At 35.9% G+C, this 144,179-nt stretch overlaps 1 protein-coding gene across 7 annotated transcripts; it reads left to right on the plus strand.

Annotated features, from left to right (window-relative positions):
• The first annotated feature begins 510 nt into the window (after window positions 1-510).
• On the plus strand, window positions 511-114,274 carry Ptprc (protein tyrosine phosphatase receptor type C). 7 transcript variants are annotated; one of them, XM_087193868.1, is made up of 33 exons: window positions 511-638; window positions 720-835; window positions 48,253-48,276; window positions 58,177-58,374; window positions 61,084-61,227; window positions 63,782-63,922; window positions 64,665-64,739; window positions 65,741-65,767; window positions 67,710-67,919; window positions 69,417-69,539; window positions 70,954-71,091; window positions 75,214-75,330; window positions 80,206-80,373; window positions 81,545-81,753; window positions 83,331-83,391; window positions 88,805-88,913; window positions 89,571-89,605; window positions 92,311-92,420; window positions 93,109-93,199; window positions 93,290-93,366; window positions 97,207-97,243; window positions 97,332-97,429; window positions 98,860-98,985; window positions 100,037-100,194; window positions 100,990-101,125; window positions 102,695-102,850; window positions 105,189-105,279; window positions 106,518-106,651; window positions 107,716-107,850; window positions 108,939-109,061; window positions 109,299-109,477; window positions 111,497-111,632; window positions 112,840-114,274. In XM_087193868.1, the coding sequence occupies exons 2-33, from the start codon at window positions 763-765 to the stop codon at window positions 113,113-113,115; spliced, it is 3,915 nt and encodes a 1,304-aa protein (XP_087049994.1). In that variant the 5' UTR covers window positions 511-638; window positions 720-762; the 3' UTR covers window positions 113,116-114,274. The 7 variants fall into 7 exon arrangements, with proteins under 7 accessions (XP_087049994.1, XP_087049995.1, XP_087049996.1 ...); XM_087193869.1 differs by lacking the exon at window positions 63,782-63,922; XM_087193870.1 differs by lacking the exon at window positions 58,177-58,374.
• The last annotated feature ends 29,905 nt before the right edge of the window (window positions 114,275-144,179 follow it).

Below are 144,179 nucleotides of genomic sequence, written 5' to 3' on the forward strand. Positions count from 1 at the left end.
TCTCACAAGGATATCTGCAAAAGATTCAGGGGAAACTGTTAAGCCCTCTGTGGTGCTTTGCATAGGAAATGAGTTTAACTTCTGAAGCTGTCTGTTACAGAGCTTTAAACACCCTATTGTCAATGACTCTTGTAACCTCAAATAACTAGATAGGAAATTTATTCCTTCACTTGGTCATTTTAATAAATCTAATTCAGATTTTCATGAATATAGTTACTGTATCATCTTGCCAGTCCCCATTTTGTTATATACCTATGCTGAATCTGTTTTATCATTTCCTAGGTAAGAAAATGCTTAATTATTTTAAGGGATAATGTAGTAGTTTAAAACACATAGTGGATACTATAAAGAAATATTATTTGGATAGCTTAAAAACATCTCCTTGAGGGAAAAAAGTCTTTTAAAAGATCTACTAACTTGGTGTAATTACTTGAATTAAGGAAGTAAGATACTATTGCCGTAAATTTAAACTTTTTTTTTTAACTTCCTGCAAAGAGGTTCCTTTACAGTACTTTTGGAGAAGTTAGTAAAACCGAATCTGACATCATCACCTAGCAGTTCATGTAGCTAGCAAGTGGTTTGTTCTTAGGGTAGCAGAGGAGGAAATCGCTCCCCTTCTGATAAGGCAACGGTGAAGAGTATGAATTCATTTATTTTATTTTTGATTCAGTTTTGCAGAGAAAAACTTTCAGGGAGATAACCAGTATTTTGCCTTTTAGGAGGACGCATGCTGTTTCTTGGGGATTCAGCTGATTTCCAGATATGACCATGTATTTGTGGTTTAAACTTTTGGCATTTGGCTTTGCCGTCCTGGATACAGATATATTTGTTACAGGTAAGAACAAGAATATTAATTTTCCCTTAATTTTTTCCCTTTGGAGTGACATCGGTTTAAAGTAGACATTAGGAATGTGTTGTGTGCTGGTAACTGGAAGTGATAAGGCAGCCGTAAAATGGTCAGTGTTGTCCTGCAGGGAGACACAGCTCATTGTGCGACAGAATACTTTGTTTCGGTTTGAAAATGCATTGAAAGAAAAAAAAAATCACAATTTAAAAGAAAAACATTGTCTGTATCTTTATTTACAAACTATTCAAGGATATTACAAACGCGACATTATTACTTCACCCCCAAATGACATGAAAGATGGCTTATGAAAGTCTCAGAAGTTGTTTAATGGCTAAATGAGTTTTTATGCTTTTAACAAGAACAAAATAATCCTACATAACAATCACGAGATGGCTTTGGTTGCATGTAAGGCCCTCCCTCTTTGGGCCAGGAGTTCATTTCTTCAAATTTTTGATTGCTATTAAAATATTTTACTAAATACTTGGCATATAACAGTTAAAATATACTTAAGTGTTTAATAAAATATTAACTTTCTGCCTATTCTTATCAGAGAATGTACTTTTAATCAAGTTTTAGTTCTCTTGTAGTTTTAGTGAATATTTGGTATGGAAATTCTGATGTGGCCGCCACCCTTCCTGGGTGATGGGTAATTATCAGACAGAAATATTTAAATTCTTAAGACTCATGCAAATGCTGTGTTCTACAAGAAGATGTAACAAGTTCGGTCTCCTATCTCTTTAAGTTTGAGATCTGTATATCCTTGTGATATATTTATTAGCTGTTTCTTGAATAGTTTCAGTTTGGGTCATAATTATGGTTGATTATTAAATGTAACTATTAAAATAGACACAGTGTTTCCTTATGATGGTGAATCCAAAACCTGTATTTTTATTTATTAAAAGGACATTGAAAATGGAATCTCTGTAGGCATTCCCAAATTTTTTAAGAAGTTTCTGAAAGGCAAGGCAGTAGGTACCTCTTGAGTATGTTACACTGTCAGACTATATTTGAGGAAATATTTGAGAGTAGAAAGAAGAACATTAGAAGTGTAAGATTTTGGTCATGGTGGTTTTGTTTTGTTTTTTACTGTAATGGTGGATTTTTGAAAGTCTATATAGGTACAGAATTTTTATAATGCTAAAAATTTTCATCAAATTGCTATCCCTGTATTTTTATCAAAATTAAAGGGAAATTATAAATAATTTTAATAAGGTGATAATGTGTATTATCATAAATTAGAGAAAATTTCCTTTAAAAATTCTCTCTCAGGTAATGTATTTTAAAATGAACACAAATAAATATTAAAATTTTTATAAGCAACAGAGCAAATCACTATAAAATTTTCATATCATTTATTAATTTTGTTTGTTTGCTTGTTTATTTATTTTTGGTTTTTTGAGACAGGGTCTCACTTTGTATTTCAGGCTGGCCCTGTATTAAATTTTTTTAACCATATGAAAAAAATCTGTGAATTCATGATCAAAATAAAAATATAGTAGGATCTAAAAACCTTTAAATCAATATTGCTGAATAACATGTACTATAAATAAGTAGATAGATTATATGGATTTATTTTAAAGATCATTTACCTTAATTATTCACATTAACATTGATAACAAAGATATTTCTAAAAGGCACTAACAGTCTTCTTGAATATATGCTTATGTTTTGAAAAATATATACACTAATATAGTCATTTGTATCTGTAAATGTTGTTTAGCATACTTTTGATTACCAAAAGACATTTTGTGATTCGATGTATAATTTGGAAAGTTATAAATCTTTCAAATTATACATTTTTAATACATGAATTGAATCCTGTGTTTTCTATTTACATGTTAAAATGAATTTAGTGTTGTCAAGAAATAAACTTTAGAGGAGCAAATTTAGTGTATGCTTTAAAAGGATAAAGAAATAGAGGCAAGTGTAAAAGAGGTATCCATGGGTGAATATGCACACAACTCAGATTTTTTTTTAGTTTCTAAAATTCAGGTCTGGACAAGGCCAAAATTAAGCTTTTACTAGAGCAATAACAATCATGGACTCAGTTTTGCACAAAAGTTCCTAATCTTCTTGTGCTACTTGGCCTAGCTATGCCCAATGGAAACTAAAATTTTGTCTAAAATTTCTCAATAATTCTAAGGGACAACAGTGGTTTCCAGAGTGAAGGAAGGGGTGAGCATTTTCTGTCTTTTCTAAAGATGTAATACTAGCCAAATCTCCCACTTCATAGGATAACAGTTAAAAGCATTGTGAATTATTCCATTTGAAGTATGCTATGACTTATGTTATGAGTCATAACAGTTAAGACTCACTTCCTGGACATAATTCTTCATTTTTCCATCTACATTGAAAAAAATTCTTGCTACAACATGTACCATACCTTATACATCACGGAGATTCAATGCAAAGTATTATTGAATTTGATAAGCAGTCTTATTAAGTGCTACATACAATTTTAAAGATTCTTGGATGTGATTATGGTTACTTATTGATTTTTAAAAAGCATTTTCCTATTAAAAACTTTTCTGTGACCTTTATCATGACTAGAATTGGAAATTCATTTAGTTAGGGGAAAGATAAGGTGGAGACAGAGGTCTGTATTTCTTTTTCCTTTCCAGCTCTACATAATTAAGCAGGGCAGAGGAGTTCACTTGAGCTAGGTACCTTTTCTATTCTATTTGATAGCTTTTCATTAATGATAAACAGCTAGTGTAGGAATACAGATATTTCTACATTGTTCATATACATACCTACATATAGGTGTACACATATATAAGCTTTATATGACTGATCTGTATGTGTTCATTATTATCTTCCTGTGTTTCTGTTATCATTCACTTCTCTGCTGGTTCTCCAAATTTATCTACGCTTTAAATATTGGGGTTCTAGGAACGTCTATCCTTGGCCAGGTTTCTTCATTTGTTTTTATAGTCTAGGTCAGTGATGGCAAACCTTTTAGAGCTTTCAATGATACAAACAGGCTGATGTGACATGCGTGCCATAGGTTCGCCACCACTGGTCTAGGTTGATTAGCATTACCTTCGATCTGTTGATGCTCTGAATTCTTCATCTCCAGATGAATCCCTCAGAAATGCGAAATCTATCTATAGACCTAAATTCAAACATTTACATGTGTCTCAATTCCTGAAATTTTGTTCTTTGTAAATATATTTTTTGTGGTACTAAGGACTGAACCCAGGGATCTTTATCACTGAGCTACATCCCTTAAAATTTTTATTACTTGGAGACAGGCCAAGTGAGCCTTTGCTTTATCCTCCTCTGTACCTAAAATTATAGGCATATGCCATTGCATCCAGCCCCGAAATTTAGCTTTCTAAATTTTTTAAAAATTAATTTTATTGGTACATTTTTTACATACATAATGATCACATTCACCATAGGGAATTTGTACCTGTACATAATAGAGCTTAATTATTTTTTTCCATTCCCCTCCCTTCCTTTCAATCCTTCTTGCCTTCCTCAATTCCAAAACTTTGTTTCTATTGCTTTCCTTTCATTATTTTTTATTTTTTTATCTCTGTTCGCTTCCTTTCTTTCCCCCTCCCCCCTCCCTTGTTTCCCTCCCCATTTGAACATTTTCTTCCTACTTCTCAATATCTGTCCTCTATTTTGGTCCTTATTTACCCTTTGAGTTTCTCACACAAGAGAAACAATGTGATATTTAAACATATATGTCTGATTTATTTCACTTAAAATTATGTTCTCAAGGTACATCCATTTACCTAAAAATCTCTCAAGTTTATCCTTCTTTATGGCAGAGTAGTATGTGCTTTGTCTTTTATATGTCCTGTACCTGATTTCTTACCAGACATTGAATAAATAGGCTTTTGATAAAACTGCAGATTATAACCATAAAAAGAAATAGGAGAAAATCTGAGGGCGAGAGAGACAGAGACAGAGACAGAGAGAGAAAGTGATAGAGACGGAGGCCAGAAAGAGAATAGAGCAAAAATTAGCATGAGACAGAGGAGAGAGTGGAGAGTGTAGAAAATTTCATCAAAATTAGATAAACTAATTTTGGATGTAGATGAAAACAGAGTTTTTACTTTCTGTTTTTCTTTCATCTCCTCATTTTGCTTTTTGTCTGGAAAGATTTTCTTTACTTTTAAAAATCCATCATTTGAGAATGCTGTTTCTAAATGTTCCTTGCTCTTTGGACGCTTTTGCCAGTGTCACTAGTGTTTAGATACAGTGAGAAGCTCAGAGCGGAGGGGGAAGCTCTCATCTAGAGGAGGAAGCGCAGAAGGAGTCAGGGCCAGGCCTTACAAGTGGTGACGTGGTTTCTGATTCTCATGTACGGAATCATTTGGGGGAGTTAAAGGAAGACAGTGGACATACAGGGGGTTTGCAGAGAGTGTGGGAAGCATTTTTTACTAGGCAGTGTGATAAAGGACTTTGTCACATGAAGAGCAGAGGCTCACAGTGAGGTTTTTTCATTCATTTTGTTGGTGAACACATAGTGTTAATGAAGGCAAAGTTTCACGTTCAGAATATGTGTGTGTAACTCAGTGTGGGGCCGAAAAATTATTCATCACCCAAGACATTTGGGTTTTTGCAGTCATCATCAGATGTTAAAATTATTTATGTGTAAAAATTTGGAGTAGAAATCTAACTCCAGATAAAGTTAAATTCAATTTAGTCTAAATATTTCTGTCAGTATTCATCAACCAGCCCTATTTCAATTGTCTGTTACCAATGGATCAGTGCTATGACTTTTGCATATGTGAAGATGGCACTTTAGGGAATGATAGAGGAGGAGAAAACATTGCAGGGTATTCATTTGATAACATGATATGATGTCTATTTCTACATAATATCCAATGTACAGAGGTGAAAATAATACTAATCATTGAATTTTACTTTCTATTCTACATGGCCCTAATCGATACTTAAATTAGAAAATTTCTAATATTATATAAAAACTTTAATCTATATTTCTGTCTATATGTCAAAAAAGTCTAAGTAATTACTGTTACAAACAGATAAATGGGTGTGCAGGAATCACAAAAAGGTAAAATCGAGAAGGAATAAAGAAAGACATAGAACCTTTCTGCTTTGTTCCCCAGGACAAGTGTAAATATGTTAGAGTCAATGTTAACAAAATAAATAAGTATCTTCTATGTCCAGTCATATTACATACATTTGATTCACTTTTACAAAGATAACCAGCAAGATTTTCAGTGTTTTTATTAGATTTTTTTCATACAGCCCAAGCTCCAACAAATGTTAGCATATTCTCTAACGCTGAACCCTTTATGTTTAAAACATTCCTTTCCTGCTGAACATGAGACAAGTGTCTGAACTGAAAGAGCTACTTTATTGAAAACTCAACTTCTTTGTGTTTGTGCTAAAATTATTAATTATAATGCAGTGATAGTCAAGTTAAAATGATCACCATTTATATATTTAAAAAATTATTCCCCACTAGATTTTAAGCAACTGGAAGAAAATCATCAGTCCTCCAAAACACTGATGTCCTAATGCTGGATAGAAGGCAAGAGAGGAAGCTAACTCCATATCGCACTCATATGTATTAAGTTGTGAATATCTGGTAGAGGAAATTTAATGGAAATCACTAATTTTCTTTCACAAAAAATTTATGTGCATTTTTAACTTTAAAAGCTTGGTTCTCTGATATATAAGAAAATAGTTCAGAGAAACCTATATAAATAAAAATGATGCTTAGCAATATTATCAAAGGGTTGATACAGCAGTGAAGTATGGTCGCTGTATCTTACATATTTCCACTTAAGGCGGGGTCTGTTCCGCTTTGGGGAATACCATGGCATTTGGACTAAGAAATATTTTGGAAATCTAACTCTATGAATTAGACAACATTGATTCAGAGAATGTAAAAATTATTCATAGTTTCCTTATCTGTAAACTGTTATGAGCATTAAAAGCAGTATTTGTGAAAATACTTTGAAAACTATGAGATACTTTATAAAGTTTTGTATTTTATTCATGTGATCCCATGAAATCACAATCTGCATTTTTTTTTGTTAGGTTTTGTTTTTTGGTACCAGGGTGGTCGAACTCTGGACCTTGTGCTTGAGAGGCAGGCAGTGGCACCACTGAGCTAAATCCCTGGCCCTGCATTTTTTAACATTGATTCCAAATCCTATATCTTCTTTCAGACACCATGACAGGATAAAGAAATATTTTATGCTTCTGTGGCAGAGGAATGAACCCTCATAGATCTTTGATTTCTCTTTAATTTTGCATCCCCTATTTCAGGGATTTTTTGAGACTGCTATGAATTCTATTTTCTAGTTTGTAAATTTATCATTTACAATGAGTTGTAAATCTACAGCTTATAGCTAGGGATGCTCATCATTTCTTATTGGAACAGTGGCCTGAAGTCTTTTTTCCTCCAGTCCTTACTGTCCCCATATTTGTGATTACCAGGATAATCTCTGTAAGAGACAAAATTAATCTTTGAATATCTCTCCGTTAAGGATCCCTATGGGTGTAGAATATTCTGAGCCTAGCCTGTGGTTTTGGTACTAAGGATATTTTGACTCAACTTTTATAAAAATAAATACTTCATTAGAATATACCAACACTTAATGAACTTTCCTTGAGTTGCAGAAAAAAGTCTCCATTAAGCCAACTAAATTCCCTGGATATTTATAAGGTATATAGACTTACAAAATACAATTGCTAATTTTTCAATTTTTAAAAAATTTTACCGAGCCAATTTTTATTTAATTTTTATACTTACCAGTACTATTAGATGGATCAGTTTTATGGACATCAAATTATACTGATAATAGTTTGTGCCTCTGGGAATTTTATTTTGTGGTTATTAGTTTTCTAAGTGTAATTTTACTTATCAAACAATAAAGACCTAAATTTTTAAGTCTCTTATTCTTCTATTTAGCCAGAAACATTCCCTGTGTGTTCTTTTAGCTACTACTCATATTAATTTATTTTTGCATTCTAATGTTGCATAAAAATAACAATCTAATTTTTCACTTTTGTCAAATTTATATCGGGCAGTTTAACCATTTGAAAGTTTCTGTTGTGTTGATATTTTTATCAGTAAACATTTATTTTGAGATTAAATTCTCTTTCAGCTGGATTCATTTTGGGATTCTAAAACAGAGTTTTGATTATTTCTTAAGTAGCCAGTGGGGATTTTAGAAACACTTGTTGGAGTTCTCCTCTATAATCTGGAATTATTATGTGTAATTCTTCTATGTCTGTGCATTTGTATGGTATTCTAATTAGCTTCTGTACCTGTAGCACCTTATTCATTATTGGAACAAAGAGAAAGATCAGTGTAAAAGTTTAAGATGCTACCAGTGTTAAGTGGGGGGAGGGAAAGTCAAATCACCCTAAGTGGTCTCTGTATTAGTAAAAATAAAAGCAATTAGCACTGCCCACACAGTTCTAATTGAGTTCCTCTAAATTTCTTCAGCTTTTTCTGCAACCACTTTGTAACATATACTATATACTGTCGTCACATATTTTCCTAAAATTTTAATATTTTCCTGGTTCCAAAGGGCTAGCCATGCTGTTTTTTTCTTCTCAACATCTTTTCTTTTTTTCAGTTGAGCAAATTATAACTACTTTTCAAAATTTAGTTCAAAGTGACATCCCTCCCCCCTCCATACCCACTACATCCCCTGCTCTTCCACGCCCGCCGTTCACACCTGGAGAGCTCTCTCGGCGGGTGCGGTGACCCTGTTAAGAGCCTGCGGAGTGCTCTCTGCTTGGTTCTCACAGTAGCTGGTGCTCTCCTGTAGTTCAGCCCAGGTTTCTGCTTATTAACCAGGGTCTGAGGTCCTTGATACCTGTTTGCAGAGTGAATGGATGGCTTGTGAATACATCCAAACCCTGTTTGTACAGAGCACTTAATTCCTATATATAATTTTAATTCTGTCTTATTGTTGTTATTTAGATAAATTACTCAAGATGAAATTTCCTATATGATAGAAAATTTGGAAAATTTCAGGAAATTGAAGAGGAGATCATGTATAGCCTTTACTGTTTTATTATTTTTTCTCTTTTGATCATTTTATGTGTAAAATTATGTATCTTAATTTTTTCCTAAGTAAATTGTGACTACTGTAGACAATTTGAGAACTACAGAAATAAGTAGGCAAGTAAAAGCTTCACAGATTACCTTTCGCCAAGTTAACTAAATCTGCTCAATTACTTTAATTCATCTGATGAACAACTATTCACTGAGTGCTTTGCTTGTACTGTGTTTGGGGATACATATCCCATCTCTGTCTTCAGGAAGTCTGTATCTCTTTGTGGCAGTAGTTGCTTGCAAACACGATTTTAAATCTTTCAAGATCTCCATCAGCATCCCAAAGCTTCCTCTTTAAAGTAATAATGTACCTTTTGCAGATAATTTTTAATGTTTATAATGTTTTATAACTAGGAATTTTTTTTAAAAACCACTACTTCAAAATCTTCCCGTAATATACTAAGCAAATGCTCTATTCTGGTTAAGACTGCCTAAAGCTCCAGGCTTGAGATCAAGTAGATTTTCTGTGAAGACTTTTCAGTTATAGAAGTTCTGGAGCTACCATTGAGTTATGTAGATTATTAAAAACTAAAACATATGGGTGGGAGATGTGAAAAGGGACAATAGCCTTAATCTGTTTAGCTTGCTTGTTTTGTGATTTATTCTGAAAATGAAATATTTATTTGGAGAGGAAAATGCAAACATCTGTACATATCACATAAAGAATGTCTTGTTTCTTTTGGTGGCCTTTCAGAGCAATTTTGCAGTCATCAGCTAATAACTTGTTTGGGCTTGGGTGAGGTGAGAGCTTGTATTTTAACCAGGGACGCTCTGATTCTAAGTCTATTGTTTTTCTACTGAGTTAATCCACACTTGTTAATGTTCAGCTTGACAGTTGGGTAATTGCAGATGTGACTATGAAGCTGAGCAAAAGAAGATCAGTTTCTCAGACATTGTTAGTGTGAAATATGCATTTAAGTCCCATCCACCTGATTTAGCTACTTACATGAACCATTGTGCACTGAGCCGCTTCCATCTTTGGCAAGACCCAGTTCACTGGAGATTGTCTCTTATAAGAAACAAAGAGACATCATTGATTAATTTGTCTTCATCATGAGTGCCAACACCACACAAATCATGAAAAAGGGATTTGTTATAATCATCTTGAGAAGGAGGTCAACAAAGCACAAGACTGCTCTCTCTTGAGGTGAGTGATATACTACGGAGAGGATGGATTTCCCCCCACTTTATAGTTTTTGGTATTATATGAAGTGAAAGCCATTGAATAATGCACTAAGGTATCTAAACTTTTTGTTTTTTGTACAAGGGAAGTAACTTGACCTTTGTTAAACACTTTGCTCATGGAAAACACATACAGTTCTCCTCCTACTCCACCAAGTATAGACAACAGATAATCTTTACATAGTCATCCAAGAGGCATATTAAATGAATCAGTTCAAGCCTTCTTACATTTTTCTATTCCAGAGATAAATTGGTTTCAATGTCAGGGAAGGTAAAAAAAGAAATACTGTATCTTGATTGTTTTCTCCGTATGATAAATATGGACTGCCAGCCAGATAATTTAGGATAAATATTCTATTTTGTCTTGAATTTCCAAATATGCTTTTGGTTTCCAAAATCAGATTTTAACTTATGCCTAATAATCCCTAGGTATTTCTACTTTTCAATGATCCATGTGTTTGTGTTCTGAATTTACTTGTTGATACTTTAGATATGATCAGAACATGTAATGACTGAAAAACTAAGTGAAAAACAAGGTAAGTTCAGCGTTTAGATGTGAGATGAGGTGATCTGAGGGAAGCAGACAGGCAAAAGGAAAGGGCAGGGAACTGCTGAAAGTCATGTCGATGAGAACAGCAATGTTGGACTCAGAAGTTCTACTTTTAAAATACTTAAGAATTCAGGGTTTGAAATCTCAACTAGATTCTACTCAGAGCCTGTTTGTTATGAAACAGCAGGGAGATTACCTTCCAAAGCCTCAGTTATCCCAGTGGTAAAATGGCAATACTGACAAGAAATATTAAATCAGAAGATTGGTTTACTGACTCTAACAACAGTTGTTGTTAAACCCTTACTGTGTGACAGGAGCTTTACTAAATGCTGGGACAATGGTAAAACAGAGAAGTTACCCACTTTCATGAAATTTGTATCATAGCAAGAAGAGATAGCAAATGAGATAGCAAATTCGTAATTGAGATGATTTTAGATGATGTGTTGTAAAGAAAATTAAACAGGGTGATATGATAGAGGCCAGACAGATCCAAGGTGAATGATCCTCTAGGCAGAGTAGTCACTGAGTGCCTCTGAGCCACGTGCTTCCTGACAAAACCATGAAGATTCACGTGAAGAGAAACTGGCAGATGCAAAGTTCCTGTGGTGAAAAAATTGGTGGCCTCAAGGTACAGGAAGTTCAGGCCCTTATAGCATGGGGCATAGAGACTGAAAATTCAGTCTAAGAGGCTAGAAAGATAAGCAGGATACACATATACAGGGCCTTGTTGGAAATGGAAATAATCTGGATTTTACACTGAGTGTGATGAGATGAAGCCACTTGGAATCTCTCTCTCTCTCTCTCTCTCTCTCTCTCTCTCTCTCTCTCTCTCTCTCTCCCTCTCTCTCTCTGTATGTGTGTTTTACTGGGGATTGAACCTAGGGCCTCAATACTGAGCTAGTACTTTTTATTTTTTGAGACAGAGCCTTGCTCTGTTGGTAGATTGCCCAGAGTGGGATAGAACTTGTACTCCTCCTCCTCAGTATCCTGTAGTGGTGGGATTGCAGGTGTGGGCTACTGCTCTCTGTTGGAATTTTTTTGGGGAGTACCAAGGATCAAACTCAGGAGCTCATGCTTGCCAGGCAGGTGCTATGCCACTGAACTAAATCCCCAGCCCTCTCTGCTGAATTTTAAAGAAGAGAATCACTTAATCATATTTCCATGTTAGAGAGACTTCTGTGGCTGCTATAAAGAGAAAAGATTTGGTGTAAATCAATGCATGGAGCCAGATGAAACTGTGGAAGGGAGAAAAAGGATAGCAAATGTACTAAGTGTTGGAAGTGGAGGTGGAAAACAAGAAATTTATATAGAATCAGGAAAAATTGCTGTGTGAAAGGAACAAAGACATAACCAAGAATGAATTACACCCCATCCTCCTGCCCAAGAATTACTGGAATGAGAAGGAGCTAAGAGTAAGCCATCAAAGATTCTGCTTGGCCTTGAGTTCTCATTATACATCCAAGCAGAAATGTGAAGAAATTAATTTGAGATAAGTGTGTGGGCCCATTACATAGCTTCAACTGGAGACATAACTTTTGGAGCTCTTGTTAGCAGATGGAGTTTAAAGCTAGAGGACTAAATGTGGCAGTGTGAGGAAATTTAGATCTAGAAGAACAAAGGATCTAATTCTGAACCCTCTGGGGACACTTCATATTTAAAGGGGTTGAGGGGAGGAGCTAGGAAAACAAAATGAGAAGGGACAGACAGTGAAGAAAAGCAGGAAAAATTCTGCTTTGGTTGTTGAAAAAGTTGATGAACATAAAAGGTTTAGCACACCTGTGCCATATAGAGGGACTATGATGAGTTCCTCATAAAAAGTGCACATTTATGTGTTTTCTTGAAAGGTTGAACAGTGATTATTAGCATTCTAACTATTGACAAATATTCTTATTTAACTCTGATATTGACAGGAAAGTGATTACAAAAGAATTTATAATAATGATTGGAAGAATTATCATCTCCTAGTATACCATTTGCTAGCTTGGTTACTAAAAACAAGAAAGGCATAACTTTACATAATTTGTTTTAATAGAACTTGTAGCATATATGGAGAGGCTGTCTTAGCTCCTTTTCTCGTTGCTGGGACCAAATACCCCGCACCCACAAGTTAAGGGAGGAAAGGTTTATTTAGTTCACAGTTTGTTGAGGTTTCAGTCCACAATCTGCTGGCTCCAAGGCAGGGTGGCACATGGCTGAGGGACATCACAGAGAGAAACAGTCCATGGCAGCCAGAAGTTAGCAAAGCAAGCAAGCAAGGGACAACTACAGCTATTTCTATCCCTTATATCTTATCCAGGCTACTTAGGGTGGGTAGCACTCACTCCCTTAATCCTAGTGCCCTTGATCCTAGCATTGCATCATGTCAATACACTCTAGTGTCACACACTCTAGATCCAGCTACCTCTGAAAAAGCCCCACCTATGAATATATGAGGCTCTGGCCGGACATCTAGACACAAGCCATAACAGGGACTAATGAATTAGAAGTTTAGCAGTCTTTAAAAGGTAATGCTCTGTGGATTGTTTAGTGGCACATAGATAGTTTTGATGCATATTGACAGAAATAATTAAAATAGTATTTGCTTTAAGCTAGCACTTGCACAGGTTGGAGATTTGTGAGTTTTCTGTTTACATAAAAGGCATATTTCAGAATAAAGTTTTAAATCTATTTATTTGAGAAATTTGAAAACCAGTTGATTACCAATAATGGCAGATACTAGGTAGAAATTAATATCCTGGGTAAATGCACAGTACACAAATGAAAATAAGTCTTTTAGTGGGTATAATAATATATATGAGGATAGATATCCATAAACATTATTTTGCATTCAGTATTAGCAAGTTTGGTTAGAAGTGATTTTTGTTTTGAATAATTTGTTTTTATACCAACTAGTAGTTAACTAATAAGAAAAAATAGTTTGCTAATAAGAAAATGAGTTGGCTAATTAAAAAAATAGTGCTTACCATGGGCCAGACACTGTTCTCAGCATTTTATATATGTTACACCATTTAAGTTTACAACTTGTTTGGAGTGTAGCTTACAGTTGCCTTTCATATGTGTAAATTTGTTCATTTCTGTTTCCAGATATTTGTAAAGTTTACTGGTTATCATATCCTAAAAGGATGTATTTAATTTATCTTGTTCTAATATTAAATACAATATTTAAGAAAGAATAAATCAAGAAGTGACACTGAGTATCTCCTTTGTGCCTTGTATTCTATAGACAGCTTTATGCACACTGTATTATTCAGACTTAGAATTGTTTCTACATTTCGTTCCTAATTCTTAATATTATTAATGGAATGTATAGACAATTTTTGGTCATTAGTTTATATATAATTGATTAATTTATTTATGCAGTGTTGGGGATGGAACCCAGGGTTGTGCTCTAGGCAAATGCTGTACCACTGAGCTACACTCTCCAGTTCCATGGTCTTAGATTAAATAAGGAAAGCAGAATTATGTTTAAATTCAAAGAATAAATAATCTAAGTATTGTTGCTATTTCCTTTGTATTATAGCATTTTGCTCAGGTTGAAAATGGGCACATCAGATCTTCTGGCTGTTGACCATGACCTTAACAGTGAAATCATGTTGAAAAGGCTCAGTACAGACAAACTGCAGGGAGTTTTCTCCTCCTGACTACTTAATTTTCCCATGGAACAATTTAAGCATATCTGTGTAATGAATGAATGTGAAAGTATGAATGAATGTGAGAGAAAGACTGGGAGGAGAGGGAGATTGAGAGAGAGAGAGAGAGCACATCAATGCCAACGTTGTGCAAATAGTTTCTTAGTGTATAAGCAATCATGCACATAGTCACTACCAACTGTGAATCAGAAAGTATAATTTGTTGGAATGCAGCAAAATCTAGTGTAAGAAGTAGGAAGACAAAAGGTTAATAAGGCTAACGAATCTATTTTAAGATGTGTTAGCTCAGTTATGTGAATAAACATCACTTTTCACATATTAGAAGTTTCAAGGATAAAGTTTAAAAGAAGGAAACAGCATTCCATTGAAATAAAAGAGGGGCGCCTTCCTTTAAATGTGAACAGCTGTGGTGGCCCCTTGCGGAATGGTAACTGTGGAACACATGGACCCACAGTTCCCCCAGAGCGTCAAGAAAGAGGGGTTCTCACACTGAAGAAGATGAAAGATGCCTTCAGGTTGACCTACAGGGGAAAAATCACCAAAGCCTTTGAAATAGAAGATTTTCCTCTTTCTAAGAATAGGCTGTGGTATAGTGTTGAGGGCAGGGAGAAGGCTGGATGAAAGAATGGTTGGGAATGATGCAGGAAAGATCAAAGGCCAGTGGAACCTCAAAACTTTGGAAGTGGAACTAGTCAGACCCAACATAAGGAACGCTTCAAAGACAGAGGAAATAAGAATAATAAAAATACTTTTAGTTGTCAAATGTAAAATTTGTGCCAGTTTTGTCACATTCTATTTTTCAGGAGCACAGTAAAACTACAGATATTTTTAAACTATGTGTGTTGTTCCATCTATCTTAACCCATTTTCAAGAGAAAAAATGCATTATGCTCAAAGGATTCCAAGTGAATTCTTATTATCTTCCCCCAAAAAGCAGTCTCTTAAACTAAATTTTAATATTTATACTTATAAATTAGAGTAGTTATAGAAAGTGAGTGTGAAAACACTTCACAAATTATAACAAAAGGGAAAAAGACAAGGGATTATTAAATTATTTAAGCATTTGGAAGACTATGGAGTCCAGAAATTACTATTACTATTACGATTATCTTTTTGTGTTTTTTTTCCACTTTAAAGAGTTGGAATAAAGTTGAACTCTTGATTTAAAAAATAGGAAACTGTTCACATATTACTCTATAAATCAATATACAGAATTATGAAATGTTCAACCACTGTCAATATGGAAACCTATTTTGAAATTAATATATTCTCTGACCATCTGTGTTTGCTAAAGAGAAATTGACTAAAGAAAGAAAAAAAAAAAAGCAGTGCAACTCCTAAAGCCATGACTTGGTGGAAGCCATGATTTGGTGCAACTCTGGCTTTGTGGGTGTATGAAAGAAAATCTTATCATGGGTCTCTTTTTGCTAAAGTGTAATCTTTATATTTTAAAACAAAATATTCACATAAAGATCTTTGTGTGAAAAAATCCTATGCTTTTTATTTTATTTCATCTATTATTCTATTCTACATTTAATACAAAAATATTACTTTATTTTTTTAAGTAAAGCATAATTTGCTCAAAAATGTTTTGTCCGTAATTTGCTCAGAAGTTATACTTCTTAAGGATACTATGAACCATAACTTACCTTTTACTCTAAGTCTCCATTGTGTGAATTGAACATCTGGATTTGATGGAAAAGACCATATTTCCTTCCTCTGGCTTTTCTAATAATCCTCTCACAGATACACATGCCTCATGTTTGTTAATAAAATTGACAGGATTTTAATATCTATTGTTTTAATGCACAATGAATTATGGAAATTTCAGTGGCTTTTAAAATTAAATATATTTTAAATTCCTTATAAAAACAATATTAAGAGGTACCCTGATAAGTGTTAGGGCCATAGATGTTTTCCTTGATTACATTAATTGATTAAAGGTCCATCAGAATGCTACTAAAATGTCCAGAGATTAACTCATGTCACTGGGTAAGATTAAAATTCTTTTTGTGCAAATAAATAAAGAGAATGATGGCTTAATTTTCTCTGATTGAAATAAATTTAGCTAGTAGATCGAACTAACAGTGATAGCTCATATTTTATTTTCTTGTTTATTATGAAAAGTCATTTTTATTTAGCAATCATGTGGTATACTAAAATTTTATGTACACAGATGACAGGTACTAGTTTATTCCCACTTTTCAAAACATTTTACTTTGTTACTACATGTGTGTCATAAACAATGTTTACATTCCTTGCAGGAAGTTGATACACGTACAGAACATGCATAAGACATCTTAGTATCTTAATTCCTTTTTTATACCCTTTCCTTTCCTTCCCTCCCTCCTCCACACATCTCTTAGTCATCTTTTCTTTCTTTCTTTTTTTTTTTGGTGTTTGCAGTACATAATGTTTGCATTCCTTGTGTGGAATTGGTACCTGTACTAGTTTTGTTTTTAGTGAAGATAGGACAACTCTACATTTTTTCCCCTATTTTACAATTGTAGCAATTAATCTGCTGAACTCTTCACTTGATAAAATACAGCACATGACAAGCAACTCTGGTTGGTTCAGCCCCCTGGATACCTTTTAACTGACCCCACCTCATCTTAATCTTGCTTCCCTATTACGAGAACACGCTTTGTAATGTGAGAAAGTCATGTAAAGTTTCTCAAAATTCACATTAATATATTGTAACAAAAATACAATTTAAATTTTTCCACAGGAGAGTAGGAGTATTAAAATGAAAATTTTAAATACTCATCAATTACTTCCATGTTAAAAGTACAAAGAATGACTTACAGATCCATAAATACTTTAGGAAATTTGTATCTTGGGATTAATCCATCATCCTGAATCATCAATGGATTAATCCTGTCAAACCAATTCAATTACTTCATAACACTACTTTGCTATTCACATGATTGATTTTTCTTTTGTTTTTAGACTTTATATTGCACAGCTATAGACAAAACAAATTTATATACAAGATAAATGGATCAGAAGAACTTGCTTTTCCATTACATAATCACAAATGTCACTTTATTTTTAAATAAAAATTCTTTATAGTTTAATGCGAATCAAATATTGTTTACAATACTGTATTTTGGAATTAGCCATAATATTTTTTGCCTTATTTGATTTAGGATTCCTTTAGAGAAAGTTTAAAAAGAGAGTAAGGGAATTTGGAAATTACTCTGTAAAGAAAGCATCATTATTTACACAAATAACACAATTTTAGAGAACGAGATCTTAGAAATCATCTATTGCAACTCTTCTATTTTACAAATGAGGACACTGAAGCTCAAAAATATTTAATGGCTTGTCTTTTGTTTTACTAAAAAGGAAGGAACTTAGTCCAGAATTCCTCTAGTATCTTAAGAGGTATTTATACATTTGCCTGATATAATGAAATGAGTGTTGGATCAAGCATTTGGTGACAAATTTTGAATCCTAACTCTATCACTAACTTATTGCACTATCCTTAGGAATCTGACTTGTGTTACCGAGTTAAATTACTTGACTTTTTAAAACCCCAGGTCCCTCTTTAATGAGATACAGGGTATAGTTGAGTTTCTGTACCTTGACCCTCTCAGTATTTTGGTTGGAGAATCGGACATGTTAAGATGCTTTGCGGCATCCCTGGCCTCTCCACAGGAGGCAAGAGCACTGACCCCACCAAGTGTGGCAACCAAAATATCTCCAGGTGTTGCCAAATGTCCTGAAGGCAAAATGGCCTTCCCTCACCACTGTCACTAAGAACTAGGAGCTTAGGTGAAATGATTTCCTTGGAATGTTCCTGTGGTGACAACATACTATTCTGGACTACATGCTTGACTATATTAGAGGCTTCACCAGGAAGTACCCACTTAAAAAAAAAGTATAACATATATTCACTAAGAAGAGGCATAATTTTTTTCATGTAAGAATTATCTATGTATTCTCAGCTATACCTACTAAAGACAAGATTTAATCATTATTTCCGAGATAAATGGTACTCACCGGAAATCATAGGTACTCACCATGCCCTGTTTCTTTCTTGACACTACTGCAATTGTGTAAGGTAGTTGTTTCTTTCTTTCTTTTTTCTTTTTTTGATACCGGGGATCGAACTTGGGTCCTTGCACTTGCGCAGCAGGCGGTGAAACCACTGAGCTAAATCCCCGGCAGGTAGTTGTTTCTTATAAGATGTGCTAGAACAAACATTTAGGGATTCAGAGTGGAAAAGGTCAGAGATGTATATTTAGTCCTACAAGTATGGAAGAAATAGAAACCCTCTATGCTCATCTCTTAAATTATAAGGTATTGCTGCTTCCTCTTCATTCTCTCCTCCATCCCCACACTCCCCTACCCACTGCTGATCCAGACCCCTGCCCATAGAAGGTGAACACAGTGACAGTGTGCTACTGTCCACAAGCTACTAAGGGGCACCAGACCACTGATGCCAGAGCAAGTGTTAGTCGGGTGAAATCTGCTATATACCACAGAGTTACTTCCTTTGCTCCAAGTTCTCTGAGCAAGTTTTCTGATCTGTTTTATTTACGAGAAATGCATCTCATGGAGCTGGGGTTGGGGAGAGGGTGCACGGGAAAGTACAGCTGCTGTAAGGTGGGGAGCTGAGGGCTCTGACAGATTGGTTATTTTCTACCAAGTGGAGATGAAAATGGAGGAAGCCACATCCTGTGACTAGAATTTGTTAAAATAGGCAGACTTCTATCCGGGAGTAATAGTAAAGAGCATTAGACAAGTAGACTAAATTAGAGTAAGAGAAGAGTCAATTTTCCTTAAAATAGAAGATCTGTTTTTGTGTGTGTTTATAGGACACTTAAACTGCATCAGAGGATAGGATTAGGACATGTATCCATGCTTTTATATCTATATTAAATATTTTGATTTATCTTTTTCAAATAAAACAGTTTATACTGTAATTGAAATCATGCAGTTACTGGAGCAAAGAAAATTATCTGTTTTTTGCTACTCAAAGTGTTGACACATTTAGAAAATTAAGTTCTTCTACACTTAGTGGCTGATAAAGTGTTAATAAAGAAAATAACTTTTTCTCATATTGAATATTGGTAGAAATAAGGCTTTTATTGTTCCACAGGCTAAAATGAAAGATGTCAAGAATAAAACTATTTTAAGTAAACATAAATTAATCAGTCACCTGAAATCCCAAACATGTTTGAATTAAGTATACTCTGTTTTGTGCAGAGAAATTTCAGTTATTATTGTAAAAAACATGTTTTCATTTTCTAACTATCTTGCTACTTCTGGGTCCTGACTGAATCCGGAAGCAGAAGTTGCAAAACGTTATGAAAGAACTTTTGCTCTGTTTTTTCTCCTCAGTTTACACCCAAATGAAAATACGAGAAGTCAATAAAAGTCCATTTTTGCTAAATGTCCATCTCAGTGCTTCATTTCCACTGCAGGTCTTAGTTACCTTTCAGAATTACTGCTCCTCTCTTCCTGGACATATACAAATTCTTCTAGGTTTCTTGTTGCCATTGGCTTTTTCCATACCCCATAAAAATATGTGTTGGTAGCGTCTCTTCCATAATTAGACAGAATGTGTTCAACTATATCCAAGCCTGTGACATAGAAGGTCCCCCTCCATCTCAGTCTTCCAGGGAAGAGACATGATGCACACATAGAACACAGCCGCCCACATCCTTCTGGTTTGTCTCATTTGGGAGGCCTGTCTTTATTTGCTTTTTAGTTTCTTTCTACTGTAAACACCTCCAAGGGAGAGACTTTTCTTTATTTACTTTTGTATATCTAGTGCCTGACATTACAGAGTAACTTCTGTGCATATTTTTGTTGAATTAATAATAAAACAAACAAGTGAACCCTTATAATTCTTTGAGATAACCTGCTGGCATGGGAATAGTTTAGCCTGTTTTGCATTGACAGACTGATACTCATGGATATTCTGATAGTAAGAATGACAAACTACTATGGCTGAGTACTATTTTATGAAGTTACTTTCTGCATTAGAACACTAGCACTTAGTCCTCCTGTCTTCCTGGAACTATTGATCAACTTCTCTCCATCTTCTCCATCATCAGCCTCTGGTAGCCACTATTCCACTTTCCACTTCTACATAGTAAACTTTTGTTTGCTTGTTTGTTTGTTTAGACTCTACATATGAGTGAGATCACTTTGCATTTGTGTCTGGATCATTTTACTTAACATAATATCCTCCAGGTTCATCTATCTTGCTGCAAATGACAGGATTTCATCCTTCTACAATTTTTATAAGACATACTAGGAATCTCAGAGTCAACCTAACGAGATTTAGGTAATGTGTTTCTTCCATGCTATACTGGCTATTTTGATAATAACAATATCAAAAAGCATAATCATTAAAAGTACTGATGATTTTCAGCACTTAATATAATAGATATTGTGTTTAATGTGTGCAATAATTCACTCATGTATAAATTTCTTATCCTCATCATTTTATATATTCTTTAGTCTAGAAAGGTTAGGCAATTTATTTACTACTATACAGTGAAGCCAAGATTTGATCAAACAATTTGATTCTGGAGTCATTCTGATTTGGAATTTTTCTTGCAACAGTGTGTTCAGGGGTGTGTGTGTGTGTGCGTGTGTGTGTGTGTTGCTTTGTGCTTACACTGGTTTAAGTATCAATATTTATGCATATATATGTTTTAAGCTGAAATAACAGGAGTGGATTTTTGCTATAAATGAGAAGCATGGACTAGAAAGCAAAAGAAGAAAGGAGAAATTAATTATGAATATTGAAAGACATAAAGTATGTTCCTCTCCTCATTGTAGATATTCTTGCATTTTCACTGGGCTTTAAATCCACCAGTGACCCTGATCCATTTCCTTCTCCTCTCTCCTTTTTTTTTTTTGGTACTGGGGATCAAACTAGGGTCTTTGCGCTTGCAAGCATGGCAGGCGGCAGAGCCACTGAGCTAAATCCCCAGCCCTTCTCTCTCCTTTCTTAGGACGACATCACAGTTACTGCAGACACCTTCAGCTGCTTAACACTGATGATCTTCTTTTAACTTCTCTGCCTGTGCAGCTGTTACATCCAGATGTTTTCACAGGAATGTTGAAACCTATGGTTTCTCTTTTGACTCTGAGGACCTCTATGGAGCCCTTGTTCTGGATCAGCCGTTCTCTTTGTACCGTTGCTGTTACTGTGCTGTGTGTCCATTTTACACACGTGGGAGGGACGGCCTGAGTTATTGGACCACTGCTGAGCAGCCGCCGATGTCCTACCTGCCAGGTTTCCACACCCAGGAAGTGCAAAAGATTCCTAACCCTGCGCTCGCCCTAGTGGTGGATAAAGACACTCTCCGAACACAACTGGGATACACGCAGGACTGAACTTACACAACTTCTGTGTAATCCTGAAATCCCTGGACTTCGGTCCTGCTGAGTACATTGCTCCCTTTTCTGCCTACCTAAATTTTATTTTCTTCAGCTTATCAAAGCTTAATCAGGCTGGTAGTGGTAACAGTTTGAATAATAATAGTCTGATTTTTCATCTTGTCTTTTTTTTTTAAGTAGAATGCTCAGGAGCACTTTGATCTAATTAAATAATATATTTAACTAGCTATTCCTTTATTTAATTAAATAAGCTTTCAACTTCTTGTGAAGTATAACAGGGTATAGGTGGATTTGTAGAAATAGAAGGAAGGGATACTGAGGCTGACTAACTTGAGGTACTGGTCGGCTTCTGGAAACAGTAGAAGGGGACTTCATTTAAAAGCTTGGTCTAGTGAACAATGTCCTTAAGTGGATATTGGAGACACATAACCTCCCTTGATCCAGTGCTGCTCTGCTGACCTTTGTGCATAGCATTTTCATGAGGGGTAGTTTTACAGTGGTTAATGATGCAGATTTTAATAGCTAGACCTCCTGGATTTCAATCCCAGCTCTGTCACTTCCAGAATTGTTCTCAGTTTCACCATCTGTAATTGGTGATCATTTCAGTGCTGGTCTCTGAAGTACTAAAGAATAAATGTTTGGCACATAAAGGTATTGAATACATGTTAGCAATTATTATTGCTATTCTTAGGCTATTATTCTTTTTGTCATTATTCCTTTATGTCTGATGTCATGTTACCTACTCACCAACAGAATTTTAAGAACATCATCAAAAGGATTTTTTTATATTAACCATCACAATAAACACTTGGAACATTTTCACACTGTATGGTTTTGGTAATACTCCACTTGTCTTTTGCTCATCTAAAGAAAAGTGTGTCTAATAAGAATATTTGGGACTGACCAGAAAGAGGAATTGCTTCAGGTAGTGTCTACTATAGTTTTATATAGATACAGAAAATTATATATATATATATATATATATATATGTATGTATCCCCTCAGAAAATTGGTCTGTGGATAACTGAGGGGAGTAGTGGGGGTTTTCATTTTATATCTGTGTCCAGCTGTAAGAAATAAGGAATCAAATGTTTTCTCACATTGGAAAGGAAACTATAAGAAAATGGGAAATATATGTTTGAAATGGCTGTCTTATATGAATTCTGCCATAATTTTTAAGAGTCTTGACAGCAAAAGGAATTGAGTAGAAAAAGGGATTTAAAAATGTTATGTGTGAGAAAATTCTTCTGAGAACATGTCTCAGAGTGCCATGTGTCCCTATAAGTTTATAACCATCTCATTAGGGCCCAGGCCAGACACTGCTGCCTACTTCCCAGTAAAAAACAGAGCTGTTTCTCTTTAGTGTCTGTCAACTAATAGTTTTTAAATGGACATTTTAAAATCAGTCCTGTTACTTGATGAAAAAATCAGAGAAAGTGGTCTTTAATGATATTTACTGAATGCTTTATCAAAATCTGGGACATTCTGAGATCAGTATGCTAGGAGCTTCTCTCATCTTTGTCTCAGATGTCTACTTCAGGCTATGCCTGAGAAGCTCTGGAAAGGCTATTTGGGAAGGGTATAAAATCTCTTCTCCAAGGCTACTTATTACTCTGATAGTTGCCAGATTGCAAGTCAAGTACTTTTTTCCCACTGGTTCTCTGACTTCCATTTCTCATGAGCTCTTTCCTGAGAAAACATTTTTAATAGTTCATGCCATTATGATAGTCACATATCAATAAGCAGTTTATAATGAAAAAAGAAAGAAAATGCTATTTTTTCTTCTTCTTAAGACTCATGCTCTGGGGGGATAAAAACTAAAATCTGGATCTCCCATTCTGGAAAGTATTTTTGGATCTGAATGGGATTGGAGATATTGGGGAGGCATTTTTGGAATATTCCTGCAGTAGTTTATAGTAATTTAATGAATTATTTGATAATCATATTTTATAGATGAATAATTTTCATTGTTATTCTAATTATAACAGATGTCTCTTGACATCGAAAATGGCCAAAGAAATCCAAAGTCATCGCTGAAACTCAGTGTTAAGGGTACAGCACGTGAGAGCAAATCTGGGGAACAGGCAGCTCCCCAGGGACACACAGGGCCCTTGCAACAGCAGCTCCCATGCCTGTCTGTGCCAGATGCTGCCTGGAGGTCATGAGCCTGGTTAGGATCCTGACGGCTCCGTCTAGTCGTGTGCCTCAAAAAAGCTGTAAACTATGACCCTAGTCCTTGGAACTCTCTTCCTGGGGTCTTTTACCATCTACTGGGAAAATGCACAGAAACTTGCAGCATGGTCAGTGCAACAGATACCGTGGCACAAGCAGATGAGCATGTTTAACCAAGTGTTGACAAGTAAATTCTGATTCCACAATAGAAATGAAATGATAACATGGAGAAATACGGGTGAGTGTATTCCTTATCCTGGAAAGATAATTCAAATGTATACAAGTGTATATAGAGTTTATGGTAACATCTTAGCATATCTTTACCTCGGAAGACAGGTTATTATGGTTCAATCTGCTCAAATATTCACATTTAAAGATATAGGCTGGGTTGTGGACATCTGGTTATATTGTTTGAACAATGGAAGTGAACAACCGTGTGTGTATATGCAACAGTGTGTATGTGTATGTTTCATTTATGGAGGAAGGGAGGGAAGGAACAATGAAGAGATTCATTAGTTCGTCATGGGACTGTAAAACAAATTCTTTGGATTTGTAATGCTTGTCTGTCTTATTAAAGAGAAGAAATACTTAAAGCATATGCTCATCTGCTATGTCTGGATGCTGCAGTAAATATAAAAAGCTAAAGAGTCTGTTCATTTCTTAACTTGCTTTAAGCTGTATATAATAGTAGCGTTTTAATATGCAGAGGGCTACAATGGAGAAAGTGATGAACAAATTGTATCCTACGAGCCACAAGTTAAGGGCATGAAATAGTCCTTGAGCAAGGCAATGCTAACATAATACTTTTGAAGGTGTACTTCCACCATGGATGTCTTTTTAAAAATAGTTGATCAATTTTCATTTCTCTTTGTAGGTTAAACACAAACTCGCTTGAATTCCAGTGACTACAAAGCACTTCAGTAATGATCATGTAGATTACTATATCAGTCATCTTTGTATTCAGCTATCAAACAAAATAAAGTAAGATTACTAGTGGTTCAGGTAAATCAGACCAATATAGCCAGAGATTGAGAGGCATGAAATCCATGACCGGGGCGAAGGACCAAACCTGCTCTTTCCTACGTCTTGTGCTCTTTCTATCTCCGATCCTATAGGATTTTGCCTTAGCTTGCCGTCTTATATCACATGAGGGCTGCTGTACACTCCCTTGTGTTCCAGGAAAGAAGAAAGGGAAAGACAAAGTGGCAAGAAAGTTTTACCTAGTAGGGTTCTGACTCTTTATTCAGGGATAGAAATGCTCAGAGGCTTCTGTCTACACTTATTGATCAGAAGTGGGTCTTCTGACCACTCATTGCTATCAAGGGTGGGAACAAGGTATTGAGAAGTCAAATATTTTAGTTTTTCAGCCTCTGTTGTAGAATAAGCTAAGGAAGAATGGGGTTCTGAATAGAATGGGAATAATTCTTGATTAAAGAATGCCAACCTGTTTGGTAATATGCATTTGAAAGTCAAGATTTGGCCTTGGTTGAATTACTGATGGACAACAGCAGAGGCATCTAGTTAGTAGGTCATTCCAGCTATGTTACTGAATAGCTGCTCACTGCAAAGCACAGAGCTAGACCTTGGGGAGGGTCCGGAAGAGAAAAATCATGGTTTCTGTCTTGAAGCCCGTTTATTTTGCTCATAGGACAAGATCAATGTACCTGTATACAAGCCGATAACTCACAATATGCCATCGAAATATATTAAATGGATATCTGTCAAAGAGAAAGTGTCCAGAGAAATTTTCAGACAGAATTTAAATTCTCAGGTTTGAATAGGTAGTAATTTTGTCATAGGTATTCCAGACTGAAGAGCATGTGGAAAAATGATAATAAAAATATAACGTATGGAAGAGTGAGGCTACTGGTTCCATATTTGTCGGAAGAGTGAGGAAGAGAATGTTAGAAAATTACACAGGGATTAGCTTGTGTCTGATCCGGAAATGAGTTAAAGCCTAACATCCTAATGGTGTAATATCCATTGTGAAAGTCGTGAGGGGTGACCTTATATAAAGAAACATCCATCAAAGAACAGAAACTGTGAAAGCAAACTACATGGCTATCTAGGGGAAGAGCGTTTTACATACTCAAATCCAACATGCCATCGCAGTGAGATATTTAATATAAATATATACACAAAGTGACAGGGTAGCAAAAATTAATGTCATATACCTTTGGTTTGGAAGATGCAAAAGTTAGAAGCCAGACATGGTGGAGTACAACTGTAATCCCAGCACTCTGGGAGACTGAGGCGAAGGATCACAAATCCAAGCCCAGCTTGGGCAACACAGCAGCTCCAAAAGACTCTCTCTCAAAAATTTTTTAAAAAGTACAAAAAGGACTGAGGCTGTAGCACAGGGGTAGAATGCCCCTGGGTTGTAGTCCCAGTAGAGAAGAAAAACGTTAGATGAATAAGATAGGAGGGCATAGCACACAGGAAAACTAGAAAATGTTTAAGGCTCTGAGGTATGGGCTTGAATACAAACTGAGCATTTTAATTTTTCCAACAACCTTTCATATCTCTACTAAGAATGAGTGGTATTAGAGAAAGTAAAGGGGGCTGAGGACTTACAAAGAGGTTCTTGCATATGGGAAGTAAATGCAAAATGCAGGTAATAACTCCAGCCATAAGGTTTGGAACAAAGCTACATAGTCCAGGTTCAGGTGAGAATGAGTGAGAAGGAATTGAGAAGGCTCTGTATCAGAAAAGGGGATTTAAAAAAAGAAGAAGAAAGAAAAATACGACAGCAGCTAAAAAAGGTATTCTGGGAAAAATAAAAGATTTTTGAGGTTAGATGAGACAATGCATACCTGAGAGCAAAAATAAGCAGAGAATATCGGTGTGCTGTAAATGCCCAAGGAGAAGCTCCACATGGGATCATAGATATTTCAGACCCCAAGGTTCTTGGGAGGATATTTTAGCCTTTCTGAGTTGGGGAATCCTTTGCTCTGTGTGGAAGAATGAAGAGACCTTGGGGCACAGATCTATATTGAAGGAAAGTTAAGAGCACATTAAAAAATAAGCTGTCATTTATCCATGCAAACAGGAACAAGACCACCTGAGGACTACTGTACATTTACCTGGAAGGTATTTTAATCAAGGTGCTGTGTAACATATCTGCTGAAACGTAGGAAACAGATGATATTTGATCATTGCTCAACTGCAGAAGGAAGCATTTGATATAATTCTGCTTAATGGCAGCAGTTTCAAATGAGTGGCTTCTGTACAAATACTATGGTTGAGGTAGGACTCCAAACTAGCACAGTGGGCAGAAATTACAAAGAAATACCTAAATGGTTGCATAGTAACCACGAAAAGGAACGCACTTATTTTCAGAGTTCAAACCATGATGGATTTGAGAGTATGTTTGGAAATGACTAATTCTAAGTGTTGGTCCGCTGCCTGCAGAGTCGTGCTCAAGATTCTTTATCTCCCACTGGTTGTGTTCACATCATTGTTTGCCAGCCTTTTCCTGTGCTGGCACCTGCTCATGTACACCAGTGTCCTCGTGTGCTCTCTGCCCTCCTTTCTTATATGCATATCCCACCATACCACCCCATCTGCAATGTCCTCCTAAGTTACTCACTTCTTCTGAAAAAACAAACAAACAAACACACAAACCTAGATTTAAATTTCACATTTCTTTAAAAAATATTTTCCCTCATTTTTAAAGTTTTCAGGTTATTTACTTAGTAAGCTTTACCCTTCCTTAAACAAGTTTTCAATTATATCTCTTTGATGAAAAAATATGTTCTTCATTTGCTTGGGGGAGTGAAGGGCCTTGGGTGGCTGGCAGACTCAGATGCCTTGATGGTGACACATGCGTTTCCTAAGTGAGGTCCGGAGTGACCTATACCCTAGTGTAGCTGAGGCTCACATGACAATTGGGCCCTGAAACACTAGAAACATAGAAATGCTGCTTTGTTAATTTTCCTTAACATTTTAAAGGAAAAACACCGGAAGTCAAAATCTTCCTGATGCAATATTTAGGACTGTTACATGTACTTACTGGGTGTCAAAACTATATTCAATTTTCTAATATAAAAATTAGTTTAGGGTTTATGGATTTGTAATGAAAGGAAACACCATGGAAGAAACACAGAGGGAAAGCAGCACAAAATAGCTTCGGGCACTCTCAGCATTTTACAAAGAAGAATAAATCTGAGTCATTTATGGGAAAATGGCTGGACCTTCAGAGCATAGTACTAGGTGAAATAAATCAGATGACACAGGAGGTTAAATGTCACATATGGTTTCTCTAATATGCGAGTCCCAAAATATAAATAACTTAAAGAGCAAAACTGAAGAGAGAGATGGAAACAGGGAGGTAGACTGTGGCGGTGGGATGGGATCTGGGGAAGGGGGCGAGGGAGAAGGGTGTGGAAGGGACCTAGAATGATCAAGACGGAATGTGTATAAGTACTAGTTTCCCAAGAAGAATGTCATTATCATGTACCACGAACACATTCTAATGAAAATAGAATAAAAACCAAAGCAAAGATTTACTTTTAAAAATCATCTAATAGTATTAGTATATCATTTACTCCAAAATTAAATTGTTTGTTGAGCTTTTTTTCCACAGACCCCAAAGCTTATGTTTTATCAAGAGACAGTTTTCAGTAATTATGACAATATAATTGACAGATAAATAAATACTCCAAATAAATATTTCCTATTCTAAGCTGTTTTCTCATCACTACTCTCCAGCACTTTCTCCTCCTTCACAAACTTTTAAAAAATTTCCTAGTGCAGTCTATACTTTCTCACTTCCTGTCTCCCATTCACTATCTGCCTACTGCTTTCTGGCCTTTTCTCCCAGAACACCCTTGAAAGTACTTACACCAATAACTTCTCTCTTATCCCCAAGGTTTTAATAAACTCAATTCAGTTTAATGTGATGGACTGAAATTAAGCATTTATTTCACTTTGCCTCTCAAAGGCATTTGACATTATTGACTATTTCCTTTTTGAAATTCTTTCCTCTTTTGGTTTCCCTGAAACTTGAAACCACCTTCTCTAAGCTTTCTTATTTATCTCAGTCTGCCGGCTCCTCTTTCTCTGCCAATTCCTTAACATGGGTGGGAGAAAATGACTTCATCATTTGTATGTCCAGTTCTGCTCTCTCTTCTGTATTAATATTATTAAAAACCACTTCTGCAGCTACGTGCTTGATGTCCCACTGGCATCACAGACTCAAGTTTACCCAAACTGAACTCAAAATCTTCTTCTATTAACCAGCCTTCCCCTCCTAGTTCCTGTATCAGTGAATTATCTCAGCTTACACACTTGTCCATCCTGAGAATAAAGGGACATATTATCAATTTTTCCTTTTCCTATAATTTAGCATTTATTATAAAGTACTAATTTTATATATTTTTTGCATCCCTTAACATCTTCACCTCTATCTACTTCTATTGCCACAACTTTGACTTGGGCCACTTGCATTTCAGCTGTAGTTTCTGAGATTGTCATTCTTCTACCTTTATGTTTTTCTTGATAATGACATCTTTCTTTTTTAAAGTTATTTTGCTTTTCTTGAATTCTTTAGCTAGGTATGCTTTTCCACATGACTTGAATTTCGATTGGCTTTTGCTGTTTCCCTGTGACCTAAAATTAGATCATGTTTGGTCAAAGTGAATCATGGTGTCTACATTTCCTTTTGCAGTGTTGCACTTTAGACCAATGAAACATGAAAGTGGATTGAGGCAACTTTTCTCTCAGTCCTAAGAAGAGGCAAAACGAAGGCACAAGTCCCCTCTCTTGTCTCTGTAGATATTTTATCAGAAAATAACCGCTGGTCATTTTGAGACCTAAAGGACAGTTAGGCCGTACTCTGTGTATGTCGGAGTGAAACTGTGGAAAGAGTCCTGGCCCTGATAATACCACTGAGCATGGCTTTAACCCAGTTTAACCCAGTTCTGTGAGATAATAAATACCTTCATTTTAATCTGTTGAGTTTGTTGTTAATTTCAGTGGAAAGAATTTTAACAGCATTCTTGGAGCATTTTAGTTTGTCCATCTCCATTCCCATCTGCAGTATTCCATCTCTACCCTCCCTTCTGCATGCTACAACTGTTACCTATGGAAAGTTCTGGAAAAAGCCCTGTTGGATGCAGATGGTGGGCAAACTTCTCAGTCCTAATAGGAGGCCCCGTGTCACCAGGAAAACATTTTCCTTTCAGAACCATCTCTAGTCTCCTTCCATCTTCCATCTTACTTTTCAGCCTTGAAGCACAATTGTCACTTTCTGAAACATAAGTAGATTCTCAACTTTGGGCCACACTGTCTCATTCAGAATTGTCTTCTCTTCCTGTTTAACTCCCACGTCTTTCTTGATTTAGACATTACCTCATTACCTTTCTCAGGAAGTCTCCATGTTGCACTAAGCATGGGTCAGACACTCATCCTCCCTGCTTCTGTAGGACATAGGATACTCTAGTGCTTGGTACACTGTGTGTGATAATAGTCTAACGACAAAAAGAATGAAGAGTTGGTCATATGGTCTAATTTCAAACACTCACAAGCTGAGTGATCTTGGACAAGCTATTTATTGTGCTTTCCTTGTCTCTGAAGTAAAGTTAATAACTATACATACTTCATACCATTGCAGTGATGAAGGAAGCTAATACATACGTCATGTGTGAATACATTAAAATATATAACCCAATATAGTGCTTGATGCACAATGAGTGATGTGTATGGACACATTTGTTATTATTATGACTGTGTGTGTGATTTGCTTTCTCTGTTAGGGTGTAAGTTGCTTTGGGCTGAGGGCTGTGTATCTATAGCATTAAAAATAGTATCCTATCCATATTAGTCACTTGGAAACATTTTCAAGTAAATGAAGACAAAGGAGTTTTTTTAATTGAGTGGAAAGATGTTGTTTTAGTTTTTTCCATTACAAAAGAATAGCCCCATCTTCAGTTTTTTGTTCATTTTTACCACCCACCCAGTGATATTAAGGAAAGCAATCTTAGGAAAACAACCAAAGCACATGAAAGTCTAAAGAGCAATATATTCCCAGAGTGAAACAGAATGCCTCCATAGATGCAGCAGAATAATACTTTCGGTTTGGGATACATCTTCTTTACTTTGCCTGCTATTTTCTAAAAGTAAACTGATATTTAAGAATTTGACATAGTGAGGTGCTAATAATATATGCCTTTCCTGAGATAGTTTTAATTAAATTATTTCTGCCAGATAAGTAGCCATGTACCCAACTCGCAGCTAAAAACCCTAAAAAATAAGTTTCCATAATCTATTAGATGTTTGTGTGCTCTTTGGGTATGCTATAAAGTAGCAATCAAAAGTTTTTGAAACAAATAATTACATATTTTTCACTTCAACAAGACGTATCTTCTTAAAACAAAGACCTTTGTTGACTTACAGTTGCTTCCTCTCAAATGCACTGGAAGTGACATTGCCTCTCTGTCCTGCAGACCACATCCCCTTTTCAGGAGCCCAGGCAACATCGCATTTCCGTCTCCTCAGTTACATAATGGATGACGTCAAGCCTCAAGCCCGTAGGCGCGTCATGAGAGCATTTCTTTCATGTCACTCTCTCTCTATCTCTCTCTCTCTCTCTCTCTCTCCCCCTCCCACCCTCCCTCCCTCCTTTTTCCCAGGACTGGGGATTGAATGTAGGGCCTTTGTACTGAGCTACAGCCCTGGTTCTTCTTTTAGCCTTCTTTCGCTCTCTCTCTCTCTTTCTTTCCCTCCCTCCCTCCCTTCCTTCCTTCCCTCCTTTTCTTCTTCTTCTTCTTCCTCCTCTCCCCCCCATCCCACCATTGCACAGGCTGGGCTTGAACTTGTGTTCCTCCTGCCTGAGGCTTATGGAATGCTGGGATTATAGGTGTGCACCACCACCCCCATATAATGATTCCTTGCACCTGTTGGGGTATATAATGTGTCTTGAGCAGTGCTAATCTTTAACATCTGCATAATGAATGCAAAGAAAGAACAGTTGCTTCATCTTTCTCTGAACTATTTACAAATACACATTTTAAAAAGTAAGCTTTCAATTTGGGAACCACTTTACATTTCAGGGAAGTTGCAAAGATAGTATAGAGCAAAGATGGTGAACCTTTTAGAGCTTTCAATGATAACAAACAGCTCACCACAGCATGTGTGCCATAGGTTTGCTACCACTGGTATAGAATATCCCCATTTACCCTTCACACAGCTTCTAATATTCATATTTATCAATGGGTATATTGCTAAAACTAACAAAGGGTCATTAGTAAAATGATACAAACTAAACCATGGCATTTATTTGGATTTCACCTGTTTTTCTACCAGTGTCCTTTTTCTCCTACAGTGTCCAATCCAGAATTCCATGTTGCATGTATTCATCATGCCTCTTTAGTCGCCAATGATTTGTGACAGTTTCCCAACACTTCTTTGTTTTTCATGACCTTGAAACTTTTAGAGAGTTACTGGTCAGGTGTTTTGTGGACTGTTTCCAAATCTGGGATTGTCTGCTGTACAAATTGAATTTTTATGCTGTTTCATAAATATGGATGTTAATTGAAAATAATTTTCAAGAGGATTTTGTCATCAAAATTTTTTTGGTAGGATTAGCTTTCAATATAACCTCTTACATCATGTTATTTAATTTTTCATAATGATACTGAAGCTCAGAGACCTTGTCTTCTGATAGTAATATAGTTTTTTTCTCCTCATTCACATTGCATGTACCATGAAATGCATGTAGTTGAACATATATTATGGATTCCCTCTTTCAAATACTGGTGAATACAAAATTTCTTGTAAAACTTTCCACCAATATTTGCAATAGTGTTTCTCCAATTGGTCATTTCCTAGTTTAAATTTGTATTCCTGGCAATCACAATCACTGCTTATTATTCTGACTGTTTACCATGAGTCTGGTGCTTTATGCAACACATCTCTGATGTTCACCACAAGAGAGACATTATTTACCCAACTAGTCTTCAGATAAAAAGGCAAAGCTTAGCGCTAAGCACTAATAAAAGGTGGATCCAAGATTGAAACTTTGGGGTCCCCTACTCCATCTTTTACTAAACTTTCTACCTTTTAACATGAAATAGATTAGAGAAATAGTATTCTTGAAGGAATAATGGATTGGCGAGATGTGAGCAGCAAGGAAGCAGGAAAATGGGTAATGTTAGACAATGTGCAGAAGGGTATCATGCTACCTAACAAGGAGGCTTACTTAACTAAGCAGTTCAACGTGATACTGGGATTTGGTGAAAGAGAACAAATATTAGCTCTTCTCAGTATCATCACTAGTACTATTTCTACTGTAGTAAGAAACTCTCAAGTAATTTTGAGTATTTGCTTGTTTTCCTAACATTGCCATTTTGGATTATTCATTTTTGAAAGATGCTTTTAGTCTTCACTGTGTATTCTAAGATACTCAATGGGACAGCTGTTCTGGTTCATTATAAATGAACCATATTATTTAAGCACCCACAAATTGAGGATTCAGCACATAATGATTCTTGTTTTAAAAATATAATCTATGTCCCATTTCATTTTTTCAATACTTGTATTAAAAACAATAAACAGAAAATCTAAAGATAAAATACGGTTTTAGATAAACTTGCAATCAATATTCATTTTCTAATTACAAATATAATTTTCTAGTTACAAACTTATAATTCATTATAACAATTGAAATAACAAATATGTGAGTTAGCTAGAAAAATGCTAATTTACATGTTAATGATCACATATGCTTCTAGACTTCTTTCTACATACAGACATCAAAAGTGTCTATATTTAAGTTCTAGAAAAAGATCATATCATATGTTGTAAAATTATTCTACTAGACCCTACCTCGACTTGGAGACTGATCATTTCCCACACTATTTTGTATGATCCTTTAAAAAAGTTATTGGCAGTCTAATACCATGTGAATTTCAACTAATATATATCTGAAGGCCTGATTTATACGATTTACACTTGATCTTAGCCAAAAGGCCGAGAAGTGATGATTTGTAGGATTTAAAGTAAAGAATGACTATAGTAAATTTGTAACGGTTTATCTTTTTATTTATTTATTTATTTGGTACCGGAGATCACACTCGGCTCCTTGCCACTTGCAAGGCAGGCGTCGGAACCGCTGAGCTAAATCTCTGGCCCTATCTCTTCTTATTAGTACACGTGTGTAGTATATAACATTTACATTCCTTTTGGGAGCTGGTACATGTATATAACACATCTTCATTCCTTTTTCATCCCCTGTCCTTCCTTCCTTTCCCGTCGATCCTTTTGTTTTTGTCATATATTTGCATTAGATAATGTTTATATTCCCTGTAAATTTTATAGTCATCCTTGAGAAATTTTAAATATTTCCTATTTCTAGTCACTTTATGAAAAAAGTAATTATATTTTTTCAACATGGGATTACTTTTGATGGGAAACAAAGATCTAGATTTTTAAGAAAATGTACATTTTTTGAGGGAGATGATTGACTATGAAAAAGATATTCATTATAGAAAAATATCCCATACCTTTTTTACTCAGTGTTGCTCATATTTAACTTAATCACTAACATTTAGGTTTTTGTTGTTGTTCTTTTAAGGAGCATATGTTGTTAATCATATTGCATAAACAATACAAACCTATCTAATTTTACCTTCCCAGTAACTAGGATTAGATTCTCATAAGGAGATAAAATAATGACCAAAAAGAAGGAAACAGCCTATGAATTCCTCATAAGATTCCCTATAAGAATTTCCAGCCCAGATTTGCTTTTTTTTTAAAATTCCATGAAGTGACATACTGTCTGAAGAACTGAATTACTTTTTCACAGGTCGAACCTAAAAATATTTTTTCCATCTTTATAAATCAGTTACATTACTAAATTGATAATTTGAAAACATTTTCCCAGGAAGGTTTTTTATTATTACAAGAGGAAAGGAACCAACTTTTTTCTTTTATTTATTTTTTTGTTTTTTTAGTACCAGGGATCGAACTCGGGTCCTTGAGCTTGCGCAGCAGGCAGCAAAACCACTGAGCTAAATCCCCAGCCCTACCATTCCTTTTCTTAATGTCCAGCTTTACTAGAGCACTAGCTACATTACTGGAGTGGCTGGGGAATTTGTTTCATTTAACAGGATAATTACAAATCATCATTTCCAAACAGTGCCAATGACCAAAATATCATTCCTACCTTAGAACTGTACCTCAAAATCAAGGCTATGGACACCATCTGGGATTAAAATGTGCACATTAAGGTTAAAAATCAGAAAAAAATGAATGAAATGAAAACCAAATCAGTATGATTAATTTTATTTAAACTAGTAGGTGCTCACTCCTGAAGTTACTAAACAATGCGTGACCATTGTTGTTTTTAATTCCATTGAGATGTTGTAATTCAATACATGGATTCACGAATGCTAGTTCTGGACACTACAAAAGCCCTGGTCTAGAGAAACCCTGACTGTGAAGTTTTAACTTGAATCCAAGTCAGCAGTGTCGGTTCAACGTTAAGTATGGGCTGTACCTTTGACCTTTGGGAATACTTCAGCCAATTAATAGGAGGCGTAATAAACTGAACATGAACTTGAAAAGAGGCCATGTCTTTTTCCATCCAACTGTGTAAACTTTTTTTGTGTAGTTCTCAAACTGAAGAAACAGATGGTAGATCTGTATCAGTGAGTGAGGGGTCTGGAGGAAGTTTTCCAGGGACAATTGCCAGGAAACTCAATCCCGGAGCCTGCCTGGCACTGTCACCTTCTCTGGGGAGCCTTGGAAGGGGCCCTGGGGTTCGCACCCCACGGGAGGCAGCCGTTCCCCCTGCACAGAGACAGAATAACGCGTGACTGGTCACTGGACAATCAGGTGGTTACAGGGTTGATATTTGTATTGTCACTCATAAACCTTGCTTTTGATAAAAACATTTTTAAAGCCCTCTAGGGATGGAGGGGAAGTATGAAAGGTACATGATAAAATATTGCATTGAATGTGATAAGTATGTTCAAGCTACAGGGCACGTGAATGAAATAATCTCTGAATGTTACGTAGATTTTCTTTTTCACTCAGCATGAGTTGTTAATCACAGAAGAATTATAAAGAAATCAGAATTCAAGACAGTAGGCACGTTTTGATGCCTAATTCCTACTTCACCATAAAATGGGATTTTTATTTGAAAGAATAAACTGTAATAAGCATTTATTCAACATGATCTGTGGACCGGCTCTCTGCTTAGCACTCTGCAAGTATTACTTTATATAATTCACTATCCAACCATGCATGTACTAAATATATGATTCTTGTGCCACAGACGAGGAGACTAAAGCTCACAATGCTATTTTTTTTTATTTTTTTATGCAGCACCACGTGACATTTTGATACATGTAAAATAAGCAAATCAGTGAAATTAGCATATCCATCATCTCGAACGTTTAAAAGATACAAAATCCTCTTTCCAACTATTTTAAAACATACATTTTTATGAACCATATTAATCCCACTGTGCCTTAGACATCAAAACTTATTTCTCCTATTGAAATGGTAACTTTGTGCCTTTTGATAAGCCTCTCTCCTCTTCCCTCCCTCCCTGGTAACCACTATTCAATACTCTTTTTCCTATGTCTTAACTTTATCAGATTCCCCATATGAGTTAAATCATGCACTATTTGTCTTTCTCCGTCTAGCTTATTTCACTTAAGATAATATCCTCCAGGTTTATCCACTTTGTTGCAAATGATAGGATTTTATCCTTTTTATGGCTGAATAGTATTCATAGTATATGTCCCGCCTTATCTTTATCTTTATTTGTTGATGGACATCCGGGTTAATTCCACATCTATTTCAATTAGCACTGCAATGAACATGAAAGTGTTCAGTACTCTGATCGTATTTCTTTTGGGTATGATATATACTCATTAGTGGCATTACAGGATATTTAACCAGCACAAGCATCTAATTGCCTATGCTAGGATTCAAAACCAGGTCAGTTAAATACAAAGCAAAGTCAAGATCTTAGTTCAACAGAAGTATGTATATTTTGGGGTATGGTTTTGCATTTTGTTCTTCATCACATGAACAGAAATACAGACGTGTATGAAAACTCAAAACACATGGAAATGTGAAGAGGAACACAATGCCATCTTGTGAAATGAGAAGTTACACATGCTATTTCTTATAATGACTTTCAAAATTATATTGCTCAAAGTTTTAGTATTATGGGACTGTAGGCACCCACTGTTTTAAAATTAAAATTAAATGCAAAAATATTTATTATTTTACTTCCATAAACTAGGCACTATTGGGATAAAATTGATGCTGATTTTTACCAGTGCCTTTCAGAGGCACAAATTAAGTTAACAAATCAAATTGTTGCAAGGTGATAATCATGATGATGATGATAGTAGTAATAAACATTAGCATGTATTAAATTCTTAAACAGTTACTAAGGGCTTCACAAACATTGTTTTAATAGCCCGGAGAGCCTTATAAGCAGATTTTACAATCTTCATTTAACTGAGGAGAGCTTGAGGTAAAGTTAATGGTAAAGAGTTTGGAATCTTCTACTAAAATATTTTAACAAGGAAGAAATATAGCAGCACATTTTAAAATTGGATTGATGCAGCAGGATCCGGTATACATGGGGAAGGAGTGGGGGCAGCTGTCAGCAAGAAACTTAGTATGAAGGTTATTGACCAGGACGTGGTAAGTGTTTGGACTAGGGAAAGAAAAGGGAGCAAGAGACAGACATTAGTTATTCAAGGACTGTGTGCCAGAGTTCAGGAGGATGATGGGAAATGAGTGCTCAGACTCCTCTCCTCCCCAGACAGCACTGAGTTAGCAGGAAATGAAGGGGCTTTGGAGTCTGGCTGACCTGGGAGTGAGGTTTTTGCTCTGTTACTTAAGCTGTGCTTGAAACGCCTTTACTTACATGGGCTGTGTCTTCCTTTTGTCACTTATAAAACAAAAATAACAACTTCTTATTACATAGGGATATTGTCAAGATTACATACGATAATGTATCAGCAAATATTTAATACATGTTCCTTAAACTTTTCCAATGAGCAAGGCACAGTGAACTGGCCCAATAGGAATTTTTCTAAAGAAGTTAAGAAGTTCTTCTCTAAGAAGTTCTCATCATCCTTTTAAAGATGTTTTTTATAGATCTTGTTACATTACTGTAATATTTTCTGTATCATGAGAAACGATTTAGTGGAAACATAAACATTTGGTAGAAATCCTCAGCATGGAGAGTTATCACACGCAGAGACAGAAGGGTGTCAGTGAATGTAGCAAGGCAGAGAAATGTCTGTGTTTTCATGTCTGTATTTGCAGGCTTTGCATTTCATGAGACTATCAAATATGATATTAAAGAAGCTACTTGATTTATGAAGTTCAGTATATTTGCTTGCTAAGAGTGTGGCGTGTCTTACTGGTAAATATTTCACATAAGATGAGAGAAGACCCTCTACAGATGTGAAAACTCCTTTCCTAATTACATTTGATCATTTCATACACATTATTATTATTATTTTTTATGGTACTTGGGGGTCGAACTCGGGTCCTTGTGCTTGCAAGGCAGGCGGCAGAACCACTGAGCTAAATCCTCAGCCCGATTTGATCATTTCATAATTCTAGGGTAAAAGGAATGTGAATTTTATTTACAATTAAAAAAATTAAAGTTGTTTTACTTTTTTACTTGTTACTGGTTTTCTCCAAGTTTCATTTTGTAATTATTGAGTCAAGTTTAATTGCTGGCTAAAGAGACGCTGATTGCTTATATTACTAAAGATGAGTTTTAATTTTTTTCCTTATTTGAATATCATTTACAAGTGCTTTTCAAAATGAAATGCTTCTAAAATAAAACAAATCATAATGAAAACCAACCCTACCTTTGAAATGCATTTTTCTTTAAGCAAAACCAAATGACCCTAAAATTCAGTATTTTGAGCAGCTCAGATGTACATTCAGGCAGCTTCAACACCAGCTAGAGAAGTTGCGGTTTTACCCCAGATAAGGCTGCTTATGCTAGTACTATGGCAACCCGTTGCACCACTTGTAAGTGCTTGTGTACTTAACCGCACCAGCTTCGCCTCTTCCTTTCCTATAAAGACTTAGAATAAGAAAAACAGAAGTACACGAGGAGGAGAAACCACAAGGGCAATCTTTACTGCTGTGAGCTTTTAGCTGTGCGAACAGCAGCCTCGTGAAAACAACACATTGAAAACCTCTTCTGTTTCAAAGTGAGCTTTTCCCATTATGCCTGGCTCCTTTAATCATTCTCAGAGCCAACCCAGTGTTTCTGATCAGTGTGTTCGTGGAAGGGAAACAAGAAGAAATTAGTAGTGCATTTGTCAGCATTTTCTTCGATTGTCCTCAGCTTTAGGGTCTGAAGGGGCTGCAAATGTAGCAGCCTCCACGAACATTAGAAAGACGTTAGTTGGAAAGACGATTAGTTTGTGACATGGATTCCCTATCACCTAGTGCTTACTTTGTGTTTGTTGTTTATTGCTGTGTGTTTAGTTCACAAAATAGTGTAACTTCAGTTTACCTCTTGGTTTTCAGAAAGGTTTATGGATGCTGCAGTGAGCAATCTTCCGAACTAGAGCTGTGCTTACGCTCCCCTTCTTCACAGTTTCATCTCTGTGGGGAGCTTCATTCACACCCACATGCATCCTACTTCTTACAAGTTATACATTTCATCAGCAGAAGCTTTTGTTGGTTTCTTCATTTTGTTTTAAAGCACAGACATCATTTTGCCTTCCTTAAAGATTTGGGTAAAAAATACTGAAAGGCAGACAACTTTGACCATTGCTTTAGTTTGTCACACACTTGTTCACTTCCTCTTTTTTGCTAAACAATAAGAATTTCCCACTTGTACAGTCACTGTTTAGTAATTTGCTCTTTTCAACAATAATCAGTACTATTAATGTAATTATTATTTGCAGTGCTAGCAATCGAATCCAAGACCTCACACATGCTAAGAAAGCACTCTGCCAACTGAGCTACATCCCCAGCACAATGATAAACTTTAATGTATGATACGCTGAAGCCCATTTTGATGGTTCACACATGGTATTTCACTCATTGTTGAGTCCCTCAAAGCTCATTAGCATAAATACTGCACTTAGCATTAAATACCCCTCCCTCCCAGAGCACAGTGTCATTGACCAAGCATTGAGCTTTTTAGAATCAGACAGGTCTGCATTTAAATCGGAACTTATTTTGCTGTGAGTTCTTTACCCTTGCATACATTTATTTAGTTTTTTGGAGCCTTTACCTATGAAGATATTGCTATTTATTTTGTAGAACTCCTGTAATGATTAGGTAAAATAATATGTCATTATTTAATAAGTACCATCGACCTAATAGTTACTTATTTAAAAACAACTATTATTAGTAGTACTAGAGCACTAATAAGTGAATTTCATTACTTGGACAAACATGCTTTGGTGATTGTTTGAATTTCTTTAACTGTGATCTTAGCCTATCATGAAGGAAGTAAAAAGCTACAAAAATATATGCTTATTAAGAGATTACTATGATTAAATGTTTTTTGTTATCTGAAGTGTACCCTCTTCCCCCCCCAAATAAGACCTAGCCAGAAAATAATCAGCCCTGAAAACCAGAGATCAACAATGCCAGCCCCAGTCAGCCTGTCCTCGCCTTACCTGTCATCTCTGTTCCCTGGCTCAGTGGCTGCTCTGTAAGGCAGGTAAGGCGAGGATAGGCTGACTGTGGCTGGCATTTTTATTGCTAATTTTCAGGGCTGATTATTTTCCAGCTAGGTCTTCCTGTCGGGGAAACACAGTGTTATGTAAATCTATATAGTATATCCTCAGATTTACATAAATCAAAACAGACATTTTTATAGGAATTAAAAGGCCAGTGGGACATGGTGGTGCACGCTTGTAATCCCAGTACTCAGGAGGCTGAGGCAGAAGGATTGCCTCAGGTTCAAGGCCAGCCTGGGCTATACAGTGAGATCAAGGCCAGCATGCACTACAAACCGAGACCCTGTCTCAAAAAACAAAAGCAAAACAAAACAAAAAACAAGCAAAAAAGAATTCAAAGTTCAATTAATATTGGAAAAATGTCTTCAAAGAGTATGTAGGTAAAAAGCAAAGTATAAATATCTTTACCAATTGTTCTTAATGCTAGTTGCCCCATCATAATCATCATTAGAGTTTGAAAAAATACTTAATACACATATCAATTCCCACCACCATTCTGAAGCAGGGTTTCCAGAGGTGGAGCCCAGGAATCTGTACTTTTAATTTGATGCATAGCCAGGATTGAAGCAAATGTAGGATTGATATTTTGTATTAACTGGGATTATAATATTGATATTCTAATTCATGCAGACACAGGAATGTACGTAACTGACACAAACCAGAATTTCCTAAGCTGTATGGCCAAGTACCCTGCAGCTCCACGGTGTTGGTGTTCACGAGTACGACTACAGTATGTCTGCAGAAAAAATGGGTTTGTGGCAGATATGTTTGTGAGACCCTGGGTTAAACAAAAACTACATAAATCCCCCGATGTCTTAATATGTTAACACAATTTATAGCTCTTTCCATGGACCATGCAGCATGAATTATTTCTGAAAAATGTTGACTGTGGGGCATCTTAAGACATGTGACTCTAAATCAGAGACCTCAGTTTTGCCTAAATTATGTAAGAAGTGATGATCTAGTTTTTTCCCTCTGAATTACAGATGAATATTGTAAGCTAGAAAAAAGGGAACATAACCAATTTCTCATACACGCACACCTCGCCTTTGTTAAGTTTGTGTTGTCATATGTTTTGTTAATGAGTATGCCTGAAATTGATAACATGGTGTTCTTTAAGCCAAATATAAATGATCTATAAGTGCATGATAAATCTTAGGAGCTTATGTGTGTGCACACTCGTATGTACTCACAATTAGAAAATAGTATTTGTTTTCTTGTGCATGATAATTCTTTTGAGAGGTGAGACTTGACTTCTATATTTATGAATAATGAATTACTTGATTTTATTCTTCTCCAAGGCTGTAAACATTTGTCCTCTTTGTTCTTAACTCTATTTTACATACTGATACTTTTATTATTTTCATTTAAAAACTGTGTGTGTGCGCGCATGCACACTAGAATTTGAACATTAAAATAACATTGTAAGGCCTGTAGTAAACACGAACAGTTATTTGCTCCAACCCAGTTCCTACCTTTGATTCCTACTTTCCAGAAGCAAACTCAAACATTTTCAGATATTCTATTTGTAAATGGTATTTTTTATTGTACTTTTGTTTTTAAAGATGTTAGTTAATATCACTTACTGACCTGTTTCTCCATCTTGAAATGTTACTCTGTAGAAGCTCTTGCTCTTTATTCTTGGGCACAATGTCTTCTCGTTTCTGAGACTAGAATCCAGTTGGGTTTTTATAATTTCTTCTGCTGTTCGCATCATCTCTTTTCTCCTGACATCTTCTGGCTCTTGATCTCCGTTTTTCTTGTTAAAGGCTTTGGTCTAGTGCCCTTGGGTGCCATTTGTATTCATGAGCCAGTGTCCTCTGCGTCTCAGTTTCCTTATCTATCAAATGAACTGCATGTCAAGAGACACTGTCACAATCCTGTATTTCGATGGAAGCGGAATTCCTTGGAATTATTTTCTGATGTTGGCAGCAACTATTTTACTCAAGGCATAATAATAATATAACCAGTGTTTTAACACAGAGCCTGTATAAAGGATACAAATTATTAAACATGCACTACTTTAAATCTAGCACTTTCTTGGTATGTGACTACAATTTACTTTAATCCTCAATTTCATTCCCTATAGAACACATAAGATAATTGCTTACTGGGATTAGTAAATACAAAATACCCATACGAAGCAGTATGCAGTGTCTGGTACACAATAATATTTCAGGAAACCATTATTATCATCATTATATTTAGTGACGAGCTAACAGAAGGAGGAAAGGCTGTTTCCTCTGCTTCTCTGAAATCTTATGAATACCTTGTTTGTAACGTGCACAGATGTTTACCCTATCAGTCCTTATTTATCTGATACTGTTTGTTGGATCATATACCAGAATTAGTAAAGTAGAATCCTTTATTTTTATTTATGTACTTTATTATCATTGTGCCATACGTATCTGTTCTTGCCATTCTTATTTTTTGTCTTAACTTATGTTTCCACTTTGTACAGCCTGTATGTTTATGGAGGTCAGGTGTACATTCTAACCCTTTGCAACATGCCACCATTTCTTCTGTTCAGAACTCAGAGGGAGTATTTATTTCATCTATTCTGTTTCACTCTTCTGTCCTTGTACTTTTCGTTGATTTGCAAACTAGACAGGCTTAAATCCCCTTAGAAACGATGCTCCACTACTTTCTTTTATTTTTTCCTCTCTCTTTTTTTTCAAGGGTGTGGAACGGGTGTTATTTAAAAGCCCTAGTGTTTCTTTTGAAATACCATTTTCACTCAAAATTGATTCCTACTTTTTTCTGAAATCCATGATGGGGGACTTAGGGGTGTGACTTCAAGGTAACTTTGATTTACAATCATTTAAACGCTTTTGAGTTGCAAAAGAAACATATTGGGAAAGGTAAATTTGGTAGCAATACATGTGTTACAGTAACACAGCTTTGAAGATCAAGGGTTCTGTTATCTACATTTTCATCTGTTTAATGTGTTGGGTCAATTCCACTGGCGATTCACAACAGGATTATAATGGGAAAAAGCGCTCCGGGTTAGATGATTTACTGATTTTTGGGGCTATGGTGCCACCTACTGAAATATTACTAAATATTCTTTTGCCTACTTGATGACACAAGGCATATATGTGAAAAAAATGTTGAAAATTGTGTCCCCAGAGGAGTAAAGTGTTTGTTTTTAATATATAGAGACACCAAGTGTACTACTGCAATTTATTTTATTTGATGTGTTAATAGAATTTAAAAGAATGCACATTGTGTTTCATACTTTTAGAAAACTGATGTTTTCTCTTTTATTGCATATCTATATATGTGCCCTCTTAATTCCCACTGCTATTTCATGTATTTTTCTTGTAGCTATTTTCCACCTCTTCTCAGTATTGTTTGTATTTAGTGTACATATTTTGTAATGCTTTTTCTATTAATAAATCTCTAATATTGAATAAGCATCTATTATGTACTAGTTAAATGCTTTAGACAAAGATTTCACTTACTTTTACCAGATCTATTTGGCTCCTTAAACAGAAGAGTTTTTGCTTTCTATTATATAGGAATTAAGTATATAGTGAAGAGGGGTGTCTAAATACATCAAACAAGTGATATACCTATATGAGTTCATTTGCTTTGCATTGGCCAAACTGATTAATCTTGCAGTGATCATTTAGTGCAGCCAAATAGGTAGGCTGTAAGAGAATTAAATATCTCGCACAACTAATCCTTTCAGGGTTTTTTTTTTTTGGTTAACAATAAGGATTCAATACAGTTGTTTCTATTGTACCAATGATTTGGAAATGTTCTGATGATGTTTGTATATGCAAAATATAATAGACAATTGAATTCTTTACTCATAGTTTAGAAAAAATTGCAAAATGTCACAGAGACATTAAAAAGTTATTCCAGACATTTGGTATATTTGGTATATATATGTGTGTGTGTGTGTGTGTGTATATATATATATATATTTCTAAATATTTTGGCATCTGTTTTTTATTCACATGTGGATGTGATACATAATAATTACACTCATCTTGGGGAATTGGCAAATATACATGTAGTATCTCATTCATTTTTACTTCTCCTTCGCATCCTTTCCATTCCCCCCAACTTTAGGTCTTTTTTCCATCTCCAAAAAGTCTACATCCCTCTATCCTATCATCTGTCTTCTGTTTTGTGCTTTCAATTGTTTGTATTTGTGGTTTCTCCTATAAGAGAAACCAGGTGATATGTAACCTCCTGAGTCTGATTTATTTCACTTAGCATTATGGTCTTAAGTTGCATCCATTTTCCTCCAAATGACTCAAATTTATCCTGCATAACTGAGTAGTGTTCCCTTGGGTAGACATACCACATTTTCTTTATCCACTAATCTGTTGGGGGGCCTCTATCTTTTCACTATTTAAGTAGTGTGGTTCACCTACCATCTATCTTATTTTATATGCAGAGGCAGTCAACACACAAGTTATTTGTTCATGTACTGATTGCCTTTATGGAAGGCATTGGATGATTGTGAGGGAGAAATGTCATTCAGATGTTAGGGTTTCTTTTAACTGGGCTATCTCTTGGAAGTCGCCTGAACTGTGTTCCTACTTTGAGATGTGTAGGTATTTTTTAACATTTAAAAATAATTGAACATACTTTACATGTAAGTATGCTAGTGGATATGCCCCATGGAAATTATTTTGCGTTGCTGAAATGCCTCCAGTTTCTTAAGGCCATTGGCTTAAATTTTACAATGGTTTTCAATTTTAAAAATTCATTTTACAGTGGTTCTATAAATTCTTGGGGGGGTGTAGTTAACATATTTTTAATATCATGTATCATGTTGAATAAAACTGTTACTAATTCTGAAAATAAAGAGATGTTGTGACCACAAGAACAAGCAAGTTTGCATTTACACTGTGTATAAACAGTAAGCCTGAAATCCTGAGATTTTCTTCCCTAAAGATAAAAGGGTGTGTGCGTGTATGTGTGCATGTTTGAAATACCATAGAAAGAAAATAAAACAAGACACAGGTTATTTTATTAGAACACAGCCACCCAGTGGAGGAATTCAAAATCACATTCAGAGATAAATGAATATTAAAGAAAACGTCTGTTTAACTTGAGAAGCCTTTATGGGAAGTAAATATGAACGCAGAAGAAAAGAAAATGTGATAGATCTTCAGATATTATGTTGTTATCCAGGGGCATTAAATTTTGTTGCATTAAAGATTAAAGGGTTTGGGTCCGGAGATTTAGCTCAGTGGCACCACGCCTGCCTTGTAAGCGCAAGGTCCTGAGTTCGATCCCTGGTACCAAAAAACCCCACAAAAACAAAACAAAACAAAAAAAGATTAAAGCATTTGTGGAAATGTGGAATATGAAGCGACTATTAGATCAAAAATATCTGTTATTCTGTTCTTAAGCCTTTAGAAACCTTTTCACAGCTGAAAAGAGGTTTATGAATTGTAGTACTTTACAATACTTGTTTATTGCTGTAGTTTGACTTTCCTATGGAAATAGTATCCTATAATAAATTAAATTGGCAAATCTCTGAATTTTCTTTAATGTTTGTAACACATACAGAACACTGAGTAAATTGTAATTTACTATGCATAGTCATTTTTAAGGTCAAGGTTATTTCAGCATGTTTAACATTACTACAGTAATTTTCTCTGAAGTTAAGTCCTGACTGAAATGCATTTTCTCTATGAACATATTCTCTATGAAACCTAACACTGGCTAAAAGATTTCATACCCTGCAAAGTTTAGATGAAGAGGAAAGGCTGCAAGGCCAGACTGATGAGGGAATTGGGCCACCTAGGCGTCCAGAACAGAGCCTCAGAGACAGATGGGCTCAGACTCCAGCCTGGATGAGCACACACCAGCCTGGTCACTTGTGTTTTCTAAGCTTCAGAGGGGTTTTTGCAATGCTTAAGAGAACAAATGCAAGCAAAGAGCTTAATAGATGGATATTACCAATTAATAATACAATGATATCACTTCTGAATTGCTCTTTAAATAAAGATAAATCTCCTGAGGTCATCTTTTGTTTCAATAATTTACTTCTTGCCTTTTGTTTTAGAACCCTGATTAAAATACTATATATCACTGTAATATGATGATTTTAACTCTTTTGGGGAGAAAACTAAGAGGGGGCCAGCTCAGTCAAATGGAATTTTTACTTTTAGTTTTTTGAGGAACTCCACAGTGATTTCCACAGTGGTTGTACTGGTTTATATTCCCACCAACAATGTAGTAGAGTTCCTTTATCCCCACACCCTTACCAGCATTTGTTATTATTAGATTTTTTGATGATATTCATTCTTCCTGGGATAAGATGGTATCTCAGTGTAGTTTTAATTTACTAATTTGTTTAATTTATACTAATACTTTATCTTGGTTCATTGAAAGTTCATTGTGTTATTACTTGTTTGTTTCTTGTTTTGTAAGAATCTTTTTGGTTTATGTCTTGTACTAACTACTTTGAAGATAACTGTGCACAGTGTAGTAACTATTTTTATTCTCTATTTGGTTATGAAATTTTGTTTAATTTTTCCGTATAATAAAAAGAAAAATACTATATGCCACATAGGCGCTTTAAAAATGCACTGCTTTTGAGCCTCTTGGAATTAAATTGATGTCTCTGAAACATTTAACATGCATTTGGCATACAAAACAATCTACTAGTTGGAAAGATTTTCTTTACCAGTCATTCTCCCCAATTCTCATTTCCAAAACTTTAAAAAGTTTTGACTAAATATTTCTGGTATCCTTTCTTTGTTTACATTTTTCGGGCTAATATTTTCCCCAAATAGGATATCATTTCTACATTTGCTTTCCCCTGAGTTTCCTGTCACCAGGGTGGCTTCTATTAATCCATTTTCTTCCCCTGCTCCAAGAATGTTTACTAAAAGATGTTTTCTTTTTCTTGTACAGTTCTTTTTTTTATTAATACATATTTGCCATACATAATGATTCCATTCATCATAGAGAATTTGTACCTGTACATAGTATATCTTAATTCTTATTTTTTTATCAATCTATTTTCTCTTTCACAAAAAGACTAAAATTCAAATGCTTCTCCACTAGACCTCTCCTTAAAGACATCACTCCAACAGCTACCTAAAGCCTGTGAGATGAACCCCGACTTCTCATTTCTCTATACACAGTCCTTTAGGCCACACTTAAATGCACCCCCGAAAGCCCTCTGTAACACCTCCTCCTGTAGCCAGCCACCAACCCCGGGTATCCAAATAAGACAAGCCTCTTATATTCTTCTTTAGGGCAGTCTGTCTCATATTTTATGGATCCTTTCTTTTCTGCTTCTCAGACTAAACAGAAATCACTGATGGCAAGGAATTTCAACATATTGGCCATATATTCCCAGCATGTGGCATAATGTCTAGTATAGAGTAAATACTCAAATCATTATATAAATAAATGAATGGGTTCTGGAAAACATCTTTCCAAAATTCTTCCTAAAGATGTTTGCAGGCTTAAAATTAATTTCAACAGTTCTCCTTTATTCTATCATTTTTCTTATTTTGCCTAGTAATTAGAAAATATTACAGTTTTGACATATTTGGGCTTTGTAAACATGACATTAAGAGAGAGAAAAAAGTTTCATTGAGGCAAAATGTTCAGAAAATTGCTACATTGTAACATAGACACGATACATATGCATATGTGTTTGTATACATCTATGTTTGGCATACTTATATGCATACATGAAATTTGAAACAATCTAAGATATTTTTGTTTTCTATTTTACAGGGCAAATTGTGACTACTTCTGCTGGTAAGAGTTAATATTTGCATTTTACTTATTTATTTTCTTATTACAAAGATTATATATTTAATATAGATATACATTTTCTATTTATTATTTAAATAAATTGTTTTAAGAAACTAAATGCTTCTTTACATTCACTTTTTCTTAAAAATAGGGCTTAGGGCTGGGGATTTAGCTCAGTGACACTGTGGCTGCCTGGCAAGAGCAAGATCCTGAGTTTGAGTCCTGTTACCAAAAAAAAAAAAAAAGTTAAAAAAAATAGGGCTTAAAAGACATAAAGTTTGATAACTACCTGAACATATCATTATTTTATATATATATATATATATTACCATGTATATTTTCTTATCTTGAAGGTAAAGAACATGACAGGATTCCAAACTTCCTTAAACATTTCAACACTATAAATAAATTTAAGTTAGGTCACAAAACTTTATAGTTTGAAATGAGTTAAAAGTTATTTGAGAAAGTAATATCTAAACATAATCTTATGCTTAAGAGTTAGTAGCATATATTTTATGTATTATGTTTATAATTTGTTTGTAGATTTAAACATTTTATATAGTTAATTGTTTATATAAGTAATTCTTCAGGAGTAATTTACCTTTTAAAAAGTATGCAAAAGCCTTGATTATTGAGTAGTTTGTAATGATTGTTATGGAATCTTCTTATCATAACTGAATTAACGGTCTTACAATATGACTAAATCCTGAGATAAATAAACTTAAATAATGAAGATGCCATCATTAAATTTATATACATTACACACAAAATAGTAGAGAAATTGAACTGAAGGTGCAGTTAAAGATAACTTATGTGACTTCAGTATTGTTACTGAAAATGTACTTTTAAAATTTTGATTGGTCATATGGTTGATAGTATGCATTTGGAAGATAAATGAAACTATTAGGATAATTCCAGTGCATAATTTTAAATGCAACACACTTGACAATTGGATAATTATAGGAATTATTTTTATCATTAAATGAAAATTCATTCCAAATGCTGAACACAAAAATACTATGAGAATACTAACAAAAACCATTCCTAAATCTGCACGACAGGCATATTTCTTTATTTTCTTTAATTTTTATTATTTTTTTCTTTTTTCATTAAATTCTTTTATTGGTAGGTATACAACACAATTACATTTCTTGTTGGGAATTGTACCTTTACATTATGCATCTTGGTTCTTATTTTTTCCCCATTCCTAGCCCTCCCTTCACGCCCTCCACCCTTTCCTATTTACAAAGACTTTATTTCCATTTTTTCCATTTCTCATCATTTTTCCTTTCCCTTCTTTCCTTTTCCCTGCCCCTCCCACTACCCCTACCCCTTTGGACCTTTTCTTCCTATTTTACATTATCGATTATTCATTCTAATCATTGGTACATTTTAGGTATACAATATAATGACATTCATCATTGGAAATTTGCACCTTTCCATAGTCTCTCTTGGTTCTTATTTTTCACCCTTGCCCAGCCCTCCCTTCAATCCCTCCATTCCTCCCTATTTACAAAGATTTTGTTCCTATTTTTCCATTTTCTCATATTAATCCCATTCCCTTCTATTCTTTCCCCTAGACCTCCCACTTCCTTCCCCTTTGCCCCTTTTCTTCCTATTTCACATTACCTATTATACATTTAGTCCTTATTTACACTTTCAGTTTCTCACACCAGAGAAACTACTTGGTATTTACACATGTGTGTCCTATTTATTTCACTTAAGAGTATCGCCTCAATGTGCATCCACTTAGCTATAAATGTCTCTAATTTCTCATTTTTTATGGCTGAGTAGTACTCCATTTTATAAAAAAACCACATTTTCTTTATCCAGTCTCCAGTTGATGGGCATTTGGGCTGTTTCCAAGTTTTAGCTGTTACAAACTGCGCTGCTATGAACATGGGTGCACATAGATCACTGTGGTATGATTCTTTTAATTCTTTGGGGAAGATCTCCAGCAGTGGAATAGTGGGGTCAAATGGGACTTCCAGTCCTAGTTCTTTGAGGTATCTCCATACTGATTTCCACAGTGCTTGCACCAGTCTACACTCCAACCAGCAGTGGAACAGGGTTCCTCTTTCCCCACAGCCCCGCCAGCATTTGTTATTGGTTGATTTCATGATAGCAGCCATTCTTTCTGGAGTGAAGTGGAATTTCAGCGTTGTTTTCATTTGCATCTCTTGAATGACCAGTGATGTTGAACATTTTTTCATGTATTTATTTGGTCTTTCTACTTCTTTGTCTGAGAAATATCTGTTCATTTCAGATGCCCATTTTTGGATTGGGTCTTCAAATTTGGGAGGTCTGATCATTTTAAGTTCTTTATAGATTCGAGATAGTAGACCTTTGTCTGAGGAAAAGCAGGTGAAGATTTTTTCCCACATTGTGGGTTGTCTCTTCACACTGCTGGTGGTTTCTCTTGCTGGGCAGAAGCATTTTAATAAGAAGAGATCCCACTTGTGGATTGTTTGTGCTAGTTCACAGGCAACTGAGGCTTTGTTCATAAAATCTTTTCCTACACCGATGTCTTCAAGGGTTCTACCTAACCTCTGTTCCAACTGGTTCAGAGTTTGTATTTTAATATTTAGATCTTTAATCCATTTTGCTGTTAGTTTAGTGCATGGTGAGAGATAAAGGTCTAGTTTTAATCTTTGGCAAGTTGAAGCCCAATTTTTGCAGCACCATTTATTAAAGAGGCTATCTTTCCTCCAGTGAGGGTGTTTGGCTCCTTTGTCGAAGATGAGATGGCTGAGTGTGTCTGGCATTGTTTCTGCATCTTCTAATCTGTTCCACTGGTCCTCAAGTCTGTTTCTTTGCCAGTACCATGCTGTTTTTATCACAGTAACTTTGTAGTAGAGTTTCAGGTTGGGGATTGTGATACCCCCTGCCATGTCTCTGTTACCTAGAATTGCTTTTGCTATTCTGGATCTCTTCTTGTTCCAAATGAATTTTTGGATTGTTTTCTCAAGGTCTATGAAGTATGCTGCTGGGATCTCAATTGGAATTGCATTAAATCTATATAGCAGTTTTGGAAGTATGGCCATTTTCACTATATTAATCCTTCCTACCCAGGAGCAGGGGATGTCTGTCCATTTTCTGATGTCATCTTCAATCTCTCTTTTTAGAGTGCCATAGTTTTCAGGGAAGAGGTCTTTGATTTCTTTCATTAGGATGATTCCTAGGTATTTCAGTTTTTTGGATGCTATTGTGAAAGGAATTATTTGCCCTATTTCTGTCTCAGTGAGTCTGTCATTGGTGTAAAGGAAAGCTTTTGATTTTTGTGTGTTGACCTTGTAACCAGCTACTTGACTGAATTTGGTTATTAAGTCTAGAAGACTTTTGGTGGAGTTCTTAGGGTCTTCTATATAGAGTATCATGTAATCTGCAAATAATGACAATTTGACTTCTTCATTACCTATCTTTATTCCCTTTATTTCTTTCTCTTGTCTAATTGCCATGGCTAATGTTTCCAGAACTGTATTGAACAAGAGTGGTGAGAGTGGACATCCTTGTCTTGTTCCTGATTTTAGTGTGAAGGATTTCAGTTTTCAACCATTTAGTATGATATTGGCTGTTGGTTTTTCATAGATGGCTTCTATCAGTTTGAGGTAGAGACCATCTATTCCAATTTTTTGTAGGGTTTTTATCATAAATGCATGTTGGATTTTGTCAAATGCTTTTTCTGCATCTATGGAGATAATCATATGGTTTTTCTCCTTGGCTCTATTAATATAGTGTGTTACATTGATTGATTTTCATATATTGAACCATCCCTGCATCCCTGGGATGAATCCCACTTGATCAGGGTGTATGATCTTCTTGATGATCTTCTGCATTCTGTTTGGCATTATCTTATTAAGGATTTTTGCATCTATGTTCATTAGTGAGATTGGCCTATAGTTCTCTTTTCAGTTGGGTCTTTCTCTGCTTTGGGGATCAAGGTGATGCTTGCTTTCAGGAATGAATTTGGGAATATTGCTTCCCTTTCAATTTCATTGAGGAGTTTAAACAGTAGTGGCAGTAGTTCCTCTCTAAATGTCTTACAGAATTCAGCAGTGAAGCCATCAGGGCCTAGGCTTTTCTTAGTTGGTAAGTTTTTAATTACATTTTCAATTTCATTGGTTGATATTGAGTTGTTCAGAATTTTTAGGACTTCTTCGTTCAACTTTGGTAATTTATATGTATCTAGGAATCTGTCCATTTCTTCTGTGTTGTCCATTTTATTGGTGTATAGATTCTGGAAGTAGGTATTGGATGATCCTCTGGATTTCTGCTGGGTCTGTTGTAATTTCACCCTTTTCATTCCTAATTGCATGGATTTGGGCCTTTTGTTTCCTTTTTCTGATAAGGTTGGCTAAAGGTTTGTCAATTTTGTTGATTCTTTCAAAGAACCAACTCTTGGCTTCATTGATTTTTTTGTATCATTCTCTTAGATTCCATTGCATTGATTTCTCCTCTGATCTTTATAATTTCCTCCCTTGTATGAGCTTTGGGGTTGTCCTGCTCTTCTTTTTCTAGAAGCTTGAGGTTCAGCATCAGGTTGTTTAATTGGGCTCGTTCTGTTTTCCTAGTATGCATATTCACTGCTATGGATTTCCCTCATAAGACTGCTTTCATTGTGTCCCGTAGATTCAATATGTTGTATTGTCATTGTCATTTAATTAAAGGAACTCTCTGATTTCTTCTTTAATTTCCTCTGTGACCCATTGGTTATTCAGAAGTATGTTGTTCAATTTCCAGGTGTTTATGAAATTTTTTGAGTTTCTTTTGTTATGGATCTCCAATTTCATCGCACTATGGCCTGATAATATACAGGGGATAAGTTCAATTCCTTTGCACTTACTTAAACATGTTCTATTTGTGAATATGTGGTCTATTTTGGAGAATGACCCATGTACAGCTGAGAAGAATGTGTATTCTGATTTTGTGGGGTGGAAGACTCTGTAAACATCTATTAAGTTCATTTGTTCAAGAGTTCGATTGAGTTCTAGTATTTCATTACTTATTTTTAGTCTAGTTGATCTATCTATTTGTGACAGTGGGGTGTTGAGGTCCCCCACTACAATTGTATTAGTGCATATATGACTTTTCATGTCCTTTAGTATTTGTTTTATATAGTTGGTGCACTAGTGTTTGGTGCATAGATATTTATGATTGTCATCTCTTCCTCTTGGATTCTTCCCTTTATAAGGATGTAGTGTCCTTCTTTGTCTCTCTTAATCAGTGTTGGTTTGAAATCTACTTGATCTGCCAAGAGGATAGCTACTCCTGCTTTTTTTTGGGTTCCTGTCACATGGAGTATTGTTTTCCACCCTTTAACTTTCAGTCTATGAGTTTCCTTTTGAATTAAGTGTGTTTCTTGTATGCAGCATATTGTTGGATTTTGCTTCTTGACCCATTCTGCCAGTCTATTTCTTTTGATTTGTGAATTGAGACCATTAACATTGATGGTTATAACTGAAACGTATTGACTTGTCATTGCCATGACTTTTTCTTTTTGTTGGGTTCTCCCCCTTTCCATTTAATTTCTTGTCATGCCAGATGGGTTCATTCTGCTTTGCTTCCTGGGGTTGTGATCCTCAATGTCTGTTCCTAGGCTATTGTGTAAAATTCTTTGGAGTGCTGGTTTGGTATTCATGAAGTTCCTAAGTTGCTCTTTGTCATGAAAGTATCTAATTTCTCTATCAATTTTGAAAGATAGTTTTGCAGGGTACATCAATCTGGGTTGGAGGCTGTTTTCTTTTAGGGCTTGGAATATGTCCCTCCAAGCTCTTCTTGCCTTGATGGTTTGTGTTGAGAAGTCTGGTGTGATTCTGATAGGCTTTCCTTTGTATGTGATTTGTTTCTTTTCTCTGACTGGTTGGAGAACTTTGTTCTTCTGTTGTGTTTTTGGAATCTTAACAATTATATGCCTATGTGTACATTTTTTTTGATCAAGGCAATTTGGAGTCCTATATGCCTCACTTATCTGTATGTCAGGCTCTTTTCCCCTGCTTGGGAAGTTTTCTGCCATTATTTCTGTGAAGAGATTTTTTATGTCATCTCCACTCTCTCCTGTTTCTTCATTGAGCCCAATCAGTCTTATGTTATTCTTCTTTGCATCCTCTAGCAGCAGCTGGATTGACTTCTCATGTTCCCTTATAATTTTAAAGCAATTTTTTGTTTCTTGGTCACTAATTGCAATCTTATCTTCTATATCTGAAATTCTGTCCTCACATTGGCTCATTCTGCTGTGTAGACTTTCAATGGAGTTTTTCATGTCCTGGAAATCTATTTGCTTCTGTTTTATGGATTCCATTTGTTTCTTATGTTGGGATTCCATCATGTTCCTGAGCTCCTCTCTAGATTTATTAATCATATCTTGCACTAGGGGCACAATTTCTCCTGTTATCTGAGAAATTATTTCTGATTTCATTTTATCCAGATCCCCTTTTGTTGCCAGTTCAGTGGGCCCAGGTGGTTGAGTATCAGAGTGTTCCATCTCATCTCCCTTTGGGGTTGCTGTAGGTGATCTGGAAGTCTGGTTCTGAAACTTATTTATGTGTTTTCTCATTTCAACTGGGGCAGGGGTCTGTTAACGCCTGCATGGATTACCTCCTCTGAGCTGGGAGAGGTGGGTCAGGGGCCAGGAGCAGCAGTAGGGATGGTGACCCAAAAGCCCTTTCCTGTGGGCTGGGAGCAGCGGGAGGGATGGTGGCAGGGAAGTCCCTTCCTCTGGACCAGGAGCAGTGGGATGGTGGCTCAGAAGCCCCTACCTCTGGGCTGTGAGCGGTGGGAAGGATGGTGGCCCGGAAGCCCCTTCCTCTGGGCCAGGAGCAGCAGGACAGAAGGTGGCCCAAAAGCCCTTTCCTGTGGGCTGGGAGCAGCAGGAGGGATGGTGACCGGGAAGCCCTTTCCTCTGGACCAGGAGCAGTGGGACGGTGGCTCAGAAGCCCCTACCTCTGGGCCGGCAGCAGTGGGACTCAGTACCTTGGTCTGGTGGTCTGGTGTCCTCTGTGTCTTTGTAGTGTGGAACCAGGTGGCTGCCTATCTGCAGCGGGGTGATTCGGCATCTTCTGCCTGACTCGGGACCTCGGTAGGGTGTGCGCAGACCTGCCTGTCTGCAGCTGTATGATTCGGTGTGTTCCGTGCCACTTAGGACCTCGGTAGGGCATGGGCAGACCTGCCTGTCTGCAGTGGGGTGATTTGGCATCTTCTGCGCGACTCGGGACCTTGGTAGGGCATGATGTTTCTTTATTTTTTGAAAGGTCTTAATGTTAATGTTAGAATTTTATAGTTTTATAGTAGCCAGTACTAAAAAGACACTTTAAGTAAATGAAAGTCATTCCATATAGCACTGTAAGTGGTCTAAGCATTTATTATTTATTTGTTTTTGTGGTGTTGGGGATCAAACCCAGGGCCTTTGCACTGAACTCCACTCCCCTACCCTTTTTAAAAATTGTCTTATTTGGAGACAGGGTCTTTCTTAGTGGCTAACTTGCACAGGCTGGCAACTTTGAGGTGAGGCATTGTCATGCCTCAACCTTCCAGAGTGCTGGGATTACAGGTGTGCACCATCACTCCTGACTGCCACTTTTAAAAATGAAATTTAACTTTCTCTTTTATGAAAGATTGAGTTAATCTCAGCCATATAAGCGAGTTATTTTGCAGAAGAGGGAAGAGCATGGGATGGGTAATGCATGGTACAATGGCATAGGGCCCATCCTCTTATTGGGAGAGTTTTCTTTATTTCTCGCTGTCATAACAAGCCTCCAAATGATGGGAGCAGGTAAGTTGCACTTAGGACCCAAAACACACAAAAAGAATGTTTTCTCCCAAATGTTGCCAATAAGGATGCAATCAGAAGAAGCCAGTAATATTTCCAAAGTAAGAGACAACGTGGAATTGGCAACTGAAGCATGTTTTGTCATCTTTAATTCTTACTTCTGAAATGAGAGTTTAAGTGAGAGCAAGGATACTAAGGCTTGCAGGTGGAGCGCAGTTCTCTGAACACCCTTTTTCACACCTTCGCCGGAAGCAGTCTTAGCAATGCCATGCTAGCATTGGAACAGCATAGCACTGTCTTTTTGGGTGTTTGCAGCGATCCTCCTTTTAGAGTCTCTTTGTAATTCAAATCTAACAAGAGTGGGAGTGGATGCTAAAAGTCAGCTTATTGCACCAACCCTGGAACCCTGCTAACACCAAAGCTGGTTTAAGGTAAAATAACTAATAATTATCAGGTCTATACTGATGACAGTGAATTAACATGAATGTACAGGATTTTAAGGCCCTCCTTCCCTCCCTCCCTCTCTCCATCTTCCTTTGTCTCTTCTTCTTTACATTGTACTTATCCTCCATCCTTGGCAGTCAATGTACAGCAGATGGGAGAATACTATGGTTAACTTTTGCTCTTACCCTGAAGCCTGGAGGTAGCTATTTGTCTACAGTTGGTTATGTGGGCATATAATTATGAGTGAACGTTTGTTACGAACTGGATGTATTTGTGAGTTAGTTGGTTATAAAGTCTAGATATTGAACACGTTCATTGGGAAATAACATAATAACTATACTATCACTTTGGATTTCTGTAATCACAGGCTAGCTCTGCACTATCATCTGCATGGGCATTGGGCCAGTTCAGTACCATCCAAATTGCTTTTAGCTGTGTTTAGTAAACAGTAATTTCACTTGACCTTCAGCACTAATAAGTGAAGCTAGGATTTCTCTGAGTTGTTTCCATTTCCCTTTTCTTAATTCTCTCTTCAGCAATATCCCAATTTTCTTAACTTTTTCTTCTTATAATTATTTCTACTTCTTTTCTAGCTTTCCCTGCTTCTCCTCTTCTCATATTTGTGCTTCTCTCTTTGACTAGTTTTACTGAGTTGAATGAATTAAAATACTTGTGTGATATCTGTTTTTGGTTAATTCAGCATTTAAATATGTATACTTTGCCATTCAAAGAAGTTAATCCATGTCAAGCAGAAAATTTAGGGAAAAAAAGAGCTCTAAAATACCAGAGATCACATGATTATTTACATAAATTATCATGAAACAATAAGGAAATACACTTTTTCAGTAAAAGAGCAAAAACAGATTTAAATATCCTTAATACATGGTGCTAATTTGTGCTGTAGAAAACTTCTGGCGTTTGTACACCCATATCATCTGAGCATGTACTGATTTTACTATGACTGGTCCCATTTCCCCTCATTTTAAAGTGAATTTAAGCTGTGGAAATGTTACTTCAGTGTCTTATATTATGTCTCTTTTGTCAATATGAAGCTGAAGACATTTTGACATTTTTGTAAGCGTGGATCATTTCTATACCTGTCTGTGAGTTTTACTTTCCAACCGTTTACTAATCTTTTCCTTGGTTGGTTTGGATTTGATTTTTAAAAAATAACAAATCTGCATGTATCTAGAACTTTTCTCTCTCATTTTTTAAAATCCTGGAATCCTAGTACATAATAATACTCTTTTTTGAATTTACTCTTCGCCATTATTTTATAAGTCTTGTAAATTTTTCTGTAAGGATCTTTACCCACCGGGATTCATTCTTGTCACCTGCTCTAGCCAGCTGAGAAACCAGTGACTGAATGGCAAGAGAACCCATGATAGATGCTTTCAGGTCCATTTTCCTATTTTTTATCCTTACTACTGTATACTTTGATTACTTATCTATATCTGCATATTATATTTCTTATTATACTTACATTTGCATCCATATTTGTATCTATGTATATACAATTATATATGCATATACACCTTAGGTACACATATGTAGAGTGTATTTGTGTGCGCGCGTGTGTGCTGCATGGATGGATACTCAGGTGGGCTAGGGAGTTAGTGTACTCAGATAACCACATGTTGCAGGATGTGATGCCCATATTTATCTTCTCCTTCAATCTCCCATTGACATAACAGGACTGACCGGACCAGAGAAGCCTAGTGTCCTACCTCCTAGCAGCCCCTCGCCTGCTCTCAGCACTGTATCCTCACCCCCAAGCATCTCTGAAAGAGGAAATGACTCCTCAGAGACTACACCTGCTCCTAGTCCCAGTGATTCCTCAGCTCATGTTTCCCTGGACCCTTTGGATAATGCTAATGCTCTTAACCTGACAGGTTGGCACGGCACAGAAATGTTCTTAATCTAAATTGTGTTGGAGTGAGCTTATCTTTTAAAGGAATTCTGAAGTAATGAAAATGTGTTTTTCTTTGAAATTATGTGTGCAGATTCTATGGGTGTGATTTTATTCAGGTGAATAAAGTTTAAGAACTATTAGGTGTGTATAAAAATTGGTTGGCTAAAGTCATGCATGCATGCATGTCTTAGGGAAAAGGAAAGGGAGAAGGAATGACCCCCTAAATAAAATCAGGAGTGGGAGTTCCATGGTCCTCTCATGTCCACATTCCATGTCATTCTCTGTTCCTGCTCTCATGGATTTCCTGCAGCCTTGGACAGGTGGGAGCTCCTATTTCAGGGCTTCCTCCCTCCTGCCATCCTAAGTAAGTCCCCTAAAGTAGAATCCTCCTATTTCCTCATTCCATTCCAAGTTGGCATTATCAGGAAATTATTGAATTTAGACCATTTATTTTAAAATATTCACTGTAAGATTTGATAACTTAGCTTTGTCATATGGGTTTCTTCTAGAGATATTTGGGTTATTTAAACTTTATTCAAATTAATCACTTGTGAGAGCCAATAATGGAAATTGAGTAAATGTAATCATGTTCATAGCAAAATATCAGATTGATATGGGAGGTGTATTGGCTGGTGAAGACCACTGATGCTCCTTTCAGTGTTGCTGTATCAGTGACTTCAGCTCATTTTATGTTCATTTCAGTGTATTTGGTACACCAGTTTACCAACATGGTGACAGTCCAAGCACTTCTGAAATGATGTGCTATGATGTCATTTTTCTAGGTAAACAGGTTTACAGAATACTATGATAAGGGACTAAACTATTTTATAGCCTAACGGTGGCATTTAGCTTTTTCTGAAAAAGAAGCATGCATAAAATCATCTGTTTAGAATGCACTGCTGTGTTTCAAATACAATACTGTTGAGGTTTATTGGCTTTTAGTAAACAGTTAAATAAATGGATAATGCCTTCTTTTAGAGATTACAGGACTATATATTAAATCTTTAACCCATTTTCCATGCCACCATAGCAGAGTAGTGTCTTAGAACAGATCTAAACACCTTCATTGCCTGAAGTTTTTATAAAAAGAATGTAAGGATGAAGATGCTGATGACAGGCAAAATATTTCATGCTAGACCAGAGATGACAAACCTTTTAAAGACCTAGTGCCCAAACTGCAACCCAAAACCCACTTATTTCTCGCAAACTGCCAACACTGCCCCATGTGCGCTGTTATCCAGTGCTGGGCTGCTGGGGTGATGCTGGAGTACTCGTTTCGTGTGCCCACAGAAAGGGCTCTTTGTGTCTGCTGTGGCACATGGGCCACAGGTTCGCCACCACTGTGCTAGATGTTTTCACTGCCTAAGTCATGTGACTCAGCTTTCCATTTTAAGGATTCCAGATTTCACTTCACACACACAAAACAGACACATGCAATATTCCTAAATCTTTGCTCACACATATCATTTTTATACCCGATCATATTAAAACCATAGATTTACAGATAGACTGTTAAAGAACAAACTTAAATGAAACAGGTTGGAAATAAAGGCGAATAATAATACAATACTGACTTATTCTGGCACAATATCTTGATAGTGAAATGTGCATGGAATGTTTCCTCTGCTTTTAAATAAAATAGAATATTTCTTGTTTATCCATATACCTAGGAAAAAATTGTTTCATTCACTTTTCTTTTCTTTTCTTTCTTTCTTCTTCTTCTTTTTTTTTTTTTAATGTTACTGAGATCAAACTCAGGACCTTGCACTTGTGAGGCAGGCGGTGGCTAAATCCCTGGCCCTTCCATTCACTTTTCTAATGATATAGTGTACATGTTTCAAGATTTTTCTTTTTTGAAAATGATTACAATAAACATCCACATGCACAACACTAAAGTGTGGAATATTATTTTTATAAAAATCATCTATGCATGTTCCAAAGTATTAATATGGACATATCTATGTATAAACAGACACATAGAAATATTTTACATGTAATTTACATGTCCAGTGGAAATAACATCATTTCGAATACTGTTCCTTTAATATATCATTTTAACCATTATGAAATGACTTCCAGCCTCCTAGGAAATGACTCTGTGTGTGTGTGTGTGCATATGTGTATAGACACACACGTATCACTATTTCCACACCTGCAAGGTCAGATATTATCAGTCTATGAAAATTGCCATGACAATAGTTAAAAATATTCCATGTTGACTTACATTTCTTTAATTTTTCATAACGATGAGCGTACTGTTTGGCTATTCTACCCATTCGACGCCTGCTATATTTCGTGTCCATTTTCCTCTTTCTTCTGTGTGATGTGTAAGAGATGATAGCATTATGGAGGATTTCATTCTTATTCGACCAACAAAGAAACGTCCCGGTTTTCAGTTTGTAAAGTTGGTGGTGAATTCACAAAACCCATCACGATCTGCAAGTGCAAGTGCTACCTGGAATCCGGCACCTTCTGAGGCCTCAGGCAGCCCAGGGGCGCCCGGGAATCTGTACCTGGGGAGCTCAGGGCGCCACTTCCTGCCCAGAGAGCTTCAGTCTTTTAGTAGATCGGGTCATTTCACGGTCTGGTAAACTGTGACAGCAGTTTGCTTCTTATTAAGCTCTTGGTATTTAAATTTTCATCTGCAGCGGGGGAAGATTGATGCGATGATTTCACTTTCTTGCCTCAGGTGTTGCAACCACACCGAATCCTCTCCCTCGCACGCACGCCGACTCGCAGGCGCCCTCTACCGGAGGAGCTGACCCTCAGACACTCAGCGGCCAGGCTGACCTTACCACACGCGAGCCCGCCCCAGGCGGGCCTGAACCAGCAGGTTTGCGGGGCCTTAAGGCTTGAGCAGATAGAGTACTTGACTACTGCTGCACTTAAGAATGGTGTGGGGGAAAAAATACAGACTTTTATTCAATGTTGAACAAGTTGAAATTTCAAACAAATTGAAACAAATTGGAATTTCACAGTTACCCATAGGGTGAGAAGCTACATAACAGAGGTTGTAAAGGAGATGGAATAATAATTACAAGGGAGGACACAACAAAAATGTGCTCAGGCAGAAACTGTTAGCAAGGATACTCTATATTTCCTTATAGTTTGGGCAATTTGTAGTGAAAACCTCTTTTGGAGCAAGTAATAAAGAATAATATGGTGGACTCTGCCCCAGCACCTCAAATCAACACCTTAACTGTTAGGAATAGCAGGAAAGTGACTCCTTATTATCGGTGAAGAGCACTGAGAAATTGTAAGTACAATGTAACTGTTCTTTTTGAAATGATTATGAAACAGATGCTCATATTTCCTATTTAAGCATCAAGAGGCTTTCAGCTTAGCATCTCTGTATTTATAAAAGTCTCCCTTCTCCCTTGTTTTTCCAAAATCAGTGTCCAAATCGTTATATGGACCCCCTTTTATGCAGGAAAACAAGTACATGGTTTCTCAGTTCCTAAACTCACAGATAACCGGAAGGCCTACACGGCCTTCAGTGAAGAGCTCTTGCTTTAGGTGTGACTGAGACATGGAAGTCAAGCACATCAGATGGGATAATGATTGTTTTGAAATATTGATTATCACTGTTCCCTCAGCATGAGAATCATCACACTTTAAACTAGGAGAAAAGCTGCCCTCTTCTCTTTTTTTGTTCCCCTGTCTCCATCTGCCAGAGAACCATTGGAGAAAAAATGTGGTGCTCTCCACAAATTCATAGACTCGAAAGTTGTGGAGAGGAAGAAGCTTTAAAGTAACCAAGGAGGACAGACTCTTGGGAGCTGGTTGTCAAAGCCTACAAAGTAGGCTGCTCAGCACTGATCAAAAAATTATCCTCTCAGTGGCTAAGTCCACTAATTAAAGATCTGTTAAGATTAATCTGCCTAATTAAAATTTGAATGCCACTCCCCAAGTGTGGCTGAGATTACCTATTTAACAAGAGAAATGAGTTTTCAGAGGAAGAAGGGAGGTTGGGAACCTGAAGAAGGTGAGATGGGAGATTCAGGACAGCACTGGGGACAAGGGCACCTATGGGGGAGAGAAATGAGTGACAGAGAGTAGAAAAGAAGATGCAACAAGACTGAAGACAAACCTCGCTGCTTTTAAAACTTATAGAGGGGCCAGTTCTGTGTCTACATGAATTTTTAAAAAGGCAAATGAATACTTGTATTTCTTTAGAGTCCTACTCAGCATCCAGAACTGATGAACTCTGCTTAGTTTATTCAGTCTTTTGAGTGAATTAGTTACATTTGGATATAGTGACTTTTGAAGAAGGACCTGAAAACTCAGTCTCAGTGGGTTGGGAAATAAATTTCCAATCCCAAAAGATGTGCTAAGTTACGGACTGCAATCCGTTTGTAAGTGGAACATGTCTGCCAACCCATATCAAAGCCATTTTCAGAAGGTGCATACCTATGTCATTGAGGAAGCAGAGAATCTGACTGTTAAATGAGACACTGTTTTATATCATTGAGCTGATGGCCACAGGGACCTTGAGCGTGAAATAACTAAAGAAGCCCTCAAATTTGGGCTAGCTCAGATTTCTTTTGCTTTTTCCATAGCAACTAGCATAGTGCTAGTCATCTGGTAGCACACTATGAATTTAAATGGAGTGCCTGTGCTGTGATTGTGTGCGTGATGTCTAGGGCTGGACAACGAAAAGTCTTAACTGAGTACAATGTGCAGCTTCTTCTGCCACAGCCCTGATTCTATACTGGTTAGTTCACGTCTGATTGGAAAGAAGGGAATTATGTCAGTATAATGTGAAGTTTGTTGGTTCTGAACCAATTTGGTTTTCTCTCCTGCCAAGGGAGATTACATAATGAAAACAGAATTGTAACCTTCAACCAGAAGGAGCTCAGCTTTGCACAGGCAGGAGCCCTTTCAGCTCTATTTTAAGAAAATTAAAATCGAGCACCTGCATGTGGAGGTCTCCCGGGGAGGCGCACTCGCTCATGAGAGGCGCTCCGCAGGTGCCGGGTCCCACTTCCTCCTGGCCACCCCGAACGGCCTTTTATCTTCAGAGTTCTTCAGTCTATGTGGTTTCAGTACCTCCAAGACAACACCTCTCTCTGCAGCACTGATGAATTTTTAAATATTGCCCAAGGCAGCGCTCAGTTTGGAGGCTTGGCCTCCCTGGGCTGTCCAAACTATCTGTGGTCTGAAAGTAGAGCTGTATAGGATCCCATCTTGTGCCCCTAAATCCATCTTTTCCGTAAGTCCGCGTGTTGTGGTGCAGTTTTGTGAAATGCGTATACTGTGGTGCAGTAGCTGTGCTTCATTGCCTGTTGCTGTTTCTTAGCTGCAGTCATCAAGTGTTTGTCGGCGGGCTGCTCTCTGCCCTCGTGTGGCAGGACCAGCGACAATGCTGACGGCCCTTCTGGTTGCAGGTATTCCAGGAGAGAGAACAACTGCCACCTTTCCTGCAGACACAAGCTTCACCCCAGCAGCCACCCTCAGCCCTGCACACGACAGCTCTGCTGCCTTACCTGCACACACCTCCAACACCAGCACCCCAGATACCTCCTCAGGTTTGAGCAGCATGTGCCAGGTGTCTTAGGCTGCAGCTAATGAAATGGAAACTCCAAACTCGAACGTAGCTCTTTAATTTTACTCCAAATATTTTCAGGTTTCCTGTTTTATAAACTTTCATATCTTGATGCTAAATTAGGCAAAATAAACTTACTAGTAAGCTTTCTCTGGGGGATATTTTGTTTTATTATTATAAAATAAACACGAAGTTCATGGCAAAGAAGAACAGACAACAGGCTTTAATAGCAGAGAGCCCTAGGATCAAATCCAGCTTCTTCAATTTTCTAGCCAGTCAGGACAACATACTAATACTTTTCCTTCTACAAAAATGGACATGATGTACTCTTTTGATAAGACTGATCAAAGACAGAATAAGCAGCAAGCCTGATGTTCAATAGACATTTTGAAAGAGTAACCTTTACCCCTATTGGCAACCCAAACAAGGAGGACCGTAATCGACAGGGGAAAGAATAGTGTGAGGAAGCTTGCGCACCAGGGAAGAATTATACCAAGAAAAGAATAGTTTTCCTTCAACACAGACAATGTTGAGTTTGTCAAATTCCTTGAAATGTTACTTATCTGGAAGCATGGTTTGTAGATGAGTCTTTGGTCTTTAAAAACAGCAAGTATCGATTGAAATGAGGTTGCCTAGAGCAAAGGTTTTCTTTGTGGCACAGGATTCCCTTTGCCCTCCAGGAGAACGGACTCATTAACTTTCATCTTCTGTTCCTTCCCTTGCAGGTCTCGTCTCTGTAGCCACCGCAGCATCCACACAGAGCCCTGCAGCAAGCACTCTCCCGCCAAGCACAGCAATAGGTGACAACCTCACCCCCAGTCATGCAGGCACCTCACCCCCACACAGCCCACCTCTCCGCCTTGGGCTGCTTTCTCTGCCCAGTTCAATGTAGTGTTTTGACCCCGAGAGCTCAGGAACTCTTAGATTGTTTTCCGTTTAGCAGTGCCACAGCTGATGAGATCAGGACATGAAGTTCCTCTACCCCTCCATGGTTGCAGTAGCCCCCCCAGGAGAGGTGTATTTTATGCGAACGTGCATGAGAAATAATCTAAACTGCTAGAACTTCCTTCTCTAACAGTGGGCTTACCTATTCTCTACCAGTGGAAAAGACTAAGTCTGTCGAAGGGGGTCTCCTTTCTAAGAGAGGAGGTTCAGTCAAGCAGGGAGGGACGTGGAGTTAAAGGATGGGGCCTCCCTAGATTGCCCACAGCAATGGCTGTGTCTGAAGGGGCGAGGGAAGACACAGCCCCTGAGTCTACCCTGCTTCCCAAGTGCTTGCAATCTAAGAGACTGGCAGAGACCCCTTAGCTTCCACATTCTCTAGTTAAATCCGTGGACTCACATAAGATACTATTTGTTTGGAAAGCATTTTTGCTGGCAAAAGTTACAATAGAAACAAGGCACCCCTTGCCTATTGTCTATTTTTTTTTTAAAAGAATATAAAGGATAAACTTCATTCTATAAGGGTTAGAGTTGTATACATCTACTTTTAGGTCAACAAAGGGGATGGAGACCATTCTGAGAGTTTTGGGAGCACGACTATTCAGGCGTATTGCCACGCCACAATCAGATATTTCACAAAAATGTTAATGTTATCAAAATTTTGTTTATTGCACTAATTTATAAAATTGTTTCATGTTACTGGATTATTATAACATGATACTTGGCAAACTCTGTATTATGTGTTAAAGCTAGATAGATTCTACAGTTTATCAAGTTGAAACATTGTAAATCACCTTTCCCCAAATACATGCTAAAATAGAATTTTAATAATTTACCTTCCTTTTCTTCTCTATTGCAGTTCCTACCACAGCCTCAACTCCATGCGGTAAGTTAGTTTTTGTTGTTTGTTTGTTTGTTTTAGAAACAGTGCATGTCACTTTACAGTTGCACTGTTTCTTCATTCCAAGCTTTCAACTAGGCTCACTGGTTCTAAATTCTCAATAATAACTAGCTCCAGTTCTGAAGGCCGGTATTCAGCAGTGACAAGATTGTTGGATTTCATTTTCAAACCTGATTTTGAGTACCTATATTAAAACTTACTAGCTAGATAATTCTGAAGCCACTTAACTACAGCTGAGGTATCTGTAAAATAATATGATAGCAAGTTTGCTTTGGGATGGGGGAAGGATTCAGTGTGATGGTTAATATCAAATGTGGATAATATTTTGAAAGCTCATCAAAAAGAAAAACTGTATCTGTCTCTCTGTCTCTGTCTTTCTGTCTCTGTCTCTCTTTCTCTCTCTCTCTACAGGGGCTGGCTCAAGCCTGAAATCTGAGAACTGCTTGTATCTATCCTTTACTCATTTTCTTCCTCTTTTCTCAACGGAAACAAGCTCCTCCTGTGTGGTCAGGCATATCGTTCTGTTCACTTCTAAATCCTTCAGGAGCTCTTCACGCAGTTAGTGTCAAGGTCAGACTTCAAGTGTCCCCGTTGCTAACGGGACCCTTCATGTTCAGCTTCTGTCCCTCTCCCCTGGCACCATTGCCCGTAGCTCTTTACTTCAGCAACCTTCCTGCAGCCTCCCAAACACAGACCCCCCACCTCTGCGTCTGCTCCCCTTCCTGTTCTATCTTTGCAGTTCTCTCCCCTCCCTCTTCTCCAGCCCCTGCATTTGTTCATGTATGTCCTGCTCACCTGTATAATACAGTGTGAGCCGTCTTCTCAGGAAACCCTCTTCCATCCCCCCGCTCGGAATCCACAGCTCTCTCTAGCCCCAGGTTATTTTGGGCATAACCTTGCCCTTGTTTGACCTCTGCAGTCCAGTCTGTGTGTGCTCCGCATTCGACTGCACTTCTTAAAAAGCTAACTGTGTCTGATTTGCTTTTTTATTCCTGGTGCTTGGGATAGCATCTGAAACATAACAATGGCTGAATGATTTTTGTTAAGTAAAATAAATGATTAAATTAATATTTGCTCAAAGATATTTTTACCAGTCAGTAGAAGTTATTGACAATGAATAAAGTTTAGGAAGTGTTTATTGTTGTCAGTGATAATTTTACATTAATTAAAGCGTTGAATGAGGGCCTATGGTTTCTGAATAATAAACATTCCAAATATTTGGAGAAATGTGTTACTACGTTTCATACAACAAAGGCAATTGTAAAAAAGAAGAGAATATTAGTTCGATGCTTTTCTTTTTTGAGACAGGGTCTTGCCATGCAGTTCAGCATGGCCTCGAACTCACTATGTAGCCCAGGCTGGCCTTGAATTTGTGGTGATCCTTCTGCCTAAGCTTCCCTAGTGCTAGTATCACAAGCATGCACTACCATGCTCGGCTTCTTTTGATTTTATTTTTTGTGTTATTCTTTTGTGGATTAACAAATAATTATTGAGCTCTTATCAATAACAGATATTATTCATGGACCCGGATTTATGGCAGTGATCAAATAAATAGACTGGTTTTACTCTCATGGAATTTATAATCCACTTAGGAAGACAGAAATTAAATGTAATAATTACTTAATATAAATTTATAAGCTGAAGTTCTTGAAAGGTGAAGAGAACTATTAAAGAATGATATGGAAGCACCTCATGCACATCTACTTTTCATATTTCTGGGGATCTTTTAGTGATTTGACTTTTTTTTTTTTTGGTACCAGGGATCAAACTAGGGTCTTTGCATTTGTGAGGCAGGTGGCAGAACCACTGAGCTAAATCCCTGGCCCCATGATTTGACATTTTTGAAAATATATATTAAGGCATTTGTACTTAATGTATATCTATTCATTCTGAATAAAGGATAATTCTCATTTTTATTTTCTTTCAGTTGAAAAATATGGTGATGTCTCTGTGACATACACATATGACAAGAACAGTACATTATTTAGAGCAAAACTAAATCTTCCTGCTACCGCGACATGTAATTCTGTGAAATGTGAAGACTTGGAAAATCTAAGAGAATGTTCACATCCTAGTATTGAAATAGCTGATGATTCATGTCATCCACCTTCAGTTTTCCAATTAGATGTACCACCAGGTAAATATCCAGCCACTGGTGTTTGTATGTTCATAGGGACAGTACAGATCCACGAATGCATGTTCTAGTGAGCCCAGGAACCCGTGTGGTAAGAGAGCAGAGATCCAAGCTGAAGGAAAGAAAGTCAAGAGTGGAATTTTATGCTTTCCTAATCAAGTAAAAATCAGGAAGTAATATAAGCCTTCTCTTTATATCTTTAGTTACCCCTCCTACTTCTTTTACAGAGAAGTAGGTTTACTTTTTTCATTTTACTTCATTTACTTTCTTTTACTTCTCTTACACAGAGGTTCATGTAGATTTCATATAACTTATCTTACTAGGTGATTGTAGACAAGCTTTCTCTTTTCTGTCTTTTACTTAATTCAAGTCATTACACATTACTCATTTTATCCTTTTAGATACAACTTTGCCCTGAGTGTTAAGGAAAAACACAGAGTCAAGGATTTGATGTTTATGGAAAGAAACAAAAAGGAGAACAAAAAAAAAAAAAGGAGAACTAATCAGGCATGGTGGCGCCTGCCTGTGATCTCAGCACTTAGGAAACTGAGGCAGTAGGATCACCACTGGTTCAAGGCCAGCCTGGCTATGTAGTAAGTTCAAGGAGAGCCTGAATTAGGTAGTGAGACCCTGTCTCAAAATACAAACAAACAAACAAGAAAGGAGAATTGCAGTGACATTAAGGAATTTGAGCCGGTTTTGCCACTGCTGGAAGAGAGAAGAGACAGAAAATGCGAAGCAGTGTCTACTGAAGCATTTCTTAACCAAATGTATCTTGGAAGAGGGATTCTGCGCAATTGTCTAAAATATCTTATATAATTTAAAAGTTTGAGATTACTGAGGAATTTATTAACACTTCAAATATTTAGAATTCCAGTGTGTTTTGAGAAAATCCATCTAACTTATTCATTTTCCTATAATACTATGAAATAAGTCATCATTTCAACACAGAAAATGTCAATATTTAAAAATGCCTACCCTAAAAGAGAAGACCCTATTATTCCGTGTAATAATCGATCAATCAAAATAGTTAACAGAATCGGCTTACAAAAAAGATATAATTAAGAAATCAAAATGAAGTGTTTTAAAATGTACAAAACTATAGTTTTATTTAGATGTTTGCTTAAGTTTCATTTTTAAAAGTAGCATAATTCTAAATGAAACTTAAGTGCCTAATATTGAAACAATAATAAATACAGTACTGTAATAAACGTTAAATATTTGAAGTGATGTATGCTAATTACCCTGATTTGATCATTATCACACAATGTATACATGTATCAAAGTACCATCTCGCACACCACAAATTCATACAATTATGTGTCAATTAAAAATAAAGCTTAATATTAATGAAGTAATCAAGAAATATCAAATCTTGAGAGTTATTACATTTTTTTTCAAAGCACTCTAAATGCTTGCCAAATTCTATATCAGTGACTTTAGTTGAGAAATGTGCATATTATGTACTATTAATTGTCTATTTCTATATCTTCTTGACAGAATATGAAAAGTTTCAGTTAATTGATTGTACACCAAAAGAAGTAGCAGATACTTCAATTCATTTATGTTGGGAAAAGGAGCATTTTAATTGTACTGAAAATTTTAGATATGAATTTCAATGTGGTAAGAATGTAATGTTCATCACAGATTTTTTTGTTGTAGAAACTGTTCTAGATATTGTCCTCTATGCTCTTTTCTTCCTCTTCCTTTTGGTTTCTGGTATGTTTGAAGTCAAATAATTATTACCTATGCCACTCAAAGAGATTCCAAAATAAATACTCATCTTGAAATGTAAATATCAAAATAATAAAAGTTAATTATTTTACAGAATTTTTTTGATGATTGTTATACACCAGGTATTGCTGAAGAGATTAGGAGAGAAGGGTGTTACAACAGAGTGGTGATACATATACTATGTTAGAAAGAAAAAGAAGGTATAAGATTATTGGGTCAAGAGTCTACTTTGTCAGGCTTCTTTCAACAGAACTGGTACACAATTTCATGCATGCTTGTTTAACAGGAAAAGAGCAAGCACTCATAGGAGTGAATATGGTTTTGGATTGAGATAACATTTCCTTTTCAGTGTATTAGAATTTAATGGGAGAGACTCACCTATCCTCAGCATAAAGCCAGGCTGTATTTGGCAAAACATAAATCGTTATGTATGTGCACACATATGCTAACATACATACATACACACATGATGGAATGTGGCATTGGTTGTAATCATCATGTTAAGGGGAATAAGTGGCTGTGATATAAGCAATATAAGGAACGTAAAAACTAACACATATAGACTGACAAGAAAAATCATATATTTAGAAAATCTCTTTAGGCAAAGGCTGTGTGTCAGCTTTCCCATCACTGGGACAAAATATGTGACACCCACAATTTAAGGAGGAGTGCTTGATTTTAACTCATTATTTCAGAGGGTTCAGTCCATGGTTGGCTGGCCCCAAGATAGAAACAGCATGGCAAAAGGGTATGGCAGAAGAAAGCTTCTCAATTCACAGAAGCCAGGAGGTAGAAAAAGAGGGAAGAGCCAGGGGGAAAGGCATACTCTCAGTGACCTACTTCCTTCAAGCAGGCCCCATCTTCTAACAGCACATTCAGCTATGAACTCATCAGTAGACAATCCCCTGATGAGGATAGTGCCCCCATGACCCAGTCACCTTCTGAAAGCCCACCTCTGAGCATGTGACATTTTGGGGGCATTTTAGATGTAACCATAATAGGCTACCAAGGTGTAATCTAAGGTTTTGAGTACAGAATCCTAATCTAAGGCCTCATTCCATCAGTTAAATTAGAGCCACTTTGAAATTATACTTGCAAAGTATTTTTTTGAAAGTTGAGCATAGCAAAATCATTTTCAAGATTTTTGACTTTTTATTTGAACCATTGGCATTGGTTTTTAATCTAAGAAATATCATAGTGTTACAAATAAGGAAAAGAAAGAAAAGAAATATATATTTCTGCATAAATACAAAAGAAGAAACTTGTGTGTTAATATAACATATGCAATATTTCTTTCTTTCAGGTAATTTCCAATTTTATAACCAATCAATTGAATTAAAAGGCCTTCTTCCCAAAACAAAGTATAACTGTAGTTCACGAGTGTCCTATAAAGGCCAGAGCTACAGAAATGAAATTATATATGTCGAAACAGATTGGGGAGGTGAGTATATTACTTAAATTTATATGTAAAACTGCATAGCCTTTCCTGTCCTTTTAATTTTGGATAATAATAGAAAACTATGGGACTTTAGAGGACAAATTTTTAAAATTGAATTTAAAAATAAATTACTCAAGGCAAAAACTTATGCCAATTTTTTTGTTATTGTTCAAATTGTAGTCTGTTACGTTGTCATGTTAATAAGTAAATTGTTTCATTCTCTTTTTTATCATTTAATTTACCCTTCCTTTTATAATAGTCACTTCTTTTTGTATTTTTGTGCCCTCTTCCCCTTTGTCAGATCCTGCCTCTGATAGTAGTAAAATAAGCAAAAGAAACTCATAAAGCAAAGTGGTAAATCTAAGTATTGATGGCAAAATAGTAATTACTGCTTTCAAATTGCCATCAATGTAAGTAATAACACAACAATAGTACAACATGATAATGATATAACTGAGAGGTAAGATTATGGCAATTAATAGAGTCTGGGGAGAGAAAAAAGTTAAAAAGTGCTAAAATTCCACTATTATTTAAAAATATGAAGATTCTAACTAAATTTAAATTTGCTAGAAAAACGAATTAATTATATTTTTGACGATTTATTAATAACTGCTACAAAACTAAAAAGATGTCATTGCATACAAGAAGTATGTAGAGAAACATTTTCATTTCTCCTGAGCATATACAAGGAACTGAAATTTTTAAATCATATTTCACCTTTATATTTTGCATTTTGAAGGACTGCCAACTCTTTGTAAAGTGGATGCACCATTTTATATTTTCCCCAGCAATGTATGAAGGTTCCAGTTTCTTCACATCTTGACAACACCTGTTAAAGCTATCATTTGTATTTCAGCTGTGGTTGTACATGTGAAGTGGTGGATCATTGTATTTTGGACTTAATTTTCTAATAATACTGATATGGAGTAAGAGTTACGTGTTTATCGGCCATTTATATATCATTTATCTATTCAAATCTTTTGACTTTTTAACTGAAATTTTTATTGACTTCTGAGTTTTTAAATTGTTTTAGACACAAGTCCTTTGTTACATATGTAATTTTAAAATATCTTTTTATTCTGTGAGTGGTCATTTCACTTTTTCAATAGATTTTGAAGTATGAAAGTTTTAAATTTTGATGATGTTCATTTTACCTACTTGAATTTTTTGTTGCTCCTGCTTCTAGTATCATATATAAAAATTCATCGTCAAGTCAAAGACCAGAAAGATTTATCCTTATATATTTTTCTAAGAATTTTATGGCTTTAGCTCTTAAATTTAGCTTTGTAATCTATTTTACTTAATATTTGTATATGGTGTAAGGTGAGTGTCTAGTTTCTTTCTTTTTTATCGATCTAGTTGTACTAGCACAGGACATCAGTTGAGCTAGTGAAAACATTATTCTTTTTCCTGTCAGAGGATCTTACCAGTCTTATCAAAAATTAGTAGACCATAATGATATTTATTTCTGGGCTTTCAGTTCTATTCCATTGATTTACACACCTATGTTTTACTTCCGTACTAGATCATTTGTTACTGTTGATTTGTAGTAATTTTTGAAATTTAAAAATGTATTGTTAAATTTTAGTCTTTTTCCTTAAAATTGGAATATACAGTGGCCCTAGAAAGTGTACATGAGTTTTAGGATCAACTTGTCAGTTTCTATAAAGATTTCCACTGGGATTCTGACTGAAATTACAACGAATCTGGAGATGACTTTGTGGAGAATGTTCATTTAACGCTCTTAGTCTTCCAGTCCAGGAACATAGAGTGACTTTCTATTAATTTAAGTCTTCTTTAATTTTTATTTAAAATGGTTTGTAGTTTCAGATCTAGTATTTCTGTTGTTAGATTCATTCCTAATTTGCCTCCTACTTATTAATACCATTATTTTCTTAATTTCATTTTCAGATTATACAGTTAGGATATAGAAATACAACTAATTTTTCTGTATTAATCCTGAAATCTGGGTATTCACAGAACTCATTTATTAATTATAATACTTCAGGACTTGTGACAGAGCATACTAAAGTGATACTAAATTATTTATGGAAGGGACAGCTCAGGTGTAACAGGATACCAAAATCCAAGACTTCCCATACACTGCCAAGATAAACACAAAGCAAATAAAACTAAGTAAGAATACATCCTCAGCATAAGAAAAATTCAGTATTTTAATGTTAAATGTGAGAATTATTACAATTTTGACAAATAAGTGTAACAAAATAGAAATACTAGCTAACTAATTTTTATATTTGATTAAAGCAAAACATACTTCAGTGAGGGGGGGATAATCATTTCAACAAAGAATCTGGTATCTTTATGGAAAAATATGAACATCAGTTTGTACCTCATAACAGAGACAAAAATTGATTCAAAATGGTTTGAAGATCTAAGAGTTTAAATTATAAAATATTTAATCAATGATTTAGGAAGATATCTTTGTGCATTTAACCGTCAAAGCTTTCATAGGACACAGAAAGCAATAATCTTAAAAACTTGATAAATGGCACTTAATCAGAATCAAACATTCCTCCTCTTTGAAGTGATTAAGAGAAATAAGCCATAGATTGTGAGAAAATATCTGTAATTATTTTTTCAACAAAGGAAGAATTTCCAATATATATAGAGAGAGCTCACTCAGTTACAAAATACGGCATGAAACAGCCCAGTTAAAAATGGACAAACATTTTGAACACATATTTCATAAAAAAGATTTGCAAATGACTAATACAAGTACAAAAAGATATGCAACATCATTAGCCATCTGGGAAATGCAAATCAAAATAATATGATGAAATGATATTACACATCCACTAAACTGGATAAAATTAAAAAGATGACAATACTAACTACTGGTGAGGATGAGAAGTAATGGTCCAGCAATTTCACTCCAGATATTACCAAAGAGAAAATATTATGTTCACAGGACAAAGTAAATTCATTTATTATAGCCCCAAACCTGGAAACAATTCAAATATCCACCAACTTTTGAACCATGGATAAAACGTGGCTTACCTTTATATTGGAACACTACTTGTATTGGTCAGCTTTCCATTATTATAATGAAATACTTGAGGCAATTAACTTATAAATAGATAAAGTTTGCTTAGATCATGGTTCTAGAAGTTCCAGTCCAATATTGGGTGACCCGATAGCTTTGGGCCTCTGGTGCAACACCAGCTAGCAATAGTGGAGACCTCATCATTGAGCATACTACTAAGCTAATGAGGCATAAAGCAAAAAGAGGAAGATCCCGATGTGCCTAAGTCCCATTCAAAGGCATGTCCCCAATGACCTAAGCATTTCTCATTGTACACCACTTCTAAAAGTTCCATTATCCCCCAGGAACATCACCTTGGGGACCAAGCCTTTAACACATGGACCTGGGGGAAGAGGACACTCAATAGTCAATCTGCAGCACTACTGATTAATAAAAAAGAAGTAGCTACTGGCATAGGCAACAATATGGATGAATGTCTAGACTGTTACATTAAATGCTATATGCTAAGATATAAATTTTAGTTATTTACATGAAATGGATGAAAAAGCACATTTAATCTCTGATAAGGCATATCTGAAGATATGTGGGGTTGGATTGACTGGGAAGTGGCACAGAAACACTTTGGGGATGATAGAAGTGTTCTACGGCTTGGTGGTGGTGGTGATTATATGGAGGTACACATTTGTCTAACACATTAAACTACACTCGAAATGGGTGCATCTTGATGTGAATTATGCCTCATACATATTTTAAACATTTAGGATATCCTTCATCTCAGTTTCTAATGACTACTAAGTTTTTCAGTGGTACAAACATGAGGTTTTGGTCACAGTGACATCCAGAATTCTCAAGATATCTGAAAAATAATACATATTAGAGATAGAGGCTGTCAGACATCTGCAAGTCAATGGAGTGCTTAGGTTCATGAATGTAACTCAGGAGTGATATTTACTTTGTTCAAGTTGTTTATTCTAAAACAAATTTAAGCCCGATACATTTCTTTAAATGTCCTTAGTAATTTATAATTAGTGAAAATATGGCAGTTAGTAATGTGTGCTTATAATACAAAGACTACTTTCATGTTTGATTTTTCATATAACATATTCTTATTCTTTTAACAGCTCCAGGAGAGCCTCAGGTTACTTGTAAAGGTACAAATATTACAGGAGAAATTGTCTGGCTTCCCCCAGATAAATCAAATGTATCTGGATTTTATCTTTCTTATTTGGAAACATCAGGTAATTTGTATAGAATTTAATTTCATATTTGGAAAAAGAAATGAAGAAACTGACAATAGTAGAAATGTGGATTGAACCAATGAGACATACAACTTATAGAGCATTTATGCCCTATGAGGACATTTTGTCGGCCTTGATTTTAGAACTGCTTCCATTCATAAAGGGCTTTCTAGCCCTAGATATAAAAAAATCCCCAAACATCTCCCAGATTTTCTTTTTATGCTTTGCAGTGCAGAACCTGGGGAAAGAAAATCTCTGGCAGATAATAATCTTTCCTGTCTTTCAAATGTTATGCAGATGATTTCTTCTATTTTGAAATCACGATTCAAGCCACCAAACAAAAAATGAACACCTTTCAAAAATGAATCCAGTTAATACACAGAAGATATTGGGTGAATACAGCTGAATTTTGACCCAGTTAACCACTTGATAATCCAGCTTATAGATAGACTTGTGGAAAAATAAATGTAGTCAAAGTGGGCTATGACTAGCTCAATCAAGAAACCTCCAAATGAAGCTATTTTGGTGAACACCCCCTGGACATCTTAAAGTATCTAAAATGTTTGTGGTAAATGACGGGCATCAAAGGAACATTGCGGATCAGGCTTCAAATCTGGGATGGTCCTTGCTGCTCTAATCCTTTACCTGTAGGACTGAACTGAACAATTCATACAATTCCATCTCTGTGTTTGGTGGGAAGGTGCTAGGCATAAATTTTAAAATTCAAAGAGTAAAATACCACCACTATATTACATTATCTTATGTTTTGATGACTTTGTGTTTTTAGTTGTTTGAATTTTAACAATCAAGCTACTGAAGCAATGTTAAATACACATATAGTTTTTAGCTCAAATGCTTTCAGGGATGAAATATGTTTTTTAGTTTCTGGTAATTTCAACAGTTAGGTTTATAATAGAGGAAAAAAGGTAGAAATTTTGTTCTCTTCTTTGAATCTTTTTCACTCTTCCTGGATGCTTTTCTCAGTTTCTACACTTTCTCTACTGCAGAATTGTTCATATGCCAGAGCGTGTAGTGGGAATGTAGTGTGCATACTGCTCCTTTGTATTCTATAGCACTTTTAGAAATCTATATTAATATTGCATTTATGTAGTGAGAATAATCAGGATGCAGCCAATTAGTTATTAGCAGTCCGAAGATTTTTGTTTGTGTGCAACTAGCATAACTCCTTGTTAGTTACTGTCACTGAGATATATGGCTGTGCAAATGGAGAGAATAGGAAGAAGAGGGTTTCATATGTATTCTTGCTCTAAACCTGTTATCTGGTGACTGAATCAGCCTCCACTCTGTGGCATGCACTGAGTCTTCTTTAAGGCCCTTTGCAGCAGCCCGTAGTGCATCTTTTCTGGGGGAACCAAAATTGTCTTGCCATAATGAGGTCCTCTTCCTTTTACCTATAGGATTATACTGTTGTTACAGTATTGTTACGGCAGTTTTAACTACTCACATTATTTCAAGGAAAATCAATATTAAAATATTCCAGAATGGTCTTTGAAATTTCAAGTTCATATTACTTCTTAATCGGACATTACATTGCATCTTTTCACAATTTATTTTAGTGTCTCTGGAATTGAGGGACTTCAAGGGAAAGAAAAATGCAATTGGCAGTTATTTAGTGTTTTTGGTTTGTAGGGTGTTTCATAATATTCTATTTAATGGTTTTTATTAAGTATTCTCTAACCGAGAGGAGAGGTGCATACAAATCTTTATAGTTCATTTGAGGAAACTGAGGCTAATGGAATTTAGTAAATATTCAACAGCTTGAACTGTGCTCTTCCTGCCATTGTGCTGGTCATGTTTTTGGCATGTGACATCTGAAGAAGCTGCCATTTTGTGCCATTAACGTAATGTTGTCAAGTGTACAGTGTAGAGTTCTCAATAATTGGAGAAGTCTGCAGATTTATTATTCAAATCCTTTATTATTCAAAGGATTAGTTTTCAAAATTTTTTGAAACCATTGTGCACCATTCAAGACCACAATGATGAGGCTGGAAATTATTTTATAGAATGTTTCTTTTTAAAGAAAAATTACCTTTTCATTTTCTTGGCAGTACAAAAATCCACTGGGTATCAGTATCAGTATGGTTACTCTATTTGAAATAGTGTTCAAGAAGAACTTTAAAATAGTCCACATCAAGAAATTGTTAGTGCATTTCCTGAGGTGCTTTCTATAAAACAAAACACAAGTGGAGAAGTCAGTGTCGATCTGGGCATTTCCATGGCAAGACGTATAGCTTGTAGGATGGGCCTTCTCTTGTAGCCTCTTGGAAAGATTCATAAATTCAAGACTTTACCAAAATTAAGTCCTTATTTGTTGCACACTACTTGTTATGACATCAGAGATCTGAGAAAAACTGTCCCAGCACATAGAGAGGGAAATAATGTTTGTGTAAAGTATTTTGGCCTCAGTCAAAGTTCTCAAAGGAAAAGAACCAAGAGAATAGAACAGAGTCAAGGAAGAGGAGTTCTTAGATGGGCCTACATAGTAGGAAGCTGGATAATTTCACAATGGCTGCATGTGAGAGAGCCGGGGAAATCACTGGCTGTTCAGTCTCAGGAGCTGGAAGTCTCAGAACAAGAGAGACCGATGATGTACTCCAGCCTGAGAGTGAAGGCCTGCAAGTCCCTGATGAGACACAGGTGCAAATCCACATTCAAAGGCTGAAGAATTAAGAGTCGGATTCTGTGGGCCACGTCAGCAGCAAAACACACACCTGTTAAAGAAAAGTTGAACCTTTGTGCATGAAATCTCCCCCTTCTTCCATTTTTTGTTCCATCTGGGTCCCCAGCCTATTGGACAGTGCTACCCTCATTCAAGGTGGGTCCTCTTCACTAGGTCCACTGGCCTACATGCCAATCACCTGGAAACAGCCTCACAGATACACCCAAAAGTGTTCTCTAGTAATTTTCTAGGTGACCTTTAATCCAGTCATGTTCCTGACAAAGATTAACCACCAAATTTCAAGCAAATAAATACCCCTACCTATCTTTCTAAGCACTGCAAAGTTTAAGGAATTAGTGATTTTAAAAAAATCTCCAATGACAATGTCTTTGAACAATGCATTGTTCAAAAATAAAACCAAAAATCTGAATTCTGTCACATTGCTTAATATAAAAGCTTGATAGAAATATATTAATGAAACTTATTTTGGTACAGAATGATTGTGAGATTATATAAGCCAACACCCATAATTAGGTTACTAAACAGATGCCCAGGTTGCTCTTAAAAAGTTTCTTGGGGCTGGGGATTTAGCTCAGTGGGTTCACCACCTGCTGTGCAAATGCAAGGATCTGAGTTCGATCCCCGGTACCAAAAAAAAAAAGTGTCTTGACACTTGGATCTTATCTCAATAAGAAGTCTGTTGTCCTAAAAGCCAGATTGTGTATATATATATATAAGGAGGTTTTAGAAATCAAGAGTAAGAAGGCTCCACCTGCTTCTCCCTTGAGCTCACACCTTTTCTGTCTTCAAAGAGAATTCTCATGAGGGACATGGAAAGTCTGAGCTGCCACATGTGAATCAGTTAACCCCAGTTTGGGGATTTTGAGGAAATAAGACTTTTAATCAGCCTAAAATAGCTACATCATCTTACTATTTACAATCCCATGGCAATATGCAGATATTACTATATGCTCCATAGATAAGTAACTAGGACAAGAAATGCATCGCTTGCATTGCTCCTTGCATTGCTCCTACAAGTCCAGCGCACATCTAGCTACCCCAGAGAAATGAGGTGTCCAGCACAAAGATGAAGCTTTGCCCTGCTGCAGGCACTTGTTGCTTTTCTACCCCAGACCACATGACTGAATCATACACTTGGAAATGTCAGACCTGGGTTCCATTCAGGTTTCACGCTCCCTTTCCCACAAGGTTATGGACATATTACTTGATATCATCTGTAAAATAAAAATGATACCAAGGGTGCCAACTTACAGGACCATAGTGAAAGTTACATTAATTAAAATGCTAAAAACAGTGCTTGGCTTATGGAGTGAATGGTGATTCATTGTATCTTTATTAATGTTATAATTTTTACTATAAATATGGACCAGTAACATGATTCCTTGCTAATCTTATTTTAACCCATCTTTTCTTGTGTCATTTGTCAACTCAAAAATCTCAGTAACTAGTGATTTTTTTTTTCACTTAATCGATGCTAACTCTTCTGCATGCTAAGTAGCACTTAAATAAAGCCTTATCTCTTCTATGCCTCCCTGGCCAGCCATCCTTGTCAGCTGCGTCCCTAATCTCAGCACATTCCTTCTTTCATTTGTAGCATTTGCTGTTCTCCTTTTCCAATTCAGTTTTCACTCATCTGTCACCAGACAGTACCAGAGTGAGGCTTTCCCTAAGTTTCATGGCCCCTAAGAATTACTTAGTGGTTCAAATTAGTATTGTATAATACATCTCGCTATTGGTTTTTCACGGGGCCCCTCCCCTGAAGGTTCACAACAATAGTTCAGGTTTATTTCAAAGATCAGAGGCTGAGTATCAAAAGAGATTTCATAAAAAATTAAAACATCATAACTTAAGAATTTCATGCTATCTGCTGCAGACTGTTATCTCGGGAAGAAAACAGGGCATCTTCACAAATCTGTCTTAAGTTGGTAAATATTTTGTGTTCAAATTAGTGATACAAAGCAATAATTTTTGAGTATTTGAGTTTATGTATAAGAATTAAATTTATTCAGTATATTTTCTGATAATTTTATGTACTTCTGATATAAAAAGATTCTTATTTCTTACTCACTGTTTAGTTTGGACTTTGCTTGGAATAATACCATGTAGAGACCAAATTAAATATGTAGTAATCCTGACTTTTGGTGACTGAACTTTTCTATTTTTTTTTTCCATAGGAAAAGAAAAAGACAAATTTATCAATCTGAATGCGAACGTGACCAAATATAATTTGGAACTTTTGGACCCTTATACAAACTATCATGTATCATTATTTGCCTATGTCACAGCAAAAGTGCAGCGTAACGGAAGTGCTGCGACCTGTGAATTTCAGACAAAGCCTGGACGTAAGTTCTATGCTTTTATGCTCCTTTTCCTGATTGGCGAAGTAGAAAGAATGGATGTTTTAGCTCACAGTACATCTGTCTTTATGCTTCATTTGGTAAACATCTTGACCTGGCACAGTTTTAGCATCTATGGCTTATAATAAATTTAAACAAAATAAAGACATATCTGAGCTCTCTGTAGGCTTCAGATATAGTTATATGATTGTAGGGGCAAAGTGTGAGGGCACTTAATGCTACTATTTTTGAGATTTCAAGCATGTAAATATTAACTTAGAATTTTAAAAAAGGTCTAGTGTTGACTTTACTATCAAAAAACATTAACAGTCTGTCACCTGGCAGTATATTACAAAGCATGAAATTAACCTGTATTCACCTGATAGAACACTTCCTAAAATACAATCTTTTGGTAGCATTTTCTTTTTTCAGTGACACTGCACTCCCTATTATTTTATTTCATGCTACATTTTCCATTGGAGGTTGCAGTGGGTTTGGCTCTTGTCACCTGAGTGGTGTCTGCATAGTTTCCAAGCCCAAGCTAGACCAGCCTTGATGATCCTCTGAACCTCCACTGAAGACAGGGCCAAGAAATGGCTCTGAGGGAGGCTGCTCCATAGTGCCAGACACTCCAACCAGCACTTGTTAGTTCTGTTTAGGGTAACTGTTCTGCAGGTCATTTAGCTCATGAATTCAAGAGTCCAAGTCCTGGCACTCTGTGGTTTTGTTGTCTCCCCGAGTTTCAGTGATATTGCAGGAAGCAAAGACAGTTTGTTACTTGCTCGTGAAGAATCTAGCCAGTGTTTACCAGAATAAAGGCTGTCCTTCAGGACAGAGGGATTGGAATTGCGTGGGAGGCCTTACGGGGTTTCCAGTCATCATTATTTCCTCTCCCTCCACTTTTTCACTCCTTCCTCATTCTACACAGTCCCCTTCAGGGATTGCGTGAACTCTCATGGTTTCGAGTACAACCTGTATGTTCATACTAACTGAACAAACAGGTGATTTATTTTTGAATGTTTTGTCATTAATGTATTTTTATACATTTTGTCACTTATATGCTGTTATACCTCCAAACAAACACTTCAAATACCTTTATACTGTATGCATATTGTCCAGTAATTAAAATATTCACTATCCAGTGGTTAAAATAACCAGTTTTTCTTTATTTTGATAGGTCCAAGCCGGGTTCAGTCACTGCAAGTATTTCAGACTGCAGATAATAGTGTGGTTGTCAGTTGTAACAAACCTGATAAGATTAATGGCCCTGGTGTGAGTTATGAGTTGGAAGTCAGAGTTAAAAATGATCTGACTAGAAATGTCTCCAATAAGACCTGCACATTTACTTTATCAGGTCTTTGGTATTCAACAGACTATGAGTTTTGGGTAAGTCACAATTTCTGTGATCACCATAGTTTCAAAATACATTATAATGATTAATATCTAGTACTTGAATAATATGGAGACCAGTGCTCACATGAGAGCTCTGATATCTAATGGAGTCAACTTCAAGAAGTTTCAAATTTAAAAAGAAAAAGACTCCAAACTTTTTCCCTTGAACCAAAAGCAGTGGTTTAAAGCAAATATTTTATTAGAATATTTTACAACTTTGAAATATTTCACTTACAGGGAAATTACTCTTCTTTATCAAGAATCAAAACACTGTGGAGCAGTTCATTACTTTGTCATATCTTTTCTTTACCCCTGTTTTTATCTGTATTGATGTGAATTTTCAACTGAAAAACTTTTACATGTATCTTGAAATAATGATACAAAGTATCGTTGAACATAAAGAAGTAAAACCTAGGACTGGGAATTTAGCTCAGTGGCACTGTACCTGCCTCCCAAGTGCAAGGTCCTGAATTCAATCCCGGATACCAAAAAAAAAAAAAAAAAAGAAGAAGTAAAAGCTATCCATTATCTCACTGTTTATAGATCATATTTTATGAACGTACTTGCAAAATGTATAATGCAGTACTATGCATTATATATGTTACATATATTATCAACATTATGAATACACAATTTGGTAAACTGTATTTTTCTTATGTCATTACATCATGCATCTCTTTCCACATTAAATATTTTAATACTATGTAATTTTTGATATTTGCATACGATTCTGGTATATGGTTTTACCATTTTCTAATAACCACGTTGATCTCTAATATAACAACATTCAGCAAACCCATTTATTTGTAAATAGCAAAATCTTTCAATCATTTCTTTATAATAATATATGATAAATATTTATGAAGGATCTGTGAATAATGAGGATATCATTTATGATCCTATATGACTAAAGCTTAGATAGATATTTGTTAGGTTTCTTGTATTTATAATTAATCTCTTTTAATGATATTATTTAGATCTATTTTTACATAAATTTATTTTCTGCCAAGATTATCATTGTTTCTTTACTCCTTTCAGTTACCTTGTATATCTAAACTGTTTTTGGTTGATTGTTATTAAATATCATGGATGTGTTTATGCCAATTATATCTACACTCTAAATTGCACCCTGTGTCCATTTACCATTAAAAACTATGTTCATTTTATGTACAATTGTTGTAAATTGTTTACTCTTGATGATTAAAATTATTATCACTTCTAAAAATAGGCTGATTTTTTATATATCTTTTGGACTACCTTTTAAAAAAATGTTTGACAACAACATATTGGCATAACTTTGACGTTTTCACTTCAGATTAAAGCAAATATGTATATATATATTTTTGAGACAGAGTCTAGCCATGTAGCCCAGGCTAGCTTGGAACTCATGGTTATCCTCCTGCCTCAGCCTCCTGATTGCTGGGATTACAGGGATGCGCCACCATACCTGGCAAATCTATCTATTTTTAACAGAAATAAACAACATTATATGAGAAATAATGTACATATTATATTATTTTATGTAAATTTACATTGGAAAGTTCAATTATTTTTTTTTCACTGAAATTTAGGTATATCCCGTCAATGCTTTTTATAAGGGAGAGCCAGCTAGAATACCTCACCGAACATCTTGTAAGTTATCACTGGACCATTTATTATATCTATATAAATTATATATTAACTATTATAAAGCTTTATTATATTAACTATATCCATACTCCCATTACACATTTAAATTATAGCTTCCATAAATATAATATATTAAGGTGTCAAGGGAACTATAAATATAAATGAACATCATATCCAAATGCAATATTTTAATGCAAAGTAGGGAACTCTGTTACTAAAGGATTGTTGCTTTCATAAAATATATTATAAAAGGGTTTATCTACACAGATCATTGTTATAATAATATTTATAGTAATTTTGCAAACTTAATAACTTTTTCTTGTGTATTGTCTAGAGATTGTTATCTTTTTGTCCTTGTCTATCCTGTATTGATTCTGTCCCTGAAACTTGGCTTGTGAGAAGTGAGCCTTAGGTATAATTTTGTTCTGATTTGCCTAATTGAAGATAACATTGCTTAGTGACAATTTGGCTATTTAAAAATATATCATTAATATTTTAAATGTTTTAGTTAAAATAGAGATGTGCATTAAAAAATCCCTTAAATAAAATTTCATTATAATAATGAAAACAACATGTATATGTCATACTCCCTATCCTTTGTGTAGTTCACCAAATAACCACTTTTAACTATTTCTCTTTCCCTTGTTGTTTCTTCTGTGTGTATGTGTGTGTGTGTGTGTGTGTGTGTGTGTGTCTATGTGTGTGTCTGTGTATGGTATATATTGCTCTTTCTAGAGTTACTAACACAGACCTTTGACTTTTATTGTCTTTTACTTTCTGGCCTGTGATTTATTTCCACTGCATATGTTGCCCCCAAACTTGAGACTCACGTATTCCTAGTAATTAGCATAAATACTTTTTAGCGTGATACTTAGGTTATAGCTTCCTCTCCTCTATTTTCTACTCTTCAAAACTTGTTGAAGTTGCTCTACTTGTAATTACTCTTCTGTCTATTCTCTCTGCCATTATGAGTCAATGTCATTTTCACTTCTTTAATATTAGTGGAGGAAGAAAACATGTGGATATACAAGAGAATATATTTGAAAGTTTGACTATTTTATTACTAATACATTTACATTTATCAAAGCAAAGTCCCATAGTACTTAATAGTTGTGTAGAACCAATCATAGTAATGACTGGATTAGAGCACTGATTTATAATCACTTGGTGTAGTTTCTTGCAAAATGCCACTTGGGGTATTCTGTTTTGCCAGTAATATTTTTCCTTTTAATAATGCGCTTAAGGAAGTACAGTCTACTTATATAATAACAGTCATCTATCCATCCATTCTGTATGTACATCTAGGATAAATACACCCTTAAAGAAAATAAAATCATTCCTACTTTAGAGGTGAAGAAACCTAAGCTTAGATAATTGAATCAATATGTCCTACGTTATAAGTCAAAGAAATGGCTGCCAGAATTCAAATTCAAGTCTTACTGTCTCTACCTAAAATTCATTTTCTACTTTTATATTTCTAGTTATAGAAAATTTGAGCATAAGGTAAAGTGTTTCTAGCATCTATGGCTTGGTGGTATCATTTCCATCTTTCAGCTTATAGAATTGTCTCCTACCCAGTGATCACATAAAAAGCAGGCTTCCCCTACTTCCCACTTTGGTTGTTTTTTCCAAAATTAAGGAAAAACATACAGCTACTTCATTTGTTTGTTTATCTCTCCAAGGTCTAGTTTTCCCAATGCAAATGTGAATTTTGTGAAAACTGATACTTGCCTGGCTTTTGCTGCTGTCTTCCTTTTCACCTTCACGACATTTGTCATCTTCCAACTTACAGTACCATTTGCTTAGTTATTATGTTTATTGTTTATTTGTCTTTCTTTCCTCACTAAAAAGTAAGTTTCATAAAAACAGTGTTTTTGTTTTATCTTCTGTGATGGCATTTAAACATTTCAAGTTTATATTCAATTTTTAACAAACACATAAAAACCTGAAAATTACAAATATTAATGGTGCATGGGACGTTTTGATAAGTGTACTTGTGAAACATGTATTTACTCACATTTATCATTTCTTTATGGTTGAAAGCTTTTAAAATTCATTGCTGTAGCTTTTGGAAAGGTTCAGTACATTATTGCATTGCTATCTGTAATCATGCTCTTATACAATAGCACGCCTGAACTTCGTACTCTTATCTAACTATAACTTAGTGTCCAGTGATCAAACTTCCCCTCTGGTAACCAACACTGTACTCTCAACTTCTGTGGTATCACATTTTTAAAATTTCACATATTAGTGATATCATGCACCATTTGTCTTTGCCTGAGTTATTTCACTTAACACAGTGATCTCCAGTTCTATCCATGTTGTCCCGAATAACAAGATTTCATTGTTTTTATGGAGGAAGAGAATTCTCCATTGTTTATGTATCACATTTTCTTTATTCCTTCATCAGTTGATGATCACTTAGGATCTTTCCTTTTCTTCGTTATTGTGAATAATGCTGCAATAAACATGGGTGTGCAGATGTCTCCAAGACAGACTGGTTTAATTTCCTTAATTTTTGAACAAGCTTCATAGTATTTTCAATCATGACTGTATTACTTTACATTACCATCAGTAGTATGCAAGAGTTTCCTTTCTTGCATATCGACCCTGGAACTAGTCATTTTAATAATAGCAATTATTACTGAGTGATGTGATACTTCATTGAGGCTTTGACTTGCATTTCCTTGATGATTACTGATCTGTTGCCATTTGTATGTCTTCTTTCTAGAAATATCTATTTAGGTCTATTGACCATTTTTAATCAGGTTATTTATTTATTTATTTATTTATTGCTATTGGAAAATAGTTTTTGTGTTTTTGGAATTCCATATATATATATATATATTTAGATATAAGCTCTTTGTCAGACATGTAGTTTGCAAATTCTTTCTCCCCTTCTGTAGGCTGTCTCTTTACTTTGTTGATTATATCTCTTGCTGTGCAGATTGTTTGATGTAGTCCTATCTATTTTTGCCTTCATTTCCTCTGCTTTGGGGGTTTTGTCCAAAAGAAATCCTTGCCCATTCCAGTGTCTAAGTATTTCTCCTATTTTCTTCCAGTAGTTTCATCATTTCAGGTCTTACATTTAAGTATTTAATATATTTTGGAATGACTTTTGTAATTGGTGAGAGATAGAAGTCTAATTTTATTTTTCTTCTGGATGTGGGTATCCAATTTATTCAGCATCTTTTATTGAGAAGACTGTCCCTCAATGTTCTTACCAACTTTGGCAAAAAGCAGTTGGGTACAGATGCATGGGTTTGCTTCTAGGCTGTCTGTTATTGGTCTGGGTGTCTGCATTTATGCCAGTATCATGCTGTTTTGATCACTACAGTTTGTAGTATAGTTTGAAGTTGAGTAAAGTACTGCCTCCTGCTTTGTCCTTTTTGCTAAAGGTTATTTGAAGGTTTTGTGGTCTATATAAATGTGAAATTGTTTCTTCTCATTCTAGGCAGAATTTCTTTGGTATTTTGATTGGGATGGCAGTAAATCTGTAGATTACTTTTGCTACTGTGGACATTTTAACAATATTCATTCTTCCAGCCTATGAGCATGAGATGTCTTTCCTCTTTTGTATTCATTGTAATTTCTATATCAGTCTACTATAATTTTCATTATAGAGATATTATACCTCTTTCATTATATCTATTTCTAGTTTTTTATTGTTTTTTTATTCTCCTGTTTTGAGATAAGGTTTTGCTATGTTGTCCAGGTTGATCTCAAATGCATAATCCTCCTGCCTCAGCCTCCCAGTTAGCTGGGATTGCAGGTACACATCATTGCATCTGGCTTGTAGCTCTTTTAAACAGAATTCTTTTCTTGATTTTTATTTCAGATAATTTGCTATTGCCATATAGCAGTGCTGCTGATTTTTGTGTATTTATTTAGTTTTCTGAGATATGTTAAGTATCTAGAGAGGTGTTTGGCAGATGATAAGACTCAAAAATATGGTTAGGCTCCAGGGAAAAAGGAACCTTCCTACAATGTTGGTGGGAATGTAAACTAGTACAACCATTATGGAAATCAGTATGGAGAGTCCTCCAAAAACTAAAACTAGAACTTCCATTTGACTCAGCTATTCCCCTTCCAGATATGCCCCCAAAGAGTTAAAGATATCATATCACAGTGATACATGAATACCCATGTTTATAGCTGCACAATTCATAATAGCTAAATCTGAATGGAAAAAGAAAATATATTATTTGCATATAATAGAGTACTACTCTGCCATAAAGAAAGATAAACTTGAATCATAATTAGTAGGAAAATGGACACACCTTTGAGGCTATAATGTGAAATAAATCAAACACACATGGGTAAACATTGCATAGTTTCTTTTATACGAGAAACTCAAAATATAAATAAAGAGCAAAATAAAAGATAAATAATAAGAAGCAGGGAGATTGATCTTTCTCAAATGAGAATGGGATTAAGATATGGGTGAAGAATATGAAAAAGGGAATGAAGACATGCTATATGCATGTACCAGCTCCTCATAAGCAGTGTCAACATTGTGTGCTGCAAACATGCTAATAAAAATAAATAAAAATTTAAAGTATTGTTTGGATTAGTGAATGATTAGTACTTACTGTATTCCAAGCATTGTACTGTTTATTGTGAATCAACCTACTTAAGCTCATTGTAGGAATTAAGCACCAGAGATACAAAGTAATAAGGATTCTGGGAAAGTTCTCAACTAGAATGTTGTGTAACTAGAATTGGAACCTAAGCCTCTGGAGCTGAGGACCTTGAGTCGTTGCTTTATTCTGTTGCACTTTCACTGTCTGCCAAGTATAATGTTCTAATTCAGGGCAAAGACATTTCTGGTACACCCCTTCTCAGCCCATTCCACATGAAAGGATGTGATTTCACATTGAACCGTAGAGAAAATTTAACTCAGGGCATTACTGTCGAATGACATATTTTTTTGTCTTTTGGTTAATTGATTTCATATCTCAGGGAGCTTATAAGGGGGTTTATCTTTGTGGGTTAGAAGGCTTTCTGCTTCTCTTAAGAGGCAGCTCACTTCTGCATACCAAGTTAAATAATATGCATCTCTCTCTGAAAATCATAACTGGATTACCTACTTGATCCTATTTAAATGAAGTGACTGAAAGAATTAAATATAATGATATTATCCCATGAAAGAATATTATTTAATGGAGGAAAGGAACATAGTCATTTATTTTCTAATTATTCTCTTTAAATATAAATGATTTCATGTGTTCTGAATAATGTAGCCAGAGTCACACAATTAGGAATTTATTGTATTTGGTCTTATTCTGAAATTTTTATATTTGAAAACTTGACAGGGAATTAAAATATTAAAATGTAATTTCTTTAAAAGTGATTATTCAATCTAGCAAATATATGACACAATAAACTTGCCTCATGTATTATTTTCTATTTCTAGATAATTCCAAAGTACTGATTGCATTTCTGGTATTTCTGATTATTGTGACATCGATAGCTCTGCTTGTTGTTCTCTATAAAATATATGATCTGCACAAGAAGAGATCCAGGTAAGAACTGATATATGAATTAACACATAATGGCAGTAATAACAACCAATGTCATAGCTCAAAGGCAGGGAGGGAACCACAGGAAAAGAGGACAACCCAAAGTCCAGTTCAGAACTGACCTTGAATTGAAGACTTTTATTATGGTGTTTTGGATTTAGGTTAGATATTCATATTCTCTGAATTTGCTAATAATGTTAGACTTATTTTACTAAAGACAGATAAAAACAATGTGCCTGTTCTTTTAGTATACAGTGGGTCAGGGTGTTCTAGAAATGGCAAAAGCAAAACAAAGGAAGGAATTTCTGGGAAAAGGAAGATTGAAATAATATGGTTTAGTTATTTATGTGAAGTCATCTCAGCACACACTCTCGATTGGTTTGGTCCTCTCTCGTTTTTTTCTTGACTTCCCTCCTCGTCATTCTCTTACCTCAACACCTTTCCTTTCTTTGCCATCTTTTCTGTCTTCTTTCCCTCTTGTCTTTTCCCTCTTCCTTCTTCTCCTCCTATCCTTTTCTCTCTTCCCTGTCCATCCACTTTGCCTCCATTTTTCCTTCCTTCAATGCATTCATTCAATAAAATTAACTCAATTAAATAGAATGGCAACTAAATTCAATGTTTCTAAAGAATGTAGAAATATATATTTCTTATTTTTCACAGCAACTTAGATGAAGAACAGGAACTTGTTGTAAAAGGTAAGTATGCATATTTTTTTGCTGATGACTATTCCCTATTCTCATTTGAGTTTACTTATTTTTAAAAAAGAATTGGGCATTTAAAGTTAACCTGGCTTCTTCTGCTGATACAATGATGAAGTGCAAATTCATTTATCCAACAAACAAGCATCTGTGAAGTTCATCCTATGTGTCAATATGGCCCAACAAACTAAGCAACTACGGTGACTACCACAGACTCTACTCTTGAAGGAGTTAGGAACTAAAAGAGGAAGACAGCTAGATCAACAAATTAGGCATGAATTTATAAACATCATAGTAGTTGAATGTTTCTAGTTTTATACAAAGAGAAAACTGACTTTGGGGAGAATGTTAATCATGTTTGCTAAGATTGTGGGGCACACAAGACCAAATGAAGAATGAAAGAGGGAAGTGCAGAATGCAAGTCAGTCACAGGGATGAGGAAGTGCTAACTCAGGTCCTCAGGTCCTCAGGTCCTTGCTAGGGTGGGATGGTGGCTGCTCCCCCTATCAACACAGTTACAGACAGGACAAAGAACAGCAAGTTGACTTCAAGCAAAACAATATTCCTTTTTTAAAAAAATTCAATTTTTACATTATTTCTTTAATCTTTAAAGACATAATCGAGTAAAATGAGTTCGAATTAAATAATTTCCGTCTATGTTTACAATAATGAAATGCATCTGATTTCTTTTAATCAAGACAGGAAAATTTTTTTTAATAAAATGGAGTACTGCTCAGCCATAAAGAATGAGAAACTAGAGACATTTATAGTTAACTGGAATCACATTGAGGTGATCCTCTTAAGTGAAATAAATAAGGACAAACGTGTAAATACTGAATAGTTTCTCTGGTGTGAGAAACTGAAAGTGTAAATAAGGATCAAAATGTATAATAGATAATGTGAAATAGGAAGAAAAGGTCCAAAGGGGAAGGGGAAGTAGGAGGTGTAGGGGAAAGGAAGACGGGAAAGGAATAAATATGAGGAAAGGAAAAAACAGAAACAAAGTCTTTATAAATAGGGAAGGGTGGAGGGTTGAAGGGAGAGCAGGGGAATGGGGAAAAAAACAAGAACCAAGATATGTCATGTAAAGGCACAAATTCCCAATGATGGATCTAACTGTATTATATACCTGAAATGTACCAATAAAATTAATGAATTAAAAAAAAAGGAGAGGCAGAATTCAGAAGTCCTTCATCTTGTATTAGCTTATATTCAAAGGGGCTTTCTCCGTGACAGCAGGTACCAGTCTGTGTACAGAACTGAAGTCCTTTGGCTTTCTCTCTTTCTTTCTCTCTTTCTTTCTTTCTTTCTTTCTTTCTTTCTTTCTTTCTTTCTTTCTTTCTTTCTGCAAAATGTATCACTAGCTGATACAGTGTTTCACTGATTTCTTTTCTTCTTCTTTTTCTTTTTTTGGTGCTGGGGATTGAACTTGAGACCTTGCACTTGCGAAGCAGGCGATGGCTCCACTGAGCTAAATCCCCAGACCTCATTGATTTCTTGATTGTCCTCTTATAATTGGAATGTAAGCTTTGGGAAGGCAGGGAGCTTTTTCCTACACATTCACTAGTCTAGGCCCAGAACTCAGTGGGTGTGTGAAATTCAGGATTTATCAATGACAAAATAAATTAGCAAGATAACACAGCTTCAGCATTAGTCTTGATAGGCTGAGGGAAGAATGAAAAGCAAAAGAGCAACAAGCACCTGGGTAGAGGAAAGTCTGCTTCAGTAAGTCAAGGCTGGTTGGAGAGGGTTCAAAATGTTTAATCTCAAAATTTGTACTGATTGCACATTGGAGTGCATTAGAATTTACTCACCAAAGTCGCTAAAATCCTGCAGTGTGTTCTCAGTTCAGAATAAATGAATACTGGGGATCTCTTAAAACACAAAGAAGCCACAGCACTTTGTCCGTTTGATAAGTTTAATTAGATAGAACGTTTCCATAGACAATCAGATAAATGTGCCACGCTTGCACACAATTTTATTTTCTTCCTAAATGGGGAAAATTAACATGAGCACTGAAAGAAGTGCTATGAACAGGACGGGGAATAGTAGGAGGAATAAGATTTTAACATATATGACAGCTTACTTTTAAAAAATTCTCTTATTGTTTAGGTCTAATATTATTTTATTGTTTATGTCTAATATGATTGTTTTCAAGTTTCATATACAATTATAGCACTTGATGGTTAATTGGTATTTCTACTAATATAGTAAGTTATTTGACAAACATAGTGTATGTGTTTTATATTCTGGAGGCACAACAAATGAATACAACTTGCTTCACAGTCTTGTATAAAAAGATTATCAAATTAAACTAACTTCATCAATACAATTCTAATGTTTTCTGGTAAGTTGAAATGGGAGTAAAAATAATTATGTAAAAATAAATACATTAATTATTATACAATTCATGCAATCAAACGGAAATATATATGTCCTAACAATGGTGTTATTCGATCTGGGATCTTTTCTATGGGTTGCATTCTAGAAAAAGGAACAGTAGCAAGCCCAGAAGAATGAAGTACAATACTTAGACGTCACGGATTTATAGATGAATGTTTTCTATGTGAGATTTCCCAGGCAGAATATGTGGGAGAAAAAAGAAGTTGAGGATTAGGTCCAAGTTATAAATTTAGCAAAATCTGTATGCACATGGAAAAGATACACTCAACAATACTCCCGACTCATTAATATGCTCACAGATGATGAAAAACAACTGATGACTGTGGAGCCAATTCAGGCGGATGTTCTGTTGGAAACATATAAGAGAAAAATTGCTGATGAAGGTCGACTTTTTCTGGCTGAATTTCAGGTATGTGGCATTCTTCATACAGGATGAGAAATTCTATTCTTTTTTTTGGGTACTGGGAATTGAACTCGGGTCCTTGCGCTTGCGCAGCAGGCAGTGAAACCACTGAGCTAAATCCCCGGCCTGAGAAATTCTATTCTTTCATCAAGGAAATTCCACTTTAAGCATATCTTTATGACCATTTGCCTTTATAATTTGGCCTAAATAACACTGCAGTATAATTGAGGTAGATATTATTAGCAGATATTTACAGGCTAGATGAGAGGCTCATAAAAGATGATAACATCTTAGTATGAAGCTAGTAAATATTTTAGTATATTGCTTTACTGTACCATTGTCAATTATAAAGTCACATCACAAAACCTGTTTGACTTATTTTGTACTTGTTCTCAAGTAATTATCTAAGCACTATTTTTAAAACGAATTTTAAAATGGCACAGCAACAAATTTTAAACTTTTTTCATTATATTTGTCCTGAAAATAATCCATCATAATTATTAAGGAAAATGGTATTTGTGCATAATTCCTAATAATGTAGATTTCAATATCCGTATACAAGTGGTTCTATCAGCATAAAGAGAATGTTTATCAGTATAAAGAGAACATTTACTCAAAATGATAACTGGTAAAGGGAAAACTATTTTTGTCTGAATCTGCTATAAGCTAAAGAATCTTTCTTTATGTTTTTCAGAGCATCCCACGTGTGTTCAGTAAGTTTTCTATCAAGGATGCTCGAAAGCCTTTTAACCAAAATAAAAACCGATATGTTGACATCCTTCCCTGTAAGTATTTATTAAAACTTGAATTTCTGTATATTTAGGTTAGTTGATTGCTCATTGTTTCACTTATTTGTTTTTCTTTTTCTTAAATAGATGACTATAACCGTGTTGAACTCTCTGAAATAAATGGAGATGCAGGGTCCACCTATATAAATGCCAGCTATATTGACGTGAGTAAAAATGCCAAATTTTTTATATTCTCATTATTTCTTCATTGACAATTTGGATTTTTCCTGGATCTATGCATTCCACTTAGTTTTTTGTCTTTGCAAAACTTTACAAATATTTTAGAAAAATAGTTACAAGAATATTACAAAGAGTAGTTGTTATGTGCCTGTCAGTGCTAGATGTAATGAAGAACTTTTGTGTGTGTGTGAAAAAATAAATTATACTAAAACTTCCTACACCCTGGTACATGTCATATGCTGGATATTGGACTAAATTATCGATACATGTGTGTCCCATATTGACCCCTCGCCATGTGTACTCTGCTTGCTGTGTAAGTGAAGACTGAGAGGCGCAGGTTAATACGTTTTCTCATCCTTCTTCACAAAGTTACTAACAATTTGAGCTGAGTTTCATCTCAGCTCTGCCTGACTCCAATTAAACTTCCATTAAACACTGCCCAGCAATGACCATCTTCTTTGGCACAAACCATCAGCACACTGTATTTATCCCAAAATGAAAATGTCTGTTGGTGACATTGAATCGAAAATTTTAAAATTTAACTTCTTATATAATTGTTAAATAAGTAATGCTTCACATGAATTAAATAAAACCATATAAAAACATACACAGATTAAAAAAAAAATCTTCTCACCCAATCTACTATTTGTAGTGTCTCCACCTACCAAAGAGATAACTTCTATTTTAGCTTCTTATTTCTCCAGCTAGAGTTTATATATATATATATGAAAGCACCAATTTGTTATCCCACTTTGTATTAAAATGTTAACACAATACAGTTACCCCATTTTTGTATTAAAATGTTAACGCAATACACTGTTCTGTATCTTGTGATATTAATATATATATACACACATATAAACATCATATATCTCATATAACAGTGGTGCTGCAGTTCATGAACTTGATTCGTTCCACAATTCTGGTCCCAAACTGAGGTGGATGAGCACAGAATCAAATTCAGTGGTTAGGTTCAATGCTGCTCTGATGGCAAAATTTGTTTCAGTTTTCATCCAGTTTGGTTTGTGACCAGAATCATGGTGAGAATTGAGTTTGTGAACCACTGTATATAGTATAGTCTAACTGCATTGAGGTTTATTTAATCCCTTTCTAGTTAATAAGCATTAAATGTGTTTTCTGAAATTCTACTACCAAAATTCTATCCCCCAAAATGATGTAATGAACCATTTTGACTCATTTTTATACAATGAGTTTCAGTATATCTGTAGGATAATTTTCTAAAAAGTGGAGTTACATGAACAAAAACCATATGCATTTGTAATTTTTAAAAATTTCAAATGTTCTCCCACTGGGGTTGGATAAATTTGCAATTGACCAACAGCATATGATAGTGCTAATTTCCACAACAGCCTTGCCAAATGAGTGTATCATCAAAATATTCCTTTGACAATCAAATAGTTGACAAAGGATATATCATGCTATTATACATGTTAATTTATAAGGTAATTCCCAAAACTTCCTTAAAGAAAAAAATTGAAATTGAAACACTTTTTGTCATTTTCATTCTTGTTGATCTATTTGAATATATAAATTTTTAGTGAATTAGAGTCAAACTTCATGTTATAATTCTTTATTTCCACAGTATATTAGATTCCTAGGTCTGACTTAACAAAGTATTACAAGCTAGGCGGCTCAAAACAACAAAAATGTACTTTCTTACAGTTCTGGAGATCAGAAGCCTGGAATTAAGATGTTGCCAAAGCCATGCTCCCTCTGAAGGGTCTGGGAAAAGTCGTTCTTTGCCTCTTCCTAGCTTTGGGGTGCTCCTGGCAATCCTTGGTGTCCCATAACTTATGGCCAAGTCACTCCAAACTCTGCCTCCATCCTGTGGCCCACTCCACTGTGTGTCTTTATGTGATTGCGTCTGAACATCTCCCTTCTTTTTTTCTAAGGACACTGGCCATTGGATTTAGGACCCACTCTCATCTAATAATGCCATAATTTTAACCCTTCCACCCACAAAGACACTATTCCAAACGAGAGCACATTCTCAGGCTCTGGGTGGACATGAATTGTGGGGGGCACAGTTCATTCGATTTCATTTAGTGTATGTAAAGTTCTAGAATAATTGAGAAATATTTTGTAGTTGCATCATTCATAAAATATTTATCTTCAGCATTTGGGTACTAATTGTCAATAAAGTTCTTTTTTTGAGACATCTAATGATTTTTCAGAGCTACTGATGATTTTGATAACTTTTATGATAATTTATTATACATTTGCTATAATCAAGCATCACGTTTAGTGCTATACGTGTACACTAACTCAGTTAAACCTCACAACAAATCTAGGAGGTATTCCAATTGTGCTAGTAGAATCACAGCTAGGATTTTACCCCCAAGTATTCCGACTCGACAGACAGCCCTTTAAGTTAAGCCTTGTCTTCCATCCACTCTAACATATAACACTTTCTGTATCCCTGCATAATACTGTCCCTGGAAATCTATCCTAAATCAACAAATATGTCTTCTTCTGACCTCCTGTGCTCACGAACTCCATAAAGCAATCTTTTTTTCCATTACTTTTAAACATAATATTCATAAGATTTTTCAACAGTGACAGCCAGTATTTGCAAGTGTAACATCGTAGTCCAAAAAATAATTAGTACGGTAGTACTAGGTCAAAGTCTTGAACTCTATTGTAACTTTCTGTCAGGTGACCTCTGCAGGCTTTCACAATTAGCATCGATCAGGTTTATTTTAATGTGCCATGTCTTCTCCAAATGATAGTTTGTTCTTCAAAGTGAAGTACTTGAAAGCAGACCTGGTAATGTTAGAGATTTTTCAAGGATTTAGATCAGTGATGGCGAACCTTTTAGAGCTTTTGATGATACAAACAGGCCACTGCGGCATGCATGTCATAGGTTCACCACCACTGTTTTAGGTCATCTCTTAAAAAACATAAACTATATTTTCTGTTCAAATACATATGGTAAATGTGGAATCAGATTATAATTATCTTCCTCCAACAGAGGTGGAAGCCCTGGAAAGTATGTGTCTTCAGTTTTTAGATAGGTGCTTGGCATATTGTAGCCATTCAATAAGTACTTGTTCAATAAATGAATATGACCAATACACATGACTAAGTTACTAAAATTAATGAGCAATTCTTGCAGCTCATGTGCAAAATTTTATTCGGAGAAAAAGTCCCTCCCTTTTCCTGGAGCTTTTCTCATCACTAAGGTACATTTAAAAAGTAGGAGATAATTTTGGAAAAAATTAGTGCATTTTGCCTACTACTGTGTTCCTTCTTTATCTTAGTAACAGAAGCAGGGAGAGCAGACATTGTAGGTACTGAAATGAAAATCACTGTATCCATTAACTGGAATGATGAAAAAGGACTGTAGGGAATCAGCACTGTGTTCCAATAGTAGCTAGGTAGAAGTGTAGCTGTGTTCGCAGAGGGATTAAAAAAACCTAAAAGCAATTACAAAGCTCGCAAGAAGGTAGTGGTGGCTCATGATGTACTAGTTGACAGTATGTAACTACAGAAAAGTCGAGATTACTCTGGTACATTGCTGTATCATCCCAAATGAGGATGAAGTCTAATTTTTAAAATTGCTTGGGTAGACATCAAGCATACATCACAGCCATGATTATTGTTTGTAAATGCTAACCATTATGTTTGGTACAGTACATGTTTGATTACAAATTTTAAAAATCCTCTTACGAATTGCAAAGTTGCCAGGGAAGTTTACAGCCAAGAAAGGCTAGATCTAAAGCAACTTCTAAATCACAGTTCTGCGTATTAGTGAACAATTGAATATTCGTTAAATGATACATCTTTGTGTATGTTTCCAATAGGGTTTCAAAGAACCCAGGAAATACATTGCTGCTCAAGGTAATGTACGGAGTTCAATATTATTTGTGAACAATTATTTATAGCACTTTTAAGAAATACTTCTTAATTTAGGATTGTTCCCTCTTAGGACCCAGGGATGAAACTGTTGATGATTTCTGGAGGATGATCTGGGAACAGAAAGCTACAGTAATTGTCATGGTTACGAGGTGCGAGGAAGGAAACAGGGTAAGGACAGAGAAGGTTCATGGGAAGGGGGCGGGGTCAGGGCAAGGCAGTGCTGACGTGGATTTCTAAAGGCCACAGGTGTCTGCTTGACGACTGAACTATCTCTCTATTTTAGTCAGTGCTAACACTTCTTTATTTCAATCTTTATACATGGAGAAAAAAACGTGTCCATATATAAATACATGCCTATTTGCAGATCATTTAAATATTTGAAAACTGTTTGGCTTTTTTTCAGTGATGTCAGAAAATCCACTTTTTTTTTTTTTACTTTTACTAGTACATCTTTTCAGTACATAATGATTACATTCACTGTATAGAACTGGCACATGTATATAACACATTTTAATTCTTTTTTTCCTCTTCCCTCTAACCCCCTTTTTATTTTTCCAGCATCAGACTCATTTATTTATCTTATAACACCTGACAAAGTTAATTATCATATATACAGATTGAAAACTTGACTAATAGGCCAAAGAAACATATAAAACATGTCAGACAATTATATTAAATCAAGGTAGCTTCTAGACACATTGTCTATGCTGGATTACAATACCTTTTCTTTCTTTTTTTCCTATTATCTGTCTTTTATTTCATACTTTATATATATTGAGATATTCATATAGGAGAAACCATGTGATATTTAAACTTGTGTGTCTGAGCTATTTCACTTAACATTATGGTTTCAAAGTGCATCCAGTTTCCTACAAATGATTCACATTTATCCTTCTTTATGGCAGAGTAGTACTACATTGTGTATAAATGCCATGTTTTCTCTATCTGTTCATCTGGTGATGGACGTGTAGCCTGCTTCCAAGACTTAGCTATTATGAATTGTACTGTTATAAACATAGGTATACATACATCACTGTGATATGATGTCTTTAACTCTTTGGGGAAGATACCTAGAAGGGGAATAGCTAGGTCAAATGGAATTTTAATTTTAGTTTGAATTGCTTGGCTTTTATTTGGCTGCTGTTTTATTCCAGTATTTTTAGTTTGGTACATTGGAATGTGCTAACTTCACAAGTACTTGTGAATACTTTGAACCCAACTCAGCTTGGACAGACAGACAGATGGTAACTCATATAATGCAACTTTAGCAAGAGTAAAAGCTCTTAATCTCCCAGGTGGAAGTGACCAAGAGCAATCACCCCCTTGCTGGCCACAGAGCGTGTTCTGTTTTACTGTGCTGCTGAGCTCGGGAGTATTATCCTTCCGGCAAGTAGTGTGAAGAGAATCCTTCAGGACATATGAATGGGAAACAGTATATTTCAAAGATCCAACTTCAGTGTAACTGTGTGCTTAATGAAGAACATGTGGATGTTTTGAGAATTTCAGATGAATAAAAATTTAAGTTATTTTTCAAAGTGTGTAATAAAAGTGTTTAAAGGGAAAATTAGAATCATTAGTGACTTTTTAAAAAATCCTAGAATAAATGTGCAGAATACTGGCCCTCAATGGAAGAAGGCACTCGGACTTTTGGAGATGTTGTTGTAAAGATCAATGAGCATAAGAGATGCCCAGATTATATCATCCAGAAAATGAACATTACAAACGTGAGTCTCTTTTGTTATGTAATTTTTGTTTTTGTATTTTTTAAAATAAAAAATGTAGTTATGGAATATTAAGTGTGAGAAATTGAAATCCATATGGAGCAATAATTATCAGTGATCTTTACAAGGAAGGGCTTCATCAGAATAAGGACATGACCTGAGAAGGTCAACATTTACATCACTGTTCAAGGCATGTTTACCCCGTCATATCAAAAACATTATGGTTGGGCCGGGGATTTAGCTCAGTGGTTACGCTGCTGCCTCACAAGTGCAAGGTCCCGAGTTCAATCCCTGATACCAAAAAAAAAAAAAAAAAAAAAAACCAGAACCCAACAACAACAACAAAAAACCCATTATGCTCAACTTTGAAGCACTAAAAAAGAGGGATCCATTAAATAAATGTGCTGAATAAATGTGTTGTTTAAATGAATAAACAAATGGTCTGTTCTTAGCTATTTTCTATTGGAAAATTACAAACAACATGTTTTTTTCTTTTGAAAAAATTTCTTTTCAAAGTTACCAATTCTACCATGTGAGGCCTACAGAATACATTGTTAACCATATGATTAATCTAACTTTCTGCATGTAGGAAATAGACCTGTTTTTGCAGGTTTACCAAGCAGAATAATTTTAAACAGTATGATAGTGACTTTTAGTCGATATTTTTTTCACAAATACACTCAAAGCCCCACTAACCACTCCTACCTCCTTTTTTGAAGTGCCTTTGTTTGTGTTTTTTCTTTTTGTTCTTTTGTTTTGCAGCATGAAAGTTGCTAGCAGTTTCTGCTCTATTTACCTTATGTTACTTTACTGGTAAATTATTCTTGCCACATAGTGCATGAAGGTCTTGCATGATATCTGAGCTAGATACTTACTGGAAAGGAAACTGCAGTCATGGCTGGAATGACATATAGCATACACGAGGAAAGACTCTTTGGAGCCGTTTACATTTGGAGGAGGAATTTTTGTACTGGTTCTTCCTTCCACTTATTCATATTATGTAGTTTGCTATGAAAACAAAATCTTCTCAAATTAAATATTATCTCTTGTCTAGAAAAAAGAAAAAGGAACTGGAAGAGAGGTGACTCACATTCAGTTTACAAGCTGGCCGGACCACGGGGTACCCGAAGAACCTCACCTGCTGCTCAAACTGAGAAGGAGAGTGAACGCTTTCAGCAACTTCTTCAGTGGCCCCATCGTAGTACACTGCAGGTAAAGATGAGGTCGCCGTGTCACTCAGACTAAAGCAGATGCAGAGAGCTAAGTATCATGTGGTTTCACTTATTGGAGGAATCCACAATGTAAGTAAATTAGAGAGTGTAATAAAGGAGAAATGGCAGGAACCTGGGAGAGCAACTTTCTGTAGTTCAGGATTGAGAAGAGCAGGGGCAAGGGAAGAAGGCAGAAAACGATCCAGACATGATATCATAGATACATATGTAATTATTGTGTATTGTCCACATATACCATTAAAATTAATAGAAAATACAACTGTGACAGCAGGCACACATTTGTGGGTCTATTCAAATGCTTATAGCTGGCTGGGCACAGCCTTAAATCCAGCAATCTGGGAGACCGAGGCAGGAAGGAGGGTCACAAGCTCAAGGCCAGTTTGGGCAACTGAGCAGCTCAGTGAGACTCTGTGTCAAAAATTAAAATAAAAAATGGCCGGGGATGTAGCTCGGCATAAAGTCTCTGACGACAGTCATCAGTACAGAACAGAGGAGAAGGGAGGAGGGGAGGAGAGGGGAGGGAAGAGGAAAGCCAAGCTTTCAAGTTGAGCTGCTAGGAACATTCTTCCCTTTCGAGGAGCAATTCCCTAGTAGAAAAGTCTTCTTTTTCAGAACAATTTGCCCTCTAAGTTGACACTTTGTGATTGTACGAATTCATGGGGTACAGAGTAACAATGTTGAGGAACTTACATTCTTAGTTCTGCTTCTCCCTTGAACACTCTCCCACTCACTTCTCGGCCTGCTCTTGCTCCGCTTTGTTTGTTGGTCTCACCAGCGCTGGTGTCGGACGCACGGGCACCTACATTGGAATCGACGCCATGCTGGAAGGCTTGGAAGCAGAGGGCAAGGTGGATGTTTACGGTTATGTTGTCAAGCTCCGGCGACAGAGATGCCTCATGGTGCAAGTGGAGGTAATCTCCAACTTTTAAAGATTATGCTCACTTTTGTTTGGGGGCTTAAATCTTCTTGGGACAGTAGTAATGATTTAAAAGAAATCTAAATTCGTCATAACTTCAAACAATGCATGGAAATAATTTTCTTTCGATTTCTTGAAAACATGAGATAATACCAGTCATAGGAAGCATTGCACATTAGTGTCTGAAAGTGTTGTGGGTGAAAGATGACCATAAAATATATTTTAAAAATGAAATAGCATTTACAAACATGAGACTGGGAAAAATAATAATGTTGAAAGCAGATTTGGCAATGTTGCATAAAATTAAAATTGAGGATACACAATAGGTTTTAGAAGTAAATTTCTGAGACTGAAATCCTGTTTCAAATCTTAATTCTGCATCTCTCAGGATAGGTTTGTAGTCTTTCTGTGCCTCCATTGCATCATCCTCAAGATAGAGAGAAAGTAGGACTTACTTAACAGGTTTATAACAAAAAAGGAAATGCAAGTGAAGCACTTGACAAGTTTGTGACATATGCAATGACTCTGGTAATGGTAAGTGACAGTTATTATTGGAAATGTCTGTACTTGACCCGGCAAGAGGACACATGTGTATTTACTCAAGTGAAGCACTTGTAAATGTGCATAACTAGAAACAGGTGCAAGAATGTTCCTTGCATCCAGCATTGTTAGCACAGGAAAGAATTGGAAACACTTTAAATATATACCAATAGGGGAAGGGAAGAGCAGAATGCAGACATATGGGCTCTGTATGCTAAAGGCCGTGCTGCTGTTGAAAGGAATGATCTTGTTCTGCATCTATCTGTGTAGCTTGATGCTTCGCTAAAAACAGTGAGTACATAAAGTAAGAATATGACTTGTTGATCTTTACAAAAACACAAAATAGTGTGTAATGCTTATATGCTTGTGGATAAACAGATGTTAGTATAGAAATATAAAAATAGATTGTTAAGTCGAAATAAATGAAACTTTTTGAGAAAAATGTAAAATAGAAGGATGCAGCCGAACTCAGGGAACTAGAGGTAGTAAACAGGCTCATCAGAAATAGCTCATTTCCTAAAAATACTGGATTCAAATAGGATACAATAAAAAGTTAAAAGTTGGTAAGTAAATTTGGATTTGGCATATAAGACCTTCTTAAATAATTTTCTCTGTTTTTAAAAGTTCTAGAACACTTTCAAAATGTATCCTATGGGATATCAACTTGCTTTTTCTGATATAATGTGAATTTTATTATAATTTTTTATATTATGAATTTTGCTTACAAATTCAGTAATAGTCACTGAGGAAAATAACAATGTTTCTTTTTTAAATTTTTAGGCATGCAATATATAATGGATTCTCTATTTGGGAAGCTATTTCTTTTCCTAGAAAAAAAAATGGAAATGGGATTTTCATAGATTCTAAAAAAGTGTGAGAGCTAACTTCCAGAATATTTACATGTTACAGTATCAATCCTTTTTTGCCAAAAATTGTCCCAGAATGGGGGGGTGCATATTTTATTTAAATATGACATATGGAACTCTGTTATTAGTTAATTATCTATATTTTCTTGATATCTTAGGCACAGTATATCCTGATGCATCAGGCTTTAGTGGAATACAACCAGTTTGGAGAAACAGAAGTAAATTTGGCTGACTTACATTCACATTCATATCTACATAACATGAAGAAAAGAGACCCACCCAGTGAGCCATCTCCACTGGAGGCTGAATTCCAGGTAATGACGGTAGTAACTTTCACTGAGTGCTGTTTTCCGGGTGCTTGCTGGACACTAGACATAGTTCTTGCCTCTGGTCCTTACCATAGCCAAGGGAGCTCAGATGAGGAATCCAAGACACAGAGCATTTAAGAGAAATGCCTGATCCTGCACAACTATTATGCAGGAGACGTCCTTACACCCAGCAGTTGGATTCTACTGCTAACCCTTTTAACCCTTCCTCATTAAGCCAGTGTAAAATAAACTGTCAAAATCGTAGTATATAGCCATGAAATTGGTCTGCCATAGGCAATGTCGCATCTCACCTTTAAAAACTGCATCTGGTTCAAGTTTGTAAAGGAAATAATTAGAGGAGTTTATGACTGCTTAGGAAGGTGAACTGTCTGGAGCTGGCAGACAGAAAGTAAAGGATAATAAAGTGTGTCCCCGCCTATTTACTGGGCAATTATTCTGACAGTTACCTGAATATGTAGTTCACCGTGATTTCAGAGAGTTGGCATATCTATTCTCAGATTGTGTAGTTGTCAAGTTTTGTAATTTTTCTCTTCCCCCTGTGATTTTCCAGCTTGTTGAGTCCTTCTATAAACCATGAAACGGGTCAATTCCAAGAGTTTCATGAGGCCAGGAATGCACATTTAATTAGATGCAGAACCATTTAATGTGCAGATCAAAGTGAGGCTGAAGTGGGGGATGGAAGTGGGGTGGACAATAATCACCAAGCGACTCAATATCCCAGAAGACCTGTGCTTAGAGTTAGAAGAACTGGCAGGCTCAGGGTGGTCCTTAGCAGAAGAGTGTTTCGCTGTCAATTTCTGTTTTTTTCTTTTTAGTCTTTAAGCCGATAACTTTACTAAAATCAGTACACAGAACCTACAAAGCCACATTTGCATATATACTATTTGGCAGTGTTTATATATTTAAGGTAAACGCTCACATGGATAGGCACTGAGAGAGTCACTGACAATGTTTTTTGCATTCAATTGCACAGCCATAAATGAGATTCAAAACAAGTGTCCTATTTAGTATGAAATAAGGCTCCATGTTAAATGTATATATACTTCAGCTGTCATCATGCATGTGTGTGTGTGTATGTGTGTGAAATCCTACTGAGTTGTACATAAAGAGCTTTCGGGTATTTAGATTATTCATAGTACTGAAAGTTGTTGCTAAATATTATTCATTTGACAAATATTTATTCAGGAACTAATGGGAAGTGAAAACTACAGGTAGGGAGATTTTCCAGAAGAAACTCACATTTAAACTCAGACCTACATGTTACAAAAAGTTATCAAATTGCCAGGAAAGGGAAAAGGTGATCCAAGCAGAAAAAACATGTGTCCAGAGAGAAATCCACAATCCCATTTGACAGTATATCCTAAGAACGTCCCACTATGTGCAACCTCTTCAAAATCCATAGGGGCTTCAGATACCACCACCCTAGGGTCAAGACTTTACAGGTGGATCCTCGGGAATACTGATCTAAACCATAGTACATTGCAAGAGTTCAGGGACAGTATGATCCCTCTAAGAATGAAGGAGTTTGGTTTGGCTGAAGTGTTGAAAGACCTAGTAAGGGAGGATGCTGAAGAGACACACAAAGGCATATCCCTAAAGACATTTAGCTGTCTTCAAATGATGATAGGAAGCTGCTGAAGAGCCCACGATGGACATCTTCTGTTTTGTGTTTTAGAAAGTTTAGAGTCAGTGAGATTGAATATAGAGTCCAGATATGACATTGTTGATATTTTCTAAGTAGGAATGAAGATGGACTGGATTAAGTAGGAAGAAAGAAATTAAAAGGATCTGTGATCTTCACCGTTGGAAATGATAGTTTTCCTGACTGATTAACTACTGTAAACAAGAAAGACAGCAGCCTGGAACTACTAGCATTTGAAGTATCAAGTCTTCCATGAATGCTGTGTCTGCCAAGCTTCCTCCCGATAATTTAAAATTATTTACCATTGGTTTTTCAACACGGGTAGTAATTAGTATAGGGCTTTCACTATACTACACTGTAATAATTGGTATAGTGTTTTCAGCTTATACAAGAGTAAGCCATACTACTTTGCTATCAAGCAGCTATTAAGAACATATTTCGTTAAAAAAATGTATGTTTTTAGTTTCAACTCATCATGTTAAATATACTAAATGCCTGAAAATATTGAGAGGGAAAAAAAATCTACATTCAAACTTAAAACTGTGACTGGGACTGTATACAAATTTCACAAAAATTAATGAAATGTTTTATTCTACAGGGAGCATCTTATATTGCAATAATAAATTAATCTAATTCATATTTAGATTTTAAAAGCTCTTCATTCTACTATTTTTTCCTCAGAGACTTCCTTCATATAGAAGCTGGAGAACACAGCATATTGGACATAAAGAGGAAAATAAAACGAAAAACAGAAATTCTAATGTTATTCCATGTATGTAGTTATCTTTTAAATTTTTTATATCAGGAAAAGTTAAATTCTTTTTTTGCATTTGTTTAATGAGAGACACAAGCAATTGATCTTGAAGCAAAATTTCAACCTTTAATTGACAATACAAAAGTCAGTAAGCTACTTAAATTTTAGTTATAACAAATTATTTGAGCCCTAAGCACTTTCAATGGACTTTGAGGGATAAACCATATTCAGTGTTTTCTTTCTACCAATTATTTCAGAAATGATTTATACAAAAGACAAAATTTTGAGGCTGAGAGACAAAAGACCAAGTGTACTTTTCTACTTTTCTTTCATCTTTAGTAGATTTCAGGGTAATTGCCAAATAGTAAATGTTATATCCATTTGCTGTCTTAATGCTTTCTTTTTATCCCTTATATCTGGGAGGCTAGAAATACATGGAAAATACTCTATAAACTGTCAAGCATCAAATTTGATAGATCAAAATATGCACAATTTTCATGACAAATTCTACTTTTTAACAATGTTCATAGGATCATATCAGGTACTATGGCAATTTTTTTCAGCTGAACATACTAAAATTAGCATGGATAAAATATAAGCCAAGCTAATAAACTAGACAACCAAATAATTCAAATCAGTGCATGGCTGACCTAGTTAATTTAATTTCTATAGAAGTCGTTATGAATATAGTTAAAATACAGAATTGATAGTAATGCAGTTAAACAGATCATTTGACCAGGTTGTTATAAATTTAAAATATTGAAAAATAAGGAGGAATTTTAGACTAAATATTTTTTTGGACTAAATAATAATCTGAGATTCCTGCTTAATTGTTAATTTAATGTTAATAGAATATAAATGAGAAACAAAAGTGTAAACTATGAAATTTTTAACATATTAGGCAGAATGATGATATTCCATAGAAATTTAAAGTATATGCATCAAAGACTAATAATCATTTACAACGTTATGATACACACTTTTAAAATATTTGATATTTTTCCCTGTAACCCTTTTGAGAGCTTATTTTATTTAAATGTCTTAAAATAATTTGTTAATCAAAAATCTCATTACATTTAGATTAATACATTTAATTCTGAATTACTTTTTAATTCATGTCAGTCATGTAGAAATTTGATTATCTTTATTTTTAATTTTTTGGTGATGCTGAGAGTTGAACCACATGCATATGCTATGCCTGTACTACATCTCCAGCCCTTGTTTTTAAAGACTCACTACTAATTTATTTTATATAGATGATTTTAACAGAGTGGCACTTAAACATGAATTGGAACTGAGCAAAGAGAGCGAGCATGATTCAGATGAATCATCTGATGATGACAGTGATTCTGAGGAAACAAGCAAATACATCAATGCATCTTTTGTAATGGTGGGTATTTATATTTCCCCAACCCAGGATACAACTCTTTTATAATCATGTGTATGTTATTAGGGCCATTTATTAAACAGTTTTATAAAAGACTGGTGAACTTAGTCATAAGTATATATTGGTCAATGTTTAATACTATATTCAAACTTGTCAATTTTAAACTATTAAAACCTAATTAATTAATTCAGAGTAAGATAATGTTATTGCTTATTATATTAGTCACTCCTCCATTTCTGGGACAAAATACCTGACATACACAACATAAAGAGGAGAGGTTTATTTTGACTCACAGTTTCAGAGAGTTCAGTTCCTGATTGGCTGGTTCTAAGGCAGAAATGGCATGGTGGAAGGGTGTGGAAGAGGGGAGCTGCTCAACCTCATGTCAGTCAGGGAGAGAGAGGGCAGGAAAAGCCAGTGTGACAGATATGTACCTTTCAAAGGGATGCACATCCTCTACTTGGACCCTACTTCCTAACAGCACATTCAGCTATGAATTCATCAATAGACCAATCCACTGATGAGCATAGTATCCCCAGATTCAGTCACCTACCAAAAACCCAATTGTAAACACAGGAAAGTTTTGAGACATTTTAGAACTAAACTATAATAGCTATATTTTGTAATAAATAGGACTATAACCATATTTTAAGAATAAAATTTGTCCAAACATGAATATGTAAAAATATTTGTTTTGATATTTGTTTCAGACACAAAACTTGTAAAAAATACAAATTTATGTATTTGTATAGTTAGAAACGTTTCACTCAGTTCAAATGGGTTATTAGGTAAATGGTTGTCACATACCTTTTAAAAACTAAGCTGATAATTCAAACAAAGAATTTCACGATAATATTGGATGTCTTAATCTTGATTCTGTTATTAAGAATTATTATTTGAATAAATATATTTAGATATTCCTTTTTATCTTGGACATAAGAATCTTAATATTTTTCTGCAACAGCATTGATGTCAAACTAAGTGATTATTTTTCCCAATGGTTATTTTAAGAATGTACTAATTCTCTGAGCAGTAGTAACAGAGTCTCGCTTTTATTTCTTTGAAAGAATTACTGGAAACCGGAAATGATGATTGCTGCTCAAGGACCACTGAAAGAGACCATTGTTGACTTCTGGCAGATGATATTCCAAAGAAAAGTCAAGGTTATTGTTATGTTGACAGAGCTGAAGCATGGAGACCAGGTCTGCACTTTTGAGAGTCTTTTAAAAAAAGTCTGTCTGTTATAAAATATCCTCCTCCATTCTTGGGTTACTTGCTTGATTGTTCTGCCTGCATCATTTTAATCACTCTCTCACACAAGTCTCTTTGTTTAGTCCAAGCACTTGTTGACCCCAACTATCTTATGTCCAGATTCTGACAGTCTCTCAAGATCACCTCCTCGCCCATCTCGAACACTGCTCTTAGATTATCCAAGACCTAGCACTTCCAGTGTCAACAACCAAATGTATTTTCTGTTTTTCTCAAGATAAAGCCAAACTCTCTATCTGACATTGTTTTTTTTTTTTGGTACCGGGGATTGAACTCGGGTCCTTCTATCTGACATTTTAAGAGATAAAAAAACAAGTCTTATATATCTGTCCAGTTTCCTCCCATTTTTATGTTTTCCATATTGTATGTACCAGTAGATTTATAGACTGTCTTAGCACATGATTTTCATTCTCAGAATTGAGTCTTAACTTAATAACATTCCATATACCTAAATGTGTCCTCTCTTCCCCTCTTTATCCTATTTGCTAGCAAGACAAAAACCCTGAAAAAATTAACAATTTTCTTCCTTTTTAATTCACATGTAATGTTTATTGCCATAAAATTCTTGGAGGTGAATTTAAGATATAATTTTATTTTTTACTTAATGCCCATATGTTATATATTATATATAACACATATATAATATATAATTATAATATATATAAAATATATTATATGTTACTATATATATATAATTATCTTCCCACTCATTAAAATTTTCTTAGTGGTATATCATCTAACACTTAGTTTTTATTTTTACTTAGTTTTTCTTAGCATCTACCACATTATCTGACAGATCCTCACATATCTTAAATCTTGTTCAAGGAAAATGCTCATTAGATTTTATGACCAGGTTTCATTTTTAAACACAATTATTAATTTCTATTTAACAGAAAATAGGAAAGGAAATAAGAGGAGAGAGAGAGAGAAACAGAGAGACAGAGAGAGTTTCCATGAATATTTTATATAGCAAACAGAAGAGCTTTGTGCAAGTTGTTTAACCATGTTCTCTGTTGTCTAGGAAATCTGTGCTCAGTACTGGGGAGAGGGAAAGCAAACATATGGAGATTTAGAAGTTCACATCAAAGACACAAATATATCTTCAATGTACACAGCCCGTGAATTTGAACTGAGACATTCCAAGGTAAAAAAAAAATGCATACATACAAGTTTGAGAATATTTATTTTTGTGTAATTAATCTGCTAGTGAAACCAACATAAAATATTTTATGTAAGCAAAGTCACCATCTATATAATGGTACATGAAAGTTAACATATTTGAATGAGAGGACTTGTGAAGAGTATGTGGCTATATATTTATCAGATTATAAACTTGACTGAACTTCACTTGAGCTAATGTTCCATTCACTTCTGACTGTAGAGGAAAGACACTCGAACTGTGTACCAGTACCAATATACTAACTGGAATGTGGACCAGCTGCCTGCAGAAACCAAAGAATTAGTCTCAATGATTCAAGCCCTAAAACAGAAACTTCCCAAGAAGACTTTCACTGAAGGGAATAAGTATCACAACAGTGTGCCTATCCTAGTTCACTGCAGGTGGGTGGTATTTATGAGACATGTTTTAAAACCATAATAATTGACTTCTTGCTTGGCACTTTGTCTTAAATTCTGTTTATCCTGCTGGCTTAGTTACTTTTCTCATTGCTAGGACAAAATTTCGAACACCCACCTGTTGGTGGAAGAGGAAAGGTTTATTTCAACTCATAGTTTATAGAGGTTTCACCTGGTTTCAAGGCAGGGTGGCATGGCAGAGGGCATCACAGAGGAGAAACAGTTCATGGCATGGCAGGTGGAAGGCAGCAAGCAGCAAACACAGCAGCAAGTCTCCCTTTCCCTTTGATCCCTTCCAGGCTACAAGCCTTTTGGGTGGTGCCACCCACCCTTCCCACTGCCCATACCCACAACTATAATAAAACAATTAGTGGACTAATCCAGTTCCACATATCCTTAATCCTAGTATCACACCCTTAATCCACATTTGCACATCCTAAATCCAGCCACCTCTAGAAAGTCCCACCTATAGACTGCATGAGGATTTTGGGGGACATCTAGATACGAGCCATAACACCCGGTATATAAAACACATGACTGCATGCAAAATTCTTATGGGGTTACTCTCTTAGTTATGCTATCACAGCATACTGATGATAGAAGTATAACAGAAACAATTACATTTTAGTTCAGTAGATTTATGCTGTGAGCTCTTTAGTACCAAATGTCATGTCAACTTTTATTTCTCTGTACCTAACACTGAATCTAGAATATCACATGTGCTAAATGAACAAATGAGTGAATGGAAGGATGCACGAACAGATAGATGGATGGATTACATCAAATATATGCTTATGCACATTGATACATTCTACTTGATGTTACAGAATCTGGAAAACAGAACACTTTGCCTTCAATAAACATATCTTAAATTAAATGTTAACTGATATCTCAATGCTTAGAAACTGATTTTAAACTCATTATTTGATTTTCTAAACCTCAAAAGCAAAGATCTTAGTAGCACCAATAATATTTGATTTTTATTAGTCTTTGTCATGCAGATATTTAAATTTCACCTGTATTTCACATCCACATATTTACCTAAGTAAGAGATATTGAAGGAAGAACACAGAGTGTTAAAATTTTATATGAAAAAGAATATTAAATCAGAAGTAAAAAATTGTAAAGTGAGAAATGTAAATCTAGTGAAAGGCTTTTAGAATTTTTGTGAAAGCCTCAGTACTACTGGAATTGGATACACTAGATAAAAGTCCTTAAAGAAATACTGCTTTTCAATGTTTACCTGAATTGTTCAAAGTGAAATTTATGTGAGAAGAATGCAGAAGGGAATTGTGGGCTCTTATGTGCTTCTTAGAATATGGCTGAATATCTAATAATATTCTTTGAACATACAATATGCTGTGACCCACAGATAGCATATGTTTAACCTGAATCAGTACTATATGTTTTATACCTTTCATAGTTTGATAAATCATGTTGGTATATGTTTTTGATACATAGTAATTAGTTATTTTGGTGATATACATATGGTATATCTTAACATTTTTGATCTCCCAATAAAAATATTTTTTACACTGCAAGATTATTAGAGTCCTAAATTGAAGAAGGTTGTAAACAAAACCAGACTTGGCAGAAGATAAAGAGCAAGATGGAGGACAGATATTAGGAAGTGGGAAGAACTTTACAAATGGGAAGGGCAACAAGAGACAGAAGGGAGAAAGGGAAAAGGGACTTAAAGAAGAAAAAAAAATTGAAGCGAAAAAAATGGAATAGAGTTTTTACAAATGGGGAGGAGAAGAAGGATTGGAGGAAAGGAGGGAAAAGGGACTAAAACAAGAATTAAGAATTAAGATGTGTTATGTACCTGTACCAATCCCCATGATGAATGTGATCGTTGTGTACTGCAGACAGATACTTACAAAAAAAATTAGAATAAGAGAATTGCCATAAATGTGGAAAAATTCTATTTTTCAGTTTTCAGGCTATCACTTCCTCTATAAAAAGTAGAATGATTTCTCCTCTCATATTTTCTTCCTTTTGTAGAGATGGATCTGAGAAAACAGGGGTCTTTTGTGCTTTGCTGAATCTCATGAAAAGTGCAGAAACAGAAGAAGTAGTAGATGTTTTTCAAGTAGTGAAATCTCTACGCAAAGCTAGGCCAGGCATGATTTCCACATATGTAAGTATTCCATGTTCTTGCTTTTTAAGTGCTTTGCATTTTCATTTTGATAGTTTTACCCTCTTTTTTCCATTCCTTCTCCTTTCACTCTTTCTCTTGTATTGATCATCTCAGACTTGGGCTTCAAGACCACCCTGACTCCGATGTCTACATCAGCTGGTGAATCGTGGGGGATTTGTCTGGTTTAACATGACCTCCACTGCCTGTAGGCTGGGAATGGACTGCCATTTAGTATGGAAATAGGGACTAATTGGCCACCTCTGTCATCCTGAAGAAGGCTGGGTCAGACTTCTTCACCTAAGGTGGCAGAGTGCCATGTGAGTGAGCAGACATATAGGCGACCTCTTGGGCCCCAGGCTCTGAACTGACCCAACTTGTCTTCCCTTGTATTTTGCCAAACAAGTCACAAGGCCAGCTCCTCTCCAAGAGGTGAAGAAATAGACTCCCCTCTGTTGAGAGGGTCTGCAGACATATTGCAAAAACCTGTGTACACAAGGAGAATAATTACTTGCATTTTTGTATCAACCGGTATCCTTTCTTTGTGGCCATAACTGTAGATGCTCATGTGGAAACTAGCAATTATTCACAATAGAAACTTAATTACTCCCTAAAATTATAAAGCCTCGAATCATTTATGATATTGAGTTTACATATATTGGTTTAAAAATTGCATCAAGCACCTTCTAAGTGCTCTTGCCACTAAGAGATACAGTGTTTAGTGTGAGGAGCGTAAACAAGGGCATTTTGTTTAACCAAGAAAATTAGAGTAAGCTTCTTGAAGCAGGTAGTTCCTGCTCTGATGCTTCAGTGATGTGTAGGTATCAGCCAAGAAGATAAGCACAGAATTGGTGTCATGGGCAAAGGCTCAGAGCTCAGTAGTTACATGAGTTTGTTTGGTGGGATGGGAACATCTGTATGGTGTTGCTAAGGTCAGTTTTGAAAAGCAGCCTTAGAGCTTCAAAGAACTGTCATTTAGAACCTTTGTCACAAGGACTGGGGTTGTAACTCAGGGTAGAGCCTAGCATGCTCATGGCCCTGGGTTTGGTCCCTCAGTGTGAAAAAATAATCTTTTATGAGAACATATCAGAGAACATTTTTGTTTCCAGACTCCCACAAGTAAATGATTAGTTCTTGCTTGTTTTCTTCTAACATAAAAGTAACTACATCAACTGTCTTCAGGTAATTCCTGGCTGCTTTCCTTTTCTAGGAGCAATATGAATTCCTCTATGACATTATTGCCAGCACCTACCCTGCCCAGAATGGACAAGTAAAGAAAAACAGCAATCAAGAAGATAAAATTGAATTTGATAATGAAGTGGACAAAGCAAAGCAAGATGCTAACTGTATCAGTTCAACCGGTGCCCCAGATCAGACCCAGGAAGGAGTCGAAGAGGCAGAAGGATGTAAATATACAAGCAGTTCAGAGAGGCCAGAACATTCTCCCAATGGCCCTGCAAGTCCAGCTTCAGCTGAGAGTTCATAGGAAAAGGGAGTGACTCCAACCCTCATATTAGCTGTGATTTCTATTCTCTAGAAGGGGAAATAGTTGACTTGGGGTAATGAAGTGCTCTGGTTGAACATATGGGGAAGTTCCTGTTTGACTACTGTGGGAAATATTTAAGATAGTTTTGGTGAAATGTTTTGTATAGTTTCATGCTTCTCTTAAAATCTCTATCATTCCACAAAAACAACTCTGTAGTCTTCTTTGCATGTGTATGCTTGGTGTGGAGGTGCCCTTGATAGGAACAGGGAGTGTGCTTTCAGGTGAACCTAAATACTCTTGAGAAACTTTGCCTTCTCCCATTTCTGACAGAAAGCTCATATTTCATACTGTACCGTTAACTTTGATGGAAGGTTCTGTTTTTCATCATCACAAACCCAGAGCGTCTGCTTAAGAATAACATGTATATTTGGAGGCTGACCTCGAGACTTCCTCCTAGTCCTGCTCATATACATCGGTTACTATTTTACTTCTAGAGGTAATATATAAATGTGGTATGTGTGTGTATAGCTACTACAAGAAAGTTAAGTAAATTAACAGTTGGAAAGCTTATGCAGAACAGTACATATGGCATTGCCAATTTTTTGTTTTAAAAAGTGTATTAATGTATAGAGATAACAAGAAATTATCTAGAATGTTCACTTAATTGTTTTGATCTGTCTCTGGTAGTAACATGATGAGGATATATTTCTTTGATAGTTTTTTATTTGTGCTATTATAAAATGGTTCTGAGCAAAAGAAATTAAGAATTGCTATAAGTGTGTGAGGTGATGGATATGTTAATTTGCTTGATTGTAGTAATCATTTCACAGCATACATGTATCTCAAAACAGGATGTTGTACACCTTCAATATATATGATTTTATTTGTCAATTACATTCAATAAAAAGTGAGTTAAATTGTAAAAAAATAAGAGCATGCAACTGTGTTTGTGTGAGATATTTATATAAGGAACTTAAGATATTTTGTGGAGTTTAAACGGTGATATGAAAAATACCTTACTATATGTGCTTATTTCCCATTATTAAAGTCCATCTTTGATTTTCACTGAAGTGTATTTAATTTGAGTTTTTCAAATGCTTAGACTACTTTTATCAGGAACTGATACTGACAACCATAATAAAATTTAATCATTATCTTTCCTGTTTATAATATAGTGTGTTATATGTTCCTATGTGAAATATGTATACCCCTATTAGAATATAATCAGTAATATTTTAGAACATTTTTACGTGTCCCAATTTTTTTCAAAAAGACTTGGATTCTTAGTAATTGTGTAGGATCTAGAAAAATAATTAAGAATAGTGGTAATTTCAAAGATGTAACAAAAACTACTCATATTGGTGAATTCTGCATCAGTCTATCACTTTAGTCACATACCACCTTGAGGTTGGTTTGCTTTTCTATATCTGATTGATTTTAAATGTCTTAACTACACAGAATCAGTTGCTGTCTATACAACTATTTACTTTGTGCTCCTACTTTTAATTCTTCTATTATTATATCACATAAAATTAGCAACTATGTACTGCAAATATTTACAATAAAAAAGGAAGGGGATTGTTATGGCTTGTGTCTAGATGTCCTCTCAAACCCTCATGTGAATGAGATGGGGCTATTTCAGAGGTGGCTGAATCTAGAGTGCGTGATTCATGGTGCAGTGCTAGGCCTGAGAGCACTAGAATTAAGGATGTGAGTCTAAGTACCTCTAAGTACCCTGAATAAGTTAAGAGGAGCGGGAATACACTGTTAAGGTCCCTTCTTGCTTTAGCTTCTTCCGCTGCCATGAACTGTTGCCCTTCTGCTACTCACCCTGCCTTGGAGCCAGCTGATTATGGACTGAAACCTCTACAAACCGTGAGCTAAATAAACCCTTTCCCCTTTAAGGTTGGGTGTCAGGTATTTTGTCTCAGCAATGGGAAAAATAACTAAGACAAATTTATTTATTTTGTGCTCCTACTTTTAATTCTATTACTATATCACATAAAATTAGCAACTATGTATTGCAAAAATGTACAAAAGGAAGGGAGACAGAGGAAAGGGGAAGAGGATGAAAAAAGGAATTGAAAGTGTTATGTACATGTACCAACTCCTCACAAGGAATGTAAATGTTATATACTGACACAGATACTAATATAAAATAAAAATAAAAGAAAATTGAAAAAAATAGCAATTAATTTTTATGGTATTGTATTGTTCCTGGTCCCTGTTTAACAGATGAAAAGAAGTGAAATTTACAATTGGGGTTGGTGATATACATTAATAAATTAAATTATAAATTAATTTAATGAAAATTTAATTAAGGTTGGTGACCACTTCTTATTAGTGAGAAAAAGGGGGTTGAGAAATCTGCTTTGGACATCAGAAAGAAACCAAGTTTGCCTTTTCTTCTATCTCATGTCACTCAAAATTTTTGCATCTACTTTCTCCTAATGAAACTTGACTAATGCATTTAAAAGATAATTTAGCTATAATTTATGATTCTAATGCCCAGTTGACCCATGTGATGGGGTGTGATGGGAATCCATTTTTATCTGGGAGTAGCTTCAAAATACAAACTGCAAAGCCTAAACCTTAAGTAATCTATAAGTATTTTTGTTTCTTTCAACTGCAAGAACCATCTTACAAAAGTAGCCAATGTGTGTTTAAAACATGTATTATCCACTTAAGACTGTCCTTTCAAAGATATAAGGTAAATTCTTAGGAAGAAGAGCCACGGAAATTTCTGTTAGTTTTCAAAACAACTTGGAAACATAGTTTTTCTTTTGCAAATAGTAAAGTGTAGTATAGGACAGATAAAGTAGAGCTTCAGAGGCCCATTATTCTAAGTACACATATCAACAGAAGGTGAAATTTATTGCACTAGAATGTGCAATAAATTATCCTAAAAGAGAAAATAATATGTGAATTACAGACCCATGTCTTTAGCTATCAGTTGCATTCATAGGACATTTGTCACAAAACATAAAATATTTCTTTGCTAAATTTACCATTTTTACTATCAATTCCAAGACCTAGTCAAAAGCATTAATCAAAAATTTCCAACTTTAAAAAACCCTAGTCCATTTAGCAGGCAAGTTCTGAATTCCATTGTCTGTTTATAGGACAAAAAGAGACTATGCTTATTTTAAAATTTGTTTACTTTTATTCTTGGCCTCAGAATTCATTGACAATAAATGATACCTTTTGCTATCTTAAAATATAACTCAAGCCAGTTACTTTGTACATAAGCAACAAATATGTAGTTGCATAAAAGAAATATACATTTTATACTTCCACGAAAATGATAAACTGTGTGAAGGCATTAGCTGAATGTGTTTGCAATGATAATTTTCAAAGTGCAAGGCTTTCTTCAGAATTCTAACATTTGTTCAGTGAAATTTTCATATCTTTCATTTTTTCTCTTTAAAGTATTAACTGTAAAATGTATTCTTTCGTTTAACAAATATTGTTCTTAGTTTCTAATTTACAGTGTAGATTTGTTATAAAATATTTTGACAGTTTCATGTCAGGTCTAAATAAGTGGGAGGTAAATTTCCCCTAAATAATTACAAAATGTTCTTGATATGAAGACCTTTATATGGATAACTTCAAAGAAAATGAATATCTATTAAAACTAGTAGGAAATGTTATGCTTTTATTCTCACATACAAATGTTACAACTGGAATTAGGTAAAGGTTCTTCAAAGAGATACATTCAAAATTGAGCAGATTCATTTCTTGTTTTATATGAAGATACTTGTTCTACTAAGAATCTACTTTCATTTTTTTTTCTTTGATATTAATTCTTTTGTAAACCTCATTACATTTCCCTTTGTATTTTTTCTGAATCAAAATTCTTGCTAAATTTTGATTAATAGTTGTAAGATAATTAAAAGCTTCTAATCATTTACAGAAAATGAATTCTTGTTTTGGCTAAGATCCCCCAAGGCAGATACTTCTTTACATGGTTACTTTCTTCGTGACAACATGGAAGTTGGTTGTCACCCAGTTAAACTTGAATATAAAATGAACGAAAGCAAGAAACAATTGCAATATTTGAGACACACTCATAGTACAGAAAATTATTCCCGTATGTATGAAATTCAAGTTAATCAGGCATTATATATGTAATTATATGTGTATATGCATGTATACTGATATGTACATACATCCATGTATATGCAAAATCTTACTATAACCTGGAAATATCTACCATTTCTATTTTACATTTACGGCATTAGCCTTGATACTTAAACTCAGTCAAAGCTTACTTGCTCATCATATGAAAATATAATTATTCCTGCTAAGATTTTCCAGAGGTAAAAATAATTGAGTGACATTGTCACTGGACAAGGCCCAATGAGGGCTCCCCAAAGAGGAGATGGGGACCTTGCCCTTTTGGGTAGTTTTGTGGATTCTCATCACAGAAAAACCTTTTGGGATGTGTCAGAATGAAATATAGGCAGACTTATTAGGCAGAGTTAGAAAGTAAGACAAAATGGGAAAGTGACTTTATAGGTTGAAGAGCCAAAGGGAGCACAGCTCCAATGAAAAGGATCAGACTGGATATTTAACAAAAGAACAAGACCAGGTTTTGTGGGTTTGCTAGGATTTGCTAGAGTACGGTTGACCATTATCTCAGTTCTGTTTGGCAGGATGGCTCCAGAAGTCCTTATAGGTTATAGGGGACATTTCAGTCTCCACAAGATGATTATTTTTGCTTGAGACAGTCTCAGATTTGGGGGAGCTTTGCTGGAATCCGAGACAACCATATGTTTAGGACAGTGAGTGGACATTTTTGGGTATTCACCAATGGTTGAATGCCCTTGGGAATCCCTTATTGTCCTCAGTCTCAAAGGGGAATGAGATAGTTTTTTTTAAATTCAAGGTTAATGAATGTTATTTTGTTAACTTTTAGACAGACACTCATTACATGAACAGCATGCCTGTATGCAGACCTGAGCAAGCATTTGCCCCACAGTTTTAAGGTATAAATGAAGGCTAAGCTTTGTTCTACCTTTAGTTACCTATTGGGCATCTGTAGGTCCATACAGAGAGTCACTGTTTTTTAGCAAAAAAAAAAGTCCCTGACTGGCTCAGAAGAAAACACAATTTTTAATGTGTAATAATTTAAGAGCTAAGGAGTTTGTCCTCTGTCCCTATGGCGGTGTCTGAGCCCAAACTATTTAGATTACTGTGAAAATAAAAACTTGAAAAATTTAACATGGACCCAACCAAAGCGTATGTTTGCTGTATTATCACTTATAAATTAAAAATATTATTATAATTTACATTTGTCAAGGCACAATACATGCCAGATAGCCATTAATTGTTTACCTGAATTTGTTTAGTGAAACATATTCTATCTGCTCCTATCTTTACTTCTCAGAAGAAGGACTGAGGCTTAGACAAGCTCAGTACCTGGTATAGTACAATACGTAAGTAGGACCAAACCTGCCCTTGAACCAGCTCTGGGGCCACCTAAAGCTATCCTCATAACTTTTTGTTCTTTTTTCTTCTGAGTATTAAGTTGTTTATTTGCTTTGAAATATTTCATTTCCTGTCTTTTCTATATTTCATGATTAAAACAAAACAAAAGCTATATGTAATATATACTCTCAAAATTCCCTTACAACATTGAAGCTATTATACAAAAATAAACACACTCTCAAACATCCATGGAAAAGGATTGTTCTCATGATACATTTAAACAGAGATCATCTCATTGCTAAAGTGAGTGCCATGAAATGAGGCACTATAATAAATCACAAATGTCATCATTCCATTGTCCCATAATTTGGAAATCAGAACAAATTCTTACTGTTTGGATCACATCTTGGTGTGTTTCTCAAAGGACCCAACAATGAGTGTTTAGAACAAGTCAACAGGGGACCATAAAATGAAAACCACATTCATGAAGAGTATGACTCATTGCTCCATCTGGAGTGGTACAGGGAGCCTTTCTGACCCACCTAGCTGCACACTTAGAAGGGAAGAGAATGGAAAAATGGACTTTCAGTGTAAGAGATCACATGTGAAACACTACCCTCTAGAAAAGACCAGTGCTTTTTATATGTGTATGCACCCTTTACAATAGTAAAAGTGCAATTTCTGGCAAACTTAAAATTTTCCAGCAAAGTGAAACCTGTTGGATTCCATGATATCCCTCATGTATAGGAGACAAATCAGATCCAAAGAACCTGGTATCCTACCAAAGAATAAAAATACAGCTTTAAATTTTTAAGTTTATGTAGAGGGAAGTGATTTTCATGGCCACTCTGAAGGACATGTGGCATTAGGAAGAGAAACCATCTGTCCACCATAGGTACATGGGATGATTAGTGGACAGAATTGGGTCATACAGAGGACTTGTCCCCCATTAGATAGCACAAGCTTTAAATGGGGGTTTCCTTTCACAATGTGCTCAGGTCACTGCCTTTAAGAATTTAATAGGTAGCTAATAATTAGATGTTTCAATAATTCAGACTTTAATTCTCCTATTAATTACGTACATTGCAGGGATTTGTTATATGTTATAAAACAGGGTTGAGAAGGGGATTACTATATTTATAAGAAATTGATGTATAGCAAATCCTTTAATAAAGGCATTTTCATATATATTTAACTAGTAGTTTTCATTGTATTGACAACACAAAGCAGGGATGGGGAAAAAGAATACATAGAAGGTTTAAAACTAAAAGCTTAAATATTTTGGTCACAATAGACAGAAATTAAAAAAAAATAGTGAAGTTGGGCATGGTGACACATGCCTATAATCCCTGCACTCTGAGAAGATCAAGCAGGAAGACTGAAAATTTGAAGCCAGCCTGGGCAATTTAGTGACTTATCAAAGCCCTGTCCCAAAATAAAAAGGGCTGGGGGTGTAGCTCAGTGTGAAGGCCCTGGGTTCAATTTCCACTAGAGCAAAACAAACAAACAAGACAGAAAACAAACAAAAATCCTAAACTTCTTCAAGGCCTTTTAGGATGTACCTGCTTTGAGTTAGGCTGAGTTGACTTAATATCCCAGTCTCTCTCACATTTTGAGAGAGGTCCTTGTAGACAAAAGCAAAGAATAGTTAGTTACTTAAGGTAACACTGATTATTTTTACATCATCTTTTAAATCCTGTATTTTGTTTGTATTCTGATTAGGTTATCAAGTATTGAGTAATCTATTTCCTCTTTGTCCTAGATGCTGAATCTTTTTTTTTTGTATATCCTTTCATTGGTACATTTTAGGTGTACAATATAATGACATTCATCATTGGAGATATGCACCTTTACATACTTCTCTTGGTTCTTATTTTTTCCCCATTCCCCTGCCCTCCCTTCAACCCTTCCATCCCTCCTTATTTACAAAGACTTTCTTTCCATTTTTTCATTTTGTCATATTAATTCCATTCCCTTCTTTCCTTTCCCCTACCCCTCCCACTTCCCCTCCCCTTTGCCCCTTTTCTTCCTATTTCACATTATCTATTATACCTTTTAGTCCTTATTTACACTTTCAGTTTCTCACACTAGAGAAACTATTCAGTATTTACACATGTGTGTCCTGTTTATTTCACTTAAGAGTATCGCCTCAATGTGCATCCATTTAGCAATAAATGTCTCTAATTTCTCGTTTTTTATTGCTGAGTAGTACTCCATTTTATGAATAAAACCCTCATTTTCTTGATCCAGTTCCCAGTTGATGGGCATTTGGGCTGCTTCCAAGTTTTACCTAGTACAAACTGTGCTGCTATGAACATGGGTGGACATATATCACTGTGGTATGATTCTTTTAATTCTTTGGGGAAGATACCCAGCAGGGGAGTAGCTGGGTCAAATGGGACATCCAGTCCTAGTTCTTTGAGGTATATATTGTAATGAAAACCTTTTTTTTTTTTTTTTTGGTACTGGGGATTGAACTCGGAACCTTGCACTTGTGCAGCAGGCGCTGGAACCACTGAGCTAAATCCCTGGCCCTAGATGCTATGCTGAATCTTGACTTTGCTCCTCGTATTATCTTGAAGCAACTGGTAATCCAAATGATAACTCTATATCCTCTTTGAAGGAACACAAGTACACTGTAAGGACTGTAGTTTCCTTATCATAGAAGAAGAAAATTTCATCCAATAGCTAGAGTCATGTGATTTATATAAGAAAAAGCCTATCACTGACATAAATGCAGTAAATCTTATTTTGGATTTTTCAATGTATGGATATGTTTGTGGATTTCCTTTAGGATAATCTAATGTTCCTGATTTGGAATCACAGTCAGATTTAGTTGTGTAAAGTGATTTTTTAAATGAAACAAGTTATTTTTGTACATAAAGCATGCTTAGACAATTTTCTCTTTGTTTAAAATAGCATTAAATCCTGGAAGTCAAATTTCTCTTTAGTAAGAGTCAGTGGGAAATAAAACCCATTTGTTCTTTCAAGTGGTAGGAAAATATTTGTTCACAATTTAAATGTAGGAAGTTAAAAATGGTCAAAATCAGTCAAATCAATGACAACTTAGCCATATTACTAAACCCTACTAAGTTTTTCTCTACAAATTATTTATGGTGTGATTTAATTCAATGCCCTACAATCATTCAGAGAACATCTGAAATTCAGAAGTAAAATCAACTCTGTATTTACACAATGCTGAAGAAAGAGATTGATTTTATTTAACATTGCAAGATGACACACTTTGTAATGTATTCGTTATTTAATAAAATTCTATGAATATTTACATATAAGATATCTTTCCAGGAGAAGTTGAAGGAGTAGGAAGAGCAGGAGGAAGAGGAATGCAGAAGGCTGGGGGATGGAGGAGGAGGAGGAGGAGGAGGAGGAGGAGGAGGAGGAGGAGGAGGAGGAGGAGGAGGAGGAGGAGGAGGGTAAGTGGTGGAGAAGCCATTCACCTGAATTTCCTCCTGTCCACCTAAAAATATATTCCACCTTTACCACAATCGCTTTTCCTCTTCCACCTCAGGAAAAGTCTGATAGCACTTGGTTCCTAATTCTTGTTTCCTGACCTTTATATCTTCATGATATCTTTAACTATCTATTCTTGGTCATCAGTATTTTGAAAATTTCATAGTAAGGTACCATGGCATACAAGATTTTTAAAAAATATTTTCCATTTTAGTCACCAGACAGGCTAGTTTCCTGAATCATTTCTTTGATAATTTCCTCCTTTTCTCCTTCTCCTCCCCCTTTCCCCTTTCATCCACCTTTGTGTTTGTGGAAAGGCAAGACCCTTCTTTTTGGATTGAATATCTAACTTCCCTAATTTTCTTATATTTCTTTTAGTATCTTTTAATCTTTTGGTTTTCTCCAAGCACCTTTAACTTTCTACCTTACATTGACTTACTCTGTCTAAAATATAATTTCATAAGCAGAATATATATTTTATTTACAAGGATTCTTATCCATGTATCTACTTAATCTCAGGATTGGCATTATTAATCACCTACTATGATATTTTTTTAATGAGGATAGCACTTTGAGCATAAGAAATTTTCCTGTGCAAGATATTATGTCTGTTTTTAACTATGTTTCTTTTGTCCAGCTCCATACTTTTATTCTAAGTTGAAATCTTTTCACTGATTGGTAAACATTTACCCCTTTACAACACATTCTAAATATCATTAATTCTATGAATAACTTTTTACCACCCGAGCCAGAATTAATAGCTCTTCACCTTATTTTCGTGGAACATTGATGACAACTCTACCACAGGGTGTATCATATTCCATTGTACCTTTTTCAGAAACAGAACTCTTCAAACCCAGGGACTGTGTTTCCTCTCAGAGCACCTTTCTTGTAGCTGCTGACAGTAGTGAGAACATCAAAGTGGTCAATAAGCATGCTTTCACTGCTTAGCAGAGGAATAAGTCACTTTAGTTTTAGTCATGAACATAACTTCTTAAGATTTTTTAAGTCTTTGGATCAATTTTCAGTTCACAGGAAAAATTGAAGGAAGAACCAGAGACAACTCCTTTAATCCTTGCCCCTACACATGCATTTTCTTTTTCTTTTTTATTCATTAAGTTTATTGGTACATTTTAGGTGCACAATATGATGAGATTCATCATTGGGAATTTGTACGTTTACATAATCTCTCCTGGTTCTTATTGTTTCGCCCTTCCCCTGCCCTCCCTTCAACCCCTCCACCCTCCCTATTTACAAAGACTTTGTTTTCATTTTTTCCTTTTCCCATATTTTTTCCTTTCCTCATATTTTTTCCTTTCCCTTCTCTCCTTTCCCCTACCTCTCCTTTCTACTACCCCTCCCACTTCCCTTCGGAACTTTTCTTCCTATTTCACATTATGTATTATACATTTTGATCCTCATTAACACTTTTACACCAGAGAAACTATTCAGTGTTTACACGTGTGTCCTGTTTATTTCACTTAAGAGTATGGCCTCAATGTGCATCCATTTAGCTATAAATGTCTCTAATTTCTCATTCTTTATGGCTGAGTAGTACTCTATCTCATTTAAAAAAAACACATCTTCTTTATCCATTCACCAGTTGATGGGCACTTGGGCTGTTTCCAAGCTTTAGCTATTATATACTGTGCAGCTATAAACATGAGTGTGCATATATCTCTGTGGTATGATGCTTTTAATTCTTTTGGGAAGATACTCAGCAGAGGAACAGCTGGATCAAATGAGACCTCTAATCCTAGTTTTTTGAGGAATCTCCACACTGATTTCCACAGTGGTTGCACCAGTCTGCATTCCCACCAACAATGGAGAAGGGTTCCTTTCTCTCCACACTCCCACCAGCATGTGTTATTGGTTGATTTCTTGATACCAGCCATTCTTTTTATTGTGAGAACACACGCATTTTCAGCACCCCTTACTTTTTAAATTATTTTATCCAGGGTAGTTAAAATATCTACTATAGACAGTTCTCAATTTCATTTCCATATGTTCTCAACCAAAACAGCTACGCTGAGCTTCTGTGTTTTAGAACAAATATAACGCAGGTCTCCTCAGCCACTAGAATGCTCTATTTCTCTTCTACTTCTCATCACTCCTAACATTTCCTTCTTTGCACATTTTAACCCTTGTGCCTTTTTCATCTTGGTTTCCCTTAATGTTGTCCCTCAGTAAGCTCATCCCTTGCACTTCAAGCACCTGGCACCTGATAGGGTTGGAGCCCATTTTATTGGAGATGCTTGAAATAGAAAGAAGATAGTTCTGGGAGACTCCGCAGCTGGCGACAACCCCATCGCAGTGATCCATAACTGCTCCTGGGATGCTCTGGCGTAGACAATAAAGACTTTCCTGCCACGAGATGGGAGGAGATAAGGGAGGGAAACGCAGTGATGAACTTAAAGGACCAAATACACAGAATGAAGTAGACTTAGCTCAATGGTTCTGTGGCCTCTCTTTGTCCTAAAAGGAAGCACATGGCTCTAGGTCCTCCCTGCCTGCTTTTCTTACCTTACTTCAAAGTAATTTCGGACTCTACCTGACTCACTCTACCCAAGCATTAAGAGAGGAAAGGAGCAGTTCTTTTTAAAAGCTCGTAAAAAGACGATGCTTCAGAAGTCTCCATTGGAGATTTATCTGTTAGACATGTGCAAAAGTAAATATGTTACAATCTTCTATTTGGATGCACATTAAACAATTCCATGTTAACGAACTAAACAGATATTACTAGCACAGAACAGAAACTGTAATGCTTTGTGAATTTTATAAGGATGTAATAAATTGATTTTATTGCAGAATAGGCACTTAAAATATTGGTAAATATTAAAAATGAGAATCTGTATTTTTAATAAAGGATATAAAAAGAATATAAAGCTATAAGTATGATATAGCTCATTTTCATAGAAATAAGCTCCAAGTAAGCAGATTTTACCAAGGGAAAGTCTATGTATCATTTAAAAAGACAGCTATTGTTTTGCATTGTGAAATGTTATTTTATGTTAGGCTAGTCCATTATAGACAGCAAGGTAGATATGCTATCCAATTTTGCTAAAATAATCATATTTCAACCTGGTGTTTTTCTTAATGGTACATAGCTAAGTTAGAATTGCCAACTCTAGTATATGTGCTGCCGAAGTGAGCACGAGAATTGCCAACTCTAAAAGCAACTCTGATTCATTAATTTAGAAATAAAACTGGCATTACACTCTTTAAAATAACATCTTTGCAAAAAATATAAATATTACCAATATTATGTCTGAGGCCCCATAATGAATGTAATGTGGAAACTCTAGGTTGTGCTTACATACTCACTTGATAATTTTCTTCAAAGACTACAAAGAAAAATTTTAGTAGAAGATTCAAAAGCCTTAAGCGGCTCTGACCCCAATGATTTATAATCTAAAATGTCAGAGAAATAAATCCTTTAATGCTCCCTCAAAAGTAAATCTTCCCTAACTTGACAGCTAGATTCCTATCTCAGCTTAGATAGAAATATAATGTGTATTTGGAATGCAATAACCAGTTGGCTTTATGAGAAATAGACAACTTTTTAATATGTTATAAACTTCATATACAATAAAAATGCCACGGGGTTTTTATAGTACCATGAGGTATCAGACAAGTAAACCATAATTACTTTGAGCTTTTTTATTAGTATAAATGAAACATGTTTTATTAATGAAACAAAACATTATGACTTACTCATTTTTAAAATTTTGATTTTTAAGAGTTTCTCTTTATATAAATAAATTATATTTTACTTATTTCTAAACTCCAACTTTTTTTCTCTCATTAATACCAAACTATTAATGTCTTAAATAACTTTTAAATTTAATTCTAGGGAAATAACTCTGAATAGAGAAAAAAATCTGTGAAAGTTGGATTGATAGATCAGAACACTTTTTCAATTGAAATACACATTTTCTTTCTAAATAAGCGATGAATAAAAACAAATTTAAAATTTTTAATCTGATTTATGCTTCTTTTTTATTAAGTAACATAGAATAGAACGTTTTATTTGTTTTTTTCTCAGGGTTAATTCTGTCACACTGAGTTATAGTTACATGTGTTTGAACAGCTATCACCTTATTGTAGAATGCAGCATGACCACCAGGTTGCGCTATAACCTTTGCAATGGTTTTATACATTCGTGGTCGGCGGCTTCTGAGTGCTACAACGTATGTGTGTTCTGTCAGTGCACTGAATAGTGTAAGTCAGACTTGCTTTCACTACTGGTTTTTGTGTGCATGCTGATATTTTATATCACTGAAATTACTAATACTTGAGAATGGTGCTACAAAGAGATAGCAATCTCATTTTTTCTGTGGAAAATAATTCCTTTTTTCTACACCATATGCTATACAATCTTCCCAAAGTGGATCATACTGGGATTTCCACTTACTCGTTACAGAAATTCACTCCTATCTCACTGCTCCGATGATGCAATGACACTTCTGGGGACCAAGTGTTCTTTCGGGAGAGAGCTGCAAGTAGATCTCTTACACTTTTCTTTACACTGGAGATAGAACCCAGAGCCTGAACTACACCCCTAACCCCTTTTTAAATTGTTTTCAAATTTGAGACAGGAAGGATCGAAGTCACTAAATTGCCATACTGGGCTGGGACTTGCAATCCTCCTAGCTCAGTCTCCTCGAGTGCTGAGATTCTTATACCTCATTTTACACCATGTATATCCTTTTCTTCACCTCATATGACACTAAACATGAGGGAGGGAGGGAGGGAGGGAGGGAGGGAGGCAGAGACAGACAGAGACAGATAGAGATAGAGACAGAGATCCAGTTTGGGTCATATTTTTCTTTGTTCCAAATCTGAACAATATTACAAAAGCCTTGTGTATCTAACACATTGCTGTGCTCAGGGTTTACAAGAGAAGTAGATTTAATACAGGACACATAATTTATAGGAATATTTTATAATAATCACTCAAAAAGTCAAATGCAGAGGAGTGCAAGAGATCTAGCCATGCACTAGAGGCCCAAAGAATCCAGCCAAGGGCCTGGATCCCACAGCAGTGTTCCACACAAGTCCAGCTGAAGGCCTAGAGCCCAAGGCAATGTCTCATGCTTGTCCGTATTGAGGATCTGCACTGGCAAGGCCCAAAGGCCAGTGGTGGAAGCCAGAATATCTACAGTGGTGAGATGAAGGATTTATGCTACCAAGCTGAGGGATCTACATTGGAGCTAGGAAGTGATACAGGGAAGATCAGAGCTCCCCTGATGAGAACAGCAGCCATTCCCAGCAACAGTGAAGACCCAAGCTTCCCCTCGATGAGAACAGCCAAGTTCACATCAGGAAAACCAACCACAGTAAGCTTCTCCTAGAAAATCAACAGCCCACGATATTCTCCTCCAGTTCTCTTTTTATGCCATTGGCAACAATCCTCAGGTGGGTCTTCAGTGCCCAACCATGCTGATTCAGTTCAGCTGGGCTTTTCAATTTGACCATTAGTTAATCCACCAAACATATAGAAATACATCAGTTGAGGCCTATATATGTAATTTATTTTTGGCTACTTGGAAGACCCCATCAAGAATCTTCTCTGCCAAAATAATTGTCTTGGATGATAGATTGAGTTGATGTAATGTTAGGTACTTTAATATCCTCTTTGGATACCTTTTAAAATAAAAAAGTTAATTGGAGAGAACTAAACAAAGCATAACGGTAAGTGAGACACATATTTAATAAAGATAATTTAAGAAATACAGATTTTGGGAAAATATATATATATAAATATACGTGCGCTTATAATCGTAATGAATTTGAAACTTTTGTGACAGATCTAATGACAGTATTTCCTCAGTAGATATCATTTCTGTCTTCATGTTATCATGGTCTTGTTTTTGTACAATGTTTTCCTCTGGCCCTTAGCTTACTTTTGCTGGACCGATTATCATGAGAGGTTATGGCTCTAAAAATGCTGGCTTCAGGGACTTCCCAGACCACTGAAGAGTTAGAATTTGCATATGGCTAGAAAAATAACAAGAATGAATGAAAAAAAGTTGACAAAAATATTAAGCAGTAGATGCTTTAAAAAGAAGGAAAAAGCACACCCTACTGAAAAGTACTCATATTCAATTATTTTGAAAACATGGCTCTGCCCTGACAAAACATGCCAGCAGCCACCTGCACTGTACCACCCTCATCTATGGTAAGAACCTGCTGCTGTGGTTCTGCTGGCTTACACTTCAGGATCTGCCTCTGTTTCTTTGCATTTGTAGGAAGAAAATGGTGTCTCCTTTTCCACTCAGGGAAACAATGATCTCTTTTGCTACTCTATACTTTGCACTTGAAATATCACTTGAATCTGCGCTGGTTTCAGTTTCTCTATACAACAGTCCCCTGGCCTTTCTAGTTAACTTTGGCATTTGCTTATATTCCTTTCTCAACTGTGCGGTTCCCTGTTTCTAATGGTAATTATCTCAGGAGATCGCAAGCTATCTTATAAGACAAAACTCTTTAACCAGGTGAGCTGCGCACATTTGTAAAGCTTGACCTTGATTCCCATAGTCCCGACAGCACTGTGAAACCACAATGAGGCTGGTCACTCACAGTGATGAGAAGCTTCATGCATAAACTCCACGTTGTCCAGTTTTCCCTCCACTCCACGGTGCCTTTGAGTTGTTCTTTCCTCTGGCTCAGTAGGTGATCAAGTTTGGAAAGTACTGTCTTCTGAGGAAATATGGCTCCTTAGCCACATGGTCAGCTGTCATTTGGGGCAAGTGTTTGTGGTGCACTGAGCATCTTGGCAAAATAGATCTAGCTGTCCTTATGAACTACATTGACTTCAGACTCACCATTGCATATCTGTAGCCTCTGATTTATAAATCTCACTGATGCAGGCGGTGGATTATAGAGTTTATAGGTCTCCTCTGTGGGCTGCAGACTATCTATACTACCCTCAGACTATAAGGGAAGGAGCTTGTCACCCAGAGAGGCAAACAGTTTTCTTGAAGGTTTTTTTTTTTAATCCTTTGTACACCTCCTCCCTCTCCTTCTCTCCTTCCCCTCCATCTTTCCCGCTCTTCTTCTTCTCCTTTCACTACTATACCTTTTTTTCCACAGCTTCATGCCAAAAGGCAAAAAATGATCTCAGATTTCATGCAAATACCATATTGCCTCAGCTCACGAATGCTTCTTAAAACAGACAATTCCAGTTTGCAAACAAAAGTGCTCAGAAAAGCTTTTCTTCCATTTGCAAACTCTGCATGAGGTGACGAACACAACCACAGCCATCTTCCCCAAAATTGTAAAGCACCTTAAGTTCATAAACTGAGCTACCACTATACTATTTCTCTGTCTAAAACTCCTGCTGTCCCAGAAGCAGGATTTTTTTTTTTTTTTTTTAATCAGTAGTAAGTGCTTTAAGATTTCCTGGACACACTGTTGGTATCCGGCACCTTGATTTCACAGCCTGCAGTTTGGACCTTTCATTACTTCTGTCTTTGTAACTTTTCTGGTCCTTAATTTAGAGTTTTACTTTCTCTCTTGTTCCTTCACTGTTCTCTTTACTAAGCCAATTCTCCCATGGTTTACTCTGGACTATGTGCAATGGCATCTGAATGTTTAGATTTGTATTTAGAATGTATTGCAAAGTGTCCCTCTAGCTAGAACATAATACCAAGAACTCACAACTTAAACATGGAGAAGTTTAATTTGGATCATGATTTTAGATGGTGAAGTCCATGGTAAACTGGCTCCAAGGCCATAACATCATGGTGGAGGAGTGTGGTATAGAAAAGCGGCTCAGATCATGGAGGCTGGGAAACTACATAGCAGGCAAACTACAAAAGAGGAAGAGGCAAGGGATTAGATATGGTCCTCAAAGTCACTACTCGATGACCCACCCAGACACACCAAGAAGTGCTCTTTGCTAGTCCGCATTCAGCTCTGAAGCCAATCAAAGTGACAATCCAGTTTAACTGTCATAGTTCCTGACAGTCAGTTCTTTTGTACTGATCCTTGCTCTCATGATAACCAACTCCTTGAGTTGCCTCTTTTGGCTTATTCTCTCTGTTTCCTTAGTGATCTCTTCCTATTTTTTGATTTCCTGGTCTCAGCCCCTGTCTTGCCTTCCAACCATGTTTCTCCAGAAATTATTCCCAAGGCATTAGCGTATAGGCAATGAGTATAGAGAAGCCCCTCCCCTCTCCTTTTTATCTGGGAAAATAAATTTGGAATAAATGTAAAACATTAATTCCTGTTCTCTTGTGCTTCTTGGTCACCCATCTCCCATTTTAAGTGTTAAGAAGGAGGACTTGCCTGCCTCCTTTTCATCCTCTTTTCTCTCTTGGGGAACTCTGGAGGGCAGAGATGTTTCTACATCCAGGTTTTGTTGGTTAGGGAGTCATTTACACTATGAACCTTGCAATGGGAAAAACAGTCAGGAGGCACAAAATTCATTAATTCATGTAACACATAGGGTGACTCTATCTTACTGGACTCATTTTTTTTTTTAAAGGGAACAACTGTGGAGTTTCCACTGAAAGAATTGTACTGAAACCATAGAGGTTTTTAAAGGTGGAGGGAAAATACTTTCAGTGTTTTGTCATGGTTTTTAAGGTGGATTGACCTTTTTCCTCTCTGTGTGCACATCTCCTTTTCTGTCCACCTTACCGTGATACACACCGATTGATTCTTAGAGAACTCACTTTATTCTTTACCTTTAGCTAAATATATATGTAAATGTGGTTACTCAGCTCTTTACATGAATTTTTTCTTTTATCTTAGGTAGTATTTTGACTAGCTTTTTACTTCAAAAGAAAGGAATCAAAAGCATGAAAAAGACCTATTGTTTTGTTGGATTTTTATGAAGTCAATTAGATGAAATCAAGTTTTATATATTAATCTAATAAGCTAAATATACTCCATACAGAATAGTTTCAGACATCTTCCCTCCAACCGAGTTTATTTAAGGTCCTTTGGCAGGAATTGGTACTGGAGTAGGCAGCTTCTTGGATGCTTTCTACTTGCAATTTGACACCTAATGGTTTTCCTCTTGGCTGAGAACTTCACAAACAGAAATGAGCGATTGATCACGTGACGCGGCAGCTCTCCAGGCACTTGGAGGGGAAGGGGGCGGGGTGGGGCAGTGGGTTGGTAGCTGCTGTGTTTAAGAAGCACCCAGCAACAAAAACATCCTTTCTATACAGGATGAGGCCATGTCCTTAGGGGTCAGGTATGACGTTTGGGAATCCATGGAATATAGCTACTCATCTGCACGAGGCTGCAGCTTTCAATGTGCTCCAAACTTCTCGGGCAAGGCAGAATGCAGGGCTAGGCAAATTGTGCAGAGTTAAAAGCTTCAGCTGTGTTCTATCAACACAGTCACATGATTGGGGAAAGTTCCATTAGCTGTGCTCAGCTTCACTTTAACCTAGAAAGCAGGAAAGTTCTTACCTCTTAGCATTGTTGGGAAGATTACCTGAGATAATATACAAACATGTCCACAAAAGTGATGCACCTATAGTAAGAGCTCAGTAGATGACAGCTATTATTAACAGTTCTCACGAGGTAGGTATTATCCTCACATTAAAAATGTAGAAATTGGTACCAGTAACAGTCGCTAAGTAGCAGATGTGGGATTCAGACTTGGGTCCATTTGGGCTATTAAGCTTAGCCCAAACCACCAGGCTAATACAAATTCCTGTTGTCAGGGCCTTTTCATTCTCTTTGCCTCTTTTTCCACCCACCTTGCAGTGGATGGGCCTGTTGGTCTCTATTTGTCACTCCAAGGCTCAGTTCTGCTTGTCAGTTTCCAGAGCAGTGTTTACTGGAGAGAGGAAGTTCCCAGCCAGATTCAGCTTCTCCATCTTTCGAGGCAGGATATTGACTCACTCTTCCTGTTGCTGTGAACTGAGGACAAAGTGTTCTAGTGCTAACCACAGAGCTCCATCTGGTTCACCAAGGAATCCTCCACAGTGGTCTCACCAAGGAGGAGCACACGGCCTTCTGATACCCGCCACTGCCTCAGCAGTATCTCTACCTCTACTCTCCAGTCTTTTATAATCTGCAGCTCCTAAAAGCAGACTGTTATGAATAGGGTTAATTCTGTGATTAGCACTTTATGTACATATCCTCTAAAATTTATTATATCCCTCATGGCAACTCTTAGTATCCCAAATTTAAATTGAGGAAAGAATCTTAGGATCCCCAAGTCTACACAAGCAATTAGATGTACAATAATAATCAACATCATTTTTGCATTTATTAATTCATTGATATAACTAAATCAGCTAGAACAAGACTTCTCAGCCCCAGCACAATTTCAGCCAGTGAGATATGAGAAGGAGAGAAGAAAGTCCTGTCACCTTTCAGTGGAATGGCACAGAAATTGCACACATAAACTTTCCACACATCTCATTAACTCCACTCTCTTTCCATTGGTAAGAACTCAGCCAGGGGGGTCACAGCTAGCTTCAAGAAGTCAGGGATGTATAGCCTTTACTTGGTGTCTGTATAAAAACCAGAGAATCTATTTACTTTAGAAGAAGAAAGTACAAAAACTGGAGCCAACAAGCAACTTTTGTCACAGGTCTTTGTAATATTGTCACAAATATCAAGTGCAGCAAAAATGTAAGAATGCTCCGTGAACTCTCAGAATGAGTTCTGAATGCCAGTTGTTGCATACTTCTAGACAAACTCTTGCACCACAGATATGGATATTTTACCAACTCACGCAAACATCCAGTATGTAGCAACAGTCAAGTCAAGAGCCGCCCATCTCACCAGACTTCATTTCAGCTGGAAATTTCACCTGAGGCCTGGAATTATGCTGCTGAGTGGAGTACAAAATGATCACAGGAATTAGGAATTGCAAATAATTTACCATTAGTTGTCCTGTGTCACTTCATTTTCACAAACGCCATCTTTTCTAGAATGAGTCTAAAATAACAAGCCCTCTCACTCTCAGTAGCTCTATACAAAGGGGGCTGTGCATTCTAAATTTATATCAAAGGACTTTTGACTTGGGGCTTCAGTTTGTCAGGCATTGTGCTAATCTGCTTTGACTGAGCCAAATGCTGTGTCCAATCTTCACTTTGCTCATGGGCAGAACTGGTGGAAAGGATGAGATGATCTCTGAATCCCAACGAAGCAGTAGTGTTCCATGCTTGCTTTCCCGAGCCAGGACATAAAGCTTGGGACAAAGGTGGGGGGAAAGTCACAGGCTCCCTTTGGTGGTCTGAATAATCTACTGTAGATCACACAGCAGTCATCGGTGCTGGCACTCTCAGTTCAGCTGAGGTCCAGGCATAACAGGCCCGCCCTGCGTCTCAGACCGAGGGCTATTGAAGAAGACGCGTGTGGCTGTTTATGCAGAGCCTGGGAGCTGGGGCCTGGCTCAGGCTGGACTCTGCTTTTCACTTCTCTGAGCACTGGAATTCCCCATATTTTCCCCCAAATTAAAAGAAGCAACAAACTGTATTACAAAAACAAACAGAATTTGTTTTCCTTTTAACAAATAAAAACTAATTTATGTTAAAGCTTTGTTGCCTTGAATCAAGCCAACCGCATGATCCACTGCCAATGCTTTGCTGTGTTAACTTCTCAAGTTCGTCAAGCTTAGCCCTTGCTGGAAAAAGTATAGGGTTTGCAAGCCACTAATTGGCCTAAAATGCTCCTCGATTTTATATAAACACACGAATAGTATCAAAAATAGAGTTCCATTCATTAGCCTAAAAATCCAGCTTCCCTGTAAGACCTTTTTTCATATCCCTCAAGATTTCTGCCTGCCTCTAGAGGTAAAGGAAAACTTGTTTTTTGAAGTTGCACTCTGTAATTTCATATATATAAAAAAATAAAAAGATGGCTTTGATTTCTATTTTTGCCTATTTACATATTTTTAAGTAGTAAGGCAGAAAATGAAAATCATTCCATGAACTCTGCAGTGTTAATATTATTAGCAAAGTCAATCTGAAATTAAGCAAAGTCATTAGCAATAACACCAGCAATAATAATAAAGAGAAATAGATGTATTCCTGTGGGTTCTGTCACTGATTGGTGATTAAATCTCAATCACAGTTTGCAAAGCCATTTGTTTGCCATCCTCTGCGATTTTTCAGCCTTGAGTCCACTCTGGCCCCCATCACTGTAAGCATACGACTCCTCCTTCTGCTTCCTCAAGAGCAAGATGATTCACCATGTTTCCTTAGCAGACCTTTTCCTAGCTCAAAATCCTTCTGCATCTTAGTTTCTTCTTCCCTCTTTCCTCCTTAGAAAGTGAGGTGTCGCTTGTGCCTCCTTTTGCTACACAAGGTCTCTCTACCTGTGTTTCTGGTTTCATAGGCACAGATCCACTCCCTATCTGTGTCAGCTTTTACTTTTGCAAATTCAGCTCTTCTCTTGATCTATATGAACTATTAATAAACCTTTCCCCCTTTCTAAAATCAAACTCATTCCCTTTAGCCACTTATCCATTCAGAAATCCCTCCTACTAAACTCCAAAATCTCAAAATTTTAGTGTAAGTCAGCTTTCTCTATTTCTTCATTCCCTGCTTGGTTCTCAAATCTTTGAAATCAAAAGCATATTGCCAGAGATTTAGCTCAGTGGTTTTGCCGTCTGCTGCGTAAGCGCAAGGACCTGAGTTCAATCCCCGGTACCAAAAAAAAAAAAAAAACAAAACCATATCCCCAACCCCTCCTGTGGACCTACTCTTTCCATGATAACTTCTGAACTGGCAACTTTAGTGATTCTCTCTCGCCCTCGTGTTGCTCGGCATATGACACTGTAAATACAGATTGCCACACACCAGTCTGACACCACCTCAGGTCTAGAGATATCAGCATCCTGCTGGCTATTCTTCAGTTCTCCTACTTCATATTCCCCTTGATCTCCTTGTCTGGTCTCCTTTTCTATTTCTTGTGCCTTAAACACAGAGACACAGTCACAGATTTCTGCTAGTACACTGTCTCCTTTGTTCACTCCGTGACACTCATACCTGCAGTTACTACCTCTATCCTTTCAGCCCCTAAAGCAAAATGTATGGCATCAGCTGCTCCTCTGAGGGTCCAAACTTAATTTCCAGTTCACTATGGAGTATTTTCACCTAGTCCTGGTAATAGAATTTGCAGTTTCTCACTATTCCAGGATCAAGGCTTCAGTGTCATCTTTGATTTCACGGCCTTGCTCACCATCCGTGATCACCAGGACTGCTTGATTCTACTTTTGCAAAGGCTCTGAAAGGTGCTCATTATTTTGACTCCTGCTGCCAAGGTCCTAGTATTAACCTTTACTACCTTTTGATAAGAAAGCATCAATACCATTTCATGTTCTCCTGGACTCCAATTTCTCTCATCTTTGGTTTATCTAACACATTGCCATTAAATATCTTTCCTCTAACATACTTTCTGTGGTTCCCCAATGGTCACATGGAAAGGTCACTAAAGTCACTTGCTCTAGCTGACTTAAGGCTCTTTACCTTGTGTGCTTTGTATACTAGCTGCACAAGTCTCCTTAATGAATGCTAACTAGTAGCTAATTAGAGTTTACATCAGTGTGCTCCCCATTCTTAGAAGAACTTGACCCTGGTGTTGGGTTCTCTGAAACTTAGCTGCCCTTTTAAATCCTGATTCAAATAGTATTTGATCCAGGAATCATTTCTGGGTTCCAATTCTCCTCCTCTTTTGGTTCTATCCCTCTGGGAAATAATTTCTTCGCAAGAAAAATCTCATATTTTTATCTCCTATACTCACCTACAATTTATTTGAGAGTCAAACAGTTCTTGCACATTCCAATAACAAAGATACATGATGGGATGATGGAAATAAAAGGAGAGAGAGATAAAAAGAAGAAAAGTATAGGGAGAAAAGATAAAGGGAAAGAAGTGACTTAGAGAAGAAGGCGAAGGTAAGAAGAGGGAGACAGATCAGAGAAGAATAGTTGGAGAGAGGTGGGAAGAAAGGAAGACTAGAGTAATGGAGAAGGTTATGATCAGCAGAAAGAGACAGACAAAAATTTTCTATCACCTGGTGTAAGGGTATATTTTGAAAGTACTCAATTTGACACAATCTGGTGGTAAACCAAGAACAGGTCAATAAAACAGACTTGTGACTATGTATGTTCATGATAGACACAATGATTCAAATAAAAGGGAAAAGCTACTGTAACCTCAAGAAAAAGAATTAAATTGCACCCCTAACTTTATCCTAAAGAAACATTAATTTAATAAGTTAGGGATTTTAACCTATAGATAAACCAATAGAAGAAAAACTTACTTCTTTTAGAATGGAGAAGAACTTAATAAACAAGATACAAATAGTGTCATTCATAAAGGAAAAAATACATACTCCAGTATTTTAAAAGAAAGAACTTCTGTTGGCTAAAAGACATTATATTAAGAGTGAAATGATAAACCGCAAACTGGCAGTTACTTTGGTAACATATGCCCCAAATAGAATTAATATCCAAATACATGCAATAAGTTCTGTGAAATATTTGCAAGTGAAAAAATAATAAAAGAGTTGAGCAGGATTTATACAATAGTGAGCAGAGAAATAAATGTCTACTACAGATGTGATAGGATAGCCTTACAATAGTAAGCCTTACATTAATAAGAAAAACAAAAAATCATGTTGCAGTATCCTAGATCTGAAGAAGTTGATCTCAGCATTTTGTTAGGTGAGTAGTGAGGATTGATTAATGAATTAAGTGATTTCATACAGAAATGTAGACCATCATTGGAGAGAATAAATGCTAGGAAGGCACAAGAATTCTGATCCATTTTGGTACAACCACTTTGGCAAACATTTAGTTTTAAATGCATAAGTTTAAAGACAAATGCTCTGTAGCATACCGATTTTATATATACTTGAAAAATACTACCTCATTATACAAAGAATAAAATAATGTAACATTATGAAATTATACAAATGAATGACAGCCACAGGTATGAAAAAATTAAAAGAGAAATTGCAGAAGTATGCTTACAGAAAAAGTTCAATTTTATAAAAGTAAAAAATAGGCAAAAGTAAAAAAAAATCAATTATGGATCATATAGAAATGTCTCTTGGTATCTACAGAGGAATGATTCCCACCCACCACAACACCATCATGATTATTGTTTGGATCTCAAATGTCCACCAATGGCCCATATGCTTGATGTCAGCCTGTAGCACTACTGGGAAGTAATGGAACCTTAGGAGGTAGGGTCTAGCAGAAAGATATTAGGTATTTGGCACCCCAACCTTTCCTCTGTATTAGCTTCCTGTATATTGTAAGGTCAACAGTTTTCCTTCACCACGCACTCCCTTTGCAATAATGTACTGAGCAACTACAGGCTCTAAGCAAGTGGACCAAATGACCATGGACTGAAAGCTGTGAAACCATGAGCTAAAATAAGCCATTCCTACTTTTAAATTGATTTTCTCAAATATTTTGTCAAAGTTACAGAAAGTTTACTAGCACACTGTGCGTATCAGGATCTACAGATGCTTGTTATTTACATAAGATAATGTATTAGCATATAACATAAGTACATCTTCCATTTCTAGATTACTGATAGTACTTAATACAATGCAAATGGTATGTAAATATTTTTGTATTGTATTGTTTATGGAATGTGACAAAAATACTCTGCACATGTTCTGTTCAGATGTAATTTTTATTCAATTATTTTTTCATTGGTGCAATTGGTGAAATCTACACACACAGAATGTGTGGATTAAGAGGGCCAATTATACACATCTATATGCTTGCATCTACACACATCCATATCCTATAAATAGAAACAAATGAAATAATGATACCGCCTTCAGACCATGCTAACATGTAGAAAAGGGAGAGGAGCATGTGAATGATGAAATCATGTAGGGGCATTAATTGTGCTGTTAAAATTGTAATTCTTAAGCTGATGCTGGGTACTGAGTATTTATGCAATTATTCTTTTCAATTGTACCTATGCACTTTCATCCTCTGGTTTATATATACATATATATTTAGTATATACACATTTATTATTTATAACATACTGAGCAAAGATTTCCTACCTTTTAGTATCTACAATAAATCATATGTATTTTGGTTTCAGTATTCATCACACTACAGTAATCCTAGATTTGAAGAAGTTGTTGTCAGCATTTTGTTAGGTGAGTAATGAGTAGATTGATTAATGAATTAAATGATTTCCTAGAGTAATGCAGACCATCACTGGAGGCAATAACCCAACTAAAGATAGCCTATAAAGGAAAAGAAGTGACAAGAATGAATATTTTAGAAGACAAAAGTTACCTGGTGAGAAAATTTGACTAGATTGTCTTGGAGCCCTGCCTGCTACCATTAATTAGATTTTGGAGAAATAGGCATGCATTTGAAAGTAATCTGGGGCTCAGAAGGAGGTGATAGAGGACAATTAAAAATGAATTACACATTTTCTCCCATTTTTACTTGTATATATTTACAATGTGTGATGAACACATCCATCATGAGGCACATTTCACATTTTAATACTTGTGACTTCCTCTTTCTCTTATCTCCTCCAATGCTCATCTCCCAGATACCTTCTATTGTCTATCTTCCTGTTTCCTATCACCTTTTTTTTTTATTTTGCTCTCTAAATTATTTATACATTGGGTTTCTCATATAAGAAGGCCATGCAATTTTTAACTTATGTGTCTGATTTATTTCCCTTAGCATTATGGTCTCAATATTCATCCATTTTTCTACAAATGACTAATTTGTCCTTCTTTATGACTAAGCAGCACTCCATTGTGAATGTTATGTCTAAATGAGAATGAGAAGGAAACTGGAAAAAGGAAAAGTGGCTTCTTTTAGTGGCTAATAATAACACCCAATTTTAGCCCTAAGTTAAGGTTTAAGACACATAATACTGCCAACTAGGGAGATAAATATGGGACAACAAAATCAAGCCAAGGACCTCAAATAAGGAAAACAAAATAAAGGAAAAATCCTTTAAATTTTCATTTTCAAGTGTGAGTTTATCGAAATGAAAAAAAAATCACCAAAGAGCAATTCTTCAACAACTTGCTGAATTCTGACTCCCCCCACATTCTGAAACTCTATTTTCCCTTCAACCCTTAAATAATTACCTAATTTTTTTCTAGGAAAAATAATACATACATTTATTCAAGTTATATGTCTATCAATGCAGGGAATAATCAAGAAATAGTTATTTAGTGCATATTGTAATTTCTGCTATGGGAACTGGGTCTAGGGATTAGTCCAGCAAATAAAGAAAGCTTTGTTGAAGATCTAAAAGATGAAAAGGAATTAGCTTCTGAAACAAGAAGAGAAACAGCACTTGAGAAGACCACCTGCCCAGTGGAATGGTGATGTCATAAAGCAGGAGAAGAGAAGACCAATTTGAGGAAAGAGGGCTGGAGGAAGAGGCAGAAGACAAACCAATACTGGATTATCACCATTTGTGGGTGTGTTAGACTGTTAGATTTCACTAAGTGGGTGTGTACTTCTCCCATTTACCTAGGATCCTGGTCCTGTGGCCACTTCTCACCACAGTACGGTGAGCAGAGCAGTTCTCAATAAGTTAGTTAGCATGAGTGCGCCTCTCTACCTCTCTGGAAACAAAGCACTCTGAAGCCTCAGGGCTGAGCCAACTTGGGTTTCTAAGCTACTGCACAAAGGAAGACACTGATTCATGCTCCTGCTCAGCCAATCTTTCTTTGTTTCGCTTAGAAGGTTCTCTTGTCCCTTTTCATCTAATTGTTGTCTCGCTCCTATCCATTGGTGTCCCTTTGGGGACTCTCCCCATTAGCCAACCCTTGTTCCTGGCTTCTTCTCCACCCAGGATACAAATGTTGACAGTAAGCAGGATGATGCACATTCAGACGAAGTCCTCACAGGCAGGTGTGTAGATGAGGGAAGAGAGCACACTCTGGGTCTGGAAATCCCACTTCCTGTCACTTAGCAACTAACTTAACCTCTGTAGGTCTCGGGGTCCTCATTTGAAAAATTTCAATAGCACAAATACTAAGTTTTACGATTGATATGAGAATTAAGTGAATGAACATATGTAAAACCATAGTATAGCCCCATGGCACATCATAAACTCTCAATAAAGGTTAGTTGTTATTGTCATTTTTCTTATGAGACAATATTAAAGAAATAAAACTGTAACACACAATTAAAACAAACCAAAACCTCACTCTAGTGCCTAAAGATAGGGTTCCTTTCTTGATCTAATCAAGATATTAGTCTCTCACATACAAAATCTCAACATTTCTGGATTAGTATCAACCTGGATTATAATGCTAGTTCCATTATAGTCATTTTCAAGAAAAGTGTTGATTTTGACATTTTCACTATTCATTTAAATTAATTTTTTTATTCTTTGTATATAATTCAGTTACTTTCTTCTAGTACAATCTAACCATGCCATGGTTAATTATCAACTCTATATTGGTCTTTCTCTTTCTGTGTCTCTGCCTCTCTGTTGTGTATCATTTCCTCCCTCACATCTAGCCTAAGTATCAACTGAAATGGATGTTGTCAGGTCTTGGCTTTTTCAGGAAAAGCCGATGCCCACCAGAGTGAAAGACAAAGATGTGAGGAAACAAAACTTGCAACTCTATTAAGCAACCAGTCTGCCACTGAAGCTTAAAGTAGTTGCTTCCTTTTTGCAAGTTTGTAAAACTGAACAGGAGCACAGAATGTAAGTGATTCTTTTAAGACAGCAGAGGAGAGGGAGCGGGACCAACTTCTGGAACGAAGTAACAATTGAAGTATGGTTAGAATTTTCTCAGAAAGAGGGAAGCGCATTCCAGACAAAAGGTCAGTAGGCTGGCCCAACCCCTCCCAGTTGCTGCAGCTTTCCCCCAGGTTGCCAGGGTAATGGATTGAAGGCAAATACTGGTCTGGTTCCTACAATCTTCAGAAACTTTATTGACCTCATGATATACATCGGTAACATGCAAGTAAGCGGTGTCATGTCCCGAGTTCATCACAAAGAAAACCATTTTCTCAAAAGTTGACTGGGGTTAAGGGCCCCTTCACATTGCAACAGCTGTCACAGTTCCCTCCCTTCTCAGCAGCCCTCTGAGATAACCATAGCAACCCGAAGCCCATGGTCAGCCCCTGGTTGGCCTCAGTAGAGAAGGGAGGGGCCACCCTCCAGTCCACCTTAGCTCCCTCTTCTGGGGATCTCATCGGGTGCTGTCCAGAGAGTTAAAAAAACAAAGTCATTGGGGATGTTGTTAAATCCTTATAATGTCTTAGGCAGTTCCTCTCTCTCTTATATTTAATGACAGACACTTGAAATGTATAATATTATTATTCCATATGTGCTGAGAGCTGAAATGGTGACTATTCAAATATAAATGCTATGAACTATTTTGGACATGGAGCTTACTAAGAAAAGCTATGGAGAAAACATCTCAAACATGTTTTCCAAGTCTGGCCTACATATCTTTCTGCCTATTTTCCTCTTCAGCTAAGTCATTTTCTTATATTCTCTGGAAAGCTTTCTGAGTTTCTTAAAGTCTCCTCATTTCTGCTGAGAGCACATACGTTTTATGGGACAATACTAGCAAAATCAGCAACTATGAAAGTGAGTAAATCTCTAGACAGAGGAAAATTAAATGAAGAAAATGCTCTTCATACCATAGGAAGGAATTATGTTAATTTCCTTAGCTCCCTTGTTCAGCACTGAGCTTAAAGTTTTCTGAAGAGAAAAACATAATGCTCTATGGATCAAGGTGTTCATATATCAAATTAGATCAACAGTGGAAAACTTAGTCCTCTTCTATATGAATAGGACTGATTTGCACTTATCTTTTGCCTTCAGCTAAAAACTTTTCCTAGCCAAGCCATTCTTCTATCACCTCTGAAATCATCCATCTTGCTAGGTAATAGGTATGTGATAAAAATTAAAAAAGAAGAATGATAATGTAAGAGCAACTAAGTGCTTATAGAAGAATCAAAGTACAATAAAAATATGAAAAAAGGATAACTTTTCTTGTCACTGTCCTCACTTGGCCATATTCAGCCACTAACTTAAGTTCTGTGGGTCTCAGTGTCCTCATTTGAAAAATATCAATAGTAAAAACACTTTGTATTTTTATGTACCAGATAAATATGGTTCATATTCAAGAAAATAGCACCTCAAGACCTTAATGTTAAGTGAAATAAATCAGACACAGAAGTTTAAATATTGTATGGTTCCTCTTGTAGGAGAAACCCAAAGTCTAAATAAAGAGCAGGATAAAGGTAGATAATAGGAAGTAGGGAGATCCTTTTCAGTGTTTTTTTTTTTGGTACCGGGGATCAAACTCAGGTCCTTGCACTTGTACAGCAGGAGGCGAAAACACTGAGCTAAATCCCCAGCCCCAAGTGATCCTTTTCAAATGGGGAGTGGAACAAGAGATGGTGGGTGGAGTGAAGAGGGGGAAGGATGAAAAAGAAAGAATTGAAGGAAAAACGGAAATAGAGTTTTTTCAAATGGGAAGGAGATCAAGAGTTGGAGGGAGCTGAGAGGGCTGGGAGGGAAAGGGGATACAAAATAATTAAGATGTGTTATGTACATGTAATCACTGTGTAGTGCAACATGTAATTAAATGCATAATTAAAAATTAATTGAGCTAAAATAGTATTATTTTATAATCATTTAGCATAAGAATAGCATATTTCAGAGAGTAAATGTGTTTCCTTCAGTCTCAAAAACTCATACATCACTAGCTAAATAGAGTATCTGCTCAAGCAGCCCAAAACCAAATCCATTAACCTGAATAGTACTGGCCTTGCTTCCATTTCTCACTTTCTTATATTTGTTTCTGAAAGTGTGATGCTCATGCATAGGTCTTACCTGCTGATTAGCATGTTAAGAAATCTTAGTGTGCTATTCATGCTGCCTTTTGGCAAAATGCACATTGCATAGACAATCCTGACATTTCCCATGGTTTCCAAAAAGATTTCATGTTCTTTGCATTCCCAAATTTTTATCTTCATGAGTGGCTAGGACTGGCTAATCTTTCCTTAAACTGGCTGCTGTTCTTTCTGGGCTAACAACCTAGAAGTCTTTCCTCACCTGTGTTGCAGTGAGATGTGATCAGATGATTGAGTTCTCCCATCTGAATAGAGTACAAGTGACACAGAGCATAGCTCTGTGTGGTCCTCTCTGTCTTTTCTATCCTACAGCCTGAGGCTAATGAGCCTGTGTTGTTCAGGTAGCTTCACCAGTTAGAAGAGCCTTCAGCAACCTATCAATCAGGAATAGAGTTAGTGGACTTTACTTGAGCAGAAACTCAATGCCTGCAGATTCATACTGCAATTTTGGACTTTATCTCTTAAAGCAACATGTATTAGCTTATCACAAATCTATCCCAAGTTCTGTCTTGAGATCTAGACTCACAATTCTAAATATCTACTGAGGTACTTTTCAGTTATGTCAATAACATTTGCACATAGTGGGCCTTAGTGAATCTCTGGGTAAAGCCTCTCTCTTCTCAGAGCAGAGCTTGAAAATGATTTATTCACATTGAATCTCAACGATTATTTTTTAAAATGTTAAAAAATGAGAGGCTGATGACACAGATTGTTTGCAATCCAGCTCCAGTTGTTTAGGAGTTCAGTGCTGTGCTCTCCTTTTCATTCTTGGAATGTGAGTGCTTCCCTGGAGTCATACTCACTCGGCTCACAGTTATCTAAATTGCTTCACTTTCTTTCCTCTCCTTTACTTGGGATCCACTTCACGCACTGCTGAGCCTCACACACACATCCACCTCTAGTAAGGCGTTTTTAGCAGTTCACCACACTCTTTTCTCACCACTTCAAGACAGAAGTAATTACAACCAGGCCTGACGTAACAATGTTTCTAGCAATGGGGGATTGAATATATGACAGTGGTCTTAAAATATGAGAATGAAGCTGAAAAATTCCTATTGCCTATGTCATAGCAGTTGCGATGTCATCATGAGATGCATTTCAGGCATGTTTGTAGTGCTGATGATGTAAACAAACCCACTAGTGTTGGTCATACAAAACTGTAGCACATGATTGCATACAGTACATAATGCTTGGTAATAAAAAACTATTACCAATTTATTTATTTACTACACTACGCTTTTATTATTATTTTAGCATGTACTCCTACTTACATAAAACACAAAAGTTTCCTTCAAAACAGTGTGCTGTATTCTGTTGGAGCAGCATCATACATCTCAAGTTC

Source organism: Heterocephalus glaber, unplaced genomic scaffold, assembly GCF_053883595.1.
Source record: "Heterocephalus glaber isolate CG9 unplaced genomic scaffold, H.glaber_assembly_v1.0 deba00001600, whole genome shotgun sequence".
Classification (NCBI taxonomy): Eukaryota; Metazoa; Chordata; class Mammalia; order Rodentia; family Bathyergidae; genus Heterocephalus; species Heterocephalus glaber.

Excerpts from the sequence above, each read along its gene's own strand:
- Ptprc (XM_087193868.1), top strand. The coding sequence starts at position 763 with ATGACCATGTATTTGTGGTTTAAACTTTTGGCATTTGGCTTTGCCGTC. Across the intron at positions 93,367-97,206 it reads TAAATGCCAGCTATATTGAC|GGTTTCAAAGAACCCAGGAA; the intron begins GTGAGTAAAAAT and ends TGTTTCCAATAG. Across the intron at positions 107,851-108,938 it reads AGCTGAAGCATGGAGACCAG|GAAATCTGTGCTCAGTACTG; the intron begins GTCTGCACTTTT and ends TCTGTTGTCTAG.